The following is a 135,218-nucleotide window of genomic DNA, read 5'->3' as shown; positions in this document are numbered from 1 at the left end:
AAGATGGCAGCTAAGCTCTGTAGGACTTATTTAACATTCAGACTAATTTTATTATAAAAGTATTTATTTTATTTATCTTTTTGTTTAGATAGAAGAAATATGACAGAGGTAGATAGAGGTGGGAGACAAGAGATATTATTTCAATGAATATTTAGAATGTTCTCAGGCTGTATTGTGGAAGGCAAGTGAAAATGCTACCCCATAAAATGAATGTGCAGTGTGTAAATGTAGAATACCAAGTGTCTTCAGCTCACTGTAGTAGAATATAAGAGAGTGGATGTGTTTCAAGGTAAAATTATGCACTGTCTGCTCTGAAAGCAAGCAGTGGGAATGGAAATATTGAAATGTAATAATGCCTCTATTGAAAAATCAGATGAGAGGAAACCTTTCTACACCTGTTTTGTTCTCAGGTCTTTGTGTGGCCTGACATTTCTAGCCAGACTAGCAGGCAGCAGCTGCACCACATTAGGAGCTGCACTAACAAAGGCTGCTCTCCTGTGGAGCTGAGCCACCAGGACAAACTTCTGAACATTTCTGGCATGAAACAGAGACCTTTGCTAGGATCCTTCCACAGCCTGGATGGAGAAGAAAGAAGCTGACACCTTGCAGGCTCCTTTCAAACAGGTTTGAAATCCTCTGTGCTGTCCTCTGTTGGCCCTCACACTGTAAACAATACACCTACATCTTTGATTTTAACACCTCTGATACTGCAGGCATGGCTGGAACATGCCCAGCTCTGTTCCACACCTCACCTCAACACCTCTTCTTTCTTTTTCATGCGCTCCCCACGCCCAGGAGCCTTTACAAATCTGCCTTGGAACTGAGGTGAAGCCTCTGCACGTGTGAGAGCTGGGCAGAAGGGCAAATGCATCTTTGTGCACTCTGTGATGAAAAGGTGCCTGGCAGTTTAACTCTCCTGTGATTTCATTCAGCTCCCAGCAAAAGGAACACCATGGGGTGGATGTGGGGGCTGACAAAACCACTTTGATCATGCAATGGATAAAATACAGGTGCAGAAACAGGCAGAGACTTCATGGGAGAATCACCTTACTCAGAAGCCCATGACAGTATGGCTTTGACTGTCTCACCTGTCTGTGTAGGGTCTGACAGGAGACTCTTTATATTTGGCTGATGTCCAGCAGTAATTTCAGTGCATTTCTTCTGTTTCCAGTTAAGGTAACCCAACCTTACAGACAGAAGGCAAGAAAACCCTCAAATGATGTTTCTGAATACCCTCTGACTGCTACAATGTGCTTTTCAGTGCTAAGAAAAACCCCCTCTGGTCCTCCAAAAACTGCTTTTTTACAGGACTCCAGTGGTTTATTTTAACCAAACATTTCTGAATTAGGAGCCTTCTAGAAGTGCATGGGGAAATGCACTTTATTCTGTTCCTAGGTTTGAGTCTTTCTACTTCTCTACAAAAATGACTGGTGAATGACATGAGCAAACTGTCCCTTGCATCCCAAGAAATCCAGTTCAGGCTGTCTCACAAAGATAAAGGTATCAACACAACAGCATTCACATATCACTTGCAAATAAACACAATTAAGTAATTTTGAGATTTAAAATAAACCTGAAATAAGATAATAAGTTGGTTCCCTTAGAAATGATTTTAGGGATTTTGTAGCAAGAACTGAATATAAAATTATAGCTGTTTTTTCACTAGTATCATATTCTGCATCACTCCTTATTGTCAGATGAATATTCTGCACAAATTTTTCTGTCCAGACAGTGTGATATCCTGAGACTGTTTCAAGATTCTTTGTGGTCATATTTTTAAATAGATATGTGCAGAGAAAACACTTTTTGAAAACAATATGCTCCAAGTATAAAATCAATGTTTTCTTTGATTGCATGTCTACCCAGAAGAAAAGTTCTAGTTCATTTACAGGCTATTAGATTCAAACCAGAAATGACTGGATGAAATTCAGTGAGTCAGATGAACTGGTAAGTCAGAACAGAAAATGCTTATGTTTTAAAATATATTAATATTTTAGGGAAAAAAAAAAAACCTAGTAATCTAGATAGATATGTAGCATGATGTTTTGTTTTTCTGAAGGGAAGGAGTGACAGCTCAAGTCTAGAAATACACCTTTCCCTCAGAGATCTGTTTGGTTTATCTAACCAGCAGTACAATTCTACATATTTTCAAAGGCTAAGAACTGGAGCTGAAAATTTGGGCACTGATTCATCAAGGTACCTAAGAATGAACTCAGTCTTAAAATTGCTCTAATCAAAGACAAAGTTCCTGGTGCTACTGCCTAGTTTTAGAAAGCAAATTTAGTACTAATGAAAAGGTGCCAGAATTAAACATATGAGAGCTGTCATCTCTCTCTGTGGAGCAGAAAAAAAAAATTACATAAGAAGAAAAGCAAGCTTTTTTGGGCCTGTCTTGCCCACCCCATCCTCATCACCCCTACGCCCTCTGTGTTTAAACTTTATTTAATTCCTGATGCAGTGTTTGAGGTTCTCAGTGGCAATTTCAGCTCACACCAACAATGGTGGTGCTGTATTGAACAAACTCTGGCTAATCATGGAAAAGGCAGTTCGTTGTTCTAGCCAGTCCTCTTGACCAGCCTGCTCCCTGAAGAGTGCAGTATCCTTTTTTCCTCTTCTTGTCCCAGATTCATTGCTTGGGCTTGTTTTCCAAGGTCCCCACATTGGCAACACCTCAGCACGATGTCTGCTGGGTTTGTCTCTCTCTCAGAACAAGTCAGGACACTTGTCTGACTGACAGGTTTAATTAGGAGTAGCTGGAGCATGATGCAATCAAATTCACAAAGGTGACAAAGAGAAATGAGATCTGGGGTGGATTATGGGAGGCCTTTAGCACCCTCATAAGCTTCCAAAGGTGCTAGGCTGTGATAAAAGAGGTTTTTGGTAGAAAATTTTCAGAAGAGTCATGGTTTCTTAACCAGGGAACAGTTTTAATAAATAATAATGAGTAGCTTAACTGAGACCCCAACTTTTATTCTGGAACAATTCCCTGCCTTTGGCATTGATAAGCTCCTCATCAGTACCAAGGATCAACATGTCTCTAATGCAACACTGAAAACCAAAATTCTTCTGTGTGTTATGATCAGGGAAGGAACTTTGGTGGGGGTTGGTTTGGTTTTTTCAAGGTGTTTTCCACAGTGTCCTACTACACTGAATAAGAATTCTGCAGCTTCTGCAAGGTCTTACCTGAATGTGATGAAGACATGCACTGTCATGAGTTATCCTGCACCCAAAGGACAGGACAGGGCATCACCCCACACTTCCCACATGGCACACAGGGAGCCTGTCCTGAATTACAGTCCCTACCCTGAAACTCTGCAGAATTTCTACAGCCTCCTCAGAAAGCAGAATTCAGCTAGAGATAGAAATAGGAGACACATGCAATTTTTCTCTTCCAGCTTTCTGTCTCTGACTGTGCCTGGAAGGAGTGTGTAGCTCTTCCTGAATGTTTGCCTTGTTTGGAGCTATGAGTAGTTATAGGATTTAGATTAATTTTTCTAATATTTGAATGGCCTAATAATTTCTATACCCATGATGTTCTGGAGAAAAAGTTCCAAAATTGCCAAATCACCATTGAAAAAATACTTCCCTGTAAATAAGTTTTGAGGTTTCATTTTTACTATTATGACTAATTTTGTGTCAGCAACCAATTTTATTATCTCATTAATTTCCCCTTCTTTCTGATCATTTATGATTACAAGGAATAGCACAAGCTCTTCAAAGACTCTTGAGTGAAAATATCAATGGCAAGTCATTTATTTACATTTGCAATAGCTTTTCAAATCTTCAATAATTGAATTGAAATCCAATAATGCTATATTAACTAAGGCCCTTTTATTTCTTTCTTGTTAGCTGTCACAAAGAAGCTGACAGATCTGTGGTGCATGACAAAAATGTTCATTTTTCCCCAATGTTTTATACTTGTATATCAGAAACTATTCCTGTTTTAATATAAAGTCTGCCAGTTTTCCTGCTGTGGAAATCAGATTTGCTGAGCTGTATTTTTGTGAAATCACTCTTAAAAACTGGCTTAACTTTCTCTGGTTTTTAATCAAAGCCTTACTGAATCCTTTAATAAACAATTTAAACATTATTATCAGTTTTATAAGTTTGTTCTGAACATCTCTTCTGCCAATATTTCCTTTTCTAAAAGGCTCTCAAACTTTTACCTGAATGCAGGACTCTCTTTTAAACCTCTCCAAAGTGAAAATAGGGCTACAACCTCAAAAAAATTTTTTTTTCCCTTTTTCCTCTTCCCTTTTACACCTGGATAATTTTCTGTTTTGGCTGATTCTCTGTTTCACTCTCTGCTTTGATGTATTTTGAAAAATTCCTATTAAGTTTTTCTGCCTTCAGCAGGCTTCTTATCAAGGACATTACTGATGTGCCTCCTTGCCATTCTGTGTGTCATGTGCTGCTTTCTGTTTTTTTATTTTTTTTTACATTTCTTATTTGGACAAAAGAGGGAATGCAAATACTTATTTTTCATTTGAATCCACCATTGCCTGGCAGTAGGATGAAGGGAAATCACTGGACTCTTGGAAGAAATCCCTTCATAGCAAAATAGGGAGGTTTGGGAGACAGTACTTTGAAGAAAAAGTAGCTTTTGGGGACAGCTGCTGCCCTGAAATGGTACAACTCCACTCACAGTGCTTCCACACACTGAGAAATAGAATTGTTTTTAAACTGTAGGTATAACCTTTGAGTACAGATATTATATACTGCACAACAAATGAGCTGCTGAGTGACATTTGCCTAAAATGTCATCTTATAAACTCCTGAATTAGAACTGAATTAGAACTTAAAGAAAGCACTTAAAACTCTCCATTAAACTGACAGTCACACCCTGGTTACTAAATTTTCTAGGCATTTTTTGCGGGTGGATTTTTGCAGGTTTTTTTGGGAAAGTCTGAATTATTCAAGCAGTGGTAGTCACTGAAAGAACTTCACCGGGGCACAGCAGCAAGAGAAGGAACAGACCTACAAGCAGGGGGGAAAGGTTTGTCTTGACTCTTCAGGCTTATCACAGCAGACACTGCATGGCTCCTGTCCAACATGCTCATGGTCTTTTCAGTTTACTTTTCATTGATTAATCTTGCCCATTTTACTTTAGTTTCTTTTACCTTTTGTACTTGTACTCATCCACAGTGCTGGACCAAGACCACACACCCAAGCCAAGTGAGAAATCCTGTTGTCCACCTCCAGGGCTTGGTGAAATTCCACTTTGTTCAGCTTCCAACATCATGTAGTCTGTATCTAATAAAATGGCAGCATAGCACTTGGTATTTCTAAAACATTTGTAAGCACTTTATTCAATTTATAAAACATTCAAACTTAGCTGTATGTGGAATTGATAGAAATTGAAGCTCTTGACATTTTAAATCACTTAGTGCTGATTCTTTCATTGCACTGGGGTTTTTTTCCCATTTCAAAACCAGAAAATAATTAAATACACTGTTTTTCTCTCAATTATACAAAACTCTTCAAATGTGTGTTCTCCGGAGTTCACCAGCTGCTAGTAAGAAAATTAACCCTATCTCAGCCAAAAATGCCCTGTAAAATACCCCCACACCCCCTTATTTTATGGCGTTGGACAGCATGGGACCTGATGCTAAGTGATCAAGAAGGTGCAGTTAGGCTTACAGGGAGTTCACAAAGGTCACCAGCTGTTCTTCTGATAACACTGCTGGGCTCTGACTCTTTCTACAATATCTGACAAACAATTTTCAAACAATAAGTCCCACATTTAGGGAAACATCTGAAAAAGTTTTGCAAAGTGATCTGCAGGGGACTACACCTGCTGACAGATTCAGAGCCTTTGAAGAACAGTTGGACACAGATCTCCCTCTGGCACATTTTCATTTTGCAGTCACAGAAGGTTCTTTCTACTGTTGAGCCTGTATGGGATGCAGTAAAAAACTGTTTTTCTATTCTACATGGGCCAAATAATTTAATTTCAGCAAGGAGGTTGTCTGCAGCAGTACCTTACCTGGTGGTGTTGTAAGGCCTGCTACTAATTTAAAGCATTCTGGTTTCATGTCTTTTCTATGCTTAATTACTTTTTTATAATATTGTCTCTTTCATTAATATATTCATATAAACTTAGTTCTTGAATCTTCATCCAAACTCACAGTGGTTGACTGCCCTAAATCCAGAATGAGTAGTAGGGTTCTCAACACAGAACTGCTGCTTTGTTACTGGCATGGCAATGGCATCATACACAGGTTAACCACTTAGGGAGGGAAAATATAAAGAAAAGAAAAAAATACAACTGTAATAAAGAAAGGTACTTTCAGTAACCTTAGGCATAAGAAGAAATACCAAGCTTGACCCATGTGATACAGCAACTGCAAAATTTTTAAGAAAATGGATGAGAAATTAGATTTACCTCTCTCTGGAGGACAATTCTGAAGGGCATAAATACAAGTGATGCTGTAAGCTGAGGTGACTGCTAAATAATATGGGAATGTAAATTATTGTCCCAATAGAACAGAAGCAAACATACATTCAAACAAGTTTATTTTTCAGAATATAAACTTTAGCATAGATTAAAATGGCACTTGTAAGAAAAAACCCATATACACACAAGAGGATGCATGGGATAATTCCTTTTTTAATTTTCTTATATCCAGTGTATTAATTAAATTTGAATACTAATTTTAGACTCTTTCTGATGGGGAGATTTGAAGAGACATCTTGCCAATTTAAATTTGAAATACAAATTTTTTAGTTCTAAAATGATTTTCAGGACATGAGTCCTGAATTTCTTCTTCAGGATGCTTTGAATATATTGGGACTTGTTTATTTTCTCTAGAGGACCTAACTCCTAAAGCGCAAAGGAAAAGCAAATTATAAATATTCATCTTCTTCATTATTCATATAAACACCAGCTGAATTTCTGTCTAATAAGTTTTTTTAATTAAATCTTTCCAGAAAGGGCAAAGATCTCTTATTCCAAGACACAGGTGCAGAGCTTTAAAACTGTAAGATGCAAGTAGTGACAGAAGAAGAAACTGGCTAAAACTACTTGTTTCCTATAACACAGCATAAGTTAAACTTTCCAAAAAAGGCAGAAAAGAATGCCTTGAGAAAGAAAACTGTGTTTACAAAGTGAAATATGGGCTCTTGGCTTTCCCTCAAAGTGTTACCAGCACTCTCTGCTCTTGCTCTTGCCACGCACAAATCCGCACTCGACCTCCCGTAATCTGCTTGCAGCCCGGTGGCTGTCCTGGCAGCCAGCTCCCCCAGAGCCCTCTCAGCATTCTGCTCAGCCTTCTGCCTCCCAGCACGGCTGGCAGTGGCCAGCACCACACCAGCTGAGTCCCCAGACTCAGATTTACATGGCACAGGATGAGCTGGGGCTCCCGGACCCACTCGTGGCATCTGCTCTCCTGAGCTGCATGGTGCAAGTGCTCAGTGCCTCCCATCACTGCATCAGGCCCTGGCTGTCCAAATGGTTAATTGCTCCTTTGATTTACCCCAAAAGGAGACTATTCAGCTGGTCCTTTGGCTTTTCTTAACTCAGTAACTAGCAGCAATGATGAATATATTCCAGTATTACACAATTGCAGTTAGGTATCACAGACAACTTTTAAAATATCATCTCTTTTTTCACAGAAAGTTAATTCAGGTACACTGTCAAAATGCTTGCTTTACATCCAAGACTCCTAATAGCAACATCTTGGAACAAACTAAGGAATATCTCAGCAATACAGTCAAGAGGAAAAACAGATTTACCACTGCTAATTTGTCATTAACTCACTTTACTTTACATTACAGCTCACTTTACTTGACAGCTTAAAGAGCCACCCAAAGGAGTTTTCAAGTTTTCTCTTTATCTTATCTTTACCCTTGTTTAATTTATTTTTATCTATCTATCTATCTATCTATCTATCTATCTATCTATCTATCTATCTATCTATCTATCTATCTATCTATCTATCCATCCATCATCTATCCATCCATCCATCCATCCATCCATCCATCCATCATCCACCTATCTATCTATCTATCTATCTATCTATCTATCTATCTATCTATCTATCTATCTATCTATCTATCTATCTACCTATCTTTATATATTTATCGTCCTCTATCTATTTTTGGTGCAACTGTAAATTGTTTCATTGAGTGAATTTGGGTATTTAGGCACTTTGAGATGCCTACAGGATTAATTGCACATCACCAAAGTAGGAAATAGCCTAGGAATCCTCTGACACTAATTATGCTTTGAAATCTCTCTAGTGATTGGTCCTGTCCTGGTGTCTTATAAAAAATGAGGCTTAAAAAAACTCTTGGAAGGTCAATTTCCTTAAAACTTTTAAATAGTGATATAAAGTGGGCTGCAAAGAGATCAAGTTCCTTGCTCTGTGCTGTGAGTCAATGATAAACTCTGAAATGTACCCAAAATTACCCACAGCAGGTTCCTTTCCATTAACTGCCAGGCTGTATTTTCTCAGATATTGAATTATGAGATTCACTTCTTTCTTCCACTATGGAATACAAAAGATCAGTAATTGGAGGTAGGCAGACTTTTTTATTTTTGATTATAAAGCTCTATATTGTTTCACAAGTAAGAAATTTCTTTATAGGAAATTTCCAGGTCTTATGGTTTTGCAAAAGTTTAGAGCATTATGGAGCATGGGTCTATTCTATTGTTTTAGCTCTAATTTTTGTGGGAAAAAACCCCAAAAAAGAAAGCACACACACAAAAAAGGAGAAATTTTTAGCTTGAGCTCATTTGTTTTGCCTCTACTTTAAAGATCTAGACTGGAAGATGAAAACTGAAATCTTCAGACACGTTCATTTTCTAAGGTAGCAATTATGAACAAATTGGTTTGAGAAAGGCAGAGAGAATGGCCTTTCATTATAAGGATTTCAGAAGGAGAAACTTCTCACCAGAAAAATATGTAGGCAATTGTTTATTTCTTTCAGTCATTGTTAATAAAATGGAAGTACTGTTTTACAAAACTGCGGGAGAAGTACTGTCAGAAATCTCTCTTTAGTTGAGACATCAATATAATGTATTCAATTTTTCATTCACATCTCATTCTATTCTTCCATTAACATCAGCACTATTTTTAGACCCAGACTGCCATGGTGTGGTGTTTGTGTCTGGGACTGAGTTAATTTTCTTCACAGTAGTTAGTACAGGCTATGTTTTTGGTTCGTGCTGGAAATACTGCTCATGCTGCAGAAGTTGGAAAGCTGCTTCTCAGCTGGGTTTACCCAGAGTCAGGGCCTTTCCTGCCTGTCTCCCCATGGGGAGTGGGCTGGGGGTGCACGAGAAGCTGAGAGGAGGCACTGCCAGGACAGCTAATCCCCACTGACCCAAGGGATATCCACACTGTGCCTTGTCATGTTCACCAGGCAAAGCTAGGGAAGGGGGAAGAGCGGGGATGTTGGGAGTGATGAAGTTTTTCTTCCCAAGTCACCTTTACCTGGGATGGCACCCTGCTTTCCTGGGGATGGCTGACCTCCTGCCTGCCCATGGGAAATGGGAAATTAATTCCTTGTTTGGCTTTGCTTGTGTGTGTGGCTTTTGCTTTACCTGTTACAGTGCCTTCATCTCAGTCCACGAGTTATTCCACTTTTATTCTTCTGATTCTCTCTCCCATCCCACCAGGGCAAGTGGGTGAGAAGCAGTGTGGGGGGTAATTGCAAGGTGAGGTAAGCCAATACACTCAGCAAGCACTTCTTGTGAAGGGAAGAGCTGCTACAAAATGAGGTGCAAAGTCTAGAGTGGTCTCAGCAAAGAGCTGCACACTCCAGTGCCATAATGGTGATGAATCCCTTTCCCCTCATTCTGATCAAGCAAAATTGTGGAAAATGACCTTAGCACTAAAGCTCTTCAGCCTCTTAAGTGTTTGCTTCATATCCTTTGATGATATTTGTCAACCAATTTCTGTTACACAATGTAACAAACAGTAGGAAGCTGGTTTTGCACAGCAAACTCAATCTGCCATGCAGATCCGGTGACTGTGACCTGGAATTCAAAAGCTCTTCCTGTGCCTGCCCTCTGATATCTCCTGATATTTCCTAGCTGACTGACACCTTTGTCAGACCTCCAACACACTGGTGACTTCCAAACATTACGAAAAGCCTGTTCAACACATCTAGAAACAGCAGGAGGATGATTCCCAGGTACATTCTCACTATGCAATACCCCTTCCTTGACCACAAGTGTTGTCTACTGGTGTTTGCCAGCCCTCCACTGGGCAACAAGTGTGTTGGATCAATTAATGCATGCTCAGCATTCTCTCTTAGTATTTTATTACTTTATTATTCACAGGCTTTGAACTTTAGTGAGCAAGTTCAGTCTTTCCCAGGAGATGCATGATGCATTTTGGTATAACACAGAATCCTACATATTTCCCACACTCACTAAGTGAGTGAAAGACCCTTTAAGGCAAACTTGTGTTGGTATTAAGGAAGTTTAATACATTAAAATAACTCAAACAAAACCCCTGAATTTGAATTGAGAGTTTTAGAAGGAAAAACAGGCTTTTGAGAATTGAACCATTGATTTTCAAAAGGCTTTAGACACTTAGGAGTTCAAGTCTCCCTGTTTTGCAATGAATATTAAGCTTTCACTGGTTGTGGATGATTGTAAAAATTAAGATAAATGTCCCAAATTACTGGAGTGCTTTTATGAAGTTTCCACTAAATCACTCTGCTAACCACTGCTCACAAATCAGACCAGGATTGTGTTTTACATACTTGCTTCTCATTGACAAGAAAAGATTTCACCTTTCTTTTCACAGCAATAATCATAATGTGTTAGTATAAGTTAAAGCGTCACGAGTTTAAAGGAATTACAAAGCAGAAAAATGCTGTTAACAATTTAGTTCACAGAACCCCCATAGTTATCCTACAAGACATTTTAAACCTAGTATTAAAGCAAATAGTCTAGCCATAATAAAAGAAAGATTATGGATGTTGTAATGCATGAATTATTGAGAAAAACTATTCTAGCCAAGATAAAATGGAGAGTACTGGAAATCATCCCCTTATTCTACTTCTATCTATAAAGTCAGCTTAGATCAAATGAGGTAATTTAAGCTTTGATCAAAGATTTGTTTAAGATACAAATTTTGGTGAAATATTAACAAAAGCTTATCTAGTGTTTCAAGCTGGATAACACAGAAAGCATTACAAACAAAGAGGATTTCACACATTACCCCTGTGCAGCTGTGGGACAAACAGGGCAGCTCTTCTGATGATCAGCATTTAGCGCAGCATTTAAACTTCTCAGTCATGCTGGTACCCCTGACTGAAATCTCAATGGGCTGTAACAGGAAACATCAGGCTTGCCAAGTTGTTAGAGTAGCAAAGCAAATCTTCAGCAAACCAGAACTTTCTGACTTCAAAGTTAGGTTACTTATTTGCAGCCAAATCCTCAGACTTTAGTGCATCTTTTCCATGTAATATATAAAATTCAGCCTCCTGGGAGAAACTCTGCTACTCAGTAAAGGTAGGAAAGTCTGTACATGGCCAGTAACTGCTTGAGCCTCAGTTTACCCACCTGGAAAATTATTATTAGTAACATCTGCTTTCCAGTTCTGATTGTATTTAAGATTTTATAAGTGAGGTCTTGAGATGCAGAGGGTCAAATGAGCAATAGATATTATTACACATTTTCACTTCTGCCATTTATTTAGGTTTTCTAATAGCAGACTCACAACAAGGGCAAGTAGACAGAGCAAAACAAAACATTCAAGATGAGCCACACAAACCCATGCAAAAGAGGCAGGTCTGAATTAATAAATCTCTAACATACCTAAGGAAAAGGCTTCAGCTTCTTTTATGTCAAAACTTTCCAAGCTCAAATTTTTCCCTGCACTGCAATCCCAAAAGTACAGTCCTGCCTGTGCCTCTTGCCTGGCTAACATAGTTGCAAGCCTGTGCCCCCCTGGCCACACCATTTTCAGTGTTGGCATCTTCCCTACAACCTCGTGGCACGGGCAACACTGGCCCCTGCCCCACTGGGTACCTCAGCTCTGCCAACAAAGTTCAAGTGACACTGGGTTTTCTCCTCTCAAATAAACACTTGTGTGAGCCCTTGCTGGAAACTGCATAGCAGGGAAATGGTTTTGCCAGATGGCAGAGGATGGTGGGGATCTTGCTGGCAATTTTTCATCAGTATTTATATATTTTTGCCTTTCACCTGAATGCCATGCTTTGGCATATCTACATAAACACTGGCAGCCTGTGCCCTGCCTCATGCCCACACCCAGCAAGGCGATGTTCTCAAGTGCAAGGCAGCAAGTTCCTGCCAGCTTAAGGATGCAGATCTCTGTCTGACTGAAATGTCAGATACTATATTAAAAGGTAGCAGATTGTGGTGATAATGAAGTGCTGCAGCCTGTCGCTATGTTACCAACTGCTCTGAGCTGACATGTCAGAAGGAACAGCAAGGAAAATGCCCAGAATCCCTGTTTGGGTCCCCTTCCCACGCCTACCACCAACTGAACTATTTTAAATATTTACAGATATAGCCAGCATGTTTCGTTATAAACAAAGCCTAAAATGATAAATAGATAAATATGTTACCCCAGCAAGCCTGCTGTCTAAAATCATCCTCTTGCCTCTCCAGTTTGCCTCATCCTTCACTCTTCACAGAGAAGCATTGCTTAGGGAATGGACATTTCTGTGCCCCTTATCTGTCCTTTGAAGAGGCCAACCTCACCCTGCCCCAGCACTGTGTTCAAAAGTGTTTCAAAAGCAGAAAAAAGTAAGGGAGATATTTTCCTGCTGGCTGGGGTTGAGGTGAGAGCTGTGGATGCTCTTTGAAAAGGGAGGGGGACACTCTCTATCCCTCAGCCTGCAGATTTTACCTATTATTGCCTTATTTTATACAGTGTTAACATCACCATCCTCATCACTGACTGTTGCTGGATAATAAAGCTGGCTGCAGCTGGCCTGGGGGAGTCAGGGCAGAAGGAAGGAGGGTGATGTACAAGGGCACAGCCAATGCCTTGCTTTCATCCAGTACAGAGCAGCACAGAGCTCCCAGCAAGCCTAATTCCTTCCCTTTCCTCAGCAAACTCACCTACTGTGCCAAGCAGAAAACACTCCCAACCAGACTGCTTCTGCTTCCATGGCAATTTGCATAAATAAAGAGAACAAAGTGAGTCCTTATCATGATGCCAGGGATTCACTGTGACTTGTCTGGCAATTTGGATATGAGATGGGTCTTCATCACAGGCCATGTTTGCTGAGGAGAGATTGTGTTTGGAAGAGCACCCACGTCAGGATGGGTCTCTGTGCTTATAGGCCCCAATGCCATTCTTAAACTCTCTCCTCAGTCAAGAAAACAAACTGCTTGGAGTCATGGCTTTCTCCTCCTGCCCACTACACAGAAATGGAATTCTTGATTATTTTACCAGCTGTGGCTAAATTTTCAGTTCCATAAAATGGTAAGTTTTCCCAACACTATGTAAAGTGATCTGTTCTTTTAAAACCTACAACATTTAAATTAGAAACAGGTTCATTTTCTACTAAAATATCTAACATATCATTATCCTAATTCAGCAGTAAAATATTTAATCTGGGTTTGGGTAAAAGTAAATTTGTACTAAAAATACACAGCAGATACATTTTCAAGAGCCATTTTCATTACGGAAGTAATTTTGTTGTTTGTGAAAATTGCACCCAAATAGCAGTGGCTGCTAGGCATTAAACTCCAATAAAGAATTTTTTTTCTAGATGATATGAATGTAAGCATCATGAGTAGAGTGTCTGGATTTCTGCAGGGTACAACCCCTAAAATCCAGGTGCCAGATGAAATGAAGGAAACAATGTGATATTATTTGCTGCTGCTTGACATGGTACTCCATAGGTAATGGAAAACAGAATTAAAAAAAAAGACAAACCAAAACTACATAAACCTCACAATTCCAGGTACTTCTGGCTGGGTTTGAGAACAAATTGCTCAGGGCAGAACTGAAGCTGTGTGCACCCAGGAGGGTCCAGCTACCATCCCTGTCCTTCTGGTGGTAAGGGAACAGAGTGGCAACAGCTGTACTAAAAAGGAGGGGAAAACAGGCATTTCACCAAATTTCTGATTAGCAGTGCATGAAAGCTTCATGGCCTATCACACATGATCAACCCTGTTTACCCTCATGACATATGCCATCAGTTCTTGTAGCTCCTGCCACACAACTCAGAGGGAAATTGGCAGAGCTTCTGCATCCAGTGCCAGGGCACACCAATATCTTACAGGTGTTGTATTTGCTTCTCTCTCAGCTTCATTTTCTGTTCCTCCTTCTTTTAACCACACTCCTGAATGGGCAGAATCCAGACAAATGTCTGAGAAAACATCTTATTCTGCTCTGCTTAGCAACAGCTGCCATCAGACCTATTTGGATAGGGTAATATTGCATAAAAAGAAAAGAAAGAGACTGTCAGAGCCAACTCCAGAGCTCTACAGCAGCTTCCAGGGGTACTGTAAAAGGCTGGGTTTTGCTAGAACAGGACAGGGCTTCAGGGGAATGTGTGTGCTTTCTTACAAGAAATAAATACTAAAGACAAGGAACTGTTAGTCCAAAAAAAGCTGTGGGATGTCCACTGCTCAAGGTTTTCTAGATGTCTGCCAAGGTATATTTTAGGCATGAAGTGCCAATATGAGCCTCATGATTAAATAAGATCCCTGCCAGCCCTATTTTCTATGACTGCATAATTCTGACATATATTTTGATATATTTTCTGCTCCCTAAGAAAGAGGAAATGCTGCTGTACAGTTCTTTAACAATATTTCATGGTATATTTTTATTGACAGCAAGGTCCCTGGAGTGCAAGATGTCAGGTACATTCACTCAAATATAAATAATAAAATAGGTTTTTTCTCCTCTATTAATTCCACTTAGCCCTTTCTTGCCTTCCTGCAGACAGATTCCTGTTTAACATAATTGGAGTGGAGAGTTTTGTTTTCCCCTTTCCAGCAGAAAGTTTTGTTGTTTTTTTCCGCCCTTGGGAATTCAGTGCATGAGCTTAACAACATCAGCCTGGTAGATTGAAATGTGCCTTTTAACTTTGTCTTAAGAAAAAACCTAGAGGAAAACCATGAAAGAAAAACAACTCTAAATGAAAAGTGCAAGGTAACTGCTACTCCACAGTGGATCACTGGCAGAATATTGTTAAGGTCTGTCTGCATCAGCAAGGCTTGTAATGAAATAAATTGTCAAGGCCTTCAGACAGTTTGTTGTAATGAGGAGAAGTCTTCTGTGGTCAAGTCTCTTGACTCTACTTGTTTTTATCCATTTACTGGCAGGGTGTGTTTTAGAGTTGAACCATTATTGGCAGATGGCAGACAAGCACATGTGCACTCAGCTGGACACCCAGGAGCCTCAGTAAATTGTGAGATATCCATAAGAGCAAATGAAGCATTGCCTAGGTAAATTTTGGCCATGAAGCATTGCCTAGGTAAATTTTGGATGTGAGGGACTGGTATAACAACAGTCTCTCACATCCAAAGGCTTGACAAATACTGTGTACATGGGAGCTGATACCTTTATGTTCTCTGTTTTTCTGAGCCTGAGATGTCCTTTGCATTGTTAAAATTCCTAGGGGCATTCTGAGTTACCAGCAAAAGAGAAGAAGCCTCACAGATGTATCCACATTTCCAAATTCCTCTTTATGCTGAGAAAGCAACAGAATTAATTTTCTAGCTCATAATCAATAACTCCAATACTACAGTGGGAGGAAGAGCATTTAAATGATTATAGAAATGTAATTTCATAAATGCAATTTTTCTTAGATATTAACTTACACCATGTGCTTTAATTTCCCAAAGTCAGTGCAGTAAGACAGAGGCATCTGTGAATCTTTCCCACTGTGCCCAGGCTCTGCACAGAGACTTTGTTCTTTTTCAGTTCTCAGAAGTGCAGCTCTTACTCTGTGCAAAAAGAGAAGAACATTCCTCGGTGTTTTCAGCTTCTATAGTGCCTCCTTGACTGGCCTGATGCTCTTGTGGTAAGAGAAAAATTTAACTTATTTGGTTAAAAAGTTGTCCATCTCTTCCCTCTGCTTTTGAAGCATCCAAAACATGTGCCAGGGAGGAACATTACAGAGAGTTACAAAAAGATAAAATGGAGATGTAATGAAACAGATCCAAAGATGGCATGGAAGAGTGAGAAAAAGCTGCTCTCTCTCTCTGCAGCCAGAACTTTTCTCCTGGGTTTTCTGAGTTGAAAACACAACACTTAGATGCAAACTCTTTTGTATTGGGCAGTGGATGATAATAAGGCCGTTGAGATGGATTGCTGATAAAGCGTGAGTGTGAAACTTACTGGTTCAGAATGGAAATGAAGAGGGGTTTTTTTGTCTTGAGAGTACAGATGGGCAAACTGCAATAAATTGATTTGGAATTGAGCAGATCCCTAAGGAAAACAGTCTGCAAAAGGGCAAACTGAGTAGATTCCAGCAGGCTCACCCCTTACTGCCAAGCTTGCATCTATATCCAACCCCAGAGTCAGCCACCTGCTGCAGAAGGAGGAATATCACCTCCAGCACCAGGAACATACAGACTCATACGGTTGAAAGTCCCCAGTCTTCACCTGACAGCCCAATGGTGGCTTTAGAAATCAGAGTTTCTGGTGATCTAACTTAGTGGTATCCCCAGTAGGATCAAATTTACCCTCTGAGCATTTCATTTCAGTGCACTGGAACAGGGTGCCCAGAGAAGCAGTGGAGGGCCCATCCCTGGAAGTGTTTAAGGACAGGTTGGAAGGAGCTCTTGAGCAATGTGGAATAGTGAAAGGTGTCCACGACCATGGCAAGGGAGGGTTGGAACTAGATGACCTCTAGGGTCTTTTCCAACCCAAACCATTCCATGATTTTACGATATTTTCATAATATTTCATCTAGAAAATTTCTTAAATATTAACAGTGATCTCAAGGAAAAAGAAGTTTCTGAGAAGTTACACTGACATCCACAGTAATATGGAACCACTATCCTAGCATTTCTTATGAAAACAAACAAATATCCAAAGAAAGTGTATAAAAAGGGGTTTTCTAGTAGAAGTACTGCAAGCAAATTTCTAATCAGTTCTGATTCTTAAAAAACAGAGGATCAAAACAGCATTACAACAAATTAAGTACATGACAAATATAAAAGGGAAAATAAGACAAATCTGATTTATTTCTCTTGATGGCTTGCATTCTATACTTGCTAAGTTATTATTTTTTAATATTAGCCAATATGACTTCAATTTTCAGGGTCTGTGATAATGCAAATGTACTTTTTAAAAAATAAAAAGTAGATCCCATTGTTCCTTTGAGACAATTTTAGCCAGGATAAGTTCAGCTTGCTTAAATGGGTTCACTGAAATTATAAATTGCAGCATTTATAAAAGTAGCCATTATACCCAAAGGCTGGTGCTGTCCTTTACTACACTGAAGTATTTTGTAAAAACATGATGAACAGTAATCAAATATTATTATAAAAATGATATAAGTTGCATGTTTGTTTATTAAAAAGAGTCTATTTCAGATTCTGCCAGAATCCTGGCAGAAACACTGCTAGAGCCATTTAGGAGCATATAAACAAATTAGTAATTTGGAAGACAAGCTCAGATCAATACATGTTAGATCAATTGGGTCTCTTAAAAAAAATTGGATGGAAGGCACAACAGAGATGGGCTTCTTAATGGATTGAAAAGGTGAAAGTGATTAGAGGTAAGATTATTCTGCACTCTAAGATGTGCTCAGTGCCTTCCTGACAGGTGATTACTAGTATGGGATAGTAGAGAGTTATACTTCCAGTTATTTCTAGAATATCTGCTAGTATAAGAGTTTGTGCATAGATGTGTGAGCACCTACATGCCAAATATCACCCCACACACACTTTCAACAAGATAATGTTGCAGAAAATGTTGGACTCAGTCTACAGATTCCTGGATTGTATTTACTGTGGTACAGGCAAAGATATGGGTGGCTTTGTATCAAACTCTGTAACATCTCTATACCTCAATTTCTTAATTTCCAAAATTATGACAATCACACTGACTTTGTCATGGACAGTTTTGAGATCTCCTGATGAAAAATATTTCATGTTAATGGATTGAAAATCACTGACAGCTATTTCTCACCAGTGTGCGTTTGTTAAAATAACAGCCATGAGTTTGATTTCACTGTGTCAGTGCCAGGGTGTTTGCTTCCTTCTCAGCGCACTGCTTTCACTGAACTTATCTTTTCTTTCCTACAGCATTGTGTTACAATTAGGAGCCTTATCACATCACAGCACTTGCACAGAGAACACTGAAAGTTTTCATTACCTCAAAGAACTCAGGGATCCATAATGGGAGTTTTCAATGCATTTGTGTCAGCTATATTTGTACCCTTTAGCATTGCTTTCTCCACAACATTTCCAATATTCCAAACTTTCACTTTTTTCCCTTGGAAACACAAGGGGAAGGGAGAAAGAAGAGAAACTCTTTCTCTGGGTCTAAGAGCCTGTTCACTGATACCTTTTTACACTCCCAGTCTAGCAGGCCCTGAAAAGCTACCTGCCTTATTGGCCTCATGATCTTCATGCCCATCAAAAGCTTTATTGTAGGATGGTTACCTGGTACCTTTTAAAATCTTTCCATACGCCTCTCTCAAAGCAAAAAAGAATCTGAATAACACCTGACAGCCAACATATGCACAGTCTGTAGACACAAAAGCATTTTCAAATTCTGCTATAACAACCCAACAATGGTCAGTAACTTTTCTTGTTTGCAAGATATGGAATAGAAAAAGAGTGAGATGAGAGTATATGCATAAAGTGGACCTTCTTTCCAATACTCAATGGTTTTTTTATTCTTTCCAATACTCAGTTGTTCAGGATGAGATGTGTGAGTTCCTCAGGTTTTTCCTCTCTAAGTGCAATGTTGTATGGATTTACTGGAAGAAAAAAGGGGCACAAAAAGAACAAATTACGTGACAACATTACTGTCACCTGTACAAAGAAAGTATTGCAGTGCCACCTTGCAATTTTGTAACTATTTTATTGTTTTTCTTTGAAGAACAATATTCAAATACTAGGGGAGAACATGCTTATTTTACCTTGTCTGCAGTCTGGGTTTGGCAACAAAGGCTCTTCCCAAGAGCTTCTGAGTTTTAGGCTTTAACCTGTACCAAGGAGTAAAGGAGGTAAAAACAGAGATAGAAATGTCATGACAAACTGTCTGGGACTGTTGGGCAGAGGCCATGGAGATAATGCTGGGGAAAAGATGCTTAACTGGTATTAAAGTCAAGGATAATTTATGAACTGCACCAAAATTATTTTTTCCAAATAAAACTTGCATAACTCAATTCTTTTTCTTCTTTTTCTGTGGGCCGTTTTATTTGAGGTGGGATGGGACTTTGAAAATCATTTAGCTTTTCCTGAGGCATTTACCTCATAAATAATATACTGCATGCAAAATATTTATATAGTTCACAAAAAATTAGGGAGTACTAGGATTGAGAAGACCTTTTCAGTTGTGCTTCTTCCCTTTGTGCAGTTCTGCTCCTACATAGTCCCTTAAGCTTTCATTTCATGCTTACAACAGTTTTTCTCAGTAGGCACCCTTCCTCAAATAAAGAAGTCTCAAGCCTCTCTGGAGACTGTGTTTAAGCACTCCTGCCCAAGATCCAGGCCATCAGCTCAGTAAACCATTCCAAATGATCTTGTTTTATGTGTTGCTGCACATCAAGAGCCTTACCAGGGCCATGTGGCATGACACAGCTGTGCTTTTCCAACTGTTTTAGACAGAAGGAAAATGAAACTTTTGAAACAGCAAAATAAAATATTGAAAAAAAGAAAAAAAAAGGATACACATCTAGGAAAATCTAAACAAAAGGAGAGTGTCTGGTGAGGCCTCATTGACTCCAGGGTATATACTGATGCAAAGGGCTCCGATTGTTAAAACAGCTCAGAAGATGCATTTCATATAGTGCCCCCTGCAACACATTGAAGTGTGTTTTTTCTTTCTATAACTGCTTCTTACCAAGGTTTCTCAGCTAGCACATATCTGCTGCTCAGGGATCACACTTCCTAATGTCCCTGAGCAATGCCAGAACAAATTTTTACTGTAGCAGCTCATCTGATATCAGGCCTTTTAGGAGCGAGTTCAAGAAGACACGAAGGAAGAGCAGTTTGATCCCCTTTCTCCTTTTATATCTTTAAGATATGACAGTACACTGAGCAAAATTCCCTGAGTACAGAACCAGCTCCAGCTGTAGCTTAACACTTCAGTTCTTTGGCTTTTTTTTACCTTAAGCTTTGACATAATTCTTTTCATGCCTTAGCAGATGTAACTACAATAATTAGAGGCACCTCCTGGAATGAGCTTCAAGGATAATTGCCTGGGTACTTGTGAAATAAGGGACAAAGAGGGGAAAAGAATATTATCTTCCTGACTTTGCTAAACACTTTGCTAAACAGAATCAGTAACTTCAAAACTATATTTGTTTACCTGTGCACTTCCACATAAAGTCGTCCTCAGATGTAGAGTGAATTTTTTATGAAGCTTTTGGCTCTTCTGTGCATATTGAACAAAAAGGGAGCAGTAAACTGTCCTGTACTTAGGTTATGTAGCAGGTGAACAGGGAACTGAGCCAAACATTTGCTATAATGTTACAAAATAGCCTCTGTTTCTTCCAGCAATTTCATTCAGGATCGAAGAAATGGTTCCCTTTACTATAACAGGAAAATATTGTGGGTTAAATTTACATTGCATAGTGGGTTAAATTAAATTCTCAGTGGGCAAGGAATGGTTACTAAGGCAACAGGAGCATGCATTTGATACCTGTTCTTCAAGTCTGTAACCACATGCTCATTACCTATCACATTGTTTTTTAACAGTCACTCTAAAATGGATGCTGCCAGAACCAGCTTGCTTTGACCTAAGTAGCAAGACATGAACTAATGTGAAAAGAACTTGCAACTACTCTCAGTATATTAAAATACTTGAGAAGTGGAGATCTTTTTTATCTGAAGAACAACTTTTACTTCCATGGAATAAAAAATATCCGAAAAGCATTTGTAAGCACAATTCTGGAAGAGTTCTGAACTAGAAAACAGCAGATCATATTGTGATTTCCTGCAAAAACCTGTGAAATTAGCAAAACTGAAATACCCACTACCCCTTAGTAGATACTGAGCACTGAGAACTGCCTGCAGGAGAAGATTAAGAGCAGCTGGCTGTACACATTGTTGAAAACCATGAGCAATATGAAATGTTTGAGATTAAAGTGGAGCACTTGTGTCTCTCTATGTTTTTCTACCATGTTAGATGAGAATAATAAATTCATTATGAGAATATATCATCAGAATGATAATGCATATGCTAGTTTTAGTCTATGGTAGTTAATAGAGGTCAGGAATATTATGACAAGGACTTGCAAGATACACATTGTACAACAAAATAGCACTTCACAAAGCTCTTAGGACCCCCTTGTGTAGCCTCCCACAACATCACAGAATCAAATACACTTAGCAATTCATCTTTAAGCTTATTTAAAACTCTCTCATTCAGAAATTAAATGCTAACATGATGGTTTAAATTGAAAAAAAATATATATATATACTTGGAAAATGCTCCCTTGAGAGTGAATTTTTTTTCCCTTCATAATCATCAGATTGTGTGATTTCATTTAATTTAGACTTTTAAACCATTCTAATATAAGTATGTGATATTATACAAAATGTACATGACACACATGAACACAGTGTTTTATTTTAATAGCATATAAATTTAACAGTGCAGTTAACAAGGTCTGTTTATGGAAAGCGTGAGCTTGCCTCACTGTTTCTTGACACATTACCAGAAAGAAGTAAGGATCAGCTGGATCATCTCTGTTTTCTACTTCCATAACCTTTCTCAGTTTTCTACTTCAGTAACCTTTCAGAAGGCGAGACATTAAATTAGTCCTTTTGTAAATTAGGCCTTAAATGCCCAGTGCTTTTCATAATTTGGAGTTAGGCCTCTAAATTGATCACATTTCCTCATCCATGGAATTTACACCTTTGCAGCCTCAATGTTCCCAAGTATAACAGAGACATATCTATCATCCATCTAAAAGAATTGTGCTATTGAAGAAAAGGATCTCATTGTCTGCATCTAAATGAGCCCATGAAAGAGGGAGCAGTCAGTTACTGAAACAGAAGGAAATTACGTGTTCTGAATTGCACATTACAGACAAGTACAAAGCACAGATTTGATCTTACATTCATCAATCTGGTTAAAAACAATCAATACATATTTTACTTAAGGTAAAATCTCACATCTTATAATATCCTTGACTTTAGCTGTAAGAAATCACAGTGATTTGAATGCTCCCTGTAATACCACATTGGCCTAAACAGAAGAATCATTCAATCAGTTCAAGAAGTCATTGCAGGAAAAATTATGTACTTAGTACGAGTTCCAGACTTTCCCTTTTGCTTTTAATAAATTCTTGTAAATATTCATTTCTCTAAAGGCAGCTGTCACATGAAACATGGGTTTTAGTAGCATTTGAAACTCTAAATCCTTGTTGGGGTCTTTAAATTATTTAGCCCAAACCCCGAAGCCTGCAAAAGAGGGCAAACTAACCCTCAAGGAGAAGTCTTGAGATGCTCTGGAGCTGTAATTTCTCAATAGAAGCACTCACAGGCACAGCAGTCAGGGGCAGGGCTGAAAAGAGCATCCATAGAAGTTGTGCTCCCCAGATTTACTTTAATGGCTTGTCTTGTACAATGCTGGAAGCTTGGGAAGTGGCAGCACAAAATTTCTTGGTACCTTGGTAACTGGGAGCATTTGAACTCTGCTTGCCAGTGAGTATGACAGTCATCAAAGAAAAACAGAAAGTGAGTGAATACCAAATAACTGTAATCAAGTAAGTGGGGTTCCTCAGTTCTGTGATGTGTGCAGGTTATTATTTGCACTGAAGACTAAAAAGAAATGTGTACAGGACTCAGCAGAAAGCAAACAGTGTGGATTATCTTGTATCAGAGATTAATTGATTATTTAGAGCCACAGTCCTGCAAAGGCATGACATCTGTGACTTGTCACCTGAACTCACTGCATACTTGGAAGTTGCTTCAAAACAAGAGTCCTGGGTATTTTAAAAAAAAAAAATCGTTTCTTTTTGACACTGCTACTGTAAGGAGAACAGGTCACTCTTTAGTTGATCTCTATATTAATTCAGATTATTTTAATTAATGGAAGAAATGCTGTCTAAGAAAATAACACCAGGTAGTTCAAGGGACTTGGGATTTTAGGGGTTACAGGTTTTGTTTTGTTTTCATAAAAAGTAGAACAAACAATCTCATAATAGAAAGAGGAGGGCTAATTAAAATCTGGACAGATAATCTTAATCTTTTTGAAGGGCTGCTTTTTAAAGTGCAGCACCACAATTAGATTATTCCACCAAGTTTAATGAAGTGGGTCAGTTAAACCAGTGCCTCTCTGTCTCTTATCTAGTGATAATCTGGAGTGACTTTTGGAAGGAAAAAAAGTGTTTGAAACAACTTTTAATAAATATTACCTAATTCTGGAATAAAAAAATTGAAATATGTTGATAATACTTTTGATAATTTGAAAATATTTCTTACATTCTTGCTTGGCAGAAGAGCACCATCTACTGATCATCACTCTGAAATTCCTGTATGATATTTCCCTTGCATATGTTTTATTTGCAATGTCATAAACTTAACTCCAGAAGTTCTGGATGACTCTTGAACACATGTGAAAGAAAGTTTGTGTACCTTCAGCCATCAGCTAAAACCACTGTGATGTTTGATTGTTTTAGTAGCCAGCAACACCTTAGCAACAGGCAGAAAGCTCAGCTTCAGATCCAAGGCACAGAGAGCTCCAGTGAGGATTCTCCCAGCCTTGTCTCACAACCCAGGGGTGGTAGCCAAGGCTGGAGAGTCTGTGTGTGCACTCAGGGCCTTAACTGCAGCAAGAAAGCTTAGCTATAAATAGGTTTTCTTAGTTAATTTTTCTGTACTTTTGATAGGATTTGAGTTCTTAAAAAGCTCTAGTGCTGTTCTAAGAACCAATTTCAGAAAACTGGTGTGCTGGTGATTGCTGTCATCCTATGAGTGATGGGACTATTTCCCCAGTGTCTCACACCTGATGTGATTGTGATGATTGTCTCTAAACCAGAATATGAGGAGCTGAACCAAGAGCTCCCACAGCTGCCTGCACAGCTACAGCTTGAAATGCCAGCTAGATCTGCATGACTGGAACCCTTGCCCTCTGTGGGTCTGAATTCATTTCATATCTATTATCTGCTCATGCAATTATGCCTCTCCATGAGTCACTGGAGAATTATATATTCCTCATACATCATCTACTTCTCATATATTGTCTTTTTCAGGCCACAGCACAGCAGCTAGAGCTGAAAGGTATCATTACTCAATAATTTCTTGCTTGACTCAGCCTCCAATTTTTGAATTTCTAGTCCTAGGGACATGTATTCATGGGAACATCTCAATTGGCTGGGGGAGGAGTTGTTTAAAGAACATTTCTAGATGTTGTAGCTCCAGGGTGAAAACTTAAAATCATGACTCATTTGCATTCAAGATACTCCACTACCCTGCCTTTAAATAAAATCATCAGTCTTTTGGGTTTGAGGGTTTTTTTAATTATACACTGGAACTTTTATTGCCCAGATTTCCATTTCTCCTGGCAGGGTAGATGATTATTTCTTTATTTCTGTATGCAAAGACTTAAAAATCGCTTTCCTCCATTAAAAGAAAAAAAGAAAACCTGAGAGATGGATATGGCACAGCCTCTCTGACCTGCACCATCATCTGACTGACCTTATGATGAAACAGTTGAAAGCTGAATCCAAGTCAAATATAAGTTGCTTGTATATATAAAATACCGAAGGAGTGGAGAAAAAAGAGTAAAGCAGAGCCATTTATAAGGGTAAAACCAGAGGCTCTAAGGTGTGTGGTCAGATATTAAGCAGATAAATTACAGCCATCTGTAGCCTTATATATATCACTGTGTGAGATAATCTCAAGGTATAGGATAAATTCATAGACAGGGCTTGCAGATCACCTTTTGTTGAAATGCAGGATTAAGTTGCAATACTAGAATAGAATGAATGACTAAATGGGTCAGGAAATGCAGTTTCATGCATCTACAAGTAACAAAAAATGTGGTTGAATTATCTTTTTTTTTTTTTTCATTTTACATAATTCACATTTCCATGGTTGGTCTGTTGGAGGAGCATTCCGTTGTTATTATTTTGCACATAAAGAAAATTTTGCTTGTATTTTTTGTTTTCTAGTTACTCCTCAATCCCTCTGATTTCATCCCCTTGTGCCAAGGGTCTTGTGGAGTTACTCTAGAGAGGAACAAGCCGTAGATGTTTAGATTCATAGATTCAATTAGAACATCCATCATCAGACCATGCCATGAGAGTAAGAACCACTTTCTCATTTTATTGGAAATGCAGAAACAATCTTCACTGAAGTGGGACCATTGTTGTGTCACCCCAGGAGTGTGACAGATCCCTCAACTCCAACTTCTGATCCATGATGCTCTTCAGCCCTGCTGCTCAGAGACCTTCTGTAGCTTCATCGGTTCTGGTTCTCCTGGGGCTCACCTTCCTCATGCTTTAAAGTTTCCCTCTTTCTGCTAAGGAGCACTTTTAGGAGAAGGGAGTGCTCTGGAGAGCACTCTGGAGTTCACTCTCAGCCCAGCAGTGTCTGACATCTCCCTGTTCCAGCTGCTGCTGCAGCCTGTTTCCTCCAGGGCAGCAGAGGGGAGCACACACTGCTGGTTGGCTGAGGGCTGCCATGAAGGGCTAAGCTGCTCTCTCTGCCTCTGACAAATCACTCACACAAAGCCAGGCAGACTCCAGTGTACAGAATCATCTTTGGCTCCCAGAGAGCTCTGTGTAAAAATTGACTTTGACAGGATCAAAACCAACTACTTCTTCTAGTCATAACTACATTTGAAAATTTGGCCTTAAACAATCTGACTTACATGGTGAGTCAGGGATGTTTTCTGTTTTTCTGTCAAAAATGTAGTGGGCTATTGATCTGAGAACTCCAGAGGGCCTTTGGGATACAGTCACCAAGAGGAGACAGAAGGCACTGGAAGTTATTATGGAAAAGATGTTTTCAACAACTTTAGTTAACAATAAACTGCAACCTCCACCAAGAAAGATTTGAGATTAAAGGCTACCTATTTTTTTTTGAGGTAGGCAATTGAAAGGTCATAAGTCCCACTAAATTTTTGGCAAGCTTGCTGCCCTGCAGTTCTGATTTTTTATTACATATTGTTCAATACATGTCCAGTGCAGAATACATTCTGTACCTATTGTGTACTATAATAGTCTCCGTGGCAAGACAGAAGAGTCCTGGAAAATTACAACTTCTCTGAAACCTTGAAACCACATCACATATTATAAAAGATATTTTACTAAAATAAAGCAAAGAAAACTAGCAGAACTAAAACCAAAATGTACAGACTAAACACAATAAAATTTTAACAGAAGTTTTAGTAGATGGTTTTCTGGCTCCATCTGGTGTTTATTTTACAAAATTTCTATCTCAAGGCAGTATGATTTCCCTTTCCAGCTGCACACGGGAAATGAAGACTGGTATTTAAAGCCTCCAGTTAAACATACATATTCTGAGGACTTATATTCAAAGATGTATATTATTTATTGTAAAAGTAAAAAGAAAATACTTTTTTAAATTAGTTTTTATATCCTGTGACTTAAATAATTTTCATCTTTGAGAAAGGTCTTCTATAGCAAACTTATAATTTCTCCTTGGGATACTGGTTAGAATGCCAAAATACTATTCCTGCCTACCAACCTTGCTTTGCTTGCTTCTCATGATGGCTAAATCAATACTACTGCTTTATTCAAATAAACTCTCAGATATTTGCAACACAATTATCATAGGTTTTCCCATCAAATATTTTATTGGTGCTTTCAGACCTGACAATCACATATATACTGCGGGTACAGAAAAATCACCTGCTTCACTTGGTTTGTAATAATTTCTAGGAGGAGTTCTAGGTCTATCCCCTTCCCAGGAGTTGAAGCAACACTAATGAGTCTTTAGTTTCCTGGGCCTTCTTTTGGGCCCTTGCAGATGTGTCTGACATTTGCCCTCTTCCAGTGATTAAAGATATCCTCTGATCTCCATAACTTTTAATTATAAATTTTAATATTATACACAGCGGCCCTGCAGCAATGTCAGCCACTTCCTCTCACACTGGGGCAAATTTTGTCAAGGCACATAGACTCGTGGGGATATTAGAATATAAACTCTTCTTTGTTAGCAATTCTCACAATATCATGACAGAACACCCTTCTTTTTCTACTGGGCCCAACATAAAACATCCTTGTCCTAGTATGTTCATAACCCAGCAAACTTATTGTAAAATTAGGGTAAATTAAATGTTATCCTTTAAAAAAGATATTCTCACTTTCCATAGAGTGGAGTACATATGTACTGCACATGCTCCATAAAAACAATATTAAATCAACATGAGTGCATCTTCAAATATGATTTAGCAATTGAGAATCATGTTGAGTAGCCAGTACTTCCTGACAAACTTTCTGCATGCCTCAGGGACTTGATTGGACTTGCAGAATACCAGAGTATGGTGGATAACATTGAGAAACTCTTCCCTAGCAGAAAAAAAGTAGGTTTGGGTTGGTTTTTTGTTTTTTTTTTTTTTGGCTTAGCTTCCTCCCCCAGCCCCATTTATAAAAGCATAATTGTTGCATTTATAACTACCAGGCTGAGCTCTTCCTTCCAGTAACGTATGTCATCCACAGCACCACCCTCTACACTCTCTGACCCAAAATGATTCAGCATTGGCTCATGCAAATGGAATAGTTTTACTTTAAAGGAAAAAAAAAAAGGCAGTCCTCTAAATGTCACAGAGGAAATTTATGGCATGTAGGAAAATAACCCTGTAGAGTACTGTTGAGCCAAGACTGTCTAACACATTGTATTCATTATAGCCTAAGCATAATAACAACATTTTTAATGAACCTTATCTCCCTGTGATGATACTGTGGAGGCATTATAACTACTGAAAGCCGTGTTTGCCCCATCTGGTTTCTGACATGTGCTCAGGCTGGAGTCTAATATTATCTCAGTGCTCTGATCCTGCACACATGGAGAAGTCTTCAGTATGAGGAAAATAGTTATTAGCACTTCATTTATTCTTCTTTCCAGATCAAAGCTCGTTTTTGGGACCCCTGGAGAGTCAGTCATTGCAGAGGACAAGGAAGCCCAGCCCTGGCTCTTGTGCCACATCCATTCAAATCTTCGTGTCACTTCCAGCTGCCCGCTCTCTCTCTCGGGGAGGGAAGAACACAACGGCTTCGGAACAACCTGAAATTCAGGAGAAAGTGGTCTCAAGTCCAGGTCCTTACCAGAGTACCACCAGAACAAAAAAAAAAAAAAAAAAAAAAAGTGTTATTTAGTATCTTTCTGTTTGTTTTTTTTTCCTAAAGTGGGTAGGAGATACTTTAATTCACCAAAGGTACCTTGGTCAGAAAGGAAGATGCTACATATTTTCTGTTAGATGGAGCATTGGAGCTTTCTGGGAACTGAGATGTAATGTGAGTTAACTTGCTTTCAGAGTTTCCCAATAGCTCAAAAATATACATATCTAATGGGGGGGGGGGTTTGGTTTGGTGGGGTTTCTTTTCTGTTTTTTTGGGGTTTTTTTATTGTTGTTGTTGTTGGGGGGTTTTTTTGTTTGTTTTGTTTTGTTCTGGCGTGGGGTTTTTTTGAGGGTATTTGGTTAGGTTTTTTTGTTTGGGTGTGTTTACTTTAGGGGTTTTTTTGGGTCTGAAAATTTACGGGGGGGGGGAGGGGAGAGAAAGAGTTTTGAAATAAACTGCGATCACTTAGTGACTCGCAGCAGGAGAAATCTTCCTAACCGATACTGACTGCCCAAATCTCAATGAATTAAGTGTAGCCATTTAAAGAAGCTGAACCCAACGTGATTCACAAAAAAAACAACTACTCATGGAACCAAAAAAAAAAAAAAAAACAAACCACAAAAAAAACCCAACAAAACAAAACAAAAAAAAAAAAAAATAAACAAAACAAAACAAAAAAAAAACCACCAAACCAAAACCGAAACCAAACCAAAACCGAACAACAACCACCGCTCGGCATTCCCGGGCCGTCCCTCAGTAGGGGCCGGGAATGGCGCGGTCGCGCCTCCCCCTCACGGCGGGGCGGGGCCGGGCCCGAGGCCGGGCCGCGTACTTCCCCCGGCCATGGCGGCGGGGGCGGGCCCGGAAGGGAGCAGCCTCCGCCTCCCTCACTTCCCCGGCTGTCGGGCGGGGCGGCAGCGCCGGCAGTGGGCACCATGCTGCAGTTCTTGGTAAGGCTTTGGGCTCCGAGGCGCGGCACCGCCGCCGCTATGGCTCGGCACGGCACGGCGGGGCCGCTGCCCGGCTGAGGGGAAAGGGCCCGGTGTCCGGCCACCCCGCGGTCCCCTGTCCGGCCACCCCGCGGTCTCTGTCAGCGGGGCGGCTGCGCTCGGTGTTGGCTCCCCGGCAGCGCCCCATCCTTGGGCGGCTTCCCTTCTCCCGCTCCTTCCCACCCGTTGTTCTTGCAGAACGCTGCCTTAAAGCTGCTCTGAAAATGGAGTTCCACGGCTTGTTTGCCCTCCAAGCCGTGCTCTTAATTTGCCTTGGAGATTGTGCTTGCTCACGGTGATGCTCCCCTTGCTGCTCAAATTTCTTTGTGTAAGCATAAATGCCTCTCTCCTTTATAGGGAGAGCAGGGGCGTCAGTACACGTTTTGTACACCCTTAAAAGTGTACCGCTGGAGATGTGGATTTTTATATGTGGAAATTAAAGCAAGGGAACACATTTCATTACTGCCCCGAAGAACAGCAGAATTATTAGACTGAATATTAGACTTCATCTTTCATTGGGGTAAGATAATGCGGCAGGCCAGTGAGTTTCATAGCAGGTGTTGATACAGAGCAAAAAACGATGGCCTGTTGTAAACTGGGATAGTCTTTCCTGGTTTTATATAATAAATAAGTAAATGAGGCCTATTTCTCATCGCAGTTTCATAAGAACAAGTATGAAAGTCTCAGTCATTTCTGTAGCTATTTATAATCCCCTCTGCACCCCAATGGAAACCTTCAGTAAGGCTAAATATGGTTAGCCTCTCTCAGAGTTTCTGTGTTTGTTACCTCTACTGCTTTCTGCTAATGGGGATTTTTTTGTTTGTTTGTTTGGTTTTTTTGTTTTTTTTTTTTTTTGCTAGGTGAAAATACTTTATAGTAACAGCTTCTCATTAGTGTGTGACTGTTAGACAAAAGATATACTAATTCTGGGTTATTTCCCTGCTTGGGTGTAGGTTGGATGTTTGACTCTTGCTCTCCCTGGTTAGGGCTGTAGCAGAGAGATAAAGGAATAATCTCACAAACCTTGTGTTTTTGCAGTCCAGAGTTAAGCTTTAAATAAGCCGTTTGTTTACAAAGCACCTTGAAATGCTGGGTGGAAATTGGAAGACCCTGAACCCTCTTCAGTCCTGTTGTTTTTAGTGAATATGCACATTTTCATTGGCTATGGGTTTTGCTTTCCATATAATTGAAGTCTTAAGTAGTGATTTTTTTTTTTCCTCCACTGCCCAAATTGTTAACTCTAAAAATAAATGTAACTGGGTGGATGCAGTGCTGGACTTTTCCCATAAAGGAGTACACTTTAAGGGAGTACTGATCTCAGTACTATCTCTACTGGGTAAGGGTTGTCTCTCAACAGAATATGACATGTATTGGAGAGGTTCAAGGGTAAAAGCCTAGAACACTGCTAATAAGCAAGGATCTGGTTCGTGCTTCCAGGTGGTTTCCCAGACCCTGCTAAAGATACAGGAAATTCTCCTCTTCTAGAGTGATACTCTGAATCAATAGGAATCACAGGTCTGGTTTTCATCAGTGCATTATTGGTTAGTATCTCCTAGAGTACCTACTTAGCTGATAATTGAAACTACAAGACCATATGATAACCAGGACAGTACACACAGGAATAATTCTTAAATTGTTAAAGCTAAGTTTAAAAAAATAGTTATAGGAATATAAGGGTATAATAAATTTAAGGAATAAGACTGAAAATGGGCTTAAGAAAATACAGAAGTAATTTGCAGTCAGAGCTCATTTGACAGCTCTCAGCCAATTTTAGTTTTCTATAGATAGGTTTTCACCAGTGCTGCTTATGGAATGTGGATCACAGAAAGGATGAGCAGTGCTGCTTTGGGCCTGGGAAAGATGTTTGGTCAGTAAGTGCTGGCAAAGTTGTTTTGTGGACTGTGGTTTTATTTTTCTTAAAATAGTCTTATTTTGACAGCAGTGACCATGAACAATAACAATTTTTTAAGATAGAACTGTCTTCAGCTGTTACAAAGAGTGTTTTGTCTACTAACAATGAATGAAAGCACAATATTAGTAGTGTCCCCTTTCAAAATAGTTAAATGAACTTTCATGGTATGGGGCAGACTTATTTTGAAGTGTAACAGCAAAAATAAAATGTAGGATAATAAGCAGTTGCTGAATGAAAATCTCATCACCTGCCTTTGAAGAAAGGAATTTTTTTCACTGTAGAATTGTTCTTATTCTTGAGGATTTTCCTCAGCTGGCAGACAGGGTCTGGGCCAGAAACTGTGCTTTTTACTCTTGCTCTGCTTCCAGAGTGCATTTTTATAGACACCCTTCATCAACTATAAGTTTGCACAGTTGTCAGAAGGGGTTGTGCCCAGCTTCCAGCCAACTGTACTGCCTTGGAGGAGCCCCTAGATCAGAGTGGATTTGGCTGAGAACTAATCTCTTAGGGTCAGAAGGGTTTGTCTGGAAGATGCCCAGCTGTTGCTGCAGAAGAGAAGAAGCAGGTTTACATCAGTTGAAGTTCATGTTGTGAAGTTTTGGTGGTTTTTTTTTACTTCACACTAAGACATGTATGTCCCTTTCCAACACTGAGCACTGTTCTAGTGGGCTGTTGCTTTAGGCTTTCCCATCATGGACCAAGAGCTCTGTGATGTGTAGCTCCCTGCTGCTGTCTCCCCCATTTTTCTAGGAGTTAGTGCCTTTGTGGGTGTGTGGAGAACCTTACAATGATGAAAACAGCTTGATCCAAATAGTTTTGGGGACGTGGATTGAATAGCAAAAATGTGTGATATTTTGGAAATGATGGCAAGGTGTTTCTGGTGTGGAAGATGGGGAAAACTGCACCTCTCTGGATGAAAGATGAGAAATTATGTAGTTGAAACTCATTAAATAACTTGCAATATCCCTTTTTCCCTTATTTTAGCCAATAAGCTTTTGATGGGGGGATGTTTACTCTTCTCCCTTTCTTCCTTTTTAGCTTGGTTTTACTCTTGGCAACGTGGTTGGGATGTATTTGGCTCAGAACTATGATGTGAGTATTTTGCTGTTCTCAGAGGTAAACCTGTCCTGAACTGAAAATAAATGACTGTTTTCCCTCAGTTAGAACTCAGTCTTTATTTTGACGGTTTATATTATTTGAATAGAATGCAGATCATGCTGATTTGAGTTACAGGAGAACTGGGACTTCTTCAGAAAGAATTACCTCACTGAAAGAGTGGTCAGCCATTGGAACAGGCTGCACAGGGAAGTGATGGAGTCACCATCCCTGGAGGTGTTCAAGGAACGACTGGACGTGGCACTTAGTGCTCTGGTCTAGTTAACAGTGGTGATTGTTCAAAGGTTGGACTCTGTGATCTTTTCCAACCTTAATTGCAAAAAAAAAAAAAAAAAAAAAGTGTAACCAAAACATCATCTGTGGTAGTGTAGTGCTTAAAGCCTAAACTTCTGTTCAGTCCTAGAGCCCAGCCTTCTACAGGCAAAGACAGGAGAAACAGAAAAGGTTTATCAATTGCTCATGTATTTTACCAGTACTAAATAATAGTTTCCTGTCTCAGATAGCCTGTTTTCTTACAGTATTCTCCACTCAGTAGAACTGTTAATAAAAATCCTCAAAGCCTGTGAAATGTTTTTTTTTCTGGACCTGTAATGAAAATAAGTTTTGCCAGCTTTTTTTGTAAATGTGATACTTTCTCCTACTTCAAAAAGTGTATGGACCTGCAATTTTTATTTCCTTCTTTTGTCACAGTGAGAAAAGAAAGAGAACTTTCTTTTTATCAGTTCTCAGTTAACAGTTTTCAGTGTGAGAGGGCAGAGGAAAAAGATTTCAAGCTGAGCCTTCAAAACATGCTTTTACTTTCTGCTGAGTCAGCAGAATCCCTTGTAAGAGCAGTGCCACTTTACTTACTGGCTAGAGAAGTTAATAACATTTAACATATAAATATTTTTAAATTCTTAGGCAATCTGTATTAGCCTTAATAAAAAAATAAAGTTTTTGAGGCTTTGGTGGCATTTATGTTTTGCTTTACTCTCATCTTCAGTATTGAAGTCATCTTGCTTAAGAAAAAAAAATCTTACATTTTGCCCTTTGTTTATGCACAGACTTTGGTGATTTTTCCTGTCAGTCAGTCCAGTAAAAGGACTAATGAAAGGCTGGTGTTTCTGTCTAATACATGTTTTACAGTGTTACAAAAATGTAGTCATAAGAATATATTTGGATGTATCAATATGTATCACAAGCATTGTATGGTGCTTTTCTGGCAGCACTGATAAAGTATTGCCACAAGAGGGGGACTCAGGCTTTTGATTTGCTGGAAGAAGTTCCCTGGAAATGCAACACTGACTTGCAGCATGAACATGGAAATTTTACTGCTGGTGTTGAAGATGATTGGTTTGAGGTGGCATTTAATATAAGCTTGTCATAACGAGGTCCTAATTCTGCAGCTGTACACACAATATGGTTGGTAATAAGAACATGTAAGGTTCTGCTGACAGTGGTGGAGTTCTCTTGGTCTAGTTTAAATGTCAGGTGTGTTACAAGCTGGGCTCTTCATTTCATTTGCTCAAAAAGGAAAGTAAGAGTAACTTGTTACCAGTTCTGTGATCCTCAGACCATTCAATAAGAGAGCTGCATTCTGTTTGGATTAACTTCTGCCCTGTGGTCAGGTTACATATGAAGAAAAACCCAGGATTTTTCTTTTTTCTTCACAGCTAAGAGTGGAAAATTTGCTTTAATTTTGTTTTAATCGTACATTATTTTGTAAAATCATACATTATCACTTCCCAGTTTTAGCTAGTCATAATCTCTTCTTTGCTATTAAGAGCTTCAGGTTTTTTTCCCTTTCAAGTTATCAAAATTTACTGTTAGGATTATTTTATCAAAATTATTTTATTTGTAAGAGAAAACTGAAGATTTGGAGCTCACAAGCAGTAAATTGAATTTTCATTCAAGTGTGAAACTGCAAAAGGGTGCCAATTTGCAATGCAGTAGAATTCCCCAGTGAGGAATTTGGTTTCCCACAAGATGAACCAGAAGAAATATTTCTTAATAAATTTCTTGAGAACATATTTGATGCTCTCGAGCATCTCTTTTCTCTTGGGATATGACCAGTATAGTGCAATCTAATTTCCTCTTTGAAACCAGTGTTTAAATCTGCTTATTCTTGGCAGTTTGTCTTCTTTCAGTCAGGAAGCCAGACTGGTCATGCTAATATTCCTGTAAGGTGATCCTTTTTCCTTCCTCCTGTTCCCATCACCACTGACTTATAGCCTTAATAACTTAAGTATTTCCTGAAGCTTCATGTAAGATGCTCTCATCTGCTGTTTGCTCGATACTGCTTAGATTTAATCTCTGTGCAAGGCAACAGATACTGGAAATATCATTTAAAAACCAGTTTAAACTTTATGGAATTTCTTGCTTTGTGTGTGGTATTGTCTCTCCTGATGAAAGTCATGTAGCCTCAGATTTTTTGTTGTGTGGGGTTTGATCGTTTTGTTTTCTCTTTAAAGATTCCTAACATTGCAAAGAAGCTGGAAGATTTTAAGAAGGATGTGGAAGCCAAGAAGAAACCTCCTAACGACAAGTCCTGAAAGAGAAATGTTCCCCAGGTCAACTCTGTGTGTGCACCAAGGATGCAATTTACCTTTCAGGCAGCAAAGGTCAAGTAGAGGGTTGGCATGGGAGGTTGCTCCACTCTTAGTCTCCTAGAACTGGAATATCCTTTTGAAAGGGCGGCCGTGAACTTTTCCTGGGACTGATTTTCAAGGGTTTCAGAATTTGGATTTGCAACTCATGTGTGACTGGATGATATCATTTGTATTTTTGAGTATTTCTTTTCCTAATATTTTGTAACCTGTTTTTACCTGATTCAAGTGGAGTGCTTTTGGTCCTGTTACAATTGTAACCTCACACTTGATAATATCCTAGCTCTTAGAACAGCACAAAAGAAATTAAATGCATCAAGAAGTAACTTTCAGAGTTTCTTGTCATTTGTTGTGAGCAATGGTTCTTCACTGTCCTTAAGCCGCACACACAAGCAAAGAAGAAAAGCAGCCATTAAAATCCCTGGTGTGTGAGAAAACACACATCCAATTGTAGAACTCTTTTCTTTTGCTTGAAACCATAATTCTGCGAAAATTCTGTTGTAAATTCTGAAAAAAAGTTGCAATGATTTGAACAGATGTCAATTTTATTCATTCAAGAATCTTATTAATTTTTTTTCCCCTTAAAATGGAAGAGGTCTATTAACTCTGTAACATGGCTTAAATGACAGAGTCCCCTTGACAGTTTTTTGCAGGACATGAAGAATACAGAAAAGTGCCAGGAAAATGTTTTTGCTCTTATTGAGAATGCCTGGTGATGAAGTGCTACAGCAAGCACAGAGAATGACCTCCACTTGTTCAGGCTCTAGATTAAAGCATACCTAGAGTGCTTCTCCAGTAATGTTTTAATTAGGATGGGGATTGTGCCTTCAAAGTGGTTTGTCCTTTTAGTATGTTTTCTTTCTCATCACAGGAAACCCACATGGAGCACGTGGTCTGTATTCCCCTCAGAAGAGACTAAATCAGAAGATGTGCTTCAATCTCTAATGGGTGTTTAGTCCATTACACAGGTCTAGGGGCACTCAGAAGGAAAAGAACCCAAGCTCTGGGCACTAATTGTCTTGCTTTGCCAGAGAAATGTGCTGTTTGATATAAACATAACATCAAAGCTTTAAAGTACAGAACTCTATGTACCCATTGTGATTTTCACTCTCCAGCCCAAATCGTTTAATTTTTGATGTATCTGAGTGACTCTCAAGTTCAGGAGTTCTCACTGGATCAGTAAAGACGCATTTACAGAGTACCGTACACCAAACATTTGCATCCTTTGCCAAAGTTTGGTGGTGATATTGTCCTTCACAATGCATTCCTGAAACAGAGGAAAGTATTCCTCATGCAAAGATTCTCCTTCTTAAGCAATATAAATGTATATAAGGAATATTTCACCTGGGATTTTAAATCCTTCCTTTCACCTCAGCCCTGAAATGTGTAGCTGACATAAAAGCTTTCAGTCTTTGCAGAAGATTATTTGAGAAGTTTAAAAGCCAACTCAAATCAGACAATCTTCGTAGTATGCAACCAATTTTCTCCACAGGAAACACTCCAAGAAACTCTGACAGGGAGAAATGGTTGTACCACCTGAACCCAACTACCAGAAGCTCTGTGGTAGCAGCATGTGTGGAAGATACCCAGAGATTTCCATTACCTTCACTTCAGACCTGACTAAAAGAATTTTCTTCCATGGCCAGAAATGTTTCCCTAGACAGATAGTGCTGCACAGCTGTTTTGATGTTTTCATAAACATGATGAACTTAAGTTTCCCCCAGCTTCCTCTCCCTCCCCTCCCTTTCCTATTCTTGAGCATTGAAAAATACTGTCTCTAACCCATTCATTTTTCTTTGCTTGTCATGTAAAATTATATTAGTGTTTAAAATTGGATTATTTCTTTGCTCAAACATACTTTATGTTCCTCCCTTTCTTTACATGGACATGAGAAGTGAAGTAACGTTCAAAATCTCTGTATTTGTTGCCAAACAGGCCAGTTACTCTAAAAGTGTTTTTGGAGCTGACACTTCAGCTAAGCATTCCAAGCAGATGTTAAATTTTTTTTTTTTATTAGTAAGTGAAAAGCTGCAGCTGTAATGCTGTGGAAACAATATATGCTCATTAATATTAAAGACAATAATATTAAAGTGTTTGGTGGCAACACTTTCCATTTTAACTGGAAATAGAAAAAAATGGAATTTAGCTGGAAATGGAAAAAAACCCTAGCTGGGTTTTTTCCTCCCACATAGAAAACTGTAAATCTGGATAACATAACACAGCTGATGTGAATTTTACAAATTCTGTATAAGACATTTTACCTAGCCTGAGGTTGTCCTAGGTGATCCTAAAATTTGACCTCACCTTTCAGAGGGTGAGCACAGATAATGAGTGCTTGATGCAGGTCTTGCATCTGGTGGCTCAGAATGCCTTGGATGCACTGGTGTTGTAGCAGGGCACACAAGATGGATGCTCCATGAAATTACCTAGGAGCAAGTTTCCCACTTAACATGGGAATGTCTATGAATGGACATTCATTCTAACTATAAATGTCCGTTTCAAATGCCTATGTGGATAGCTAAAATTGCCAGCTAAAATATGCAGGCTTCCTTCCTTTCCTGAAAACAGTTGTGTTCATGTATTGATTCTTTTGAGACATATTCTGCCTTGAACCTTCACCTTGAACTGAAGGTTCAAGGCAGAATGGGAGGAAAGGAATTTATGAGCCACTGACAGACTTCTGAAACGTTTACTGTGGGTTGAGAGTATTATCCTGTGTTGGAAAACGCTGTCCTAAGGCTCTTCTGCCATTAAACAGTCAAGGGTTAATAAAAAGAAAAAAAAAAAAATAAACAGAAAGCCAGACAGCAATGCTAATTATTATCTTATTGGGTGCCAGAGCTCAAATAAAGTTGGTGAATGCATCTTGCAGAACTTCACTACATGAATGTTCATTGGTTTTACATCCCAAAACCACAGCCCACTGCCTCATGCACCTACCTGGTGGGACATGGCAGTGATGAGAGAGAGCAGGTGTGGATGTGGAAGTGTGCCAAAAGCACCAGAACAGGAGAAACAGCCTGTTGGGGAAAGTCCTTGCCTGAGTCCACTCCAAATGCCTCTGTACCAATCTCGTGAGACACAAGCTACGCCAGAGCCTCCTGGAAATGTTTCTGAAGAAATACTGTTTGAGATGTGTAAGAGCACCAAGGCATTTCATTGACCTCCTGCTATTGCTGTTTTTACTGAAGAGCATTGCTGGGCACCCTGTTAGATTTGTGAGTAGCCCCAGGTCTCCCTGAGGCTGTCTGGAATGCCAGCTGCTGGTCTTTCACAAATGAGACTATCCCATGTTCATATCCCCTGGGAAATCTCTGGGATAGCAAGGTGTGGTGGGAGCTGAGCAGAGCTGAGAGATCAGCATTAGGAGGGCAGAGAGTGATTTGTTGCTGAGCAGCAAAGCAATTGGAAGATGCTGGTGGGTGAAGCATGAAGTGAAAAGGATTAGAAGATGAGTGCAAGTGAAAGGTGCAGAGCAGCTAAAGCCCTGGGAAGAAAGCAAGCCAGAAAGTTTCTTGGCAGGGGGAGAATAGCCAAAAGTGACTTTAGGACTGTGAACAAAGAGATGTTCTGCTTGCTGTGTGTAGGGACAAAGCTCTTGGTATTGCAGACATGCCCACCCCCTGTAGTGCTTGTCCTGGAGGAAGTTGCCTGCAGATGCCCAGTGTTGGTGAACAGACATTTTAACCCGTTCCTCTCCTGCTCCTGGAGCTTCAGGATGGAGCTTGTGTCAGGGGAGCCCAGGGTGCCTCTGCCTTGAGGACCATTTTGGGGTCTGTGTTCAGAGCTGCCTCCTGCTGGGGACAGGGAAACACCCAGAGCAGGGAGGGGAGCAGAGGATGAGGAGGCTCGGCACGGCAGAGGCTGCCCTGAGCTTTGTGTGCTGGAGTGCAGCAGAGCAGCAGGCTCAGGGTGAGAGGAACACAGGAACAGGTGAGCTGGGAGAAGATTTGAAAAAGTGAGGCCAAGGTCTTGTTTTATGCATCGGGGGTGCTTTAAGTAACTGATGCACAGAAACGCTTTGCAATTCAAAATGAAATTTACAGGAACTACCAGGAATAGCAACTATTTTGCTAAAGGAAGCAGCTTCCTGCTTTTGGAACAAGGGCTAAGACATGCTTTTTTGTTTTTTCCCATATTTCTCCCTTCTGCCAGCCTAAGACCTTTTATTGTACCTGTTTATTTCCAAGATGAGTCTGTGGGATCCCTCTGTTGAGACAGAATCAGTAAACCAAAACCTCCTGCTGTCTCAACACTGCTTCTCTAAGGTTTTGGGTGGGTTATGGGTGAAATATATCCAATTCGTATGCTCATGGAGCACCAGAATGTGCAGTTCTGAATAATTTATTTTATTGACATTATATTTTTGCAGAATACATTCACATCTAGAGAGCCTAGATTAAAAGTGGAAAGCATAAAAATTCATTAAAGTGTATGTGTGATTACATGAGATTCAATCATTCTAATATACAGCTTAAATGTATTGACATAAAAGAAATTATTAAAAACTGGACATAATACATGAGAAGACTTAATGAGTGTCACAGAGATCCAGTGAGGAAAGCAGGGCATTCTCTTTATTGACAAGAGATAAAGAGATTGGCCTTTTGGCTTGGTAGTTATTTACTTCATGCCACAGTTTCCTACATTTGAAGTTCCTGCTCTCTGGGCTGCTAGAGAGCAGGGGGTGTGAGATTCAAGTGAATGCACAGGATGGGGAGATACACCAGCACCACTCCACTTCAGCCCTCTCCCTTCTTACTCATGGAGCAGCACTGAGTGCCATCAGGAATGAGACTTTCTCAGTCAGGGGAATCATAAGTGCATAATTAAACAGCAGCCAAAGAGACAGGAGAGTGATAGGGGCTGTTGGCCTGATATGGTTTTGCTGCTCACAGCTTCGCCTGCTGAAAGAACTCCTACTGCAGTAATGAATGAAGAAGGTCTTGAACAAAACTTTCTGCTCCTGAAACTCTTCCTTCCAAAGCTGAGACTGCAAGTACTGCAATATTGGAAATTTATACCAGTGCTGTGTGGGAAAAAACCCCATATTCTTCTTCCAAGGAGATTTCCCTTCCTCTCTGGAGGTTTCTGTTATCCCTTTGAAATGCTGTTGCTGGTAGTTGGTAGCTGGATTTCTGTCCAGGTCATATGAGTTAGGTGGAAAAATGGTTTTTGCAAAACAGTGGTGAGTCATCTCAGAAAAACAAGAATTATTTGCCTTAAAAGAAGTAGGCTTATAAAACTCCTCTGGATTTGGGAATAAGGCTCACCCTACATTCAGAGAAGAAGTCCTAGGTGACTGTAGGACTGAATCTGCTGCAGCTGCTGAGTACAGCAGTGTTTGTGTACTTGTCTTCTGCCACTGGAGTCCTGCATACAAGTCCTGTGTAACTGCTCTAAGGCATGAAAAAGCTATAGGGAAATAACTTGGAGGAGTGGATTTTTTCTGAGTTATGGTGTCCCAGAGAAAGCAACAATAGAGCAAAGCTAATCTCTCCTTTTAACTCACACTGATTTTCAGAACTGAAAAGCTGTTGCAGAAGACCTCCCAGTGGATTTTCTTCGTGGTTTTACAATGGATCCTGGTTCAAGCTTCCTTCTTTCTTTCATGTGTGAAATGTAGGTTCAATATTTTGTCCCAACTTGCTTTGGTCTTGCACTTTTGTTCTTTTTTTCATTTAAGATTATGTTTGGCTTGTGATGTTGCTGACTGCTGCCCATTCTGGAAAGGTGTTCAGCTGGAAGAGCCTAATTCCCCACGTGTTGATGGCCACCATGACAACAGCCAGGCCAATCAGATTTACACCCAGGCCAGCTTTCACCTGCAAAAGCAAAATGCATCCGAGCAACTTAATGAAAGCAGTTAATATAAGGAAGAAAAAGAAAAAAAAAGCAGTTTGTAGAATTTATACTGACTCATATATAGTGTGATAATTTATGTATAGTGATTTCTAGAGAAAAAAAAAAAAAAGCATAAATGAGAACATATGTATCAAGGTGTATGTTGGAGTATCCAGGAATGAATATTCAGGTTAGAGACTGATGCAGTTCATTCTGAACTCCTCAGTTTGTCACTTGGACTTCTGAAGATAATCAGAATGGGGAGTTAAATCACACATAATAGAGTGATACATGACTTGCTGTGAAGCTTTGTGATAAATCTAATTTCTTGTGCTCTCTTGTGCGTGTCTTAGTAGCTCAGTGCAAAAAGGACTGTATACTCCTAAAACTCTTTAGACCATTACATTCATTAAAAAAATACAAATAAGAAATGTGTGTATCCTGCAGCAGATCTGTGTTCTTAACCTGTTCTTAACCTCTATTGTGTAAGAGCAGCTCAGTCATCACGACTTATTATTAGCAGCAATGTGGTCATCATTATTATTATTATTATTATTATTATTATTATTATTATTATTATTATTATTATTATTATTATTATTATCAGCTGCTTGATGAGGGATTAGGTGTTGGAGTTGCCTGAAGCATGGGAGGATATAGCCAGTGCCAAGACTCACCATATCTTTGATCTGGCAGTGCCCATAACTGAAGACAATGGCATTTGGAGGGTTACCCACGGGCAGCATCACCGCAAATGAGATGCACATGGTGACAGGAATCAGGGTGTATAAAGGGTTGATAAGCAGGGTTTCTGACTGGAGGAACAGAGGGAGAGAGGTGTTTCACCTGATCAATAAAAGTCACAGCTGACAATGACTATGAAAGGACCCTCTCTACTGTGAATCACACCTGCCCAATTTCTAAACTTAAGCATGAAAGTATTTTTTGGTTGATTGGGTTTTTTTAGAGCAATGCCATAATTTTGAGCTGCTCCAGGGATCTCTGTTGAGACGTTTCACACTGAGGGAGGGTGGAGTTTGCTACTGTTAGGATACATTTGTTCTTTCTCACACTTGTTCTCTGTGTCATTCTGTTTTGTGTCTTCTGGACCTTAACACTGTCTGCTGCTTCAGTCTTCATCCACGAGAAGTCAAAACAGGTTAACACACAGAACTTGCTTCTTCCAGTTGCTGAATATGCTGAGACCATTAGGTGATGTGCTCCTGAATACTGGTTAAGAGAACCAGCTGTTCATGATCCAAATATGCATGGTGAGAAGGCAGAGATGATGGAATATTTTTTACAGTGGGCTGAAGAATGCAGTTTTCAGTGGTGATGAAATTTTCCATTTTCATTTGCATTGCTTTGGCCCAGTTTTATATGAGAGGGAAAGGGAAGGATAAAAAAGGCTACAATCCTATGGGGGAGGGAAGTGTCTCCAGGTTACTTTTGCAATCTGAAAAGAGTCTTAAGATGGCAGTTGACACTACAAGTAGATTACTGCTCTAAATATTTTTCAGGAGAATCTCTTTCTGCATGGAGCAGAAGCAAATCTGAACTCCAAAGCCACAGAAATACAATTACATATTGTGATCTGACCACATCTTAATATTAACCAGAACTGTTCACATAATATGTGCTGGGACAATCCCATAAAAAAGTTATAATAGAGAAAGATGACTAACAACCTCCATTCTTGGACAGAAAAGTTTCACATTACATTTAAAAAAAAAAAAAAAAAAGGAAATTTTCTGTAACTGCTATTCCAATACAAAGTTAAATTACTCTCTCTTTCTTCTACCTTTATCAATAACATCTGGATTTTTTCTGCTCCTTACAAACATCTCTGCTTTCCATGGTAGAAGACAGTATGCTTTACCAGATCAACCCCTTGGATACTTCTAAATCTGCAATAAAATTCAGCACTCCAGTCTTTTCTCACAAATAGGGAGTAGGTATCTACTAAGTATTGAACAACATGTTTAAAATTACACTGACAAAAGTATCTCAAGCTTAATGTGAAATTCAACTAATTTGTTAATTCCATAGTCACCTTTTCTTATGCCAGGCTTATGAATTCCTCAGTGCACCTTGAGATGTATTATAAATTCCATGACGCTAAAATATGCTTTTTGCTGCCCAATTGTGTTTTTTTCCTAGTTTCAAGACTACAGAACAGTAGCTTGGGAACTGAGGCTGGGTTTCATGTGGACAGAGTGCCAAGACCCTGAGATCCCGAAAAATTCCCACAAGCCTGTGAGGAAACAACAGACTAAAAATGTCACTGTTTTAACTCACCATGCTGCATAAAATAGGCAGAAAGATGGTTATGGTTGCTGGATTACTAACAAATTCTGTTACCATGGACACCAAAATGCAAGCCAGCAGAGTTACAGCCCAGGAGGGAAGGCTGCTCAGGGAGAGCATTTGACGTCCAATCCACGTGGAGAGGCCAGAGGTCTGGGGAAAGGACAGAAGCACAAGAATTAATAAACATTTGGTATGTTTGTCAAACAGATTTTTCTTTCTGTGGCAGTTTACATCAGAGAATCCCACCAACAAATAAACAAAGTTCAGGTCAATGCTTTCTGCATTTCCTTTTGCTCAGTAAACTAGATTTCACTGCAGTGTTTAATGAACAGCAGGAAAGACATGTATTGAGTGCAGGGAGTGCTGCCTACTGCATTATGTGCAAACTTTAAAGTATCCACATCATAAAGCCAAACTGGGGATCATGCAAAGGAATAAAAGAGCAGGTTGATAATATGTTTACGAAGGAGGATTAAAAAAAATCTACACCAGTACCTTGCATCCAGCTGCTAAGGCATAACCTCCACCAACCAACACTACAATCTCCCAGGGCATGGTCTTCTGAAAGTCCTTCCAGGTAATGATGGGCTCCAGTCTGTTAATTTCTGTTGACTTTTCACCATCTCCTGTATGAAATAAAGTGTGTGACCAGTATTTACTGCTTCACATTTTTCACAAGAATAGAAATGATTGAAGATGCATGGGACTACCTGAAAGAGAGGCAAGGAGGCAGTGCATAGCCTTTTTCTCTGGATAGCCTGGCCTCACAAAATGCAGCATATTAATTCCAAACATCCTGATTTTCCCTTGGCTGCTCTGTTAATGCAAATAGTTGTAAACCCCTGTGGTCTCATATTACAGCTTTTTGAGGGACCGTGTGCTGTGTTGTATATGATGTGCATATATCTACAGACCACAGAGATCGTGTTACAATGGTTTATATTATCAAAGAAAGGCTATGAAGTGGGCCATGATGCTTGATAAGGTGCATTTAGGCCCCTAGGTTTTATCTGAGGACATTAGAGGTTTTTTCAGTGCCTGAGTATTTTCTTAAAAGAGGAGTTAGAGAGTGTCATCTTTTCCTAAAACCTGTACAATATATGACAGCATAAAAATATATGTTTGTATAAATTTATAATCTTTACATAAGACTGTGCAGGCAATTCTACTTTCATACAGCACTTCTGAAAGACTGGTGCAGCAAACTGATCAAACCTCTGAGTGCTACCCAAACAAAAATGTGAAATAATCTCATTATCAAGGAGACGGTGTGAGAATCCTTGCACAAAATTGGAACATTTTCTGGCACTCTATAACCTCTTTTATGTTTATCTTAGGACATTACAGTGATTTCCACTGTATAAGGGATGATTAATTTTTTTGCTGGGGTTTATCTTGAACTGATTTTGCATTATAGTTTTTTAATATGGAACTCCATCTAAGCCTTTCCTAAAGCTCAGTCCTCAGTCCTCAGTCCTAATTATTCTGCTAGCACAGAAGAGGTGGCAGTCTCAGATTCAAGGCCTCTTTGTCATCCTCTGGATGAGACAATTTGAATTACAGCAAAGGAAAAGGGGATTTGGTGTAGGAAGGGCTGGTATCCCTGACTTACCAACATAAAAAGTATTTTGGAATTTTTACAGGCAAAAATAATAAAAAATCATTAGACATTTAAAAATGTACCAGTTCTCTTTCTCACTGCATTCTCCTCACCTTTTCTCCTTTTTCCAAAACGTGGCTTTTTTGCTGGAATCAGGAAAAGGAGAAACCCAAGAAATACAGAGACAGTGGCATCAGTCCGGTAACCTTTCCTAGGGAAAAAATAGCAACATTTTCATAAAAGCACTTTAACAGAAACAGAAACATTAACAGAAACATTTCCAACCCAGGTACATAGTTTCGAGCACATTTCTGCAGGTGCAGTTGTATTCCCACATCTGAAGTCATACTAACAGCCTACTAGAAAAATATGCCTGCATATCAAGGGTACAAATTGGATTTTTTCCTATTTATTAAACTGACTCTGCTAGGCAACTTCAATCACAGTTCAACAATTTTTAATATTCTGGTTGAAAAACAAATAATCCCGTTTGGTTTACAAATCTATTAACTTGGAGGTACAAAAAAATAGTGTGTTTACTGTAGTGTAAGAAACAGTAAACACATTCTGGGGAAAAGCCAAACCCAGGTGAGCCTTTAGAATGAGCTGTAGATTGATTTTAAATTAAATGTTTAAAACGCTTTCTGTAAAAGTGTTCTGAGGAGTACCAAACTCCAGTGATCATCAGAAAATCACAGTATTAGAAATTGGTTTTCTGTCAAAATTGGAATGAAAAATTAATTTTATACAGTAGAAATATAGAGAATACTTACATTCAAATCACATATTCTTTGATGTGCAAAGTGTGTTATAGTAAGCTTTAATATAATTTGTTTTAATATTACTTAAAATAAAAGAAAAATTATTTCTTTAGTCACCATTTCTCAACAATATTTAATTGAATAAACATTTTCTTGATAAAACACTTTTTGTCAAAAATTTTAATTTTAACTATAGTTGTAATATATTCTAGTGAAAACTCCTTTATGAATGCACTAAAATGTTTTAACCTCAAAATCTGACCCTCCTAGTCTTTTACATTTGAAATGGTTTCATTTACTTTCTCTAGTTAACTCACTTTGATTACTTAGAAAAAATGGAATTTTTCACTATATGAAAAAAATAGAATTTAAGAAAAAAGATCCTAATTTTTGAATAAAGACTCCATTTTTCACTGCTTTGTTAAATGTGTCTGATGATGTCTTAGGGGGAAAAAATTATTGTAGAAAGTCATAAGAAGCAAAGTTGTATTCCTGTGCAGTAGTTCTGGGGATTTTACTCACTTCTCAAAAAAAGATGACCACCCTGGTACAAAGCCAGGCTCACGAGTGAACCAAAGCAAGGTCATCAGGATGAAGAAGAATCCAGTCACCATCTCGGGGTAGCTAGAAATAAAAAAACAGAGAAAGAAAAGAAGTAATTCCAAGGTCTGCCTGAAAACTCAAGAGCAACTTCCAGAAGAAGTAAGAAAGTGGCCTCAAAAAAGGATAAAAAACATGTGAAAAATAGCAAGGGAGATTAGTTTGAATGAAAGAATTCTAGATTTGGCTCCCAGTTGGGAACCATCTAAACCCTGTAAGAAATAGGCTAAAAATATCCATCTGTATTTGCAATGCTATCATTCGTGGGCAAGACCTGAAGGAAAATATTTCTAAATGCTTGTTTTGTATTTGCATTATTATCTGATTAAACGTGTTAACAAGGTGATGTTCATATTAGCATTCCACTGTAAACACATTCTCCTGCACTTTTTAGAGGGATAGAAAGCCTAAGAGCAAATGACAATGTAAATTAGCACAGATGGTGCACACAAGGTGACTTGAGGATACTTGAGGTGGCTTGAGGATTTTTAATTTAGCACAGATTTAAATTAGGAGTGATTTCATATTTAGGCACAGCATGAACAACAGTTTAGTTTCAGAGTTTATTGTGTTCAGGCAGTTGATCTCTCAATATTTCAGTTAAACAGCACAAAAATGTTTTGTGAAGAAGGAATTCTGTGCCATATCAGCCCTTTTTAAAATGAAAATGTCCCCAAATAATCTTTTCAAGAGACATTTCTTGCCATCGTGCATAAATATTATAGGCAACTGGGAAGGCTGGACAACCCATGGCATGAGAAAAAGCCTTTTATGGACTTCTATCCACTAAAATAAGTATGTGCCTGAATTAGGAGAAGGGGTCCTTCGGGGTTCAGAGACAAACCTGGACTCAGATGACCTTTGAGCCCAGGAATAAACTCGAATTCCCCTTTCTTTTCCCTTTTTCCTCAGAAATAAATGGGTTGCATGTTAGCACGCATGCTTGTAACAAAGTCTTTGCTTTGGTTCCTTTTTGCTTTTTGTTCTATTTCTATACTGGAGGGGAGGAAAAAGAGCTAAGGATTTTAGAATAAGCTACCTAAGCCCAAGGCAACATGGAGGGCAGTAGGAGACAATGAGAGACAAATTCCCAAGGAAGGCAGGTCTGGTTTACCTAACGTTTCCCAGTTTCTTGTACTCCTCTTGGATTCTTCTCTCTGACATTTCTTCCCGTTTGGTCTTCTTCTTCTTGCTCACAGAACAAGTCTCTTTAAAACTGAGGGAGCATGATGAAATTAGGCAAGAGCATGAAGAGGAGGGAAAAAAAGCAACTAAAAAAAAAACCCCAGGAGTGGGTTAGACTGAAAAATCAGGGACTGTTGGGAGAAGATGTGACTGAGACAAGGCCTGATGGCAACAAGAAAGGAAATTAATTTTGCATGCTATTTGATTAATCTGATTTCAAGTTCTTTTAAGATTCAACTCTAGACATATTTGGAAAGCTCCCAGGGTGCTCTGACTAGTACTGATTGGTATCACTGAGCCATCTTGAGCCATGGCTGGGCTCCCTCTGCGTAGGCTTCCTCAAAGAGCTGCCAGACACCTCCCGAAGCTCCAGCTAGTGTCTATCATCACGTGGAAAGATTGTGACAGAGGTCAGCTCTCAATAGAAATTTTTCATGGGCTAACTATGCTTTCCTGGATCAGGGTTATCCAACATATTTGGGGTCTGCTCTGGCTTTTGAGACCATATTTGCCTTGAATAGTCAGGATTCGTAATGAGGGAAAGCTGTGCTTGGGATCCCAGTAGCTGCCACGACCTGTCTGCTTCTGCTTATACTGTCATAGTAACATTTGCTTATAAATCAGGCACAGCCAGAAAAGCACCACAGAGGCCAGGGGAGTCATCCTGGTGTTTTGCCCAGGTGAAAAATGCCTGTACTTCTGCCAGGGACATGGAAACATATTTCCTAGCTGGATATATTGAGCCTCCTATACACTTGTATGGATGTTAAGTGAATCCCTTAGTTTGTTCAGTTTTCCTTCATTCTGTGAGAAAGCATGGACATTCTTAATGGAAATTAAGATGCTTTCAAGCTCACTTTAACCCTCTCCTTTTCTTCTTTCCAGCTGTGTTACTTAGCTGTGCTTTGAGCCACAGATCCCTCCTTTTTTCACTCCAGCTGTACCCTCTGTCACACAGAGGTGTAAGAGGATCTAAGCCAGTCTAAAAGAGGCAGCAGCAGTGACTCAGGTACCATGGCAGCACAACTTCTATAGACATTTAAGGTGACAATAGGTGCTTTTATGGTTCCTGCTATTTTAATATCTCATTGGGTACCTCACTAGGCACCCAGGCTGTAGCCCTGGCCAAACCACAGACTGCAATGTCCCCAGTGTATCTGCTTAAGGCCAGACCTGAAATTCCTTTGCATTGCTCAAGATCCAAACAGGCCCTGTCTGGTCAACAGAAGGGCTTAACCAGGGCTAGCATTTCACATGGGCAAATATGTAACACATTTTTTAAACTCACTTAGCATTGCTCTTCATCTATAGGTACTTTAAATTTCCTTGCAAATCTTGCTGTTAGACTTTAGTAAAATCTACCAGCAGGGAGAGACAAGGCTGGAAGAGCCCTCCAGGCTGGAAGAGAAGAGCTCCATGGTTTATAAAGGACAGTTCTGCAGTAACTTCCACCCTTAGCTCTTCTTTGCTGGCAATGATCCTTTGATGAGTCCATTCTCTTTCACCCTTGACCTGGTCTAGGCCTAAAAGTCTGAAAGGCTGTTCCAGCTAAGCCAAGCAATAACAGATTGATGGCACAGGGCTTCCTAGGAAAATAACATTATGGGAACTCATTAAACCTTTATGCAAAAGCATTAGGCAGCTGTTTCAACAGGTTCCAAGTGTTTCCAGGCTCAGGAGGATGTAAAGGCAAAGAATTGAAGCCCAGCTCCCAGCATAATATATTCTTTAATGAAGTGCAGTGAATAAAGTCAGAGATTAAGGAGCCTTGGAATCAACTACTTCTCAAGAAGTCAATAATGCTTCAGTCCCTGGTATTATTTAGAACAACATTAATCAGCATGAAGTCTTGGATGCAATGTGGAATTTCAATTTTTATTTTCAAACCAAATTAATTGAGGGTCGTGTTAGGACCTGTTTCTTCTCAAGATTAAAAAAAAAAGCAGCAGAGAGAATTTATATTAGCCTTTTAATTTGGAGCTATAAGACTCAGAGACTGACTGAGAGGGGCATGGAGCCATTCACCTCTAAATTACTTCTTCAAATCTAGTCAAGGTCAGCAGCAAGCAGAACTCATTATCAATTTATTCATTGTCCTGGGTGAAATAGTGATGTCAATTCAGTTTACTTTTAAGAGTGAACTAAATCAAATTAAGGCAAATTTAATTCAGAGTAAATGTGTCTGCATCACAATTCAATGCAGATTAACAAATGCATTCTAAATGCACACATTTGGCAGTTCTCATTAACTTTGTAAAGACAATATGTGGTACAAATGACCTAGAAGACTGAAACTTTTTCTTATTTTGGGGCTTAGGGACTGGTGTTAAATGTATTTGTCTCTTAGGCTGTGAGTCCCTTCCACTTTAAAGAGAAATATATATGGAGTCTATTTACCTTTAATTTTAATTGGTTTTATGGTAATTTCATTGAACCGGAGGCAGATCTGAAAAGTAACTTGTTCATTTGCAGGGTTTTTTTCTATTAATCTTTTAAACTGTGCTTTTCCAAAAGGACTTAAGTTGGTCCACGAAAGAATCCTCATTGTCATAAGAGTGAAAAAAACCCCAACCAGTTGGATGCTTAGTATGGATTTCTACCAGCAATACCTGGTCACTTCAATCTCAAGCAGCAACACTCTACACTGCTGTCTATACAGGGCAGCTAAGCAGGGAGATTTCCTCTGGTAATTGTTCTGGCAAGAAGAAGGAAATTGTGCCCTAAATTCTGTCATTTGCCAGTCAAAACTTCTTTATGAGACACATTTGAGAGGAGCTGCAGTTGCCCTGCTTTTGTAATCTGTATATCTTGAACAAGTTTCACTCACTTGCAGCCCAAGAACAGCCAGTGCAGCCAGAACCAAGTCAGCACCAACATGATGAGGGAGATGGGGAAACTGAACAGAAACCAGGTTCCAAAATTCACCACTTCAGCTTTTGGGTACTGGCTGTAAATTAAAAAAGAGGATGCATGAGAAACTGGCACAGTACAGGGACAGAGACCTCCAACAGACATAGTTGCAAACACATCTATGGACATATTTATCTGTCATGGGGTGAGAGAAAAATTACATCAGTTTGCATTTGCAAACAGCTGCCTGACCTATGCAGAGTGAAACCAACAGACAAGCAGGGTAGCTCTCCAAACCTTTAACACCAGATGGTCTGGGCTGTCTGGCCAGCTTCAAGAACACTTGGAGATACCTGAAGTGAAACTCCATCCCTCCCTGTGGTTTATATGACAGATTCTTTTAGGGTTGGCAGTCTTCAGAATGATTTCACCCAGAACCTCTTTCTGTGTTTTCTCACAGGCCACACAAATATTGACTGCATTCTGCTGTGCTCTGACAAAGATGTTGGATGTGTGCATTTGATGCAACTGTCATAAAAGGAACATCTTGGAAAATTCTGTAAAATCCAAATCCTTGAGTTCAGAAGCATGACTTCTGAACTTAAGTCTTCCATGCTACCACCATTTAAGAGAGAGAAATGAGAGATGTCAAGGCAGTAGTGGTAGCAGTAGGTGGTCAAAATCAGATCTGAGCTTGGATGTGTTTCTGTGCATGAGAAGTGGCACCTGAGAGAAAAACATTCATGTTTCTGACATTGAAACATTCATGTCCTTGAGAGCCCTGGGCCTGTGATAAAGGAAATACTTAGGTGATGAGACAGCTGCTTCTCATCTTCTCTGAAGCAAATGCGTAAGGACACATATCTAAGTTGGTTGTTTGGGGTTTTTTGCACTACATGTGAGTATTTCTTTGTCTTTGCTCTATCTTCATAGCTTTAGTGTTTCCTTTTCTAGAGTGCCTGCTGCCTTTCATGATAATCACTATGTCAAATCAAATGAAGTTGCTGGAGAAACTTCAATATTACCACACTGAGGAGTTTTTACTTTGCATGAGAGAAAGACACGGGTATGTAGCAACCTTCAATCATTAGTAACATTAGAGTAGAGGAAGAAGCAAATTTTCCTTCAGGGAGAGTGTTCTTCCTAGGGTTCCTTGAGGTAGGAAATGACCCACAAGGATGATAATGATTCTCCCCAAATCCCAGTGCCACTTACTTGTTGAAGTGCTCGAGGAAGATGAGGCTGGTGGAGGTGCCGATGATGGTGGTCAGCCCCCCGATGGTGGCCGCGTAGGAGATGCTCAGCGAGAGGCATTTGCACACCAGGTGGTCATGCCTGGTCTGGTACCTGCTGCTCAGCTCCGAGGGCTGGGGGGGCAGCACCAGCATCTGAGCCTGGGAGGGGACATGGTCACAAGCAAAGCAGGTGATCAGAACAGCAGCCCAGCTTGCTCTAATGCCAGAGTGATGCGGTGTTGCCACGTTTCTCTTCACAGAGAAAAGCAAGGCACAATTCTTCCCAAGGATTTCTGAGATTCACTTTCTCTGAACCTCAGAGAAAGGGAAAACACAATTCTTAGCACTTGCTGTGCCTGTGTTGTGCCTAAGTAGAATGCAATATGGGGATTGTTTGTGTGTGTGTGTGTGGGTCTGTCCGCTGACAGTCACGAGGTTCAGTGCAGTGTGAGCAGTTGTGTGCAGGGCTGAGTGCTTGGCAGACTCAGTTTAGATGAAATGTGCATAGTACAGTATAACAAAGTGATTAATTAGCCTTCTGATATCCATGGAGTCAGATGCATCATTCTCTCTCCCCTTCGTGGAGTTGCCTTTGAGTTTTGCTATAATATGGGGCCCAGAGAAGCAACAGGTCTGTGTAAGAGAGGCCAGGTTTTTCTTTACAGGGATTAACTGGGATCCAGTTAAAATGGCCTGGTCTGTGACAAAAATGTAGGACATCAGTAATCACATTTCTGGCTAAGGTTTGGGCCAGCTCCAGGTCTGACTGGAATATCAGTGGGATACCAAAATCCTTTGAGGGCTGCAGGGACGGGATTCCAGCACTGAACAGAAGGAATCCATAATCCTTGAGGCTCAGGAGCAGCCACCACACAATGGCTTGGTGAACTTTTCACACTTAAACTGGCTCAGGGCCTCTAATTAGGGATGGAGTGCTGGGGATCTCAAAATGGGATGGAAAAGGCTGAGCAATGGGAATTTGGAAGGAAAAGACGCCAGAAAATTTTGCTCCAAAAGAAGCTTTCATATCAGTGTCAGGAAAATGTCTATGTTGGTAGATCAAGTCCTCATACTGGGAAAAAAGGTACAGTACCTCAAGGCACTTCTCATGCAAGCTGTAATTTAAGAATGAGGAAAAAGATAGCAAGTGGTTCAGAAAGGTTTGTTACATTTACAAAGTTTTATTTTGATTTATTTTTGAACTGTGAACGCAAAGTCGTGTGTTGATTTTAGCCTATTCTGTCATGCCCATAAGCTTATGACATTAGGACACTACAAAATTGTCATTCAAACAGCAATCTCTTCTTGGAGCCACTCAAGAGAAGTAGAAATCCCGGAATGAATTGATTTAATGGAGGATTTTGAGGCTGGATATTTTGGAAGACAAAAAAGAAGTGGATACTAAGTGGCTGAACAGATTAATGGTCTGCTTTTTTCATTCTGAGTAGGGTTTTGTGTGCCAGGGGTTGTTGCTTTTGAGTTGGGCTATTTTCCAGGGAGGATTTGCAGAAACAAAGTGGCTACTACTGTCAAATAATAAAGGAAACTCGTGATCACATTATTGGATGTAAAGTTAAATTAATTGTCCCAGCCATGGGGGAAGGGTCTCCTGAAAGTACCTGTGCATCTAAATGGGAACAAGAACTGGCAAAGGGCCAAGCTGGGGCTGTGCTGAGATGATGGAGAATGATTCCTTTCAAGGAACAAGTAGGAGAGAGTAGGGAGCAGGTGATATCCACATCTGCCTTTTGCCTCACCCCCAGGTCTAACATTCCCTTACCTGAGGCAGGTGCTGCCCATTGCTGGTAGAATTCTTTGCTCCAGTAGGGTTGGCTATCATGTGCACACCATTCATACTCTGCAAGGAGGAAAATGCCTTTGGATTAGCCTTTCTTGTGTTCCACGGGGCACTTGTGAATTTGTGATGCTTTGTAAAGGTACTGGGTGGCAGGCTTTGGGGGCAAAAAAGGAAAAAGACAAAAAGGTTCCAAACCTACATGAAAATCCAACCCACTCAAATCAGCTGTGAATTTTACATTGGGGGGAAAAAAAAGTTTAACCCCCCTGTTTTTTTTTTATTTTAAAGTGATTTTAAAGTCAAATTATAATGAGAAAATTATAATTATATATTAGGTCTTCCTCTGGCACTGGTCTGAGACTCTAACAGGTCCCTTGAGCCTGTGCCTTTGTGATGTGTACAAGCTGCTGCAGCAACTTGAGAATTCTCAGCTTCAGAAGCTGGCAATACTGGAACAACAAAAGATCATATCTGAATTTGCTAGAAACTGTATGGAATTGTTAATTCCCTGACTGGATCTCAGGATCTCCAGCAAGGAGTGCAACAGGCGTCTATTGTTTTGTACTTCTGTTTTTGCTGTTTCAGAGCTAATGCTCCCCAGAAGATTTGTGCAAGCAGGCTGACAGGTTAAATACAAAGCAGGACATTCTGCAATACCTAATTTCTGCCAGCAACCACCACACATTCAATATGAAGGGACCAGCAGTTCTTTCTCAGAGCTGTGTGCATTTTGCTCTGCTGGTTCCTGCACTAGAAGACAGCATAGCACAGAAGACACCACCTTTGACAATACCTTTGAGTGCATCAAGGAGCTGAAGTCAGCAGTAGTAGCACTAAAAACAAAGAAAGGAAAATGTGCTTTAAAAATGCCTGTTCATCCAGCTTCTGCAAGAGGCACACATCGGGGGTAGGAGGGGCAACATCTGCAGGAGAGCTAGTGCCGACTGAAATGCTGAGTACCACTTATCAGAACCTCTTATGTGGCCTCTTGGCCAAAAAATAAGTTATTTTTGTGTTTCATAGCTCAATCTCTAGCTGTGTAACAGGGGAGTTCCACCTCCATGCAAGAAAAAATTTGTTTCTTGGTAGAATTTACCCCATTCTAGGAGAGGAGTCCATTCTCTGTGCAGTGGATCACCAGGGAATCCAGCACCATTGCTGCCTGCTCTAGTCAAGTTCTTCCTCTGCCAACTCTTCCAATGCTGTTTTTGAGTACCTGCCTGTACCACATGAAAGCCTTCCCTAAAACCTGCCCTGTGTGGCATGTGTATCATGCAAACAATCCACTGAACTTATTTCCAGAAGATGTGCTACTTTTCCTGCCAAACTCAAAGCTCTTTTTCAAGTAATCTTATTTTAATAATAGTTCTGTTTGAAATATCCCACATATGCTCTTCAATAGGGGTTAAAGGGATTAATGGCACAATGCCAATCTGAAGATTTGGTTCTATATTGCATAGAAAATATGGCTGGGATAAAAAGAGATAACAGAGGGAATACTGGAGAACTCAAATGGTCTCTAGACTAATGAGGAAACTATTTAGATCTTGCCAGTTAACTTAAAGTCATCAACATTTACTGTTTGAATTATTTGTTTTAAAGCAAATTAAAATTTAAGGTAAAGGGAACTTGTTTCTCTTTTATTTTGAACAGTTGCAAACAATACAGAAGGAGCTCAAAAGGGGACTGTGCAATTTTGTTCTCACACTTCATAAGACGCTCCTCAGAACTGGCCTGTAATAAATTTTTAGAGCATTAGCTTTGTATCCTGTCTTGTACAGCTTGAATTGATGTTTAATTAGATAATTTGACAAAGAAATTACTCCTTTACTTGATTTACCCTTTCCCCTAACTAGATTCTTCTCCAAGTAGGAAGTACTGGTGTTTCAAATCTCTGAAGAAATTAATCTATGTTTAAAGAAATCTACAAATCTTGTAGGGGAGGGGGGGTGGGTTTTTGTGGGTTCTCCCTCTCACCATGTCCCCCTGCCCTCCCCTCTCATCTCTCTTGAATGCAGGCAGTTCAGACTTTTGTCAGGAATGCTCTGTAAGTGGTGTCCCTCTGGACATGTCCTGTGGGCAGCCTGTGCTGTACTTGGATCCTCTTTCTTCATCACTGTTCCTTCAAGGGAACAGAATAAAAACCTGTGGACAGCACTTTCTTACACAGCACAAACTCAGATTTCAAAAGAGCTTTCAAACTCCTAGAAATATTTTCCTTCTCCCTGAAATATCTATAGTGTGGAAAATATCCATAGTGTGGAAAAAAAAATATTGCAGTGTTTTAGTGAGGTCCAGACCATTGCATTAATCCCATTTATCATGTAAGCCTTCCTTGTCAGTCACATGTGGCACATTCCCTTGTAAGGTTTTGCTTGCCCTTCCTGGCTCTACTCCTGGGCTCATCTCATTGCAACCTGTGTAGGGCTCAAATGTCCAGTCCTGGTGTACAGGGTTCATTCTTACTCCTCATTGATGAAGAAAAGCTCCAGTGAAGGCTGGCCGTGCTTTCCACCGAGACCTGCAACAGAGGAACAGAGAGCAGCCCTTGGGGGAAGAACTGAGCTGAGCCCTGGCTCTCACCCCTGCACCTGGAGGGGCTGCTGCAAACAAAAGCTTGTCCAAGCACTCTCGGGTGCTCTCTTGTTGTGGCATCTGGTTATTTTGTATTCTACTGATCATGTGCATGTGGCAATTAAAAGACTATGATACCTACATGTAAAAGACAAGGTTGGACAAAATAATTTTCAGCCTGGAAACTGTGAAGTGAAAGAAAAGAGAGATTCTTTTCTTCCTAAGCCCTCTTCTTCTGGGAGGGAATGAACAAAATGAACCTTAGAGATCTTATCAATTTTTTATTACGGGATTGTCAAGAGAAAACTTCTGAGCCTCTTCTAAATTTCCCAGACTGTATTCCCAAAGGTTTCCTTCAAACCCTGTAAAATCCTATGACCAAGAGTTCATGACACACAGCTACAGCAGATGCCCTGATTCAGTATAAATAGTTTCCCAGGTCCTATTCTGCCATCACTTCTAAAATTTCCTTTCATTTTTTGAAAGCAATATCAGAGTACAAAAAGGAAGAGTACATATCAGTGGTTTTGGCAGTATAGATCAGACAGATCTGACCTCTATAGAATTTCAGTAATATGTAACAACAGGTGTGGTCACTGACAAACAAATGAGGAAAGAGTGAATGCCAATACTGACAAGTACCTATTGGCTTGTTTTCTTCAGCAGTGGTGCTGCCTGCAGCCGTGATGACCTCACACTCCTCCTCAGCATTCACCAGCTCCTGGAGCACTGCCTCCACGATTGGCATCACCATGGCTGTGGTGGAGGTGTTGGAGAGCCACATGGAGAGCACTGAGGTGCAGCACATAAAGCAAAGGAGCAGCCTGGAGCGCAGTGTGGGGAAACACGGGGAGTCGGAGGTGGCAGAAAAAGGAGGGGAAGATTTGTCAGCTGTCAAACTCTGAAAGGAAAGATGGGTATGAAAAATGCCCCAAACCAAGGAACTTTTGCCCATGGATGGGAAGATCAGAGTGGATTCAAGCTGCTGCTCTCAGCCTCAGACTACCCCAAAGCCAAAGGTTCACTCACATGCCTGGCTTGGCTCCAGCCATCATCACCATGCGCAGGGCAATTCGCTTGTGGAGGTTCCACTTTTCCACAGAAGCTGCCACACAAATCACACCCATGAGGAGCAAAGTTGTGTTCTTGAAATATTCAGCAGCCACCTGCATTAAGGGCCAGGGGGAAGCAGCCAGTTAAAAAAGCAGTAAATATCCTACACAGAAAGCATGCTGAATGAGAAGAAATATAGCATAGTGCATTTTTGCTCCCTCAAGTAAGAATGACAAGGAGCTGGAGAAAATGAAGAATCCATAAATCAAAATATTCTCTTTAATCTCTCTCTAGCTGTGTTTACAAATAAGGCTCTATCCCCTGTTGTTTACAGGCTTCTGAGTTTTGAAGAGATTGAGGAAATGTGACATTGGCAAGCAGGATGTTCAGTGCCTGCAGTGAGTCAGTCATACTCAGCTAGGCTCAGATGGAAACAAGCACAGACAAAAGTGCACTGAAGGCAGCTTATTCATGTGCTTCATCTGCTTTTTTCCTTCTGGAGGTGTTGTTTATCTTGCCTATCTTTATTCTGTCTTGTTCAGCTTTTTGGGAAAAATGTGGCATCCTTAGAACTTACCGCATCAGAATAAAAATCCTTTGGGATTTGCTCTTTAAATGCAATAAAAAAAGGGTTGGTATACTGCTGCAGTGATCCCCAAATCCTGTGTCAAAACTTGTCACATTTGAAATCCATTTCCATTTTATCAGGAAAAGAGGGAAAAGTTTCAAGAATAAGAACTTTAATTTAAAAACAATGAGCAAAAACCATCACTGGCTCAGGAAAATATTCAGACACCACTTCCAAAGCAGGAATTGTGGATGTGGGTCTTGCTAAAATATGAGAAGACATTCTGTGAAGCAACTGCAAAAATGACAAATTAAGCAAACCATAAAATTCCTTCTCAAACATACATAATTCTGTAAAAACAAACAAAATGGGAGAAAATAAGAGTTACATAGAGATGCTTGGGGTCTAGTAAAATTTTTTCATTTCATTTTGATACAATCCTTCCTAGGCTGTTGCTGGAATATTTTTCAAAAAGTTTAATTTCTTCAGTTTAAAACTAGTTCTCTAATGAAATGTAGGTGCCAGCATTTTAAAACAATTAAAATCAGAGGAAGCAAATTTTTTTTCCATTGTCCTCAGTTATACTGATGCTCCTCCATAAAATGCAAGGATGACAATAATGTTTTTTTGTGAAATTTGCTACAAGTTATATATTTATTGACATTTATTTAATAAATCCCTATGGTGACTAAATAGACTGGGCCATCATAATTGTGTGCCAGAACTTTTAAATATCACCTTTTTTACTTTCTTCCACTGATTTCTTTCTCATTAACTTTCTTTATTTTCCTGCTACCTTTTAAAAAAAATTAAGAGGTGAATGAAGGAAATCCATCAATCCAGCAGCATGAAGAATCTGGGCTTTTTTCTCCTTTATTTCTTTCATAGCCATTTTGGAGAAATAAGTGAATGCTAATAGTCTCATTAATACCAGCATACATATATATGACACACTGGTTCATGCTCTTAAGGCCTTGTGAGTAATTTGTAGCTTAAATAGCAGTAATTTTCTAGGCAAGAGTCAGTCCAGAACAGCAAATTGGAAATAATGCTTCAGAGTTGTTTATTTTTGAATGCAGGGATTTATTTCGGTTCCTAAAGCAAATAATACATTCTTTGCAGTAGTCTTACTGTCACTTTATTTTCTATTGTTGAATTTCTCTCAGGCTGACATTAAATTTCCTTCTCCAATGTGCTGCCAAATGTTTAATGAAAATGCCCAGCTACTTTACCTTTATGTTAGGAAAAAAAGATTGTGAAAATACTGAATTGTGTTGGTATGAAAATGTATCTCATTTTATTACAAAACTTGGGGGAATAAGCAGTCATTAAACTCTCAGCTCATGCTTGTTCTATCCATTTATGGGTATTCCCAGTGCTAGATTGTGAGAGAAATCCAACAATTTTATGTTTGCTACATATTCCTCTGCATTCTTATCTGTATTACTCATCCTTAAATCCAATTTGCTGTCCCCTCACTCCCCCAAAAAGAGATAGAAAAAGGCAGGGGGCAAAAAGTTGCAGAGAAAATAAAAGAAATTCTTGGCATGTAATGAAAGAAATTAACATTCAAAAAAACCTCAAGCAAGCAAATTCAGGACTGATCATAGAGGCTTTTCTGTACAGCTACTCCTTTGCCTGAGAACTTATGGCTGTAGAGCAGGAGCAGGTTACAGCTTTGAAAAAAGGCTAGACACTCACCTGGATAACAAAACTATCTAGTCTTTTTCAGTAAATGGTAACTTGTTTTAGCACATGTAGGCTCTTGCCTTATATGACATCCACAATAAATAAAACTGGAGGGAAACTTGACAGTGAATCCTATGGCTGCTGTCCACGTGGATTTGAGGAGGGCAGAGGTGGGATCCTGTGGTGCAATAGGTAATTGTTGGTGATGCAGGAGCTGAAAGGATGGACACCTCTCCTGGCTATTGTAGCCTATCTCACATCCTATATCCACCTTCAGATGAAGAAAGGGCTTCATATGAAGCCCAGTTGCACCTTACAGGATGCACATTTCTGCCTCCCTAAGTCCTGCTGCTGCACTGAGATCTCCCAGTTCAGATAATTAGCTGAGAGCAAGAACATTGAAGGATAAAAACACACAAGGGTCTGACCTCGCTGGACTTCATGACCCCAAAGAGAGGGTACAGGAAGGCAGGAACCAAGGCTGCTGCCCCCAGGGGCACTGCTTCAGAGACCCAGTACACAGCTGTCACCATCAGCACGTAGGCACACGAGGCTTCCTGCAGGGACAAGCACAGAGGATGAGTGTTACTGCCCCACCACATGCTCTGGGGAGCCCTGGGAACTCACCCATGGAATTGTTCAGGCTGTGGGTGCCTGGGTTGAAATAAAACCAAAAAGGATGGCATTGGGACCTCCAAAGGTGCAGCTGTTTGGGTGTGGAATCTTGGCTGCCTTTGGAAAGGAGAGGGTCAGGAGATGAGGCTGATGAAAGTTTTCACATATAATCCAAAGCAGAGCATTGGGATAAGCCTATTTATCAGCAAAACAATGGCTTCAAGTGCATTTGCATATTTGTTTGATTTCCATAATCCAATATTTACCAGGCACTCAATCATGACTCCTCAGATTAGACCTGTTGACCTGTTATCTCAGCATATTTGTCTCTCCAGTCCTGGACAAAGACAGAAACTGGTACTTTTCAGGACCAGATGAGAGCATTCATATTTGCCATAAAACTGCCTTGTAGTTCTTTTGAGAAATATTCTGGAAACTTAGTTGGGGGTTTTTTTTTGTTGTTTTTTTAGTTTGTTGGGGTTTTTTTAAGCAATGTGCAAACACTTTTGTTAGCTGATTTTATTGGCTCAGGTAATTTCTACAGACCTTTGGAAGAAGACCACAGGCCTGCAGGGTTGGAGGCAATGGGTGAATGGAACTAATCAAACAAATTTGCTGCTGTCCAAGGTTCTGGTTGAAAAAGGCAGTAGAGCATCATGGTGAGCAGTCATGGGGAGCAGGGATATGACAGAGAAAAGTGCTATCTGCTGAATATTCTCACAGGAAAATACAGCTAGGGAATGGAAGTCTTCTGGTCCTTTTCTTTAGAAATGTCTTTATTTATGGCTCTCATTGGAGTTCTCCTTCAGCTCAGTTTCTCATACTTGGCAGTAGTTTCTGTACTTAGAGACCTGGGGATGTCTGCTGGTAATAATTACAGAAACTATCCTCAAGAAAAGGTTTTTCCTTTTCTTTCCCTTTCTCAAATTTGAAGCCAAGTCCTGTACTTGCCTTAACCTGCTGTTCTATGGCAGCTGATAGGTTAGCACTGAATTACTCCAGCTATAAATTTATCTGTTCTTCATTTTGCAACAGATGCTCCATAGGGGCTTCTCACAGCTCACAAATGGCTATTGTTCAGAAAATTCACCATTCACAAATGCTACTTGAGTCTCTTAAAATATAATTTTATATATTGTACATCCATCCTGGCTGGATGACTTCTAAATAAAGCAGCTTATTCATTAAGTCTCACAAGCAATTCTCACAGATCCTTGTGCAAATCAAAGAGCATGTTTTACATGTCATTGTTTTCAATCAGCTTTGTGACTAAGGTGGTAAAGCCGAGTGAAATTATACAGGGATGTGGGTTCAATGGAATGAATCAATAGCTTGTATTTAAATTCATCTTTATAGATGTCATTTTTACATTACCTCTGAAAAAGAGCCACAATCAGATGTTAATTTTTTTTTTTTTTGAAGTACAGCTTATAGTAACAACAGGCATATCACAGCCCAGAGAGGAAGTTAAGATAGATTGATATGTGCAATTTCCTTCACTTGTGCAAGAATTGTAGCCAAAGTTACTCAGAAGCTTGGATTTAAATTAGCTGCCAGATCTTGCTCTGACTCCTGTTTCAGAAAAGTGTAACTAAACAATTATAATTCAAGGAAGCTAGAGTAGGTTCATATTGGATATTGGGGAAAATGTCTTCAGTTGTAGGGTGAAATTTAGCTCTGGATAAGCCAACTTGCTGCTCAGTCACGTTTAACTACATTGTACCTCAAGGTTAATATTCCACAGAGAGCAGAGCATGGGGCCTTTTCTTGTGACCTAGTGACTCCAACACATTTTTAATTTTTAACTTATTAGCTTCTGCTGTTTGCATGGGCCTGTATCAGATTCAACAGCTGTCTGAGGAGAAAAATAACTTCTAATTAAAGAAGAATCAATGATATTTTTATTTTAGAGATTATAGATAATAAAATAATTTTATTTTATTATCTTAAATGTAAGATCCAAGGGGTATCCAAACCATTTTCTCACTCCAAAAATGTACTTCTCTCTAATTTCTTTGAGCAATTTTCATTTTCTGTTACTCTTCTGTGTGTGGCAAAAAAAAATAGGCTGGTCATGAAAATGGAATAGGACAGAGGGAATTTGCATCTCCACCAAAACCTTACTGGGATGGGCACTAAGTCTTTGTGTTTCCTATACACTAGTCTGTAATCATTTTACAAAAGAAAAAACCCAAATAAATTGCATTTTTAAATGGTACAAAACTGTAAGCAAGTACTGGGAAAGCCAAGCTTGTTAATCTCCACTAAAAACTTAATCAGCTTGTCTGGCAACTTTATTTATTTTCTCAGTTGGTTTCCAAGAGAAACCATATTAATCTCTTCTATTTAATTGAACAGAGTTTATGTATTTAATTAATGGTTACCAAAGCTACTAAGTATTACACTGAAGCAGTGGCAGTGCAATTTTAACTGTTTCACCCTCCTCACTTGCTGTTTTACAGCTGAAAAATTCTGTTAAACCCACCTCAGAGCTTGGAGCAGGGAATAGCAAAACATGTGATGGTTGGAGGGACTACCATCTAATTCTCTCTCTTCAGTCAGTCCCTTGGCTTAAAAGAAGAGCTGAAAGGAAGCCATGGCTAAAAACTCCACACTAAGGGTCATCCATAAAACTTCTGAAACTAAAATATCCAAGAATCTCAGAATGATTAAAAGGAAGAATAAATTCTATATGTTGGAAATTTGCCCATTTATTTGCCCATTGCATATCTTGCATGCAGACATGTGGTTAAGCTCTGCAAAGAGGTAGTCCAGCCTCTGGAATAGCATCCTTGATTTTATGGGATCATGCTGAAATTCCATCCTTCAGCCTGTGCAAATAAAACCAAAGGTGAATGAAAATGAGTCAAATGTGGCTCTTCAGAGCATGTGCTGTGCTTTAGGGTCCATCCTGCTGATTTGGCACATCAAGATGCCAACATCCCCCGATGTTACATTCTCTCAGCTCTGCCAGCAGGTGACTTTCAGAAGTCATCCAAATGCTCCTGACTGGCTGCAGTGTGGCCACAGCAACATTGGTCACAGAAAGCCTGTCCCCAACTCACTGAAATCACATGGCATGCCTTGTGGTAGCTCTGGCTTTAGGACCAAAAGGGAAAAAAAGTGGATAGATTACAAAAAGACGCAAAAATGCTGACATGTCGCAGTAAACAACGAAGGAAATAAGAAGAGGATGAAAAAAGACCCTCAGCTTGTAAAGCACACACTTATTTTTGACCTGAAATGCATTTATGTATGTCCAAACACGTGGTACAAGCTCAGTCATAACTCCAGAAGGGGAAAAAGAATTCAAGCAAATTTTCTCAAAGTTATTCTTCACCCAACAATTTCTTTTCACAAAATAATATAAAAGAAGCTGTGGACTTTATTCCAATTAGCAGCATCTACCAACAATTCTGAGTCCTCTTGCTCTCTCTGATCTCTCTTGCCACTACACAAGTAATGCTCCTTTGACATTTTCAGAAATGTGCTGGTATCAAAGAAACTGCAAGATGATTCCCTGCAGAAATGCAAATATAAATGACCTGGTAATTTCAATCCCTATTAAAAAGACAAAAAAATCTAATATAACTGTAAAAATACAAGCATGTGAGCAGGCATCCAATTTAATCTTCATATTTAAAAAGTAATCATAGTCAGTGGGTTGTAACAATATAAAATCTGCACAAAAGCTCTTGCATAGTGTACTGTTGGCTGAGGTTAAATGGTGTAGATGTTTTCTTAATGGCACTGTAAACATGTGTCCAGCTCTTGGTCAGATTGCCAGCTGTACTTTACCCTCTGTGGTCACTCACATATACACAAAGTGGATGTAAATCTCCACTGGATGGATTTTCACATCACTTTGCAGCAAAGCAGCACCACGAGGTGCAAAGTAACAGTGCAGAGGAGCTTGTACTGCACAATAGCAATTCTTGCAGCAATCCTGTCAGCAATTCTTGCAGCAATCCTCCTGCTTCAGCTGCCATAAGGTGCTTTACAATCCCCTGGCTGAGCATGCCAGGGAGCATCTCTTTTCATGTCACCCTTCCAGTGGCATCAAGGGAGATTAAACCCCTCTGTAGAACAAGCCTCTGTGAAAGGGTGAGCCTTTCTGTTCCCTGAAGAGCACAACTGTCTGTTATTCATTCCCTCTCTTGGGATAAAAGAGATGAAAAAGCACTGCAGGAGAACAGCCAAGATACATGGAAGTTCAAAGCAGGAAAACTCAAAGTGGAACACACAGTTCAGTGGTGCAGGAATGTTTCCTTTTTCTTAATTCTGGTTTATTTTCCAAACAAAATGTTACTGTTTTGTTTTTGAAATCAGCTATGCAATTTCAATTGGGTAAATCCCCTGATCCTACCAGGAAGAATGAATCTTTAGCAGGGTAGAGGATGGAATGAATATTGCTGCACTTTTGGGACAGATTTATGTCTAGGTCTATAGAGAAGGACAAGCTGCAGGTTTTTAATGTATTGCAGATTTTGATAAGTTAAACATTGCTATTTTATGGGTCACAACTGCAGAGATGTGCAAAGAGAGGACTTTGCCATGTGGCCAAGGCATTCAGCATCTCCAAAGCAGGGTCAGGAGCACACCTGGCCTGTGTGTTAAGCACAGGCTATTCCTCCCTTGCATTGCTGTGTGTGCCAATGCCAGAGCTGCAACGTTCCAGCAGAGGTGCCCACAGCTGCTCTGGAGCACTCAGTGCCAGGCATTGTCACCCAGTGCCAGCTCCTGCCACACCTGAGCTGCTGTTTTTATAAACCCACACTAAAATGAAAGTCTCTCCATACATACTTATAACTAAAAAAACCAAAGACTCTATAAGCATTCATTTTAAAGATCTCGCCTTAAAAAAAATGCCATGGATGTGTTTGTTCTGTTCCCCCCTGCCACACAATATTAGTTTAGAAAAGATCCAACATTTGTGCTTTAAAGCAGTGCTTTTCTAGCTTCAGCTCTGCTTGTGACACAAACTCAAGGTAGCTCTACCTCTTAGTGATGATTTCTCAGTGACCCTCATCGTCCTTCAAATATGAGTCTTTAATTTTTCTAAGGTCTGTGCTTCTTGACATCTTTGTCTTTCTTTATGCACGCTGCAAACGTAATCAGCAGGACTGCCTGCTGCACTCAGAGGCTTTGTTAAAGAAAATGAAAATGTACTTACACTGCTGGGGTATATGAGTGGCAGAGGAAGCAGCAGGAGTGGAATGAGAACGACGAGCAGGAGATTTCTGGATCGGAGAATCTCCTTCATCACTGCCATACTCCTTCTGGTGGCTTGCTTCTCCTTCAGGCTCTTCTCTGGTTCTTCAGATATTCCAATTTTCATGCCACGTTTTCCTTCACCTCTGCCTGAATTTCCCCCCAAAAAACTCTCACAACCTCATCTCCTATCCCCACAGCCACCTAAAATATCTTTCTTACTTTCTTCAATCTGTTGTTTTGAAAAGGTTTTTTGATTAAAAATACATTCAGTTTAGGTAGGGCTCACCAGCACACCCAAATTATTATCACACCATAACATACAGAGGTTTGCAAGCTGCAGCATAGTGATCTTTTGACAAATTTTCTTTTTCATTCAGACTCACAGTTGAGGATGTGTTGTGTCCTTATTCCCATGTCTTATCAAGTTTTTTTCTTCCATCATCTCGTGGTGTTCTTTCCGTTTTCATAAACCAGCCAAGATATGTTTTGAGCTGCTGCTTTTCCTCCTGTTTGATAGCCTGAAAGTCTCAAATACAGTTTCTTTTCTGATGGAAGATTACCAAACCAAACAATTTATTTTCCAATGCATAGAAGTAAATTTTCAGAAACTTCTTCTTTAAAGAAAAGACCAAACCCCTCCTCCATTAACAGGTCCTTCAGATTTGATTTCTTTGCTTCTATTTTGTATCTACCTTTACCCTACTTTTGCCCTGAGCTTGGAATTCACAGGGCAGTAATTCCAACATGGATTATACTTGATCTCAAGACAAAAATTTGTTAAAAAGCTACAGGCAACTCCAATTCACCAATGAGGACTGCAGAAGGTAGAAGTTGCTCCACCCATTGTCCCAAACCCAGTCAGAACATTTGAGAAAATCAACAGCCTTCTGACATTCCCACAAATGTATAAAAAGACCTTTTTTAGGCTGCTGAACAGTTTGTTATTGTTGCAAGGTCCCTGTACTGATGATAAATAAATAATTATTGTTTTCTGAACAGTATCTTTTGTCTTTGTGTTTCTTCCATCACAACCCTTGAATGTCACTAATTCAGAAGGCATGGGCTGATCTCTGTACTGACTCCTGTGCCTTGAATAACCATTGGGCTCCAAATCAAATTGAGAATTTTTACACTTTCTACTCTTGTCTTCTAGAGGAAAAAACATTTCTCCAACTCTGCTGTTATTAATGCCTTTTTTGTGGGGCAGAAAGCACTGGAGATTTAGGACTGAACCCACTGGCTGCTTACATGCACCATCTGTAGACAGACAAATATATATTTGCCCTGTATCTCATGGGAAGAACACATCCAGGATTTTCCATGCCCCTCAAACTTGCTTGCATGTCTTCTCCCAGAAATCTAAGATAAAATTATTAATTTCAGGGAGAATTCACCCTGCACATCAAACTCCTCTGCAAGGCTGCATTTGCCAGGTTTCCAGTGAAAAACTGAGCTCCACAGACTGGACTGTGATGCCTCTGTGACCCTGAGTCCTGGAAACCTGGCAAATGCAGCCTTGCACAGGAGGTTGATGTGCAGGGTGAATTCTCCCTGAAATTAATAATTGTATCTTAGATTTCTATACCTCAAAACTTCCATCAGGCAACAGAACCTTGAGACCTTTCAGGTAAATTTAACAACTAGATCTGGAAGAAAAGCTATAGTTAATGTGGAGATTTTGGGTTGGCCAATATAGCTCAGGATCTCTTTTTTCCAATAGTTTCAGAGAAACTAAGTAAATAACAAATATATTTTCCATTTTAAATGGAAAATAGAATCTTATTTCATATTTTTATGATCCATGAGGTCAAAGGTGGATAAAATGTGCCATTTAGGGGCAATGGTTTTCTAGCCTGTGAGATAAGAACTGCCCATAAAAAAGACTCAGTCCAAAGTGATAAGACAAAAACTGAGATAGGGAGAAGAAAACCTACACCTGCATCTTAAGCAATACAGAGGCAGGGAAGTACCCCAAGGCCAGGGAACTTCCCTGAAGGCAGAGTTCTCTTTCCCACCTGAGCCCTGGAAAAAGGAGGCACCCTCATTTCTGTTTATTTTCTCCTTCAAAGGGAAGGGCTGTTCCCTCTCCTCTCCAGTACCATAGGTCCCTGTAGAGTTTCACAGTCTGAGATAAGCAATTACTCAAGCTGAAGCTGCAAAATAGTAAAACTACTGCTGAAATCAATACAATGCAAAGGCAATGACTTTTATGTAGAATGTTTTTATTATTACATTGAGAGTCTCTGTTAAATTAACCTGGGCAGTCCAAGCACTTTCCCAAGGAATAAACCTCTTTCTTACATTACACACAGTAAAAGAAGGAGGGAAACAAACTCATAAAACCTTTATTTTCTGTTGGGGAAATAAATGTTTCAGTTACCAATTTGTAAGTATGGTAAGGTATGTATGCCATAGGGAATTATAAGATATTAAAAATTATCTGTAATTCTTTTTTATGGGATATGTTATGATTAGTAAACTCTGCTGGGCAGTCCTGTTATGGGGCAAGGAGCATGGCTGGGAGGTATTTCTCTGATTGGTGAGATAACAAATAATATTTGCTCTAGTCCTCTGACAGAAATTAATATTTGCTTGAGTTCTCTTTCTTGTGATTTTTGCAGACTTGAGTAGCTGGCTATGAGGCATTTATGAATTGCCCTACTCCAGGCTCTTCCAGCAAGTGGTGTTTCAGGGAGCCAGGAAGCAGAGCTGGAAAGGCAGAGCTGCACTCTGTGGCATTTCCCTTTCATGTGTTCATAAAGCATGGGGGGTGGGAGAGGGAAGAAATCACAAGCAGATCATCAGTGTTAAAGCTGAGGGCTCAAAGGGCACATGGGCAGGAAAGCAAGGCTGCTCTGGGGGTGCTGAGCTCTGTGTGTGCAAGCAGAGCAGACAGAGATATTTGTGGCCCACAGCTTTGTGCCTGAATTTTGCAGTTTCCTTTGCCATCTGCCAGACAGGCTTTGAAGATGGCCAACAAAATCCTCCAGGTATAAAAGCGCACTTACACATTGGTGTGTCTAAATGAACGTGCACACTTGTACACACAAAAATCCAGAAACTCCTGGGGGAAACAAGACTGAGTCTGTCTTTTATAAGCCCTTTGTCCAGCTGCTAATGCCATGGCCAGACTGCCCCAGGGCTGCTGTGCTTCCCCAAACCCACAAACTGGGCTTGTTTGCCAAACCCAGCGCTCTGACTGCTTGCACTGTGCTCTTTGCTGTGCTTCTGGGTGGACTTTTTTCAGCTCCAATCCTTGCAGTACCTCTGTTAAGGGACAGAGAAGAATTAATTCCTTTTGCTCAAGTGATGCAAAAGCAGTCAAATGTGATTCAGAACTTGGGCTGGAATCCTTAGGTTTGTTTTAGTCTCAGGGGTTTGTGATTTTGACCTGCATCCTTAATATATGATGCAGCAGAAAAACAGAAAATGATGCTATGAAAGGATGAAATAAATGTTCAGCTATTTTCCCATGGCCTGGAAGCAGAAGCACCTCTAATATCCATAGAAGAACAGAGTTTGTATCTCCTGTACATAAACATTAGGGGGGTTTGATTCAGAAGAGTTTGGATTTTTGATAGCTAGTCATCCTTCTGACAAAATAGATCTCCTTTTTCTGTCTATTTTTCGTTCATGACTTGTTTGGGAGTTCATTATAATTGGTTGCAGTATTTCTACAGTTTTTCCTTTGCTGGTCCCATCATAATTTGCACCACTGAATTGGTAAATAGCCTTTTCTGCCAAGTGGTCAGATGCAATTGTTCACTGACTGAACAATTTGGGATTCTTCTACGTACTCAGCACTCATGTGCACACACATGCATGAACACAGACACACACACACAAACACAAGGATACTGAAATGAATATACAATTTACTGTTAAAAAAAGAGAGCCACAGTGCCAAATTCAGCACCAGGTATGTTTTAATGCACCTTCCTCCCTTGCCTCAGGGGGATTCTGGAGCACAGGTTTGGATGATCTACGTTCAAGTGATAGAACCAGGAAAAATGTGTCATTTTTAAATTAAATAGGGCTTTTGTCTTGCCTTGGATTCCAGTGAGGACAAATACATGCTCCTTTCAAAAAAAAAAAAAAATCCAAGCAGCAGAAGCAAAGTCATGTGCAAACAATGAAAGAATGATTGCAGAGTGTTTGGGAGGACAGCTCCAGGAAGTGGGGAATACGTTCACAGGCATTGTTTGCTGCTGGTCTTCACAATGCCCTTTGTCTTCTGAAAATGTTATTGCAATTAAACTCGGCTCGGCCAAATAAAGTGAATCAGAGGGTGCTTATTTATGAGAACATTTGGAATGGATAATATGTGGCACAATTTCTGAAGGCAGCAGACCTTCATCCCTGTGCAATATCCTCTTTCTGGTCAGCCAGAACACGAGCTTGGATTGAGGTGAATCCCAGCTAGGAGAGCAGCACTCTGCAGCACTTACACACCAGCATGTGAGCACAAGCACATATGTATATTTATGCATTGCTTATGGGAAACCCAGAGGATGAATCGAGGGTTTGCCTGAAACAAAGGCCTGTCTGGGTGTGCAGTTTGGGTGTACACCAGACTGCCTTCTTTTCCTGTCACAGAAGGTGCCTCCAAGCCAGCACAAAAATCAAATTCCCAGGACTGAAGACGTTTTCACCATTTAGCACGGAACTAGAAAGCAGAGTCCACAAGAGGGAGCCAGAAAACGAACAATCTCTCACGAAGCAGGCTATGAAACTCTTGCCAGAATAAAGTGGTGGGTGTGCTACAAGGTGTCCTTCACCAGCCAGAGCAGCTGGCTGAGCTGCTGCTCCCCTTCCACTATGAAGGCTGTTTGCTGTATGGGAGCATCAAGTCGTTCTTCAGAGCTTTGTAGAGATTGACAAAGGATTCAGCCCAAGTGTCCTTCTGGTGCCCCTGGGACTGGGCAGCTCTGTAGGCTGTGTAGACCATGGTCAGCACTGTCCTTTCAAAGTCTTCCTTCTTGAGGACCCTCGGGTAGGAAGACAGCCTGCTGCTCAGCCTGCGGATCTCTGGGATGCTCTTGGGGATAATCTCGTTGCAGATGGTGTCAAACTCAGCAGCCTTCCTCAGGGAAGCCAGCTCCTCATCTTTGATGGAGATCCTCTGACCTTTGTCAATGTCAAGCTCAGCTAAAAGAAACTGGTACAAAACCAGAACACAGAAAGCTATTTATTTTCTCCAAGAGACTCTAGACAGAGTGCATGCGAATTAACAACATGTCCTTGGGTCTTTAACTTTTTTGTCAAATGGAGACAGTTGCACTGTCTGGAGGTGGGGAAAGACCAGAAAGTTGCCATGTGCTCCCACCTTTCTGGTGAGCTATCACACAGCCAGGGGTTTATTGCTGGGATGAATAAAAGTGACACAAAGCCATGTAATGGATAACCCCAGTGTGGGCACCACCCCCATTCTTAAGTCTTAAGGAACCAAATACTGAACCTCATAAAGCAGGACCACATCTTCCAGCGAGTGCTGTAACACTGGGTTGAGGAAGGCAGCTGAGGACCTCTTGAATCTCTGAGCAGCTGGGAAAAGCACAGCTGGAAAACAGCAATGGGAAAAGAGAGGCTCCATAAGGTGCCAAACACTGACAAGAAGCAGCAATTTTCAGCAGTAGAATCAAGTAAAACAAAATGCCTCTTGCAAAATCTTACTGTACAGTATGGCCTTCAACTGTAAATGAAATGTTGGCAGGGATTGCTCTGACCTTGACTGACCAAGGATGGAGGTGAGCTGGATCCATAGGGTGCCTAACACAGGGTGCTTTGTTATCCAAGCTTGGGACTCTGAGTTGCACCCTGAGAGGTGAAAGGAATAATGATAATTGCAGCGTTAACATTGTCTGAAACACAGGCCCTTTTCCTGGATCTGAAAGGGGAAATCAGTACTGATGCTCAACAAAACCTACTTTATTTGGCCCATCCTTCCACTGTCATGCTTCTGAGAGTCTGCATTTCTCCTGGTTTCAATTGCCTAAAAGTTTATCTCTCCTTATTTATTAGAGATGGATCCACCAGAGAGTAACCAGCTCATCTGTCCTGGGCATTTACACTTGGAAGGAGTGACTCACCCAGATGTCTGTGTCACTTCACTGAGCCTGCTACCAGCTTAGACAAGGCAGCTACAACCAGGCACTGAGGTGAATCCCAGCTTAGTGGGACTTCAATATTTTGCAGTGTAGCAACTGGAAAAAACAGAACCTGCTACCCTCAGGTATCTGCTCACCACTGTGAAGTGCACTATACTGTCACAGGGAAATGAGACAGGAAACATATCTACAGTCCCTGAACTCAGCACCCCAGTGAGGTAGAGCCTGTGTGGAATCAGTGACCTGGACAGTCCAGGGTATAGAAAACATCTGAAGCTGCTTTAGAGAAGACCTAAATGCTTTGAGTAATTAACCAGGTTACAAACCATACGTGGACTTTCAGAGCAGAAGGGAAAAAACCCTCTGTTTAATGTTTTGTTTGTACATTATTTTTTGTATATTATTTCTATTTTGATGTTTGGGTAATCATAATTTGAATTTGTTGGATTTTTTTCTAATATTCAGGAATAGGAAGGGTTTGGTTTTTTAACTTGTGCTTATGTGACTGTTGGCATGTTTCCCATAAACTTCACTTCTCAACTTCAACTCTATTTGCAAACAGATAAATTTGGAAACCAGCCTAAGGAAAAAAGGAAACAAATTCCCCAAATTTTGATAGGCGTTATGATTCCCCATCAAAATTAAGATTTTTTAGAGTTATGAGTAACATGGAACAGAACATGCAGCTTACTTTGAATTGTTTGGAAAGTTTCAACCTACCCATCCTCTACCAGATTTTTTTCCCATTAAACATTTTTACTAAATCAATTTTGCCTGGTTTTGCCAAAGTTCTTGTGATGGATTTTGCATGCTGCCTGTAAAAAAAACCTGAACATCATGTAAAGCTCTTTCTCTTCTGGGCATTAAAAAAAAATAAAAACAAACAAACAAACAAACAAAAAACAAACCAAAAAGGCTGGAGCAACTGTAATTATTTTATGGAAAAGTTGTCCCAACTGTCTGACTATATGGTTTATCAGACAATTTGCCTCTTTGGGGTTACCCAAGCAGATCATATACATGCAGTTTCTTCCAGACTCTGTACCCTAAATGCAGCCCTGCTTCCTGCACCATTGGCAACTGCTGACTTTGTTACAGTTTGGCTTGTTAATGATACTTAAATTCTAGTAAAGTAAGGAGAAACCAGAGCCTCAGGACCTTTATTGTCCTGCGTATAGAAAATGAATCACAATAATGTTAGGTATGAAGCAATTAATACTTGATGATACAAAAGGTATTTTGGTCTTCAATTAGCTAGGAAAAAAGTGTTTTGTTGAATTGCAACAAACACACTGTAGTTAGAGTAGTTAGGATGGGTTTCAGGCATAGCTGCTCCATCCCTGATGTTCCCCTCTTTTGCTCAGAGCTTTGCTGAGGCACACTGGAGCCACTCCATTTTTTGCTCTTGACAATTCAAGGATGCAACTGAGTGCATGTGAAGCACTTGAAACTTCAAGCACTAATTGCTGAGTAATTAAAACTTTTATTACTGGGCAATTAAAACTCTAATTACTTAGCAGCTGGCAAAAATTCAATCCATAATGGCAACTATTCATTTTTATCCCTTTTAGCTTTTAGATGCCCCTTTGGTGAAAACAGCCTCAGAGCATGGAGTACCTCTACATCTGCAGATGGTTTACATCTCAAATATCCCCTGAGCCAGGGGAAAAGTGGTTGTGGCACCTTGCTTCAGTGCTGTCATGCTTCTTGTCATCACACTGATTGCTTTTAAGCTTCCATCCAAGCAGAGATTCCCACCATGGAGCTGAGCTGGGAGCCACCAGCATCAGCCCATCACCACTCACCCAGAAAAGCCTCAGCAAAGGACTCCCACAGAAATGAATGCCACACTATTGACTCAGTGCTTGCTGAGTCACAAGTAACACCTCAGGGAGAAGAAGGGTTTGTTAGGAGATTCAAAGGGACAAGGGCTTGGGCTGCTCTGTGGTAGGAAGGGATTTTTATGTGTATCACAGAAGAAGCACAGCAGCCTCTGTAGCACTGACTCCCTGATCTCATTATCTGGTTCCCAAACCATATTAAAGTTTGTTACAGTTCTTAGAGACTCAGAGTGTCTTTCAGAGCTCGTTTGTATTTGTCATGGTTATCTGATTTTCCTGATCTGCATTTTATTCAGTTCTTCCTTTCTCTTCCTTTCTGCTCAGTAGTGAAATCCTTCCACCCTCACTCCCCCCACAGTCCTCTCCACGAATTCACGAGTTCCTCCAAGTCTGTAAGAACACTTGGAGCAAGCACTCTGATTTTCACTGTACTGACTTAACACACGTGTCAGCTAAGTACAACAGCCGAGATACAGAAAGGTTTTCAGTCAGTTTCTGCATTTAATGATTCCAAATTTCACTTGAAGCTTTTTGCTGACTTTTACTTCTTCTGCATTTACTTCCATCTCTGTCATGAGTTGTCCAGGGACATCAAAGAACAGTAGAAGAGTTTATAACTCTTTTCTAATATTTTTTCCAAGGGACTTCTCTATAAAGCTCTCAAGCAACTGGTGATGCAGGGTGATGTGCATGATTTTATGTTCATAATGCAGCCAGTTCATTTCAATGGCAGTAGCCAAGAAGCAGCAGACAGCCCCTATTAGCATTGACAGAGAAAGCCCAGCCTAGTGATCTCTGAAGTCTGTGGGGAGTCTCCAATTGATTTATTATTTTTATTTCTCTTATAAATGTGTTAAGACATCTCCAATGTAGATAGGGGTGCTTCTGTCCTAAGGGCTGGTCAGTCATGTAACAAAAAACTTATGATTTGCAGAGACAGTTTAGGAAAAATAAGCTTTTCATTGTCCTTACTGAAAACATTTTCTACTCTATATCTATATATAACTGCTCATCCTCTTCCAAATCCCTTCTGCAGAGAGGCCTTGGGAGTTCTGCCTTGCTGCCTGCTTGGGGCTGGAGGTGGATCAGAGAGAGCAGCATATCTGAGCACAGCCACTCTCTCCAGACCCCCCTGCCTGGCCCTGCCTGGCCTGGAGAGCACCACTGCCTCTGCCTGGAGACTGCAGCCAGCCCACACTTCTCCTGCTAAGGCTGGTTAGAAGTGCCCTTCAAAACTGGCACAGAAATCTCCATTTCTTCTTGCTGCAGGAGCACATCCAGCCTCCTACTGCTCTGTTGACTCAATTCCACTCTCCTTCAAGACTACCCAGGCTCTTAAAAAAAAATAATCTGTGTTTGCCAACTCGTTGACCTGCTTCTAACCACTTAGCTAAAGCATCTTTATGGCTTAAACAAAACATCACATTTGAGGCTGACAATAGCCTCATTTTAAAGATGCTTTCATCTCTCTTAAGAGATTCTGCCAGAATCTTCTGCACTTCATTAGCTGTGTGGTAAATATTTGTGATCCTCTCCCAGGTTTTCCCTGCAGTTTGATTGGTGAGGGTACAGATGTTTAGTTTTGCTTTCCAGTTCATGCATCTGTTCATTATTTCCCAGTTGTTTCCTGTGCTGTGTTTGCTCAATAAGCACAGAGCATAGCTGCAGGAGTTCTCAGTTATTTGTGCATCATCCATGCCCTTTTCTTCCCCAGTGAAAAGGTGTGAAGCACCATTTTGGCCCCGTGCAGACCATTGCTCCAGAGCAAGCACAGCTCCCTGGGGTGCTAGGGCATGAAGAGTTTAATTGGGGTTATGACTCAGAAGGAATGATTTTGATTGCCATCAGAGGCATGGAGAAGAGTTATCTCATTGCTTCAGAAGGACACCTTTTATGAAGGACAGGAGGAGCAGAGGAACAAGAAGGATTTGATCCTTCAAGATGGATTCAAGTTTTTGCCAAAGAAAACAAAAACTCAGCACTGCCCATAAAGTGATTGCATAGGCAGATGCATTGGCCTTTATAATTAATGCCATGCAAAAATGATGAGTGGTCCAGGCTGAGTGAATCTATTTGGTTGCAGAGACTGCTGGGCAGTTCCCAGAAGCTGTTGTTTTGGATTTTAGGGCAAATGCCTGAAATGCTCACAAGAGGATTCTTTACTCTGTGGGTGACTGCACACTGGAGCAGATTGTCCAGAGGTGTTGTGGAATCTCCTGCACTGGAGATATTTAAAATTGTCTGAACACAATCCCATGCCATGTGCTCTGGGATGACCCTGCTTGAGCAGAGAGGTGGCACCAGGTGATCCACTGTGCTCCCTCCCAGCCTGGCCCATTCTTCCTGGCTGATTCTGTAACTGTGTGGGAAGCAAAGGTTTGAACTCTCCTTGACCAGGCTGTGCAGAAGAGAAGAGGACATGAGTGTCAAACTTTGCATACACTTGAAAAAAGCTTTTGTATCATGTTTCTCTTTGATAACCTTACTTCTGAGGGCTTGCACACAGACCAGAAGTATCCATTATACATAAAGAATTTTGTTTCTGTCTGATGACACTTTGGTGGGTCCATGCTGAGTTTCTTCATTGCTGGAGTAACAATTCACTATTCCCTATTTGCTGCCTCAGGCTAACAGGGAAATATCCTTGAAAATACCACCTTGACCATTCTGCAGTGGTGTCAAAACTTCACTTACACCAGGGTGGGGGGATGGTAACCTGTGACAGGTGTGTCAGGCAGTGAAAGTGGCAATGTAAATCATAAAAAGGGCAGGATTATTAAAGGGTTAATGTGTTTTATGCTTTTTATTCCTTGTCCTGTGCTTGGCTCATCCCCAGAAGGATGCAGATTCACCATCTGCAAGGTGTTTGCCCTGTCCTGGGCCTGCAGCTGTTGCCAGGGCAGAACTTGAGTGTTGGCTATACTTCCTCGGTTTTTTTTTTGCTTCTCTGTATCAAAACTGCTATATTAGAAATCACTGAACACTTTGTCCCCCAGTGCAGAAGAAATTGACATACTGGGGGTTTGGAGGAAGAATAAGGGAGATAAAACAGGGAGAAACACATACAAAATCCTAGAAAGACAAGGAAAAAAATGCTGCAGTGCTACAGTTTAGCATCTGAAACTTGTCTGCATTTGTACTTACTGACATAAGTAACTCCTATGACAACAAGTGCAAAGCAAGGACTTGTACTCAACTTTGATACATTTAAATCTCCATCACTGGGAATTAAATCCAAATGCCCATTAGGAGAACACAGCAGTGAGATGGAGAAAACATTTTAATTACAAACCAACATGAATTAGCACATGTTTAAAAGCAGCTACGAAGAGAATGTGCCTCTTTTTGCCCTCAGTTCACATCCTTGCTATCTTAGCTCCTAAGGATAAAATTAATTCATAACTGTTGACTAAAATTGAGAATAAACATTAGCATCATATTTAGTTATTAAGGAAAAAAGTGGTTAAAGGAAAAGCTTTGTCTTGAAAAGTTTTGTCAATAAGGATGTAAGAAGTAGATCTCCCTACAAAAGTTGGCAACAGGCAATACTGTTCTTAGGAAAAAAAACCCCAACTTTAAAACACTTATTGTTTAATTCCATAGTGCAACCTATTATCCATTTTTTTCAAAATAAGTTAGATTTTACTAATTTACCTCCTTTTAAAGGAACAAACACAATCTGAAAGGGTGTCTCAGTTGCATAAAAGAGAACCCATTCCTACCATAAAACTTCTGCCCTTCATAAATGACCTGAGATGTGTGAGATTAGATTAATGTGCAACAGAATTCCCATCCAAAAACAGAGTGGTAATAGCCTGTCTAGCTACTTGGCCCAAGTAAGAAATGCAAAGGTGTATTAGAAAGATCAAAAAACCATTATGCTTGCAGAAATGGATATTGCTAGAGAAGAAAATGGTTTGCCTGGGCCTGTGTTTGTGAGAGGTGGAGGATATTTACATTCATGACTTAAGTGAAATGGTTTCAAAGATATCATGAGCACCAACCAACTAAAATGGTCTGAGAATTTATTCCCTCATATGGAATTTCCATTATGCAGCATTTTCACCTGTTCCCAGGCTGAAACAATGCACAGTGTGTTATTTATTCTTCCCTTGGTGTGATAAGGAGGGGTGCCCACCTGGAATTATTTATGCTCATAAGAAAACATTCCAGTCAGCCAGGAGAGGCCTTTAAAATGCTGGAGTAAAGTCACTGCAGAAGGTGTGAAGAGAAAAAAATGCATCCAGAGAAACTGAAGGAAAGAAGTAGTGAAATATCTTGTTTTCTTATCCTTCAGTTTGCTGCTTTATTAGCACAAACTGGGAGTAGACACTGGCAAAAACTGTGTAAGTGAAGGGCAGAAATAAAGGAAAGAAATATCAACTCTGCTGCACAGGTTTAACTCATAGGCAATAAATAATTGTGGTAACAGAGTTAATTTCAGGAAATGGACCCGTACTTTATATTCCTGTCTTCATTGCAGAGCCACCTCTCCTTCCCTGTCTGAGGTGCTCACAATCGTTCTGATCCAAGGGAAAGACACCAAGAACTCTTAATTAAACACTTTTGAAATACTTTCCAATTCATATTTCCTAGTTTCCTACAAATAAACAGGCAAAGGGATAAAACGATGCTCCAATCTACTGCCATTTCTCCCGGGAGGGAGGGAGGGAGGGAGGAAGGAAGTGGCGGAAGGAAGTGGCGGAAGTGGCGGAAGGAAGTGGCGGAAGTGGCGGAAGTGGCGGAAGTGGCGGAAGTGGCGGAAGTGGCGGAAGTGGCGGAAGTGGCGGAAGGAAGGAAGGAAGGAAGGAAGGAAGGAAGGAAGGAAGGAAGGAAGGAAGGAAGGAAGGAAGGAAGGAAGGAAGGACAGGAAGGAAGGAAGGAAGGAAGGAAGGAAGGAAGGAAGGAAGGAAGGAAGGAAAGGAAGGAAGGAAGGAAGGAAGGAAGGAAGGAAGGAAGGAAGGAAGGAAGGAAGGAAGGAAGGAAGGAAGGAAGGAAGGAAGGAAGGAAGGAAGGTGTTTGGTGCTGAGCTGTGCAGAAACAGCCAAGGAGCAGAATGAAGCACCTGCCTCAGGTGTTGAGCAATGCAGACAGAGCAAATGAAGCCAGAGCTCTACTTCATGGGAAAAGACAGAACTGCAGCAGCTCCAAGAGATGGATAATGAGATGATTGGCTCTCACAATTAAAAGATCACTATTGTGTGAATATTAAGAAAAGCTTTAGTGATGTTATTGTAGTTCAGATGCCCTCTGTTCTCCCTACAGTTCCCTTTCCCCTCTGTATTGTTGCCATCAGACAGCCAGGGCTGTCTAGGGCAGGTACAAAGAAGGCTGCACACGTGTCCCTTCCATGGGGCAGGGGGGAATGGAAAAGCTCAGGGGGTGCTCAGGGGGTGCAGCATGGCAACACCTGACCTCCAATCCAGTGACAAGCAAGCAGTCTCCACTGATAAATGGCAAAGAAGAGCTGACTGACAGACTTTGGGAGGGGCCAGGGCTGGCTGATGCAACCCCAGGGGTATAAAAGACTGAGCATCCATCTTGAAGATGAGCTGGCCATGTGGAATCCATGAGGGCAGGTCCCAGAGCTGTGAATTTTTCCTTATATAGTCCTTTTGTTTTATTTTTGTTAAGGTTTAATAAACCTCTATAAATTTTCAAAGTGAGCAATTGTTTCTCACAGCACAAAATCACTCTCACCAGTTCTCTGCCCCTTTTATATCAACATTGCAGAGCCCAAGGGGTGGGCTCAAGCCTTGCACCACCTCCCAGGTATACATTTCCTCAGAGCTGAGTCACTGGGCACTAAGAAAAGGAATGGCTGGGTTTCCTTTGTGTCTTGGCAGGCAGAGGTGACATCCTGATTAGGGTTTTGCTGAGCCTGACCTAATGGAGCTGCAGCTGCAAGGAGCAGCTCCTGCCCGGCCCTCCCTCCTTCCCACGGTGCTGACACCTCTTTGTGAGGCCACACAGTCAGCTAAGCCAGGAATCTGCCTGGTCGTGAATGAAGGGAAAAAGCAAACAAAAAAAACAGTGCTGTTTTTTAGCTGTCTCACTTCACAACACATCTGCTACGCCAGCAGCATTTCTACGTGTGAGAAACTCCCAGTGCAGATGTGCTCTGTTCCTGGTGTAGCTGGTGGTGATTCAAGTCCTCAGATGACCTAAGGATGGAAATCAGCCCTGGGAGAAAAAGCAGAAGCTCTTCCTCATGCCTGCACACCCTTGATCTAACCACCAGATGGATAAGATCCGTTTTTTTGTTGTTGATGGCCACCTCAACAAGGGTAGTCAGTGCTGCTGCTAGAGGAGAGGGTTGGCTGCAGGACCATCAGCTCCCAAACACTTCCACTTCCATGCTTACACCCCACAGAGCCTTTAACGAGGAAATTCAACTGGCAGCAAGAATATGTAAAATTTTTTCCCAGACTGGATGAAGAGAAAAGAATCAAAGTTCCAGTTTGAACCACAGACCTAGCAGGGAGTAGTATGAATATTTTTTCCAAGATCACATGACAGCTCAGAAATGCCAGGGACCCTGGAATTATTCACTTAAGCCATCTGTGAATGGTTTCCACTGGCAAACAAATTCAAGGTTCTGACAGTGGGTCTAGGAGCAGTTTCTGATCTGATTGCCAACTATTATTATTATTTTATTCATGTATGAACTGCTCATACACATGGAACAAGAAGGTACTCCTCATCCTCACCAAGTATGAATATCACAGCTCAGAACTGAGGAGAAACAAACATTAGATTGACCATATCTTCTCACTCCAATTGGAAACAACCAGAAATGTCTTCCCCTTTTCTTCAGAACCCCATCCAAATTGAAATAAGTTGTTAGGAAGTGAATACATAAATATCAGTTTTCTGCTTCCTCAGCTCTGGGATTTCATTTGCTCTTCAAAAGCAGGGAAACCCCAGCTGCCTTTCCAGCTGCTCGTTGAGCTCCAAATATCAATGCACCTGCTGGGGTTTTCTTAATGACATGAATATGTGCTGGATGAGAAAGAGGATAAATCAGCCTTGCCCAGAAAACAAAAAGAATAGGGGTACTGGTACTTTTTGTAAAAAAAATGTGTGTTTTTTTTTTGGAGGCAATGCCTTTTCAAATCATTGTTTGATTTCTAGTAGTGTCAATAAAAGTAAGAAGTCTGAGAAAGGGACTCAAGACCTGAAGATGGATTTAGGTTTGTCTCTGAACTGGAGTGCTACAGCTGCTTTGTTCCATAAGCAGAGCATGAAGGATGGAAAGCTGGGCTGTATCCCTGGTGGGAGTAAGGGCAAACACATGTTTCTGCTGGAGAGGTGAGTGAGGATCAGCATGGGAAGACATCTATTCTGTCAGGTACCCACCTGTGTGCATGTCTGGGCCCCCTTATGTTAATGTCTGCATCTCTGTGGAAATAATGTTGAAATATTGGTGAAGCTCAAATACAATCCTCCACTAAGCCTGATCAGCGGATTTCAATGTGTGCAGATGTGATGTTGGGCCAAGACAATCTTTGTGATATTGTCATAAACATAGCATAGAAAAGTAAAGGATGAATGTAAAATGGGTTTGGTTTATAGCTGCATCCCCCATTCCACAAACACACATATGGGATTTCCATTTTACAAAGCTGACATTTTTCCAATCTTCTAAAACCTGTCTATTTCAAGATCTTTCAGGTTTCTAAATCTGCTGAAATAAAGCTGAGACTGATGTACAACTGGATTCACCATTAAAGACAGAAAGCCTTGCTAAAATTTGGAATGTTGCAAATTGTTAAAGGCTGCTGGACACTGTGGGTGAGATCCTCAGATGACCTGAGCTGGCACCACCAGCCCTGGGATGCTGCTCTGCTGGCAGCCAGGCCACAGAGAGCCCTGTGCTGTGAAAGACCAAAACGGCAGAGTCAGGGTTACAGAAATCTTACAGCCAACAGAATAACCAAATATCCTGTTTCCTGAGGAGAGAGACCTGGAAGGCACAAAATGCTGACAGCTGTGCCTGAAGTTGATGGAAATTCAAAACCTCCCTCAACCTCTTTCACTGTTGCAGTCCCTGCCCCTACAGGTGCCATCTCCCAGTGGCTCCCTGCCAATTTGTATTTGTATTAGATGTATTTGATTCAGAGCTCTTCTTCCTTAATGTACACCCTCCTCTGGAGCCATCTGAGCTGAACTTATAAAATAGATTTTGGTTTATTTTTGGGAAAATAATGTAAGTAAATGTTTAAGGAAAAAATGACCTCATCTTCTAAATGTAGGATGAATAAATTTAGAGAAAGGGAGGAAGGCCTGATTTCCACGAAACTCTTTAGCATGCTGCTGACTGAAACCAGCTGGGAGTCAGTTCCTGGGTTTAACTCCTCTGTGTGTGAAGACATTGTTACTGTGGAGAAGCACTTTAATTAAGATGCTGTGATACTCATTGTAAATCTCATCCTGTTGTTTCCTACATCTGGGCTTTCCCCTTGCTAGCTCAGAGACCCTGAAGCTTGCATAAAGAAATGAGCTTGCTTAGCAAGGTTTTGCTGGTGTGGGGGTTACATCCTGCTAGGGAAAAAACTTCTGGTCTGCCTGATGTCTATTGCTTTGGCCTACAGAATCACTCCTTGCCAAAGCTGGACTTCAGCATGTGATATATCTGCATGACAGATCTTCCTCAGCTTTTTAGTGATGCTAAAAAGTAAGCTTACAGACACCACCTGGTTATGAATATGTGGTTGATACCCATCTTGCATCATCTTCAGATGATTTCCTTTGTCAAGTTAGGGTAATCATTGTCTGAGATGCTGGAACACGGAGGTCCTTTGTAGGGGTAGACTGACATTTAGTATGGCCACAAAATAAGGCAGGGACATCTTATCTCCTTATTTATAATTCCAAATGCTAGCCCCATTAATCTTTAAGTTCTGCTTTGACCTCTGAGTGCCAAGGTTAAGGATGGATGAAAGAGAATGAAAACTAGCTTGTCATGGCTGAGCTCCTTGGATTAGTAGCTGTTAACCACTGAGGTGGGTTAGAGACAGGCTGCCTTGAGCACACTGGCTTGTTGTGAAAGGAATGCTCAGAAGGTGATTTATAACTTTGCCTGAATAATACATGTGGTAATTTGTCAGCAAAAGCACCCAGAGGGAAACGCACTGGGCTTTGGAAACAGCTCAGAAAGGCACAGTTTGCTCCCAGCTGGAGCTGCAGTGGGAAGGACTGGCACTCTTTTCCACCTCAGCAGGCAGACATCCAGGGGATGATGAGCTCCAGCCTCAGGTCCAGCAGAGGATATATCATATCATGGTTTGTAGCATGAATTCAACCAGCAGGGAAAAGCTCCTGGGGGAACATCACAAGTGGGTGTGAAAATCCAGCTGGGCATGACATACATTTCCATTTTTGATCATGAAAATAGAAAGGGAGTATTTAAGAGATGTGACAAGTTGGTTACACTGCTGAATTTGTGCATGTAGAAACTGAGCTGTCTGCCTTGATGGTGATAGTTTACTTCAGAGTCCCTCTGTGTTCCTTTGGAGGATTTGGCATCCAGCTCTGGCATTCCCTTTGGCTGGAGCACACTGGCTGTGAGCAGCACACACAGGGAGTGGGGCTGACAGAACTGGGTTCTTGATGGATTGATGGGCTATGGCACATGCAGCTAGTCATTCAGGGCATCCAGAAATTCCCAGCAAGTGTCCAGCAGCCTGCTCCCAAAATATAGCTTCTGGCTAGAAAAGGAGCATCTTTCTAGGGAAATACAATTTGTTATGGTATCCCTAACACTCAGGAATTTACCAGGCAGATTCTTCAAAACCAGACTTCATCAGCTGAAGCCCACAGCACTTCCCTGCTGTGAACATGGAAAATGCAGCACCATGGCAGCACTTCTGCCCAGACTGTGTGACTGCCCCATCTCTCAGTCCCTCTGCTAAACATCTCCATCCTTCTCTGCCTTCCTGCAGGATTCTACATCCCTACAAGGCAGCAGTGCCCAGGCCTGAGCCAAGAGGTTGCTGTCTTCCCTCAGAACAGCAGGTTGGTTTTAGGCAGAGAACAGATGCTGTGATGCCCATTCATTTCACCCTGGCTTTTCCCTGATGTTCTGTGTGACAACAGGGCCACATCATCATCATCATCATCATCATCATCATCATCATCATCATCATCATCATCATCCTCCTCTCCTGCTGGAGAGCCCAACAGGGCAGACACACAGTGTCCCCTGCCACTTGGGCCTGACTGGGGCTGGTAGATCTGATTTTTGCTGATTGCATCTGATTCCTGCTATGGGATAGCCCAGTGTGGAAAAATCTTTGGATACTTTTCCATCCTCATTCCTTTGTGAGGACCCAACTGAGCTTTATGTTTGCTAAGTACAGGTCAAGGTAGGACAGCCCCTTTGAGTTGTTTATTAAAAACCTGGCAGTAGAAAGCAGCAGAACAAGTAGTGTATACATTTTTATCATTGACTATTACCTTCCAAAACTTTCTGCCAAATTGGCATGGTAATCTAGGAAAACAGAAGTTGCTGCAACTATGAAAAATAGATGGTTTCACTCAACACATGCTGTACTATATTAGGAGGTCCACAAGTAGTGTTTAACTGGAAATGGAGTTTGTTCAGTGCCAAGCCATGAATAACTACATAAATAAAAAATGAAGCATGTTTTAAATGTCTTTTATTTTAAAAGAGGGCTTTAAACATGAACACTTCTCTGAGACATAAAATCTGTGCTTAATAAATAAATTCAATAAACACTTTGTGTTTCTTCAGAGCCAAGCATAAACAAAAAAGTAATGTCATGGCTGTGAGCATGATGAAAACCAGGGAGGAAGCTGAGGGCTTTCAAAACTTGATCCATCCCTCCAGGGACTGACAGGGACCTACAAGGACTTGTGCAGTTGTGGTGCTGTTTCTTATGACTGATGTTAATGGGAAATGCTGTACTCCACAGTCCTGTAAAACTGCAAGGTCCCTGCAGCATCTGTGGAACAAAAACCAGGCTGTTTCCTGGGCAGTGGCAAGAGTCTTTTTGCCTACATAGTGTAGAAGATCAAAGGCAGGGGTTAAAAAAAGTGAAGAAATCCTGCCACACTGATGATTCAGTAGCAGTAACTTTAATTTTTATACTGTCAATTGCCCAGACTGGAAGGCTCAGTATCCTGGTAGGATGAGAGCCTGTTGGGGACTAGAAGTAAACTTGAGTCCTGCTTACATGAGAAAAAGGCAGAGCCAGCTCCAAAGGAAAGCAGCCATTCCAAGAGCCTGAGAGGCAGAGGGGTAAGATGGGGACCAGCTGTGACAGATGGGCATCTGCTGAAGTGTGGGTTCAAGTGAGGATGCATACCATGCTGACAAAGGAGACAATGCTACTCTGATCTTGATGTGGTGCACTTTAATATTTCCCATCCATATTTATATATTTTCTCTCTCTTTGCACCTTTCCTTTATCTTCATTTTTCCCCTCCTTTACACCATTTTCATTTTTGCCTCCACCCCTTTCTTTCTCAGTATCTCTGTCCTTAGCCTTTGTCTCTGTTTCCCTCTCTGTGGCTCAAACAATCCCTGCCAGACTGGAAAGTCTCTGCTCTTCCCAAGACAGAGAAGAGAACAGAAGCATCAAGGTAATTTTTGTGGCACACCACCACCACCTGCCAAATGGATGGAGATGATTAAATCCCAATGTTCTGGCTTGCAGCAGATATCCACATCCAGTCCTTGCTCTCTTTACAATTGGGCAGAACCTATCTGAAGTGTTCTGCTGCCCCTGTGCCCTGCCAGGGGCTGAGGGGGCCAGGCAGGTGTCACAGAAGCCCCTGTGAGTTTGGTCACCAACATGAGACTGAAGCATTGTCCTTCCATTGTCCCATTTCCTCCCAAATCACTTCTGAGCACTCAACAATTTATTTTTCCCTTTCTCAGCATCTTTTTTCACCTGGCTCCTCCTGAGCAGAGGGAGACTCAGTGGTTTGGAGCCTGGCTCCTGACCTGCTTCCCTGTGGCCAGGGAGGAATTTCCAGAGGACCAGTGGTATGCAGGCTGCTCTCAGGGGAACTGGGGGGCTGCCAAACCTAACCACCAAAGTGGGCCAGGAAAGGCCTCACATATGCTTTCACCAGAGGAAAGGAATGTTTGTGGAAACTGGGAGTAGTGGAGCTTTTTTGACTTTGCTTCTCTCCTCCTCCCACTCTCAGCCTCCAGCCCGACTCTGAGCCTGTGCTGCAACAAGCACTGGGACAGAAGTGCAGACAGGTTCCTGCAGCAGCCTGGAGCACCTCAGGGAGGGTGAACTGGCTGAGGACTGGCCATGGGAACACCACAGCCTGTGCTGCACATCTGGGCTGGCCTAATGTATCTGAAGGAGCAAGCATGGGGCAGGGGATAGATCATAAAGCTGCCATTGCAGCTCCCAAATTGAACAGGATTTGGGTGTCATGAGAGACAGGCTCAACAGAGACATACAGGGTCCCTGCACTGACTTTCTTCCCTTCCAGTCAGAGGGAAAACCCAAGAGATGATCATCCCCTTGGGGTTTTTGTTTTGTGTTAAATAACAAGTGTCATTTGCAGCTTTTTCTCAAGTTGCTTTTTTTTTCCTTTTAATGATACTTTGTGGCATTCACATTCTCTGAAAAAACCCTTCACCCAGGATTTTTCTCCTAAGAGGAAGAGAAGCCTCAGAGAAAAAGGAAAACAATAATTATCTCATTTGCTTCTCCTCTGTTTTGCTGATGTGGAATGTGTTTGGAGATTTTTTACCACAGGAGATTGTTTCATTGGATTCTGCTGTGACTTATTTTCACTCATTGGCCAACTGGGGCCAAACTGTGTCAGGACTCTGGAGAGAGTCATGAGTTCTCATTATTCTGTAATTAGCATTCTGCAAGTATCCTTTCTGTATTCTTTGGTATAGCTTAGTACAGTATTCTTTAATATAATATAGGATCATAAAATAAAGAATTAGCCTTCTGAGAACATGGGGTGAGGTTCATCATTCCTGCCTTCATCGGGGCACCCTGCAAATACAATAATGCTTTGATACATTTCCCCCTCTGCTTCCCAGCATCTGCTCTCTGAGCAGCTGACCCTCCATCACCTTCACCCATGCCAGTGCCATTTTGCTGAAAACTCTTTAAATAACAAATACCTGATTTGGGCTGGAAGATTTTTAAAAAGGAAGGCAGCAAAATTTCAGATAATGAAATGTGGCCTCACTCCTGAGAGCAGAAAAACTACTGCTGACTTTTGTCATGCTGGTTTGCACACTGAAGTGCTTTTAAAGTTAAAGCAAGGGCCAGGTTTGTGCCCTTCAAACCAAGACACTCCCACAGCTCCCTGTTTTGCTGCAGCCAGGTCCATGGACCCAGCTGGCTTCTTTGCATCCTGGATGGACTCAGCTCCCCTGAGCAGAGCCCTGGGCTGCAGGGACATTCACAGAGCCCTGTGCCTGTGGGCAGTCCCCAGTTCCTCTCCTGGGCTTGCCCTGTGGGTCCTGCCCTGCCTTGAACCCAGGCACAGGCAGTGCTGCAGAGTTAATTGCTGCCCCACTCAGTTCTTTACCTCAGCAATTTACATCTTGCCTGTCACCAGCTGAATAATCAGAGCCCCTGCAGCCTGGTGATGTTCATTAGGGCCTGCTGGCTCCCCTTCCAATTAGACTGTACCATTCAGTGCTTCTGACAGGATTCCTTTCTGCATGAGAAGTCATTGCACTCCTGATGGATTTGGCATGATCCACCCCAGGAAGACAAGAAAAAGCACTTTATGCTTCAGAAACAGAATTGAAAAATAAAATAACCACAGCTATTAACAATACACAGGACTAAATACACACACAGCCATCCTGAAGGGATCTGGGACAAGGCATTTAATGACTCTGTGCCTCACAACAAAAAATGATGCTAATATTTCCTCTCCTTAATTACACTGACAGTTCTCTGGAGAAGGACAGACTCTTTTTTATTCTGTGTGTTTGCATAATGCCAGGTGTAGGAGTGTGGTTTTTGTTGACAGAGTGGCAAAACTATTCTTTGTCCCCTTAAAAGGAAAGAAGCCTAGAAGTTAGCTCGATTAAGTGAAAAGACACTTTATAAGAGTCAGAAGACTTCATCTTAAACTTAAGGATAGCTAATTAGACAAAAGCCAAAAAGTCTCACCTAGGCAATTTAATAGAAAAAGAAGAGAACAAAGATACTAATTGCTTTTGTAAAGTGTTTAACCAGAACCAAAAACCTGTAACACCAAACTCAGTTATTCTGTTTGTTATTTTCCCTTTTATTAAACCTCTTTGTTTCACATGCTGCAACAGAAGCCATCCTGTTAATTTTTATGCCTCCCAAAGTAGCTAAGCTATCTTAGGTGTGTTATAGGCCTCCAAAAGCTTATGAGGCTCAAAGAAGTTCCTGTAAAGCCAGGTGCCATTGAGGTGTCTGGGCCAGCAGTTAGGGTCAGCAGGAGGGTCTCAGAGGGGTTTATAGTCTTTGCATGAGCTGCTTCATTCACCACAGAGCTGCCTCACCCCTGGAAGAGAACACTGCCTGCTCCACAGGCACTGAGAGCAGTGGGATGGTTGTTGGGGGGGAGGTGAAGGGAGATGTTTCCAGGGGAAAGTGGAAGCAGGGGCTTCAAGGGCAGGAGGTGCTTCCCTGCTGGGCTTTGCTGGGGCAGGAGGAACTTTGTGCAAACTGATCCAGATCCCAGGAAAGCTCCACCCCTGGAACTGGGGCAAACAGGTGTGACACTACAGCATGCAGGAATTCTGAGAAAGATGGCCAAAGTGGCAGCAAACTGATTTGGCAGTCCTCAGTCCTGGGATGGAACTGGGACCACCAGGAAGATTCTACAGGTGCCACTTCAAGAAAATTGATCTCATTTGGTCTAAGACATACCAAAGAGAAAACAGCTTTACTTCTTGTGTCTTCCTCCTGTTGTTTTCTCAAAATTGTCTATTTCCTGTCTCTCTTTAACTTTTACTGTGTGAACAGTGAGCTTTAGCCATTTTTTGGCTGCTTCCTGTGGTGAATAAAGTCTCAGAATCACTTAGATCCTTCCTAACAGCATGACTGCTTTTAAAAAGTACAAAATCCATCTGTGATCTAAACTAAAATGTGAAAACTTCCATAATCTGTCTTCCCCCTGATCTCATCTGAGTTTAGCATCTTTGCCCTGGAAGAGATTGGAAACTGATTTATTTTTTATTTTTTGAGCAGCCTTTGCATGTCTTTCAGGTTCAGGTATCCACTGTGAATTCTGATTCAGGGATCATCCTCCGTGCAGGGTAAATTAATTAAGTCTGGCCCTGAAGGAGCATTTGGGGAATCAGGACATGTTAGAATGGATTTTGATTACAGTCACAGCCCTGCTTAACTGGATATTTATCCTACCATGGTTAAATCCATTCAGAGACTGTGATATTCCAGCTACCTTTGCAACACCAAGCAGCTTTACTAATAACTAGTAAAAAAGAAAACTAGAAAAAAAAAGTAAAAACTAAAGAGTAAAAACTAAATAAAAAGTAAAAACTAGTAAAACCTAAAAAACTAAAAACTAGAAAAATCCCTCTCCAGACCTTTTTTAGGAGATGCCTTCATCTCCTCCCAGACAGAGTTGCAATATTTGGTGCAGAAATAATTTGCATCAGGGGACTCCAGCCCACAAACATGCATTCCAGGAGCTGGTCAGACTCATGGAACAGACTTTGGGTAGGTGGGAAAAACTCTGCAGATCAATCACCTTTTGCAGCTCCAGTGAGGTTGTTGGGATGGGCCCAACAAGCAGGGAAGTTGGGGCAATTGAGGCAGTTTTCCAAGTGATCACATGAGAGCCAGAGGAAAGGGAGATATTGCATTTTCCTCATAAGAAGTAACATTCTTTTCACAGCCAGGCTTAGACAGAGTTGGTGCTGTTCCTTAGTTTTCAGTCTCCTTCATTTGCATTGCACATTTAAAGAATTGCAGAACAAAGTCTGTATAGAAATTAGAAGTTGGATAGACATTACAATTTAAAAAATTCTGGTAGCTGGACCAGCTGATGTAACTTCTTTTCAAACTTGGACCAGATCTTTGAAAACCTTGCTACATATCAAATAACACAGACCACAACCTGGTTTACTGAAGGACCACTGGGTACCTCAATGTGTTTGACCATTTTTCTTGCAATTACAGGCTGTGTTCAGGCCACGTTCTTTTTGCTCATGCTCTCCAAGCCAAAAAAGTCACCCAAGAGTTACTGTTGGTGGTGGAATCCCAAAAGCTGCTCAAGCAGGGGGTGCCTGGCTGTAGGGATGCAATATGAGATGCAGCAGGGAAGAGAGGGAAATAGAAAGAAAGGGAGTGGGGATAAAGGGCATGCTCTAATTTCTGAGGCACTCAATCTTTGCACACACAGCAGAGATCACCAGCAACCAAATGACCACAGAGATTAAAAGTGCTTCCTTACAAAAGTACTAGCTGGCTTTCTAGCAACTGTGGCATTCACATTTTCTGAACAATCTCCTTCACCCAGGATTTTTCTCCTGGGAAGATGAGAAGCCTCAGAGAAAAAGGAAAACAATCCTTATCTCATTTGCTTCTCCTCTGTTTTGCTCCTGTGGAATGTGTTTGGAGATTGTTTAGCACAGCTGATTGTTTCATTGGATTCTGCTGTGAGTTGTTTTCACTCATTGGTCAATAAGTGCCAAGCTGTGTCAGGACTCTGGAGAGAGTCACAAGTTTTTATTATTATCTCTTAGCATTCTGTGAGTATCCTTTCTGTATTCTTTAGTATAGTATAGTATTCTTTAATATAATATGGTATCATAAAATAATAAATTAGCCTTCTGAGAACATGGAGTCAGATTCATCATTCCTTCCTTTGGAGGCAACACAAATACAATAAGCAACAACCAGTCTAATTTTCTCTTCTACACTTTACACAGTCTTCCCTCTCCTGGCCCTGGAGAGCTGCCAGCCTGCTCAGGGTAAGCCCACAAGCAGGAGGAGCAGGCCAAAGTTGCTCGGGCAGCAGCTGCTCCACCAAACCCACAAACTGAGCTCCCACCACACCAGAGCAAATACTAAGAGTCTGCAATGTTGTGGGGAACAAAAAGGATGGACCTTTTGTTGGGATGGTTCTTTCAAGGAATTCCTTCTGCAGAAAAACTTTAAGGAGAGCAGACTGTTCCCCTGGTGCTCTCAAACAGCCATTTCACTCTCACCAGCCACTAGAGACTGGGTAGAAAATAGTGCACATGGACCAGATAGATCTGATGGGACTGTAGTGATGCTTTTGAGGTCTGGAAGGAACAGCACAAAAAACTCCCCAAAAGCATGAGACCTCTGTGGTGCTGATATATCCTTCAGACACTGATGGGTGAAAAGCATTCTACCTTCTTATTTTGTGTTTTTTAACATTTCCTTTTCCAGCCTCCACTGAGGGGTGAACTCACCCTTGCAGCTGCTCCTGCACTGTCCAAAAGCCACAACCATAAGAAATCTGCATCTTCCCACCCTGAGTAAACACACAGCAAGAATGCTACTGTTTGTGTGTCCCATTTATTAGAATCAGGCAGCCTTTACAGCAAATAAACTCTGCCAGCTGAGTTGTGCTAGTAAGGATTGCCTTAGGGTTTCTCCTCAGGGAGCAGACAACTCTTGTAATGCTCATAAGACTGCCTTCTGCTCTCCAGTGGATTGATACTTCTCAAAGTTTGATGGAAGCAACCAGCAAGCAGTGACACTGGTTGCCATGGCTGCATGGAAAGGGATTTTTTGCTTTTTTTGTTGTTAAAACCCAAGATTTGTTCCTTGGTTTCTTCAGAAGAAACATCTCTTAGGATGTGTAATTCTTATTTGGAACTTGAAGAATTTATATAACCTCACCTCTGCCATTGCATAGGGAATAATACTTAGTCAGTAGAGACTTTTAATTACCTTTTTTCTTTGCCTTTTTTCCCTAGACAGGAGGTTCACAAAATCTGAGAGGATACTTCCATGCAGCTAAACCTACAAAAGGCTCAAGGAAACTGAAGGTGATGACAAGAAAATTATTTCATCATCACTCAGGATCTTTTCTTTGTTATTTTAAACACACCCATCCCAGGGAATAAGTTTTGCCTGTGACTCCTGGACCTGTGTCCACAGCTCAAGCAAGGCAGGCTGAGAAGTGTGTGTGAGATTTTTAATGCAAAAGGCTGAGGCAGTTTAAAAAGAAAAAGGGATGAATAAAGCCCTCTGTTTTCCTGCCAGAAATGCTTTTTTTTCTAGGTTTTTTTTTTTTCCCCACTCATTGATGCTTCCAAGCAAAGGGAAAAGGGAGTTGGGAGTTCCCAGCCAGCAAAAGTGTGTTCGTCTTTTCTCATGCCTGAGTTCTTCTTGAGCCAAAGCTTGAATGATTGGTTACAAGGGTTGGGGATCCCAGGCTGCCCCAGTGCTTCCCATGGAAAAATGGTCACAGCCAGACATTGCTGTATACAATACTGACTGCTCATTTCTACTGCAAACAACAACTGCTGGCAATTAAAGCAAGAACTTTGCCCTACTGTTTGTAAACAATCTGGATGACAAGTCAGCATGGAGATGATACACAGATCTGTCTTTCATTTCCCTCAGACCAGATGCTGATCTGTCTTTGCTTTGCACTGCAAAACAAATCAGGACTTGGATAAGGCTTAAATGACTGAAGTTTAACCTAAACAAGAGTCAGTTGTCATTTGTGGAGGGAGGGAAGAGCTCTGAGTGTGCAGAAGAATGTGTCATTGCTCAGTACTCAAATTTTATCCTAGGTTTGTAAGCAATTCAAAAATTAGGACAGTGCTTGGACCCTCTCAAGGTACTGCAGATTTGGTTGGGCTGACACACACTTCAGGGGAATGGAGATTCACTGAAATGGTTATTGCTGAAGGACTCATGACTCTAAAACATCTTTAGAGCAGAATAGTCCCAGTAGATGTGGAAAAGAAATCTGGTTTCCTCCTCAGAAAATGCCTACACCCACTATTTGTGACAGCTGAACTCCTTATCACAACAGGGAATGAATCTGCTCTTCCCTCTGAAGCCTCCAATAATAATTGCTAGAGCTTCCAGCTTGAAAAAAAAATCTGCTTTCCCAAAAGGCACAATAGGGTTCTGATGTTTTTCTTTAAATATTCATGGTGATTAAAACTGAACTTTATTAGTTGCATTTATTTAAATTTAATTTTAATATTTATTATTTAAATTTCTTTTAGGGTTGCGATGTTGTTTAATTAAAATAAGTGTGTTAGCAAAAGTGAAGGACATCCTTTAACTGAATAGTGATCATTACATGAAATTGAACTCCTTTTTCTTTTTTTTTTTTCATTTCTTAGGTAATGTGACATCATTCCTCCAAAGGGTGGGGCTGTGGGGTTTTTTATTAATATATACAGATCTAGTTCTGATTTTCTCACATTTTTGTGTCACCCCGGAACAAAAAATTCTTACCTACAGAATTACAGGATCTTATGACAAATATTGGTGCTATTTCCAGTCTTATAGCAGAAGAGAAAAGTAAGGTACATGCAGGTACAATGACTCATGCAGTATCAGCCAAGAGTCTGATGAAAAAGTTGTGGAAAGAACCTGCCATGGTGAGCCCCAGGTCAAAGCCCTGCCAGTGAGCTCCCACTACCAGGGATTTCTGAAAGGAATAATTAGGCATTGTAAGGAAAAATTAAGCAGCCTGAGCTGGACTGTGTAGCTCTTCATTAATCCCCTCAACCATTCCCTCTCTTACAAAATCAAAACCCAAATGTCAGACTGGAATGGTACCAGCTCTGATGAGGAGACTGGAGTAGGGAGGGAGGCATTTAAATGCTCTATTTTTTTTTAGCAGACTCTGGTTCCTTTAAATGTCTGTGCATCTCAATATCAGAACCAAAGAAATCTATTGGGAGGTGTTTCCTTTCTCCACTTCCAGCAGCTCCTGAACCAGTGCCAAATACCAGAGGAGAGAATAAAACCAAAAAAGGGAAAGGACATCATCACTAGCTTTGAAGCAAGCATCTCCTGTGCCATCCAATAGTCCCCAAACATTCCATATGCTGCTGTCACACTTTAAAAAATTACAAATATGTCACAACTGTGTACTGGCAGCTGAAGCCTGATAAGCCACCAGTCACTTCCCCTGTGTTACCTGTGCTCCCCTGCCAGGGTAGGGTAGCAGCATTCCCAGGCACCTTGCACAATCCAGGCATTCTTTGCTTTACTATTGCCAGGTATTTTCCTGCTAGAGCAGATTATGCCATCTGGGACTGCACAGGCTTTCACTTTAAGGTTTCATGAGCTATATTTTTTTGTTGTTGTTAATGCAGGAGAAAAATTAGAAAGAAGAAGGGAAAAAGTGCAAGAATGTAATTTTGGTTCTTGGGCTATTTTATATATTTTTGTTCTAATAGAATGAATATATCATTTTACCTTTTTGCACTTATTCATGTGATTTTTTTTAAAATTTATCTGTATATTTTTAGCTGACCTGTTTAACGGAGAAAAAAAATTCCAGAGTTGGAGGGAAAAAATTATAATTGTGATAGTATATATATATATATATATATATATATATACACACACACACACACACACACATGTAGAATGCAACATAATTTGAGACCAAATCTACAACTCAAATTTTTCTCTTAAATAGTTTTTCAGGTTGAAATCTTACCTCTGCTCCATCTGTGGGTCACAGTGGCATAAGCACTGTAATAGAACAGCAGCAGCACCAGAGTCTTCCAAAGCATCCTTCTCTTTAAAATACGAATGTCTAGCTGTTCAGTAGCTTTTTTTATTTTCCCAGCTCCTTTCTTTTCAGGAATAAATGATGGCTTTTCCTCTCCCCCTCCCCCTTTGCAGAAGAACCTGCCTGTTCTTCTGAGTAGAGCTGAAGTCAGCGCACAGCTCCTCTCCCAAACCAAGTCTCCTCGGGATCAGGAAACTTTCTTTCACAGACAGACTTTGTTTTTATCCACATCTGGAATGACTCATAGTGCATGTGAGTTTGCTGGCAGCTGGGTGAATAAATATCATTACATTTTTGCAGTTGAGTTTCATTTGTTATATGGGCCAGTTGGAATTTATTTTCGTCCAATAAACAGCCACAAGTATCTTCATTAAAAGAGACTCTGGAATTGTAGCTACTCCTCTGTAACACAGGGGGCTACACACTAACTAACCCCTGTCCAAGGCCAATCCCTCCCCTGGAATGATGGACAGCTGCCCTCAGACACTGCAGCCAGGGAGTGGGGCAAGTGCTCTGCAGGAACATTTTGCTACTGTGATTCATATAATCCCTCCTTTATTAAGAACATACATGCTGCCTTTAGATTTCAGTCCTAGGCAAGACAAGTACTGGCCTTTTCCTCCATTTGGATGACAGGAAGGTCCAAATCTTTAACTGGCTCTTCTCAATGGAACTTTGAGGAACACCGAACAACCCTAAGGACAGTCTACATTAGCCAGGCTGAATGTCTCCACATTCAGCTGAGAAAAATAAAGACTAAAGCTGAGAAAAACAAAAGGCTACTGACAGACATCTCCTGGCTGATGCTGGTGCCAAGGAGCAGAGCCCTGGGAGAGTCTATCCCAGGCTGACTCAGCATGGAGGGAGCTGAGGTATCTACTGTCCCTGACACAGCTTCAGCAGCAGCACCATGGGGTGCATTTTGGGAGTACAGCACCAAAGTTACAGCAGGCTGGTGTGTGTTGGAGCAAACTGATGAAAAATAGGGATACAAGGAGTATTTACAAAACCAAGGGATAGGGGGTACTCCATTTGGTATCTGAAGTGATGAGTCTAATTCTCTTTTTTTATGGGTAAGCCAGTAACAAATGCACAGACACCCATGAATTCACACTGGTGTAAAACTGGGCAAGTATAGAAAGTAAGAAAGGAGACTGCAGCTCAGGAGGTATAAATAGAAGGATTAAGGAAAAGGATCAAGAGCTGGAATGACAGAGGGCACTGTGGCTCAGGATTAATGTGCACTGGCAGGAAGGCATGGAGAAAACCTGTTAAACTCCTGTGTGCCTGATGCCAACATCTGGCCTTAGCCTCAGTCCCGTCATTCCTCTCTGTCCCAGCTGGAACACCAACTGTAAAGGAAGGAGGAGGGTCAAATAAGGTTGTCTTGCTCAAGGCAATTCCACTTCTTTTCCTACATGCACAGATTTTCCTATGCTCAGACTGCCCCAGGTTACTCCCACATGAGCAGCACATGAATGCAAGACAGTATTTTACATGCCAGGGAGATGACAAAAGGTGCAATTCAAGTGGAGGGTGGCTCAGCAGCTCTCCATACACACTCCTGTTACCATGGCATATGAGGGGTGGGTCTGAATGCAGGGTTAAATTTAGGTGTGGGCTCACTCCTGTGTCTGTCCAGAAATTACAGAGCTGGAGGAAACTGAGCTCTATCTTCCCTAGAGAGGGGGAGAGAGAAAGAGAAAGGATTATTTGTACCATTTGTACTTTGTTCAGGTCACTTAGGATAGGATGAGCTGTTCTTAAAGGAGGTGGATTCAGTCATCAGCTTGCCCAATTCTGAGGTGATGTGCATCAAGAAGGATGATCTTAATGTCAGCAGGGTCTGGGAACAAGGTGTTTCAAATTTAGGTAACCAAGGGAGAAGCTTTACTTGGGAGGCACACTGCAGGCTTGAGAAAAGGACGAAAATTATGAGAGAACCTAAAATCCTGTGGGGTGACAAAGGAACATCTTTACAGCATTATTTGCAGAGCGTGGATGGAAACTTCTGAGGGGCTGTATCATGTAATTTCTTACATTTAAGGTACTAACAGCTGATAAGAGAGGATTAAGGAAGTCAGACAGGCTGTTTCCCTCCCTAAGCCAGAATCAGAGCCATGTTCTAGAGAGCCCTTTGGAATGGCTCTCTCTTCTGGCTGGCAGCAATGGGGCACTTCCTCTGTTTTTTAATTGTCACTGCTTTATAAAAGCAGCCTAGAAAGGCTGAGGAGAAGAGTGCTAGGAATTTCCTGGCCTGATTTGCCCCCTACATCCAGCCTCTGGAGCAAGGATCCTAGGAGCCATGGAGGAGTTGCAGCTGAGACAGAAGAGGTGTGTGGTAAGGCAGGCATACAGATCAGAGGGACATGAGAGTATGAAATGATTGCTGAGCTCTCCTTTTCCAGGCCCTGGAGATGTTGCTCTGAAGTTACATAATAAATTTTTAAAATTGTTATTTATTTCTCCTTAATCTGAGTCTGGCTACAGAATCCTCTCCAGCAGCCTCTTCCTCATCTGAGCTCAGGCAATCTCTGCCCACATCCCACATAGCAGTGCAGTCTTCAGGCACTACAGCTTTGAGTGTCTCCCTGCATGTACCACAACTCTGTGGCAAATTTGCCTGTAAGACTGTGAATGATGCACTCACATCAGTTTTCTTACAGGAAATTCAACAGCTGTAAATACAGCAGGTCCACAGAAAATAAAGAATGCTTTCTCTGTAGCACCTCCTCAAGAAGGGTAAATGTCCCTTCCCCCCTTCCTTAAAACTTTAAAATATTTTTCTCTCATATATGGATATATATACACACACAGAGTCCAAGCCTCCCTCCCAAAAAGCCCTCCAGAGGAAGCCAGGAAATAAATCTTTCAAGCATCCTCAAGGCACTTCAACTATATAACTCCTATTCATCTCAGGACTATATTTTATTAGATACTTGCTCAATTTCAGCTCAAGGCAGTTCCTGTCTATGCTGGAGGTTTGAATCACTGCTATAACCATAATGAATGCTGAAGTAGGGTAGAAATCCTCACTATTTATAAACATTAACTATGGCTATATTGCTTTGGAAGTATAGAGCAGGGGAGCTTTGGAGTGAAGAATTCATCCTGAAGATGCACCCAGAAGGAGAAGGTGCCATGCTGCTGCAGCCAGGGGGCTCAGGGCTGCTGGCTGGTCAATATTCAGGTCTTAAACCAGTGTAGTGCTAGACTGAAGTGTCACAGTCTTGTCAAGGTGAATATCTGTGTTTTAGCAAGTCTCACAAATTTAGGTGTTGGAGCTGCAAGTCCTCTGGTGCTCCCAGTACCTGTGAGACCTCTCAGGCCCAGGAAAAGTGTGACTGCTGCCTCTGGCAGGCTTTTTCAGGTGAAAATGGACATTTATGTAGCTCCACTGACCAGATACTGACTAGCAACTATTCCATTTGAGTCCCCCATCCTGATGCTGTCAGTGACTGTCTGTCAGTGCTGTTCCCACACAGCCCTTTTGAAAAACCTGGAAATAAGGCAGGGTGGAAAGGAGTGCAGCAGACCCAAGAGGGAAGCTGTCAGCTGGCACTTTGCAGCACAGGAAGTGGGAGAGCAGGGTTTGTAGTGGTACTCCAAAGCTTTCTTCCCATCACAGATGCTGTCATGGTGGAAGAACAACTTCAGGCAGCTGCATACAGAAATCCTGAATTTCCCAGGAGATGCTCTGGAGTGACCAGTGTACCAAGTGGGGTGTCCCTTGTGGGTTTTTTAGTAGTTAACAGTGTGAAATAAGATAATCTAAAAAGTGACTGGAAGGGGAAGCAAGGCAATGGGTGATCAGGAGCCTGTGGGTCTCCCAAGGAAAATAATCTCTGTTTCACTGGAGAACACCAGCTGATGATACCAGCTCTGGCTCTGATGAGCTTCTCCCAAACCTAGGCAGGATTGCAGTCTGCCCTGACATCCCAGTCACTGTGAGTGTCCCTTGCAAATCTTCTGTCAAACAGACAGATTATTCTTTTTTAAGATGTACCCTGTTTCAGCAGGAAAACAGAGTGCATGTAGAAAGTTCCTCTGAGCAAGAATCTCTGCTCTGCAGCCAGAGCCCTGCCCTGTGCCATGGGTACTGCAGATCTGCCTGCCAGCCTCCAACAGGGTGGAACAACGTGCCTGACACAGACACTGCTGTCCTGCCCTCCACAGGGATGGAGAAATGGAGACAGGCACACAGAGTGACTCACACACTGAAGGAGCTGATGGTGGAGCTGGGGCAGACACTGAGAGCAGATCCATTCCCCTGCCCAGAATGTAAAGGGCTGCTCTGGCACTGCAGGAGCTCACACAGCACCCCTGCCATCAACCAAAAAGAGAAAGTGGCTCCTGCAAGAGCAAAAGAAATACCCTCTTAACAAGGAGAACAAAGAGAGGGAAAAAATAGCTGTGCACAATCTCCTGGGAAAAGAAAAGATCTTTTTAAACTAGGCTATTGGCATTTGAGCCCCACAGTCCATAGTGACTATTGCTGGCCCCTCAGCTGAGCTTGCAGCTTCAATTTGGATGTCAGAATCCCACCAAACCTAAGAGAAGCCACAGCCAGGATGGACCTTGTATGACCTCACAGTGCCACGAGCTGGAAGCTGGAAGGAACTTTAGGGCACCTTTCAGTTGTCCTTGTGGCCCAGAGCTCCCTTGCTGCCTTCATCCAGCTGCCTGAGCTCCCATTCACAGGAGCACTTCAATGCTGAGCTGATACTTTACAGATTTACATTTAAATAACTGAAATTTAAATTCTGCACATGCAGCTTTGCAGATCTCTGAATTCCTTGTGTGCCTGAGCTTCCCCTGTTAGGCTTCCTAAATGCTTGTATCACTCTGTGTACCTTAAAAAACAGAGCTTCTTACTTCCTAGTTCATATTTCAAACAAAATGTTGAGACTTGTCTTACTACTCACAAAAACACATGACTGCAAAGGCCCCTCTCTAGCCCCATGTTGCACATTTCAGTTTTTTCCACATATTCAGGAAGCAGATGGGGAACATATTTTGCTCTGTGACTTGTGTGTTTGAGAAGCTGTCTGCTTTATAAGGTGTCCTGGCTCAGCCCATCCTCTGCCCGAGGAGATGTGGATCCACACCACAAGAAACATCCCTAAGACCCAAATTACAGGATCTTCTGGGCTGGGGCTTTACAGCTCTGCTGCTGAATCTCTTACTGTCTGTGGGAGGTAATGAAATATTTATTGTGGCAGAGAGGAGGAAAAGGAGGGTGGTGCTTTTTGCCATCATCACAGCTCTCACAAGTAAGATGCAGGTTTTACTGCCTAGCCATCTTTTTTATTTGGAAGCAGAATACATTCCATCAGTATTGCATTACTCACCAAGCTCATATAAAAGATGAAAGTTTAAGTTGCCTCAAGTAGAAGAGATATTTGAATCCAGGTTCTTGGTTCTTACTTGAATATGTTAAGTATCTAAGAAAAGCTCTCCTGCTTTAGACAAAAAATAGGGAGAGGACTCATGTTTGCAATGAAAACTTGAGCAGAGACAAATAACTCCGACTAACTTTAAGCTCCAAAGAGACACAAAATTTAATACTCCCCTTTCTTCTTGGTATTTCCTCTTGACTAGCTTAGAGAGTCTCTGTGTTTCAGCCTGGATTATGTGAAACATTCTCAGAAATCAGACTTTCTCCCCAGATAGCCCAGATACTGAAACTGGAGCTGTGAATACAGCTCAAAGTGATGCTCACAGTTTCAGCCCAGCAACAGTGAGCCAGAGTCTTCCCTAAACCAAAACTTCATAAAAAAATGATGTTTCAGTAAAGCAGCTCTGGTCAAATGTGTGTTAGACTACGTAGAAATTAATGATGCCACCTCATGATGCAGATGCAAGGGCTTTTTTTTTGTTCAGTCCCTCAAGCATCAGTCATGGTGCTGCTGCTGGCAGCAATCTGCATGGCAGGAGCATGGAGACAGGAGGAGGATCCAGCACAGAAGTCCCTGATGGGAGGCTGATTTCCTTCTCTTGCTGCACCTTATGAAGTGCAGACTGTTAACTTTCCTTGTGGTGTAAATCACTCCAGCCACCTCTCCCTGAGAGACCCTCTGAGGATTATTACCAGCCTGTAAGCATGCAGACCTTGCTGGCTAATGCAGAATGAGCCTTTGGGATTGTTTAACTTTCCAAAGATCCCATCAGTTCTGCTTTGTTGCAACCTGTTGGCTGCCAGTGTAAGCTCCAGTGGCACAAAGCCAATGGAAACTCCAGGGCTGGGACTTACAGTTCAGAAACAGAAAATGCTCTTAGCAGTGCTACTGTAAAACGGGGTCTGAAATGCAGCAGACAAGAAATATCTGCCACAAATCACTGCTAATATCATAAAGGAAGGTCAGCTATGCAGAGCATTTCCTGCTTTTCAGCCTGAAAAGCCAGTAATGACAGCAGTGAATGTTCACAGGGGAGTTTCATGATCAAATCCTCAGAACTGCAGGGGAAAAAAGTCTCCTCAGTAAATGTTATGAAATGTTAAATCCAAAGCAAAATAAAAACAGAGCTTTACAATGCAAACTCAGGAATAACTGGTGCTATCTCAGGAGCAGAGTGAAACACCAAATGCTGAACACAAGCTCATTTCCACTCATTATCAAGAACAGCCAGACCAGAGCATTCTAGAGATTTTACATTTTAGTTCAGCGTCTATGATTCATCAATTATTGAAATTGTGTATAAAACTGTTCTGGGGTAAGGAGAGAGACAAAGGCTAATAATTATAAAATCGAGAAATGAGAGACACAAAAAAGATGGATTATGTGGTGACAGTATTAGAGGTGGGGTGCTATGAAGTAGCATTGCATGAAGGCTCAGACTGAAGTGGGATGAGATGGCACCATGCAAAGAGGATGACAGAAGAGGGGAAGGGTGAGGAGTGGCTGCCAGATGCAGGTGAGTTTATGGCATCAGCAAACAGACAGAGGAGCTGGACAGATTCAAAAGGGAAGTGCAATGTGAAAGTTTGGTTCATGATCTGAAACTTTTCATCTGCTGCTTCTGCCTTTTAACACACTGATATTGCCACTTGTTTACTCCAGGGGAACACTGGTGGGGTATTGTATTTGTGTTCCCCCCAGACCAAGGAAGGGATGAGGAATCTGACTCCATGTTCTCAGAAGGCTAATTTGTTATTTTATGATACTATATTGTATTAAAGAATACTCTACTATACGAAAGAATACAGAAAGGATACTCACAGAAGGCTAAAAAGATAATAATGAAAACTGGTGACTCTCTCCAGAGTCCTGACACAGCTTGGCCCTGATTGGCCAATGAGTGAAAACAACTCACACCAGAAACCAATGGAACAATCTCCTGTGGTAAAAAATCTCCAAACACATTCCACATGTGAGCACAACACAGGAGAAGCAAATGAGATAATTATTGTTTTCCTTTTTCTCTGAGGCTTCTCAGCTTCCCAGGAGGAAAATCCTGGTTGAGAGGGATTTTTTCAGAGAATGTGAATGTGACAGTGGGACTCTTCAGGGAAGGATAGAGGACTGATTACAGGAGAGATGAGAGGACAACTCAAACTACTCCCTTCAGCAAAAGCAGAAGGGTGGTTCAGCTCTTCCCTTCTTCCTGGGCAGCCATTTGAACAAAGCAAGGAGAGATGCACCAGGTGCTCTGCAAAGCAGTGTCTGACCCTCCAGATACCAAACACCTCCCTCTGGAAAATGAGCACTCCCTACCACACCAAGCCTTTTTACACTGAGAAATCACAAACCAATTGCGTTTTTCCCTACAGAACAAAAACTGAAAGCTCCTAGGCTCCCAAATAAGACCCTTACACCAGTTTGCAGTTAGGTAGGATGCAGGAAGTCAAAACATCCTCAAAAAAATGGGAGGTCTGATGTGTGTGTGACACCTCAGATCCTCTGAGAATGTGCAGATCTTTAGAGAGGCAAGAGTTACTTTTCTTTGCTACCTGTACACTTGGCTGTCACACCTCCAGGGAACCCATTCACCTGTTCCTGAAGCAGCAAAGTTTTCAAATATAAGAGCAACTTTGTGGCAAAGGTCTTCAAGAGTAATTCAGGGACACTTCCATTTCTTTCTTTGTGTGATGCAGGCAAACATTTTCTTCAGGTAAAAGGTAAACTTTGAGTAAAACACTGACATTTTTTCTGCCTTGTTTACCTGTGAGCAGTAAAGGAAGGACAATGCTGCCCCTGTATCTTGTCTGTTTATCTCTTTAGACTCTAAAATCCTTCAGCCACAGCCTGTCTGTGCCAGCCTAAGCACACAAAGCCCTCACCTCTGCTGATGCCCTGGGGTGCTTTAGGTGTCTGACCAACCCCCCATTCTGTGCCTATGACTGCAAGGAGCCACGAAGATGAGAGAAGGGAGAAAGGAATTTTCACTTTATTTTATTCAAACAGGTTCCACCCCAAAGGATTCCCAGCTGACATAACCAACAGCAATATTTAGCACACAGATTTGTTGAGAAGCCTTAGGAGATGAAAAAAGGGATCAAATTCTCCAGAGTAAAAATCAAGACACCTGTTTCACATGTAGAGAGGTCTGAGGACACATGAGACTGCAGATCTACTCACTTCTCCAGAACTTTCTTTGGCTGCATTTAGTGAAACAGCAACTACATCACAGTGATAAGAGTTGAGACACAGCTTTACTGACAGCACAGAAAATAACATGCAGGTTGGAGAGGAAAAGGAGGTCAGAACCAATTAAATCTAGGCAGCACAGACTCAAGTAAAAATCAATAACCTGAACCCATTAAGTGCTGGATTTTTGTTCAAAACACATTTTTCAGACATGTGAACCACGATTTTTCTTGATAAACAACTCTAAAGTGAATAGCATCTTAAAGCCCTAGACTGTATCTTGGGCTTCAGGAGAGGACTGAACTCAGGCTTATAGCTCAAATCTGTCCAGGATGCAAGATTTGATCAAGGATAAAGAAGCAGAGGTGAGTGGAAAGCACAGGTAATGCCCTGGCTTTAGAAGAACTCCCACAACTGCTTTAAATCGCTGCAACTTTCAAGAGACTCTTCCCAGCTGTGATGCCTGGCTCTCTGCTTGGGCTCTCATGGCATCCTCCCAGCCTCTGTGCACACAGGTGGTGGGGCAGAGGTGGATGCAGCCCTCCAGCCATCCCCCCAGGCTCCTGGAGCTGCCTCTGCCTGTCCTGGGGCATGTCCTCATCCCCAGCAGCTGCAGCCACCCAGTGCCACGTTGCATGACAGCATAAATTACTACACTGTGGTGACAAAACTGCCTCAGGGCCCTTGTAAAACTGTTTCTAACAGTGCCAGCTTCCTAAAAAATCCCAGAATAAACCAAAACAAACAGATTGTGGGAGTGAATAACAGGCACAAAACAGAGTTCTTTCTCTTCCAGAAAAATAATGGATGCATACAGCAGGCAGTTCCCTTGCTGGAGAGGTCTGAAACCTCTGAAGTTAATGTATATTCCAGCTAATGGGAATTGTAATCATTGGCAGCAGGCCCACATTTAGCTCAGTACCAGCCCCAGCACAAGGGAGGCATTCAGAGGCAGCTCACATCCCAGGGCAGGAGAAATGAGCTGCCAATTGTGTCAGACTGCTGCCTCAGGAGGGGGGGAAGTTGAGCTTTTGCTGCTGCTGCTGCCCGCTCAGTTTCTCTGATCCCTCCCAGAATAGGCTGCCCCTGCTGGGCTAGCACCCACAAACCACCCAAATTTATAGCACAGCATTCTTATTATCTGCAAGGATTTCTCGATCGTGTCACAGTGCAGGGGTGACAACACAACCACATTCTCTTGTTGCTGAGAAGGGTGTGGGCTGGTTCCTCTCTGAGGTGCTCTCACTTTCTTCTTCAGCTTGGCACAAAAGCTTGAGGACAAATGTAATGGAAAAACCAGGAAATTCTCACCTCCTCTGTTTTCCTCGAAGAGCTATGGATGGAGGCATGTACACATGATCATACAGCAGGACAGAGCTCCTCAGCCAGGGGACAAGTGGTTCATGCCTGTGCATCCCAGCAGAACAGACTCTACTGCAACCTTCCCTCCCTGATGGGTGTCACTCATCAGAGGTTGTATCAGCTGCTCCTTTGCATCCTGGGCTGTATCAAGTGCCAAGACACCAGGGCTTGACTTGCACCAAACCTCCAGTGAACGGAGGATCCACTCCTCACTGAGACCTCCATCCTATCTGGGAGCTGAACAATTCCTTATTGCTGAGTTACTTGATTTCAGTGGGACTTGAAGCATTACTTTTGTTCCCAACTCTTTCTGTCATACACAATAACAAAAACTGCCATGGAGGCCAGACTGACCCTGGCCTGCCTTCCTTCCTTCCTTCCTTCCTTCCTTCCTTCCTTCCTTCCTTCCTTCCTTCCTTCCTTCCTTCCTTCCTTCCTTCCTTCCTTCCTTCCTTCCTTCCTTCCTTCCTTCCTTCCTTCCTTCCTTCCTTCCTTCCTTCCTTCCTTCCTTCCTTCCTCCCTTCCTCCCTTCCTCCCTTCCTCCCTTCCTCCCTTCCTCCCTTCCTCCCTTCCTCCCTGTTGCAGAAGAGGCAGAAAGCCCTGTCTCCCTTTTCTAAACAGAAACCTCAATGAAGTTCAGTTAGGAGAGGTGGCAGGGAACTGTATGGTTAATATGTTTCTGCTTGGAAAACATCAACTAAATGAAACCAAAATTTTCTGAGTTGGGGAAAATATGTGTACCATTGCTGGCAGGAAATGTTTCTATAACCCCAGAGGGAACTGTTGGTCCAATTTAAGAGAGCATTCAGTCCTCAGTGAATGAAGGAAATCTTTCAGTGTATTGCTACAAAACATGGAAAACTTGAATTCCCACATTTGAGACAGGAACCTTACCTGTCACTTGCCTACGTGTGGAGAGAATCCTCCAGGCTCCTCCACTGTAAGGACTCCATTTCTTTCAAGGAAATCAGTATTAATGGAGACAGGGATTCTTGTCTCCTTCACATCCCATCAGCATTTTATAAACCTAATGAGCACCTTCCTCACTCTTCTTAATGAGTATTTACCTATACAAAGTGAAACCTCTTTAAGAAAGGAGTGAAGTCAAACATTTCTCTGAAAGGTGTTGGATTTGTCTCAATGTTGTCTGACAATGGAAAATCTTTTGCAGGGCAGTAAACCTGGTTTCCACTCAGCATTAATTATTCCCCTTTAACAGGACACATAATAAGCTGAACTAGGTTTAATATACCTCATTAAGTGAGGTTTGGGCACCAAAATTCAAACCAGTAATGGCCTGGATTTAGTACTTTTAATTGAGCTTGCAAAGCTCAAAAGGATTATACAAACAGTTGAAGAAATGAAGAAGATTGTCCAGAGAAAGCAGTGGTAGGTTTTTATCTATAGACACAGGTTTTATGACCATCCTCTTTGTAGGAACATGAAAATGCCTACTGCAAAACAAGATGCCTTTGTCCCTTTCATACATCTGTGTTCACATGACTGAGACATCTTCTCTTTTAACCAAGCTTCAGAGATGAGGTTTCCTCAAGCAGAATTCAAATCTCTAATAATTAAAGATCTTAAAGAGCTCAGCATCAAGAGGGGGTGTATCAGTATCACTGTTCAGAGTGCTGGAAACACCAAAGCATCAACAGAGTCAGAGGGAGGTGTGATGGGAGCTGGGCAGAGCCTCACCAGACACATCCCCCTGTTTGTAAAACCTCCCCACTCCATGGGGGGACAGCTGTGCAGCACCACTGGCATGGTGGCATTGGCTGAGGCAGCTGACACTGAAGAGCTCTCACAGTGGTCAAGGGCATGCAGATAAGGGAAATATGGAATGGGAGTGAATGATATGGATATCACAATATGGAATGAATCTCCAGTAATGGGAGATAAGGAATGATCCCATGGGGGCCATGCTGCAGGGCAGGCTGTAAAAGGAGCAGAAGTGTGGAAGAGGTGACCTCCTGTCTAATGCATGTGCAATTTTAGCCTGATAGAAAAGGTTTGAGTTGAACTGCAGAGCATGGCTGGAGATGAGGAAAAAAGTGCAGAAAATCCATTTTAGCACAATGCTCTGAGGGTTTAGCCACAACATGACTCTGGAGCTCTATAGCCTCAGGATACTGGGCATTTCCAGCTTGCTGTTTCCACAAAAGCTCATTCACCAAGGTGCTTACTGCACCCCTACTCTTCCTGGACACAGGAGAAGCCTGTGCTTTGTGTTGGGGGATGAGGACAGGCTCCCTGACCAGCAGGGCTTCATTCAGCTCTGGAACCCTCTTGGCCAATTTGCTGGTCAGGATGGGGCAGCTGGGAACTGCTTGGCCTCACTGGAGCTGCTCCTCCAGGTCACATCTTGTGCCTTGTGTTAGCAACGGGGTGCCAGGCTGGCTTGGCACAGAAAACACAGGTGGCAAATTTTATATGAACACAGGTAGGCTCAAGTACAGTGACAAAACCAACTCACAGTGTGTGCTAGCAGGTTGTTAAGGAACCAGAGAAGACTTCAAAACAGAGTAGGAAAAGTTGCTCCAATAACAATTCTCTTGGGACCACTCCTACATCCCAGTGATCTCCAAATGTAGATCTATGCCACTATTAAGGTCGGTGTCAGATAACCTCCTTCTGTGACCTGAGAAATTTCTTGATCATTAAATTCAAACAAAGTGTCCAGATGAATAGAGAATTTCAAAATGATGTACATTTCACTTCCAACAGGTCCCTCTGTGTCCTCACATGATGCTGGCTGTTGACAGCAGAAGTGAGGGGAAGCAAAATTAACCCTGTACTCTTAAGAGCTAGATCTAATGGTTATGCCATATTTGAGTTAAAATAGGAGAATAAGGGAAGGAGACATATTAGGCAGAAACAGATTCTGGGAAGTAACAAAGACAGATTAAATGTAAATGTTAATAAATTGGGAAAGCAGGAAAAAAATTAACATAATCCTTTATGAAATTATAAAAAGATGGCTGATCCCTTCTCTTTTCCCTCTCTCTCTCTTTCAGCCAGTGTCTTTTTTATTTTTATTTTGACAGTAAGCCTAAGAGAAAACCAACATCTGAGCTAAGTTGTTGAAACATTGGACAGCAAAGGGAAAAAAATGAAGGCAGCTTTGCAGATTTTACCGGTTACTGCCTCTGTGACAATAACCTCTTTTATTCCCTCCACCCCCTCCCTCTGGGGATGTGCATGGCCTGCTGTCTTTAGCTGGAGAGCAGAAAGACACTGAGCAGATAACTGGTTTCCAGCATGTGTCCCAGGGAGATAATAGTGCTGACGTTATTCTAATTTTTCCTAATAAACTAGGGCTTGGTCCTGACACACTCTCTTGGGCAAGGGGCCCAAACATATTTCAGGAGCCCTATTTTAATCCCAAAATATTTGCAACAGAGCTGTTAGGTCTTCATGGATTGCTGAATGGGGCAGAGCTTTATGTTTGGTGTTTGCCAGGCAGAAAGGAGATAGGACATACAGTGGTGGAGCAGGGACTGTGTCTCCCACTGTAACCCACAGTGCAAATTAGGGAGGATTCACATTCTGTCCTGGAGCTGTCCTTACCTCTGTCTGCCTCCATGTCCCACATTATTCCCTAGCAGTGACCCAGAGCTTTGCTTCTTCCAGGGATCCAGCTCTGGGGCAGGAGCAGAGGTGGGCTGGGAGCCAAGCACTGCACGCCAAGTTTGTGGCTTTGCAGCTCACCTGTGGTGGTTTACTCTGCCTCCCTCTTTGCCCAAATGCTCTTCTTAGTTTTTTATAACGAATGCCATCTCTCTGTGGGTTCCTCGTGGCTTGTTGATTATTCTGTGAGGAATTACTGCATTCCAGGAGAGCAGAGAAGACACGTGAGCCAAAACCTTCCCTGTGCTGTCTCTCTCTCCCATGTGGATACCAGCAGAGGAGAAGCAGCTGACCTCGCTGGCACAAAAGGTAACAGAAACGTTCAAGACCCCACCCAAGGCAATTGAATTAATTAGAAAGACGCCCAAAGGCTATTAGCCAGGCTCATAAAGAGCACATACTTTTAAAATTAGTTGTCACCACTGTGGCAGGGAAAGGAAATATGAGTTTTAAATAGCTTGTGGCTGTGTCAGCCTGAATCTCTCTGCACAGTTAAAGCAAGATCTTATGTGGAGCAGCCTCTGACCTGGATTAGCAGATTCCCACACCTGGATGTTGCTCCCTGGGATCTGCTTGGGATTTGGCTGGCATCCTCTCTCCTTGCTCTGAGGGGACAGACCAACCTGTGTGAGTGCAGAAGGACATCTCCAGACCCTCAGGCCCTTTCCCAACAGCTCCTGTGCCACTCCCAGCCCCACAAAGGGCAGAAAAATTTCCCTGAATTCAGGCGGGAAAGCTCTATAAGAGAAGTGGGGCTGGGACCACGGGCATTGCTGGGGTGTGCTGACACCTGGAGCACACCAACATGGAATTGCACACCCTGGAGCCAAAGCAAGCTGGTCAGTGCCTGCTGGGTCCTGGCACTCCATGCCCCAGCTGGTGCCACGGGGATATACAGGGTGGGAGGAGAGGAGGAAGCCTCCTGCAGGGGCAGGAACAGGCTGGGCAGAGGAACAGAAGCTCTCTGTTACACATGGATAATGAGATGATTGGCTCTCACAATTAAAAGATAACTATTGTGTGAATATTAAGAAAAGCTTTAGTGATGCTATTGTAGTTCAGATGCCCTCTGTTCTCCCCACAGTTCCCTTTCCCCCCTGTATTGTTGCCATCAGACAGCCAGGGCTGTCTAGGACAGGTACAAAGAAGGCTGCACACGTGTCCCTTGCATGGGGCAGGTGGGAATGGAAAAGCTCAGGGGGTGCAGCATGGCAACACCTGACCTCCAATCCAGTGACAAGCAAGCAGTCTCCACTGATAAATGGCAAAGAAGAGCTGACTGACAGACTTTGGGAGGGGCCAGGGCTGGCTGATGCAACCCCAGGGGTATAAAAGGCTGAGCATCCATCTTGAAGATGAACTGGCCATGTGGAATCCATGAGGGCAGTTCCCAGTTCTGCAGCTTTTTCCTTATGTAGTCCTTGTTGTGTTTTTGTTAAGGTTTAATAAACTGTTTTAAATTTTCAAAGTGAGCAGCTGTCTGTCCCATCTCTGTGCACAGGTGCTCTGCAGCCTCACTGACACCTGGAAAGGACACACATGGCACCCACTCCTGCTCTCACCATGGCAGGTCACCTGGGAGAACACAGGAATAAGTTCCACTGTGGTTTGGAGGGCCCTTTTTTAAAATGAGGAAAGTTGTGTTTAGTCAAGGAAAAAAGCACACTTCTTCCACCCACACAGAGATTAATTTTCCAGGTTCTCAAGCTTGGCATGAAAGTTATGAATCCTATTTAAATGAGCTGTTTGTTCTTTACAAGGAAGCATAACATAGATTTTTACTTTTTAAAAAAGCTGTTTGTGGTGAGAAAATGACACCATATTTGGTGTCTGTGCTAGCTAGGAAGGTATGTTGTTGTTTGTTGCATGCTTGTTGCATTTGGTTTTAATTGGGGAAAATTCATGTCATATTCTTTACACTTGCCTGGGTCTGGAGCTGTTTTTGTATTTAAGATCTCTTGTCCCAAAATTGCATGAAATTCCTTTTTCCCTGAAAGGGAGATTTCAATATTTGACTGATTGCAAGACTAAAATTCTGCCTACAGGGTAAAAAACCCTTCTAACACTCTCTGTAACTATGTGAGGGGTACATATAGAAAGAAAGAAAAATATCTCTTAAGTACAGATCAGTATTTGCAGATCCCTTGGGAAAGGTTGAGAAATAAGACAATGTACAGAGTGAAAACAAATCTCAAATTGTGAGGTGGAAAGAAAATACTGTAGCTCAAGTGAGCAAGCCCAGTGCTGGGATTAGATCTCTTGTGTGCCTCACTGTGATGGGTGGCTGCTGCCAACAGAGGGTGAAGGAAGGACACAGGGCAGGGGACTGGGCCCCAGCCCTGATGGAACTGAAGGAATAATTGGGACTTCAAATTCCAAGATTCACATTTGAAGGCTGCATTTCCCACTTTCTGATAGCTCTAGACTTTCAGACTTCTTTAAATGTTTTTTCAGTTTTTGCACCAAGATTTTTCTAATTTATTCTTGAAATAGGAGGCACAAGTTGTGTTTCAAAGTTTAGGTAAGATTAAAGGCATGAGTTTGATTCCATAAGGAAAAAAAATTAGAAATGCTATTTAAATTATTATTTTGAGCACCACCATACACATACTTTTCCATAATACAATAAAGCTTTTTAGAAAGCATTTCTAAAATATACCATCATTAAAATGTGAAATTACTTAGTAGCAAGTATTTTCTCTATCATGAAACATGATCCATATGCTGGATACTTTAACCACAAGAAGTCTGTTCTGCTGAATTTGCAGGTTTGTATGATTTATTTTATAAACATTTAAAGGAAACAAGAAATTACATTCCTTGTGGTTGAATGAATGCAGAGAGAAAAATGTAGATTTGGATATAGATGCAATTTGTTAAAGCTTTTGAAGCCTAAATCTTTTCTGAAATAAAAGGAAATTATAATGATCAAAAAATAGCTAAAAACCAAGTAGTTACAAAGACTGAACTTTAAATAATACTAAAGTGCTTCCATTCTTAAGTGACTAATATTTCATTTCCAACTGGCTCATGGTGCTTTGCAGCTGGATCACACAGACTTATGGCTGGAACATTCCATATTTTAAGATGCTCTCCACACTGCCATGCAACCAGGTTTTGGGTGTACAAAATACCAGTGTGTGAGCACTGCTGAAAGAGCCACACAACATCCCTGCTGTGTCCCCACTGCTCCTGGCACTTCTCCACCCATCCTGACAATCTGCTGGGTGACAGGAGAAGGCATTTTTAGGTCTGGCCATCTTCATGTTTGGAATTTAACCATCCTATCAAACACTAAAGGAGCTGTGCAAGTCCTACAAGGTGATCTATGGCAAAGCATCAGTCAGAAATTTGGGTCCAATCAATCCCAGGTTGTCTCCAGTGAGCATCTAATGATGTGTTGACTCACACATTTGGGAAGCTGTCCCATCTTGGTAAATGATGCAAATTTATGGTGAATTTGACAAGTCTTTTCCAAATTTGTTCCAAAATGAATTTTCCTCATTGTTACAGCTGCTCTACAGATCCTCCAGGTAACCTGAAGTTCCTGACAAAATGAAACAGCGTTGAAGCATTTCTTCATTGTGGGAGTGGTGAGAGGCACTGGAGCAGGCTGCCCAGACAAGCTGTGGATGGCCCATCCCTGGAAGTGCTGAAGGCCAGAATGGACGGGGCTTTGAGAAACCTGGTCTAGTGGCAGGTGTCCATTCCCATGGAGGGAACTGGATGATATTTAAGGTTGCAAATCAACATTCAGTGACTCTATGATTCTGAAGATAGAAGGAAGATATCAGCTACCTCAAAATCTCTGACCACAACTAAACTCATGCATGCCAAATTTGTGTCACCATTAAAAGGTTTTCAGCTTTCCTGAAGATGAGGAAAATCTCAGCACAAATGGAACCTTCATAGGCCTATGGGTGTTAGAAATGAAAAGGTAAAGAGATCTCCAAGACTCAGAGCACAGTTGTGTGGGCAAAAGGGCACAGGTAAGGTACCCTTCACAGCAGGCTGGTGAAAAATGTACTCAGTACCACAAAACCTGCTGAGTTCACAGGAATCCAGATTCTGTGCCTTTGGCTCTGCCACTACATTTGTATAATACCTCACACCAGGTTTGTTTGTGCAAGGCAGACATAAAAACATAAAGCAGGCTTTAACCGCAGTGGCTGCACTTTCAGAAGGTGCAGCTGAGATTAATGTAGCTCATAAAACAGGGTCTCATTATCAAGACATCAGTATTTTGATCTGAAGCCACACAGGAAAGAACAAAATGATAAAATAGTGCACTTTTTTTTTTTTATAAACCAACATCATTCTCACTTTATCTTTAACACAGGGTTGCCAAGGGTTTCTCGTAAAAAAAAGTCTAAATTAGGACTCCTAGAATTGTTCCAGAAGAAACTGTTATGGGTTTGTCCTAAATACAAGCTTCTGCAGGCAAGCAAAGGGCTGAGTTTGTGGTGATTTATTAGATAATTTAGCTCTCAGGTGTTTAAATGTTTGCTTTGATTGCTGTCTCAAATACAGGCAAGTAAAGCTTAGAAATGGTTCAGCAGAGAAGTGGCAGCAAGAATTGCACTCGGTGCCTTTCTGCTTTCTGTGTTCATTTGTAAATGTCTTGTGTTTGAAGACTCTCAGGTTCATTAACTCATTTTGTAATTGGGCACTATACACACAAAGAGCCTGCATTTTCTTTTTGCTTACAGCTTTGAAATTACGAACACCATTGAAGCAGCCAGATAATTGATCACGTGTTTCTGGCAAAGTAAGACTGGTAATTTAGTTCTTTATGCCTCAAGATGCTTCATATCTGTATAAGAATTGTGGTGAAGGTGTGTTATTACTGCCTTCAAAGCTCAAAAAACCTTTTTGGGGAGCAGTAAACCCATCTGTGTACGATTCACTTCTGAGCTAGGAAAAAGGGACATTATATTGGTCTTTTGCCATGAAAATCTTTTGCCATGCTGGGCTGAAGACCCAGCCTCATGTAACTTTTTCCATTGTTAGTTCTTTCTTGTGGGTGAGTACTGGCAATCTGACACAGTGTAGGGAACATCACTTAAGGGCCAGAGAATGGGTGAAGAGAAATTTTGATATCTAGGGACTCTGGTTTAACAGCAAGGGAGTTTGTGCCAGGATCCAGAGGCCAACATGGAACACTGACTGGCATCCTAGTGGAGAATCCTGGTTTGAATAAATGGCACACCCAGTGGCTGAGTGGCTCTTTTCAAACCACCAGGTAACTTCACTTTCCTCCCAAGATGCTTTCTGGGTTTCCTTTTTATGAGACCTTCAGGAGCAGATGTTTCTTGGTTCCAGCTCCAGTAGTTACACCTGAGATGTTTAATGCTTCCTGCATTCCTTGGGCTTTGAAAGTATCCCTGCTTTGACGAAGAGAATAGACTAGGTGATTCCCCTGAGTCCCTTCTGGACTGAATTGTTCTATGATTCTGTGACCTTAGAAAACGGTGTGAACAGACCCAGCTTAGAGTGCCTAAACTGTCAGGTTACATGTCCTTTTTTTTTAATTTTTACCTTTTTTTTTTTTTTTTTTTTAGTTGTTGGTGTAGTTGGTAAAGCTTTTGATTGTACAAATACACTGTAGTATGACAGAGGAATTGCATGAGCACAAAGAAAAACAAAGAAATTTCTAAGATAAATATTCCCTGCATGGGAAATGGCCTTTTATCATTATAGACCTCGAACAGCTAATGAATCACATCGATGTTTCTGAGAAGGATCCTTCTGAAATATGGGAAGCATGGATTCTGGAAAGAGCCCTAACACAGGAAATGTCATGAGCCCATTAAAGGCGCTCTTCTCATGAGAGTGCATGACAGCATTCATAAGACCAACAGCAAGAATGAAAGTTTTTAATAATTTTCGACAGGGTAAATGAGTTGCTTTTGATTACAGTCATTCCTAGGCTGACTGCACTGCATGGAACTGTTCCATGACAACAAGTCTGCACTGTCCTTCCCAACCACTCAGCAGATGTGCTGTTTTATAGCACAAAATGGCCTTGGGAGTTTCATGTCAGGGATATTGCTTTTATAGCAATATCAATAATTGCTGAACTCGGGAGTGAAGAGCATTTTCAGAGCTCTCAGACTGTAATAGAACTAGGTTATGATACTGCATTAAGTGTGGACCTTCTTAAGTGGTGTCTCAGATGCTGCAGAATTGGATGGAAATCTGGGGTGTAATAGCCAGTTTCATGTGAGGCCATTTTTTCCCTATAATTCTTCTGTGTTCCAAGATTATTGGAACTCTGATGTTGATAGCTGAACACCTCTTTATAGAAAGATGTGTAAAAGAAACATCATGAATGCAGAAACAAGGAGAGAACATTCCCATCACTGCCACAGTTGATGACCTGAGATTGAAGTGGTTTGTTTCCTTTTAAATCAGAGGACTTGCTTGTTTTCATCTGAACCTTGAATCTCAGCAGGCTTAAGTATTTCCTGCATTGTAACCCCAAGCATAAATTACACAGTATAAAAGCTATTTGTCTTTCACTAGTGCAGTGTCTTCTCTAGCTCTCCCTCCTCTCTGTCATTTAATGGAAACCATATTTGATGGGGTAGAATGAAAAAAAAAAAATTTCCTTTCTTTTTTGGGGGTGCTTTGTTTTGTATAATACTTCTCTTTTAAGACTCGTCTGCATTCTGGGTCTGTTTCAGCTCCAGATGGTGCATTTCACAGGCATGGTTCCTGATCATTTTAAAAAGCCTTTTATTAAGCCAAAATAATAAGGGGGGGGGAAGATTAACCTATAAAGAGAATAAATGAAAGATTCAGTTTTCCTTAAACAGATGCTGTTGAAAGAAAGACTGATGGTGAATATGGTGGTAAATGTTTTCAGCAGGAAAGGTCAGTGACAACAATACCAAATTCTCATAAAACTCTTGCTTCAGTAAATGCAGCAATGAAATGAAAGAAGATATTCGTATCTGCTATGTGCTTTTAAGACCCATTGCAATGATAATATTGGGCACCTCTTGTGAGCTTGAAGTGGCTATCAGAATGTTTATTGTTGTACTTGTCCTCTTCAAACAGCACTGAAAATGAAGGTGGTGTAAAGCTGGAAATAAATGTGTTCTTTACATGTCCTTGATTCCAAGTAATTATTCAAACATACCTACAGTGATACTCTCCAATTACCTGTGGACTTTTATACTGGGAAGTTGAACATGAATCTCTTACGTGAAACCAAATATGACATCTCCATTCTTTGCATGAAAGAGCTGAAGTACATAGTATTTTATATGTAATTTATGTGTATGTATAGAAACAATTAAGTGAATTAATTGTTGCATAAATTGCTATATTGCTGTATCAGAATCATTAATGGTTGGAGTTGAAGAGACATCTAGAGATCATCCAGTCCAGCCCTCTTGTTAAAGCAGGTTCACCTAGAACATTGAAGCACTGCTGATCTACATGCTGGTAATTAAGTTACAAAGCCTCATAAAGCAGTGAACCCAGGTACTCTCTTAATTGAAGCACTGTTATTTCACTTGCTGCCTATTCCTGGGTGATCACCCCAGCTTAAACTAATTTCATGGGAAGGTAATTACAGAACACTGACTCCACCTGTTACAGAGTAAACAAACCCTAAAAGCCCAGTGTCTGGATAAAAATGCTGGAATGGAGAAATAGTCTTCTTTTCACATCCAGATATGAATACTTCTAAGCTTCATATGGAAATGGTGCTTGATGTTTTATATAAGAATAGTTTCTGGGATTCCATGAGTGACAGAAACTCTTTAAGCATAGCCACCCTCTAAACAGGATAATAGTAGTAGTCAACAGAGTGATGTGTTTTAGTTATTGAAGGAAATTTATCTACTTTTGCCATGATAAACATGGAATAACCCAAGTGTGACAATTTTGAATACTGTGAATCAGTTTTGGTTGATAAAGTTATAAAAGACTGAAAGAGAGAAGTGAGAATGTGCCTTAATGGAGGATGAGAAAGGAATAAACTAGGAAAATGTGGTGCTATGGAGAAGTTCCCTGGAAGCAACTTGGCTGTGTCAGTGTGTGTGGATCACTGCAGGATGAGTCTGTTTTCAGCTACCAAACTCCAGCTAGACATCTGCTCTGCCAGTTCTGAGATCAGCCCTCAAGGAAGCCCTGAAGCAGGAGAATCCTGTTGAGAGGGCGTGGAGGGCACATTTTATGCAGAGATCTGTTGTGACCCAGAGGCAGCCTGAAGGAGCTGTGCTCTCCAGAAAGCAGCAAATTGCAAGGCCTGGAGAATCAGCTAAGGACAGAGACTGGGGAGCCATTTGCCTTCTGATTTGCCTTCTGGGGAGCCATTTGCCAGTGCTGTTGGAGGGAAGAGAAGTACACTGTTCAGCCTGTGCTGGACCTGCTGAGATAACCTGAGCTACAAGATATTTGTCCTGATAGTACAAGGAATGCACTGCAGAGATCTGTCAGAGAGCAAAAAACAGCAGTGGTGCCTCCCCTCCAGGCAGGGTCCTTGAAGTGAGGTGATGGCTGGGAAGGGTGAGCAGTTAGCCTGCCCAGTGTGCAGGTTGCATGGCACTAATCTCTTTAAATCCTGAAACAATGGGCTTGTATTTAAATTGCAAGCTCCTTAGCAGAGGATTATTCTTTGTCACATTTTCCCTTCCTACCCTTGGGACTTCACGTGATCACAAAGCATCCTTCCCACTTGCAGCACAGAAGTGCTGGTCCAAACTGCAGCACCAGCAGGTAAGATCTGAGCTCACTCTGCTCCTCCAGAAGCAGTGTTAACAGGATTTAATGTGCCACCTCCAATGATTGCTGTCCCAGGAGTTCCTCATTCTGGAGGTGTCACATTCCACTCGGTGCCAGCTGCAGGACAGCAGCTCCACCCTGCCAGGGAAGCACGTAGGGTGACTCTCCCCCTTCTCCCAGCAGCAGCAGCCACAGAAAGGTCTCACTGGGCAGGGCAGTAAAGCAGGCAAGGAGCCCGGAGCCTGCTCTCTGCCAGGCACGGATTAGGCTGGAAATTAATATTTGAACTTTACATCTGCTTCCTCTTGAAAACAAAGAACCAAAAACTCCCCAGCCCACACACATTTTTCAGCAGCTTGCCTTGTGAATGTTCACTGATAACAAGCCCTTGCTCCTTTTTTACCCCAAATCACCCCAGCTTCCCCTTGCAGCTCATTGCCAAGTCTGAGTTAGTCTGCAAACAATGTGAAAGGTTTGAGTTCTCTGAGGTGGGTGTTTCTCACTCTCCCTACCTGCTGAGATCAGGACACCAGAGAATGGATACTAAATATGAATTACTAATCTGGCCACAGTTCAAAAAGCAACAATAAAAACAGCCCTTAGCAGTAGGTAGGTATTGGCTTATTAACTGCTCCAATTAGTGTTGTTATAAATAAAGGCAGAAAGATATGAAAATATTTTTAATAAAATATTTTCAACAAAAGCAGTTGCTCATTGACACTAAGCCATGATAAAATAAAAAAATTTAGCCCCTCAGGAACTAACTAGAAAATCAATACATAATTATCTGTAAACCCAATAAAAATACACTTGTTAATGTGTCATAAATAAACCCTCAAGGTGAGGACTCCTTGATGATTTACTGAATGCATGTCAAGGAGCAACACTTCTGGGAAGAGTCAGGTTTATTGCATCTACTGTGGGACTGGGTGCAAAATCCCATCATGTCCCAGGCAGTGCAGTGACACAGGCAGAGTGGTGGCATGTGCCCTTCCTCTCTGGCAGGCAGGAAAACCTTGTTCTGGCTCACTCAGCCAAACACCAAAGGATGGGAATCATGATTTTAATCTGCTAAAAAGACCCAGTCCTGGAGTTAGGAATTGGAGACTTGTCTCTTCTAAGTGAAGGCTTATATTTCCACCCAGCTCCTAAAGCAAATTTGATGAGATAGTTATTCTCATAAGTAACCCAAAGTATTCAGCCAAGAAATCCTTTTTTTTCCTCAGTTGATTCACTTGGCCCCCTGTAACTCAGTGGAGGAATAATGTTTACCACTTTTCTCTAGTCCTGGGATAGTTCAGTGAGTCCAAGAAGTCTGAAAACTGACTAATCCTACTGTGCAGGATGTACCTTAACAACTCTGAGTTGGGAAACTCTGCTCGAGTTTCTTCAGACAGATTATCAGGCCATAAGATTGGTACTTTCCTAAATTTCTATGTCCTTTTGCAGTCTGGGACCTTTAAAATCTTGTAGTTTTGTTCCTAAACAAGAGATGGCCTTTCAAAAATTATTTTTGGTCTCTCCCTGCATGTTTACATATCTAAATAACTTTAAAGTTCATCCTGATGTAGTGTAAACAGTTTTGACACTCTGTCATCTGTCACACAACTGGTGACTGTCTCAGTCTTTGATCCTGTGGGCTGAGCACCCAGGGCATTGGCACTGCAGCTTAAACTGGGGGACTGCACATGTGAAAACATTAAGGAATATTTGTAAGTTCAGGAGACTTGCTTTAGGGTCAGGAGATAGAATGTCATCTCTGTGTAAATAAAATACCTTTTTTCGTGGCTTGTGAGGGGAACAAAGGCCTTGAAAAGAGAAAAGTGAAACTTGAGGGCATCTGTTTTCACCGAGTGCTGAGACAAAGAGGGAGAGTGCTCTGCCATCAGTGTAATCATCCCAGGGCCTTGTAGGGGAACAACTGCAGCCCTGCTGTGCAGCCTTTTTTCTTTCCTCTACTCATCTGTAGACTAATTTGGCTAAAGAACAACCATGTGGAAAAAAGATGGATCCAAATTTTAAAAAGTCTAATCAAAAGACAAGAAAATCTGTATGGAGTGTATCTCTTAATGGGAGAACGTAAAGGAAATAGTTTAATCTATGGTGCTTGCAGCTGTCTGGGGAACAGCACAGAACAGCACTACATAGCACAGAGGTTTAAATGTGCATCTGTGGAGTCATGGAGGTGTTCATATGACACATAAATCCAGCACAGATTTTTCAGCACAAATCCTGCATCCCATTCAGTCTTTGGAAATGCACCGGCCTGAGCTTGCTTGCTTTGCAGAGGGAAATGAGTGCATTGAAAAGTTTCACTGATCAGGGTAACAATATCTGGCAAGACTAAATTCTCAAGACAGTCTGGGAAACTCCAGCCAAGAAAAAGTCTGTGGTCTACTTCTCAAAAACGGTGTGGATTAAAGGACAGAGACTGAAAAGTGCCTGTGCAATTCATCTATAACACAACCTAGCACCAACTGGATCCAGCCTCAGAAAGCAGATGCCAATACCAGTGCAGAGAAGGGAGAAGCTCTCTTACACAATGTGCTGGGGCTGGTGGAAACCACTGTGAGCTGAAATAAGGTCACCTACTTCTCTTTTCTGGAAGATAGTAAAAATGATGAAAAATTGCCAGTCAGGGTAGTTAGAGTTCGGATTTAAAACCTCAATGAACTGGTTTTAAACCATATGATAACTTCTTTCCTTCATCTGCTGGTGGCTACTGGATAAGGTGCTCAGTCCCACACCTTTACCCACTTTCCTGGACCTTCATTGGCTCCCCCACGCTGTGACCACGGGCTGTGAGGCTGTGACCTCCCTCCTCCACCTCAGTGCATGGCTGTGCAAGGGGAAAAACAGCCCATCCCATGTAAAATTCCTGCAGCTGATTTTTTGTTGGTTTTCTTTTGTTTGGTTGGATTTTTAAACAACCTGTTATTCAAGCAGAACTTGTCACTAGGAAGAGTAGAGGGCAGTTTTCCTAGAGAGCTGGGGTAGGGGGAAGAGATGGTCTGCCTTAGAATTGAGCCTGTTAAAACTCCTGTGGCTGGGAGGTTGTCAAGACTCTGGAGGAAATGAAGCAATAAATCCAGCTGAAAGTCAGAAGAGGCAAGTATCAGTGAACTTATATGTCATTTCTTCATGGGCTAGACTGAAAAACTAAAGGAAAACAATTGAAATAATGCAATGTGTGCATTTGACAGCAACAATTTGTATATTCTGAATATTTGAAAGGAGTAATTTTGTTATGAGAAGAAATAACAAGACATGAGAGTAAAACCTTATCCCAAGCTTTGGGAGATTAAAATTGGATCAAATTTGGTGGTTTGGCACTGTCTTAAGTTGAATAGCTTGGACTGGGAAAGGGGCCAGTAGAATGTCTATTGCCAGAAGAAACAAAGAATGAGAGGTACAGGATGTAGCCAGTGAACATCAACTAGTGGCCCATGACAGCTTATGCTAAGGGATGAACTGGGAGCTCTCAACCTGTAAATATTCTTTTTCCTCCAAAGACCTTTCTGTCTGATCCTCAGCACTTGTCAGGGGCTCCCCCAGATCAGTGAATGATCTCAAGGTCCTGTTTGAGTCAGAGACTATAGGAATTAAAAATGTTTCTTGGTCAAAACTCACATGTAGTTGTATTTTCAGAAAGGTCAAAACCAGCAGGGAGGAATATAAAGCAAATATGGAGGAATGTTATTGCAATTTTTTTTAGATCACACTAGTTAGGCTGTGCATGAAAAGGAAGCCAAACCAACCAGGATACAATCAAACATCTGTGCTGAATTGACAAAGAGGCCATTCAGCAGTGGGAATATGTAGCTGCTACTGGCCTGATTAGGTCTTTATTCAAATACATTCCCATTTCCTTCAGCAGAGTTGATGCTGTCATCAGAGGAAGCCCCAATTAACAGAGCTAAAAGGCTGAGCCTTCCTACATGAAGCTCACCAGTGCATGATGTGTTCAGGATAGGTTTACATAATCCATCCTCACATGCAAAAAAGCCTATTGCAGCCTGGTGCTGAAGCTGACTCCTTGCTAATTCTCGGTCTTGCTCTCTTTTGTCTCAGTATCAGGGCCAGATCCCAACTTTGTTGCTCATTTTCTTCTCTGTCTGCTTTAACAAACCCCTGCTGCACTTTGCTGCAAAGGACTTGGTGCTGGTACAGGCTGACATCCTCCTGCACCAGCAGCACCAGCAGCCTTCATGGTTGCCCTGAGTACTAATGCTGCAGGTGCCATGAGCCAAGAGCCAGCCAAGGCTGGCTCTGCTTTTTCTGCATGCCAGTGGGTAATCCTGTGTACCACAAGGCAGCTTTGGTTGAGAGGATGGTGTAATTGATGTTTGTCATTTTCTGCCCTTTCTGGCAACCCCAAGAAAAGGAGATGCTTTGCCCAAACCTTCAGAGCTCTCTCTGCCTGAGTCAGCCTGGGGACAGCATTATTGTGGCTGCTCAGCACTCTGCCCAGGCTCACTTCAGGGAGTGCTGCCTCAGCAAACACATGAGCAACAGTTTGGCTCAGCCAGGACACATCAATAGGGTGAAGAATACATTGCTGTGGCATTCACATTCTCTGAAAAATCCCTTTGCCCAGGATTTTTCTCCTGGATAAGCTGAGAAGCCTCAGAGAAAAGGAAAACAATTTTTTTCTCATTTGCTTCTTCTGTGTTGTGCTCATGTAGAATGTGTTTGGAGATTGTTTACCACAGGTGATTGATTGGACTCCAGTGTGAGTTGTTTTCACTCTTTGGCCAACTGGGGCCAAGCTGTGTCAGGACTCTGGAGAGAGTCACAAGTTTTCATTATTATCTTTTTAGCGTTCTGTAAGTATCCTTTTTGTATTCTTTAGTTTAGTATACTATAGTATTCTTTAATATAATATAGTATCATAAAATAATAAATTAGCCTTCTGAGAACATGGAGTCAGATGCATCATTCCTGCCTTCATCGGGGTGCCTGCAAATACAATAACGTGCAGTTTTACTTTGGACTAGACATAATGCCAGTGTTTAACCACACAACTGCTCATTCCCCCTGGGTGGGCTGGGGGAGAGAATTGGAAGAGTAGAAATGAATGTCCCTCCTCTTCCTTCTGCTTGCCCTAGTTTATGTGCTCAGCATGGCAGCATTTGGTCTGAGGTATCCCTTTGGCCAATATCAGCTGTCCCGGCTGTGTCTCCTCCCAACTCTTTGTGCTCCCCCAGCCAGTTGCTGTTGTGGTGATGAGAGTGGCAGGAAGGCCTTAACTCTGTGTAAATTCTGCTCAGCAATTACCAAAACATTCCTGAGTTATCAGTACTGTTTCCAGCACAAATCCAAAGCATGGCCCCATACCAGCTGCTGTGAAGAACATTAACTCTTATCCCAGCCCAAACCAGCACATGTAAGTCTGGGGTCCTGAACCAAACATCCTCAATGTCAGTGTGGCCACAGCAAAGTCCTGATTCAATCTTCAAACACTGCAGAGAAATCCTTTACTTTGCTCTCTGAAGCCCCTCTCTCTATATTAACTTTCAGAGAACAGAATGCACTGAATCTCCACTTAAAGTTCAGTGCCTTGAGTCCTGCCCTGCTCCGTGGACGTACGCTCACTTAAAGTAGGTTCTGTCAACATTTTGGACATATCACATGAAATTTCTTTTTGTTTTGATGCCTGACCTTCTTATTCTGTGCTGTCCTTATTCTTGATGTAAAAATAACAAACCAGACTCAAGATTTTCTCCCTGCCATTGAACCCTCCCTTATATCTCAAGGGACTGTTAATAAAAAAGGGAAACTTTCCAAGCAGCAAAAAAAAAAAAAAAATTTCAGACTTCCTTTTTTGTTGCTTATTAAGACTTCCGACACTCTTATTTTTATTTTTTTAACATCCTTTTCCTTCCACTGTTCAGCATCTCTCAGTTGTTTTTATATTTAAAGCATATGTGTCCCAAATATGATTTTAGGGCAATGCATCTTGTCCTGACCCGTGTTCTTGTTTGTTTTCTTCTTTTGCATTCAAGAATTTTCTTCCATACTTTGCCTTATTTAAGTGGCTGTGGGAAAGCACTGCAGCTAATAAGACACATCTGATGCTTTTTCCTGTCAAAGGGTAAGCCCAGCTGTGAAGCTTGAGCAGCTTGGGCTGTCCAGAGCTCATTAACCTCACCCTTTAGAAGCAGTGTGCTGCAATTATTATAGCAGTGAGTAGAGGGGCTAAGAGATGGCTCTGGGCTCCCTCCACAACCAGGGCCAGGCTGGAACAGTGGAAAAGTGTTCCAGGCACTGGAGAAGGAAGGAAGGATGAAGCACAGACCTCCTCTGCCACAGACTGGTACTACCTAATCTTTTCTAGGAAATGGGCTACTTTCCCCACTGTTTTTTTTCTGCCTCTCTGCACTGGCCCCAAAGATTCAAGTCCCTTTTCTCTCATCTTTCCTGCCTCATGGAGCCTCTTGCAGCAGGATTCCTGAGCAACAGCAGCCCAGTAGTATTCATGTCCAAATGTCTGTTTGAAAAGCATCACTGTTCCAAGCTATATAAATAATCCAAGGATTTGCTGTAGAGCGTTTGAACTCTGACCAAGACATTTGTTGCTGTTATCTCGGTTTTATTTTTTACTGCTAATACAAAGGATTCTCGTAGATACAAAGTCTTGTGGGCTTTTCTTTGCCAAGAATTACAGAGACTGATGCTCTGATGATACAAGGGGTTTTTTTCTGCCAGTTCTGATAGTCTTCTTTTCCCTTAATTTTCAGTTATGTCTCTTCTGATGAACTGCTTATTCTTTTCTTTAAAAGGTTCCAAATCAGGATGGTATGAGTTAGACAACCTATGCTGACTTATTTTGGGTAAGAATTAGCCCACTGTGGAAATTTACAGCTGCCTGGGAAAAATCTGCCAGACTGGCACTTTTCAGTAATAAATCACCTGGCTGAGTTTGTCTTCTCAGTCTTAGGACTACAGAGCCCACAAAAGTGTTTAGGTCAGGAAGCTGAACTTGTCTTTTGAAGATTTTGGTCCTTCAGTGCCCAGGCTGGGGACTTCCCTATACTGAATATTCCTTCAAATACCTGATCATGGAAGCACCTGCCTTTCATTTTGCATAATGTATATGAAAGTATGGTTTGATATTTTCTACATTTTCCCACAAGATGGCACAATTTTCTTATGAACAGTGCATGCTAAAGCATGGAATGCTTCTTGCTCTGACACTAATTCAAGGAACTGACATACTCTGCACAGGTCAGGTGCTTTATTTTGCTCAGAATTAGTTGATTTACCCTGACTAGTTGTCTTGGAGAATTTTGCTTTCTCTCTCAACTTCTTGTTCTCCTCTCATTGGTTCTTCTCCAAGTCCTAAGAGGACCTGTGTCTGTGCCATGACAAGATGGGCTTCCCACAGCATTGTGTTAGTGGCATGAAAATGTCTACAGGAAATCTCAGATGCTGTTTTTTCCATTTGGAATGGGAGAAAAATAGAATATTTCATAGACTGCTGGGTTTTTGACACTTTTGGACAAGTTATTAACCAAAGTCACACACACTGAGTGGCCCTGTCACAGAAAATAGAGAATCCCACAATAACATCAGTATTCAAGAGAGTGAGCTGTTATATCCTCCTACCCCCCTACTCACATTAACAGTTTATTCCACTTTTCCCCTCCTTTAGTCTCAGTAAAGAGAAATTTTCCCTGGAAAAAGAGTCAGTTACATCAGGTGAGAAGGAATTATTTCAGGGAGAAAGAGAGAGAGAAAGAGGGAGTTAATTTTTCAGTACCCTACCCAGTACCTGAGTTTGTTGAGTCAATTTGTGCAGGAACTGGAGAAGGACCTGGGAGAAGCAGACAGCTGATCAGCTGCTCTCCTCTTGTCTGCAAGTTGTTTTTTCCCCTCAGACCTAATAACAGGCACTGGGAAAGTAGGCTCAGGATTGGTGCTGTTCTTTTTTTCTTGCACACCATGAACTTGTCTCCTCTTCCTTAAAGTTTGCTGTGGATTGTTTTTGGAACAAAGCACATGCTGCAACAAGTTTCAGTGTTAGAGACTCAGCACTGCTCCTCTCTGGGTAGGAATGTCCTGTTCCTGTGCCTCTTCCATGCCAGTACATCCCTTCTCTCAGACAGAATGACTGCAGGACATAATCATCTCTTCAGAAATATGTTCTACTTGAACCCTTCAAATCCTATCATGTCAGAATTCACATGACTTATTTCTCATGCTCCATTACAGGCCAGACTCCTTTATCCCACCCTTATCTTCCCCTAGGTCACTGCAGCTTCATCCCAAAGTAAGTGGAAAGCCAGGAGCCTGCAGCACCACTGGCAGAGATATGCTCATTTTGAATTGACTTCAACTAAAACTCCAACTGAGTTCAGCAAGACAAACATTCTAATTTGGGAACATCAACATTGTTCATTTCAGTCAAAAATGTTAAACCAAAATATGTCAGCTTTCCAACACGTTATTTTAAAAAATAGTAAAATACCAGCAGTTCCTCTGGGATGGAAATTGTGATTCACACTTAGCCTGTCCATAGGCAAAGAGAACCAGTGTGTGAGTGATACAGAAAAGGACCTTTGGAGCCAAACCAAGGGAAGGAATGTTTAAGGGCTTTGCTGTTCAAGACCTTCACTGCTGAAGGACACATCTGGAAGACAGCATCCAAGGAACCAAGTGATTGTGCACAATGCCATACGATGAGATGATGGGGGCAGTTCAGATTTTCATAGTCTCTGGCACTTATAATGCCACCACTGTACAGCCCCCTAAATACTTGTTTGAGGTGAGTGATAATGATTGAGCAGCCTAAGAGTGATGCAACATCCCTTCCATCAATCCCCCATCCATTCCCATGTCTGCCAGTCGGGCAGAAGCCAATGGAACAGGGAAATTTTGTCCTTGATTGCTCCACAGAACACTCTAACCTTTGCTCTTGCTAAATTGTCAACTTCTATCTCACTACTTCTATTTTCTCAGGGGTTTATAGACTTTTATTGTTAGTATTTTAGTCTCGTGTATTTGGCTAACTAAAACTGAGTAATTCCATGTCTCTCTTCATTCCAGTCTTCTGTTGCAAAGCTTTAGTTACCTTTCTGCTACTACATGATCTTTCCCAGCAAGCTCTGCAGAAGAACAGTGGCTGTAGAGAGGATAAGATGCCATTTCTAAGACAGACTTTAAGAGATGTTGCTGGGGGTTGAGAATTTTTCAGTCACGTGAAACAATCTTTCTTGCCTGCTCTTCTTAATTCTCATCACTTGGGATTTAAATGTATTCAAGTCACGGAGAGATAGAAGAATGAATGTGATTGCAAGATTTTGTCTCCTGTGTCTCAAGCACAAGCGAGCTTCCTCCTGAGCAAGGTTATTCTTTTCAGGGTGGGGAAGGATAAGGAGATTCTGTTTTGTTTTGTTTTACTCAGCCTCCAAATGCCAAATAAGGAACTTCATATGATATCAACTCAGGATCCCAAGCACAGAATTACAGGGTTTCACCCAACAGTGTAGCTGGATGAAAGGGATGAAAATTCTTGCAGCCATCACTTAGATGTGTGACCTGGTAATTTCCCTGCAGCTGGTGGGAGCCAACTTCCAGATCTCCTTGCTGCTTTTAATAACAGAATGAGGGAATCTCTTTGTAGCTAGAACTTTAGAGACAAAATGCTTAAACACAAGGAAGAGTGATCAGCTCCTTGACCTCAGGCCAGTTTGCGGGGTGGAGAATTAGGTCCATGCTGAGATCTGAAAGTCGCTTAATGAAGCAAATAGAAAGGCACTTAGTAAAACAGCTAGACTTTGCCAAGCTGGGGAAATAAAGCAGTCCCAAGTGAAGCTCGTGGAGCATGAATGATGCATTGGCATTGTCAACTTGGTAGAGCATCCAGCATACTAAATTAGATATGTTTGAGACAGAAAATGGTAAGAAACTTGGTTTCAGAGAGTACAAAACATCATCTAAGGTGGTGACTAAATTAATGACTTCATTTTACAGCTGGGAAGACCTCAGTGGATAACCTCATTTTATCTGATTTTTCAAGAGCAGGCACCATTCACTCTGACAAATTATGTGTAGGCACACTTGGGCAGGGCTGTAGCAAAAGGTGAATGGATGTAGTGGATGGGTGGCCATGTGACAGCACAGAAACCCTGGGATGAGCTCTGGTTTCACACTGTCACCTCAAAGGCAAATCCAAAGCCTCTGAAGCACTGAAATATTGACCCACATTTAGACCACAGTGTTGTATCACTGGTATTTACTAGTCATTATTAACATTATGTTTATCTGGAAGGAGAATGTGTTGATATGAAGCTTCAATAACTGCGGCATTCACATTTTCTGGAAAAATCCTTTGCCCAGGATTTTTCTCCTGGGAAGCTGAGAAGCTGCAGAGAAAAGGAAAACAATTCTTATCTCATTTGCTTCTCCTGTGTTGTGCTCACATGTGGAATGTGTTTGGAGATTGTTTACCCACAGGTGATTGTTCCATTGGTTTCTGGTGTGAGCTGTTTTCACTCATTGGCCAATCAGGGCCAAACTGTGTCAGGACTCTGGAGAGAGTCACCAGTTTTCATTATTATCTTTTTAGCCTTCTGTAAGTATCCATTCTGTATTCTTTAGTATACTATAGTATTCTTTAATATAGTATAATAAAATAATGAATTAACCTTCTGAGAACATGGAATCAGATCTATCATTTCCTCCCTGCCATGGGAGTCCCTGCAAATACAATAAATAACTTTTTGCAAAATCCAGTTGTGCTCAGTTGAGCTGCCTAAAGTTGATATCACACAAAGTTTATTATTTGGCCTTTGGATACTGATAAAAACAAACTACATCCAGGTGCCATCTCAGTTTTTCCAGTGTGACTTCCAACTTTGACAGGAGGAAGACTAAAACTGTGTGTAATAATAACAGTGCCATCCCTTTTTGACATTGTTGTGAATATTAATAACTAAACACCATTGTATTGGGCATACAGAACAGCACTTTCCAACCTGCAGAGAGAATAGATTGCCTAAAGATGGCGATTCAGGAAGATAAATTTGGATCTCGACTAAAGGGCACCGCAGTAATGTAAATGGTAATGCTTCTCTCTATGGATTTTACCTTTAAAGAGTACACATTTCCAATTTCTCTGTCCCTCTGCAGACTGCATTAACATATAGCTTCTTATTGTTCCCATCAGATGCTCACTCTCAGAGCCGCTCTAGCCAGGATTGTAGCAGAACTAAATTAAATTTATATATTTCAGAATATATTCCAGCTGTTGGTTTTTGTTTGGTAAAGTTTCAATTCAAGTTAACTTTCTAGAACCAAGTCAGTCAAAAGGAAAGAAAATAAAAAAAGGGTCAGTGTAGCAGCAAATCCTTTGCATTGAAACATCCCTAATGTAATAATCTAGACCTCAGCCCAACAGTTAATCCAGGCTTGTACTGTCCCACTGGGGAAACTTTAGCAATATTACAGAAACCGTGGTGAAAATCTTATGAAAGGGAGCATATCTCATGTGCTGAAAAAGGCAAAAGTGCTCCAGGCTTTGAAATGATTGCTCTTTCTGCTTTTTAATATTAGAAATATCCAGGACAATGCAGCAATTTATTTCTTTCTGCTGCTGTAAAGTGGAATATGAAAATCTATCAATGCCCTCCCTGTAAATTTCTCATTTGTGAAACTCATGTCAGTTCTGTATCAATGAACACCTTTAAGTTTCCTTACTAAGAGTGATAAAAAAAATACTTATTTCTCTTTCATGGTAATTTTGAGCATACAAAACTGCATATAAAAAGAAATACATTCTTGTATTTCCTATTCCTATAGTAAAGGAAATGTCATTTAAATTCCACAGAAATAACAGTATTTTTTTAGTTTGTTTTGAAATGGAATTAAAGTCAGGCATTGTGCCCTCTTGCAGAGCACTCAGTGGAGCAAAGAGACCATCTGCAGTTTGCCTTTGACATCCTTCTCAGAAAGCCAAGGTTTAATCTCCAGGATTTTATTTTTTGTCTTCTGGTCCTTAGATGAGGGTTTTTATCGTTGACTTTCCTCTGCCAATATGGTTAAAGATTATTAATGGTGATGTTAGCAAGAGATAGCATGCAGTATTTGAGTTTGGGTGGGGTTTTCTTGTCTTGGGAAGGATTTTTGCTTCCGATAATTGTTTTAAATTTGATGATTGTGCATTTCCTGATTCACTTGAAAACATAATAGAAGTGCCTGAAGTGTTTTATTTTCTCTTAATTTACATGAATGTGTAACCCTAGACATTCCTTTAAAATCAATAAGCTGAAAGAAGGGCAAGTAAGGTAGAAAAGGAAATAATTAAATAATCCAGAGAGATGGATAGCAAGGCATAGTGAAGGCCTTATGTTATAAAGTTACATTTATTTTGGGCAGTTATGACTAACCCTGTGCTGAGTAATAGGATAGGAGGGAAAACAGGATTTCTCCTGGCTCTGTAGTGTTGACAGGCAGCACTCACACTTCTTGGAGGTGTATAACCTGAAACTGAAAGTCAGAATTTTCAAGGATATTCTTAGAACTGAGCACTTAGTCCCAAGGGAAATTCTTCATTCCTCATTGCTTATTGTATGCTTGTTCAGCTCCCATTTTTCCTTGTGCCAAATCAGAGATTTTAATCTCTATTCTAATTGCAATATATCCTTGATTTAATCAGCAATCATATGGATTATACAAGGGCAATAACAATCTTGAAGATGATCAGTATTTTGGTCTTGATCTGGCAAAAGCAGTGAAAGGAGTCTCATCTTCAGCATGGACACAGTTTCCATGGAACAAGCCTGTTGTCCCTGCACACAAGACATTTGCTCTTTTGGAGGCAGCAGCAGCCTCCAGGGAAGGAGATGCAAGGGGAAGAGAGCAGGAAGCAAGAGCAGTGCCTGGGAGCACCATATAAAGCAGCAGTCACTGTGGGCTCAGGAATTTGGGAGCCCATCTGCCACCAGGCAATGCCCTGATTCCTCTCTAGCATACACAACTTGCTGTGTGATTTTGAAAAGCATGGATTATTTTGGCAGTTTCTGACCTGCTTCCCAGAAAGCTTTCTGCAGATCCAGACACTGAGAACAGGAGGGTGCTCCCAGTGCTGGAGACATCCTCTGCTGAGACTAGAAACACTCCTACAGCAACACTTGCTGGGTAGTCTACTTTTGGAAAACCAAAAAAAGCCTGTCATGGTTTGAAATGATTTTTCATCATTTCACATGATTTGAAATGGTTGAGGAGTGCTGTGAAATGATTGCCCAGAGCTGTCCATCCTGGCCTGACAGTAAGGTACAGCTCAGTGCTGGTGGAGCCAAACCTGGGCACTGCCAAGGAGGGACCAGCAGAGGGGCAAGCTGGGCTGAGGGCCTGCAGCAAAGTAACAGGGTCAAGACCAAATGTGAGTTACCTGACCTGGTGCTGCTCACAGAGAAAAGGATTTCTGACTCTGAGAGTGATGTCTGCAAAGCCATGGGTGAGAATGAATAGTTTCACTGAGGTGTAGATGAAGAGCTTCCCATGTCATGGAGCTGAGATTTTGTGGGTGTCTACTTAGGCTTTTAATCTGCTGGAAAGAGAGAAGAAATCACACAAAAGGACTAAAAGGAAAAAGAAAACTTTTTCTATGTGTTTCTGGAGTATTTAATTGTATTATAACCTTTGTGCTTCTGCTTCAAAAAGGAGATAGGATACAGCCTGGCTCTGTCACTGAGCTTTAAAAATAATTTGATTTTAATCTCTGTACTAAAAAATAGACTGACTGATAGAAAAGAAAGACTCAAACTGCAGGACTTTGAGCTGCAGCAATCATTACTGTATCAATATAACAAAAGATGAAACTAGCAGCACTGAGAAACACAGAGACAATTGTGAATAGGCTGATGTAGGTATGAATTGTACCACAGATTCCAGTAAGGCTCCTAACAAAGGTACAACAGATGAGCCACAGACCAAGGCACATTTACTTAAAGGCACTAGAATTGAGAACAATCAGGAGATGCAGCCCAGCATATCCAAGGCATTATGGTAATTTCACAAAATGGGCTTAAATTAGGAGGGAAGGATACAAACCCACAACCTTTTCTTTCTCTCTTTCTTGCTTTTGGGAGGTGAAAGAGCACTGCCTTATTGCAATTGCCATTTCCAAGCCTGGTTGAGTAAACTCCCTCTAGTACAAAGGATAAAAACCATGAAGACTAAAGTGATATTTCACTGTTCAGCACAATAACTGCTCCTTGCAGACCAACAGTCAGGAGATGCTAATTCATATCTCTGTCACACATTTCACTCCAGCAATTTGTCCATCCTGCTCTGCAGCAGACAAACCCAGAGTCTGCTGGGGTGAGCAGCTGCAGAAAAATCCAGACAGCTGTGTGCATGCAGTGAGGCTCTGTGCTGGTCTGTGCTGGAATGCTCTGGGTGCTTCTCCAGGGATGAAACCTCTGGATTTCTGCAGAATTTATCCTGTGAGTTAGATATACAATGGGAGGCCTCTGAATGTCAAAAGGGTTTAAAAAGGAGTTCAAAGCTCTGTTATTGTAATGCTTCTTTCATTGATTTTTTTTTAATTATCCCCTCAAGTTTGTAGTAGGACTCAGGGTCCAACAAAATCCAACATGTCAGAGCAGGGGGACAGTAGAAAGGCAGGGAAAATCTCTTCTATGGACACTGATGGAGGGAAATCCAGAGGGAGAGTCTTGGGAGTAACTTGAAAGTTTTCACTCCAAGTCCATAGATTCAAACAGAAAAATTTCCAGGTGACAGGCAACCACTCCAGATGTTAGGAATGCTGATGACTTACCATCTCCCAGATGCATCCTGCCCAGCTCTCAGCTCTTGCAGAGGCAGAAGGTAAGACTACATCAGTTTAGCAAGGACCCAGTTGCTGATCTGCTGACATTTCTCCATAACTAAACTTCACCATCCCTCCACAGGTCATTACTCTGCTCTTGGTGGCCTTTCATACCACATCTCCCCTCTGTCCTCTAGGTGGAACAAAATCAGAGAGACCCTAAGGAACAAGGATCACAAACTTCTTTCCTGTGTGCTTGTCCTAGACCAGGGCAGAGTGAACTCATAAGCACCTTTAAATTGCTCCAAGATGAGCACAGTGGCAGCTTGTTCTTTCCAAAGTTAGCTGTGCTGAGTTGCTCTTTTTTCTCTAACAGGAAAAAAGTGTTGCTCATTGTCAGTGTTGTTCATTGTTACTGGTACAAAAGCTCATCTCAGAGCTCTGGCAGCTTTTGCAACGTTATCACAATTTTTCATGTAACTGGTATTTGGTTGCATAAGGTAGGACTACAGTAGGAGCAGTAAAGTTTTTAAAGCCCAGAGTCCTCTGGTAGATTGGCTCTTTTGACCTCCTTTACACAGTGTAGTCTTACCTAATGGAGTTTTCTGGGTGCTCAAATATGAACATTTTATATTTAAAAAATGAAGGAAGAACATTTCATTTAGAACTGAATGTGTGGGCTGGTACCTGAGCTGAGAAATAAATCATTGTATTATTGTTGTCATTCTCCTTAGACCCAGGAGATTTAGTGTGTAAGCTGTATTTTAAAAGTTAGCACATTTTCATATGGAAATACAAGGTAAGATGTTTAAACAACTTTAACACAAAGAACTGTATAGAAGTATTATTCAAAGCATTATAGATGGAAAAAATTATCATTGCCCCAGAAATAGCTCCTTGGAAAATATTTTCCCCTACTCTGGAAGCACGAACATTGAACATCTTTTATCACAATCAGCATTTTTTTCCACCATTTTGTTGAGGAACAATCACCTAAATTCTGAATGATCCAATTCTTGTGCCCATTTCTCATATCAGTCTGGCATAATTACACTTGCATAGTGATGAAAACACAGCTTTGTGAGCTTATTGTCTCTGAAGTAATTGCTATTTACCCTGGGATATAAAATTTAAATCACGTCTTTTCTGACATAGACAACCTCACCCACAATAAGAGACTCCGCAACCACAAGTGAATAAACAAATCTGATGGTTAGTCAGAGAAACCAAGCCTCCAACTCCAGCTTTGAGTCTCATCTTCATTTTCCAAAACCATTCTAAATACAGAAAAAGGTGTCAAGTTACCAACATGCTGAAAATAGAAGCCCTCAAAGCTCCAAGTTAAAAGGAACTACAAACTCAATCAAGTGGCCTTGTGACTTCCCTTCCAGCCCAGCCCAACTTGGTCTGGCCCTTCCCAAGACAGAGAAATTTGGGTTTCCTAATACTGCAGGTTTTGGGACTACACTAGGACAGTAGCATGAGTTATAAAAACAAAGCTCTGTGCAGTAATGGGAGACAATATTTTTCATAAATAAAGTGCTTAATAGGGCCAGTGGAGTGATGGAATTATAGCTGGCACCGTTTCTAGTGAGTGTTTACTTCTACAAGCCAAGTGTTTTTTGTTAAAACAAATTGTGTCAAGCAGCATGTTCAGCCCACATACTTGTCTATTCCCTGAGGACACCAGGGCTGGCCTTGATATCCAAATGAGGTCAGAAGAAAATTTCCATCTCTACACTATCTTGCTGCTTTTAAGAAGTGAAGAAGAGAAAAAGGGACAGCCACAGAATTCCCAGCAAGAGGGGCTTGTGTGGCTTGCACTTGGGCCAGCAAAGGTCCAAGAGCCCTCTGTGTGCAGCCTGGACTGCCTAGACAGTGCAGCTGGAGCTGGTTTGCCAAAAGCCTCCCTGGAAGGTGAGGGACACACAGAGAGAAATCAAAGCTGGCCAGAAGGGACTCAGAGCTTTCAACAGTAACATGAGATTGCCAAGGACATAGCTCTGGATGACACACCTAGGGTTATTTTAGCAAATGAGTGTTTCCACTGCAATGTGGATGCACACAAAGATGCAGAAGCCTGAAGAAAAACACCGTGACTCAATTACAGCATTATTGATAAGATAGGTGTTATTGAATTGTATAGCTGCATGAGTCACAAGGTAAACTATCCCACATTGCTCCTAAAACAGCTTCAACTTCATAATCAATGAGAAACACTTTTTCCCATTTCCTATTCTCATTCTAACATAATTTGTATGGTAATGGAGCACTGAGGCCTCAATCAGGAAAGCGAGAGTGCTGAACAATCGAGGGATTGTTACTATGCAATGTTTCTAACAGCTCTTCCCCAAGTACAATTTTATGGGCAGTAAAATGCTACAATCAGGACAGAGAACCTATCAAATAAGACCCAAGTTAGGAGAAAACAGCCTAAATGTATTCTCATCAAAAGTACAGGAAGCCATGGGGCTATCTTAAAACTCGCCTCACCAAAAGTAAGCACCAGTGAAATGAATCTGTTGTCTGTGTGGTGAAGCTGTCCAAGACATTTTTTGGGATAATAAATTAGCACTCCTCAGTGCAAATCACATTATATTCTTATGTGCAGTAACACAGGCACAGCTGAACTGAAGAATGGCTCAGACATTGAAGTATTGGCTCTTCCCAGTCTCTTTTGTTTTGGAAATCAGTTTAGAGACTGATTGATTTTCCTGGGCTACAGGCAAGTTGCAGGCAGACAGCTTTCCCCACTGTTTGTTTGGATGGCATTTAATAACATCTTTTTGCTTTTCTTTCCTCTTTATTCACCACCTCCAGGGTTGCTTGGGCAGAGGAAAATAAGCAGTGTCCTAAGACATTTCTTAGCAAGGAGGGGCCATGTCCTGGAATTTGGGTTGGATGCTTATGTGCAGAAGTTGCTCCTCTGTGTGTGGATTGCTATTTTTCTTTCTTTAGGATAGCCAGACAGTTTTAATCTTTTCAATAATAATCATGTGTGCAAGGAAGGATATTTTTTTGTCTATTGAAGCTGCTGGACAATAAATTCAAGGAGAGAGTAAAGGAAAGGAAATAGCGTTTTTATATAGTTCTTGATACAATTTCTATGGTAATAACACTCAGATTGCTATATTTGACAAAGAACATATATATATATATATATGAACATATATATATGTGAAAATATATATATATATTCATATATATATTTATATATGTATATGAACATATATATATATGAAAATATATATATATTCATATATATATATATATATATATATATATATATATATGAAAAAAAAAATATATATGTATATTTTCCCCCCCCCTATATATATATATATATATATATATATATGGGGGGGGGAAAACACAAGCAGGGCAGGAAAGGTGGCTCAAGAGAGTGATGCATTTAAAATGCCTGGCTTATTCTTAGAGGGTGGGAATAGGTGAGACAGAAGTTGCAGGCTTGACTGATTTCTTCCCTGGCTACCTGACATGAGAAGCAGTGTTGGCTACAGCCCAGCTGATGGGACCATTTCACAGTTTGACTGCAAGCCAAGGAAGCCTGTTGGGTTTCTGTGCTCCGTTTGGTTTGTTGCCACAAACAGAGAATGGAGCAGCCAGCAAACACCCAGCAATGCTGACCTCCCCTCTGCAGCTGTTTTATGGCTGCTTCAGCAGATGGGGGATTTTTGGGTGTGAATGTAGAGAGCTGCTGCAATGATGGAATAATATTTTCACTGTTTTGTCACACAAACATATTTGGAGGCATATGGGGGATGTGATCTGGTTACTCCTGTGTCTGTGATCTCTTAATTTATGCAGCACCTGCTGAAGTGAAGAGTGGGATTAATTTTGCTTAAGTCTAAATGCCTGCCTTCCCCTGGACTCTTTTCATGCTTGTTGGACAGAACTTGACATTTTTAGTGAGCAGATAGTCTTGATCTCCTTAAGTGTCCCCTTGAGTTTAAGTGAATTATTCAGTGTCTTTTTCTCTCCCTTGACCTCTCAGGGTGGTCAGATAAAGAGCCCAGACATAAATGTCTGTGCTGTAAACAACTTAAATGAGATCCCAGAAAAGATGTCCGGACCTGGCAGAACCATGATGCATCCATAAGCATCACTCCTGTAGTTAGTGGCAGCCTTGTCTCCCCAGGTGAAATGGTTACAAGAACTTTTCAAGGAGACTTTTCCTGGATCATGGCAATAATACCTACAAAAAAAAAAAAAGGGAGTTTAATGGACAGTACTTTCTAATTACTAGAATAATGCTAATAATACTAATACTAATGCTAATAATAATGTGCCTTGGCTTGCTATCTTCTCAGTTTGGGTTTTGTTTTTCCTGTAACAAGTCTTTATTTAGAACTTCTGTCACTATGAACTGAGAATGTCAACATTTTGTTTATGGAACTGGAGACATTTAAAGGAGAAAAATAGACCCACTGACACTCGGAATATAGTTAAATCTGATTCAGCTTGGTTTTATATCTTCTGTGGAGGATGAATTTGGAGAGAGCATCTGTGCAGGACTCATGTACATCTTCATGCAAAAAATATTATTTCTCCAGGTTAC

At 41.3% G+C, this 135,218-nt stretch overlaps 3 protein-coding genes across 4 annotated transcripts; 1 reads left to right on the top strand and 2 right to left on the bottom strand.

The window, feature by feature from the left end:
• The first annotated feature begins 29,189 nt into the window (after nucleotides 1-29,189).
• Nucleotides 29,190-35,314, top strand: STMP1 (short transmembrane mitochondrial protein 1). The gene is made up of 3 exons (XM_009094155.4): nucleotides 29,190-29,336; nucleotides 32,326-32,379; nucleotides 34,854-35,314. Exons 1-3 carry the CDS (start codon nucleotides 29,322-29,324, stop codon nucleotides 34,932-34,934), a joined length of 150 nt encoding a protein of 49 aa, XP_009092403.1. The 5' UTR covers nucleotides 29,190-29,321; the 3' UTR covers nucleotides 34,935-35,314.
• A 4,002-nt stretch (nucleotides 35,315-39,316) lies between these two features.
• SLC13A4 (solute carrier family 13 member 4) lies at nucleotides 39,317-64,942 on the bottom strand. 2 transcript variants are annotated; one of them, XM_050988008.1, is made up of 16 exons: nucleotides 64,844-64,942; nucleotides 59,484-59,612; nucleotides 56,775-56,911; nucleotides 56,388-56,569; nucleotides 55,638-55,692; nucleotides 53,953-54,004; nucleotides 53,154-53,231; nucleotides 51,354-51,532; nucleotides 50,116-50,235; nucleotides 47,218-47,319; nucleotides 46,026-46,127; nucleotides 44,856-44,953; nucleotides 43,638-43,768; nucleotides 43,131-43,292; nucleotides 41,510-41,647; nucleotides 39,317-40,813 (listed from the first exon to the last, which is right to left on the bottom strand). In XM_050988008.1, exons 1-16 carry the CDS (start codon nucleotides 64,940-64,942, stop codon nucleotides 40,676-40,678), a joined length of 1,902 nt encoding a protein of 633 aa, XP_050843965.1. In that variant the 3' UTR covers nucleotides 39,317-40,675. The 2 variants fall into 2 exon arrangements, with proteins under 2 accessions (XP_050843965.1, XP_009092402.4); XM_009094154.4 differs by having other exon boundaries at nucleotides 53,965-54,004.
• A 2,168-nt stretch (nucleotides 64,943-67,110) lies between these two features.
• FAM180A (family with sequence similarity 180 member A) lies at nucleotides 67,111-93,779 on the bottom strand. Its single transcript, XM_009094153.4, has 3 exons — nucleotides 93,473-93,779; nucleotides 70,343-70,443; nucleotides 67,111-70,042 (listed from the first exon to the last, which is right to left on the bottom strand). The coding sequence occupies exons 1-3, from the start codon at nucleotides 93,546-93,548 to the stop codon at nucleotides 69,701-69,703; spliced, it is 519 nt and encodes a 172-aa protein (XP_009092401.1). The 5' UTR covers nucleotides 93,549-93,779; the 3' UTR covers nucleotides 67,111-69,700.
• Between the last annotated feature and the right edge of the window lie 41,439 nt (nucleotides 93,780-135,218).

The sequence above is a fragment of the Serinus canaria genome, chromosome 1A, assembly GCF_022539315.1.
Source record: "Serinus canaria isolate serCan28SL12 chromosome 1A, serCan2020, whole genome shotgun sequence".
Lineage (NCBI taxonomy): Eukaryota > Metazoa > Chordata > Aves > Passeriformes > Fringillidae > Serinus > Serinus canaria.
The sequence above is the reverse complement of the archived record's forward strand: the minus strand, read 5'-3'. Positions and strand labels throughout refer to the sequence as shown.

What these genes read in the sequence shown, in the direction of transcription:
- SLC13A4 (XM_050988008.1), bottom strand. Translation starts at nt 64,942, where the DNA reads ATGGCAGTGATGAAGGAGATTCTCCGATCCAGAAATCTCCTGCTCGTC. An exon ending in TGGCTGTTCTTGGGCTGCAA is followed by an intron (nt 47,320 to 50,115) that starts GTGAGTGAAACT and finishes ATGCTCCCTCAG; the next exon opens with TTTTAAAGAGACTTGTTCTG. An exon ending in AAGAAACTGGGAAACGTTAG is followed by an intron (nt 46,128 to 47,217) that starts GTAAACCAGACC and finishes TTTTATTTCTAG; the next exon opens with CTACCCCGAGATGGTGACTG.
- FAM180A (XM_009094153.4), bottom strand. Translation starts at nt 93,548, where the DNA reads ATGCTTTGGAAGACTCTGGTGCTGCTGCTGTTCTATTACAGTGCTTAT. An exon ending in GACCCACAGATGGAGCAGAG is followed by an intron (nt 70,444 to 93,472) that starts GTAAGATTTCAA and finishes GCTGTTTTCCAG; the next exon opens with CTGTGCTTTTCCCAGCTGCT. An exon ending in ATGTGGTCCTGCTTTATGAG is followed by an intron (nt 70,043 to 70,342) that starts GTTCAGTATTTG and finishes GTTTTGTACCAG; the next exon opens with TTTCTTTTAGCTGAGCTTGA.
- STMP1 (XM_009094155.4), top strand. An exon ending in ATTTGGCTCAGAACTATGAT is followed by an intron (nt 32,380 to 34,853) that starts GTGAGTATTTTG and finishes TTCTCTTTAAAG; the next exon opens with ATTCCTAACATTGCAAAGAA.